Genomic DNA, 107,205 nt, shown 5'->3' with positions numbered 1-107,205 from the left:
AAATCGGTACCACTGTGGCAGAAAGGTAAACGACATTCCTGTGCACTCTGGCTTCTGTCTTGGTGTTCCATTGTGCCAGATGTGGTTTAGCCATGCTGGCCACATGACCTGGAAAACTATCTGTGGCTTCCTCCGCCTGAAGCAAGATGAGAGCCACACCCCATAGTCGCCTTTGACTGGACTTAACTGTCCAGGGGTCCTTTATCTTTTACCTTTATAACTTCAAACATGTGCTCTAATCTTGGGGCTTGCTTAGGCATGTCTTCCTTGGTCAACACAGAGAAGGAACAGAAAGAGTACTTCTGCAAGTACTAGGTAAAACCCCTACAAAGCAAACTGTAGCACCACTTTCAGCAAAATTCAATGGTCAGTGCCATTTCTTCCACTTTCAACATACACTACTCTTCCTCTTAGCATTACCAAGCAAAGGCTTTGCTGAATCATATTCAGCTTCTATAAGCATATATATGTTATACAAAGTCACGACAATGCATCAGGTCTCTAGCAATGCAATCTCATGTATGTCTAACTCAGAGGTAAGACCTACTGAGTCCAGTAGGGCTTCTTCCTGGTAAGTGGGTATAAAATGACAGTTTAATTGACTTTACTCCTTTCTCTTAAAAGAACCCGTAGAGCAGGTCATGTTACTTACTCCTCTATTAGAGGGACAAGCAAAACAACTTAAGTAAATGAAAGATATGAGCAGACAGAGACACTCCCCATTACCTTTCCAGCTGTGTCTGAAACATCATTACCTGCTTCTTCCATTAAGTGCTTTAGCAGAACTCCCTCATACATTCTCATGGTTTAAAGTGGGCATGCTCAGTTACACCGAAAAGTTTACAGCTGCAGGAAGTTCAGCTGAGAATCCTAATCCTAAACAGACTGACAGCTGGATCAAAATCTCACCAAATTAAACAGGATTTTGGGTTTCTAGTGTGGTTAGGACTAAGGATGCACAAATTGTTCCGTTTCATTTTCTCATTTTTTCCAATCAGAAGTTCAGTTCCCTACATTTCCACATATCAGCAATTTGCTGCAATTTCTTCCTGATATACACACGCTCCTTTTTGAAAGTGATTTCCCCTAATACAATGCATTTTTGTGTGTTATTTTCACTAACACAATTTCTCCAGCTATATGCTTTTTTTGCACACGTTTATTGGTTGGAGAATTGCGCTGTGAAATTCACATGACTCTGAATTTTGAAAGGTAGCTGTGTTTTGGCTCCAGTTTTACACAGTGTGAATTAGGTAGGTTTGCCTTTAAATGTAAACTGAATCAAACTTATCCCCCATCTCAACTGAAATTCCACTTATTTCAATGTATATTATTGCACACCATCCCAGTCTCCAAGCGGCAGAAGATCCCAGGGGTTTACTCAGGGTTCATGTTTCCTTTGGAATGAGGGACAGCAGAGACTGTGATGTCTTTAGGATATATGGTTTATTTACACACACATATATCTACAACCTGAGCCTACAATGGAGGGGTTCACAGATTAACACCCCAAGAGGGTCTCACTTCTTCCATATCCACAGTCTTTGATTCCAGCAAAAATCAGGCATTGTTCTGTTTCCTGTCTGCCCAGCCTATCTACCCACTCATTTGTTATCTGGCACAGAGGCACTTCCTTTGTTGCCTTAATGGCCTATACTTAGAGGACCATTACCTCACCAGGAAGCTAGCCTGGCTATTCCAGGAGTTGAATCTGTGTTGGATCCAGGAATTAGAAGCGACCTCAGGCACACAGCCTACCCCCCCCCCGCCGCTCAAAACTTTTAACCATATGTTTAGCCTGCTTTTAGGATATGGTTGCAATTTTTTCCTAGCAGGATTCTGTGCCCTGAGTACCACTGTGACAGACAGAAATCCATCAGATGAGGCTTTTCATATCATTTCATCTGCATATCAAGAAACGCCTACGAGCTTTTCTATTTTCATGTAATGGCTGGGGCTCCTCATTTGCTGCTTGGCAGCAAACATAATGTATAAAATGTCCCTGGACAACTACAAAAAAAAAGCAATAATCACTGTTTTGCTGTAACTTAATCAATGAACACTATTTGTATGCTTTTTAAATTTATAGCTGCTTCATGGCTGTCAACTTTTCCCTTTTCTTGCAAGGAATCCCATTCGGAATAAGGGAATTTCCCTTAAAAAAAAGGGAAATGTTGACAGCTATGAGCTGCTTCTACATGGTGCCAGTATGAAGCATATATTAAAAAATGGGCCATTTTCTTCAGCAAAACATCATAGACTTTGTTAGACTGTGCAGCATCATTATTTTACTGAATGATGCCAATGTAGACATTTTATTCATGTCCTTCTGCTAAAGTATCATTTGACACTAGCTCAGAGTTCTCCAGCAAACTGTAACAACAGTTCATGCTACTTTGCCTCCTTTCTCAAAGAATGTGTGCTTTAAAAAAAAGGAATGATCTAGTTACTTTTCATTGACATTCTTCCTTTCCCCCCCTGCTCTGCCCATTCTTGCAAAAGTGTTAATTTATACAAATGTAACTAGGTGCAACCTGCATATTTCTTGGGGACATCCCCTTGTTACAGTCTTGAAATGTTGCAATCTTGAAACGGATTAACCTTTTGCCCTTGTATATAAGCATAAGACATGCTTCTGTTTGCTGTCTCTCTCTTTATAATATACATGGTTTTTTTCCTTTCAGATAACTTAAGCTATAAATTATATCTGGCTTATTACCTTAGAGTTTTTCAGTTAGAATGTTAAGGGAACACGACTAGACCTTTCTAGCAAGCTGCTTCTGAACTTATTGAAAACACATCACTACGTAAACTGATTTAATATTTAGTTTCCAATAATCTTGGGAGTAGAATTTTAAAAAGAGAATAATGATTTTCAGTATTTTGGGGTGGGATTCAATTACATGCATACATATTATTTATAAACAATACTATTATTATTATTATTATTATTATTATTATTATTATTATTATTATTCACAGTGCTGCCTTCCCTGTGGAACGCCCTCCCGCCCTTCAGATGTCAAGGAGGTAAATAACACTACAACTTTTAGAAGACATCTGAAGGCAACCCTGGAACGCGAGATTTTACTATGTTTTTCTATGTGTTGGAAGCAGCCCAGAGTGGCAGGGTAAGAATAATAAAATGATTATTATTTTATTATTATTATATCAGGGAAATTCAGGTTGTGCTGTTGCACAACAAACCCTCTCTCCCCCACACACAAAAAAGAGGGGAACCCCCCAATGTTACTGCATTATTGCTGTCCGAACTCTTGTGCTGTAGCAGAAGAAAAGTGGAACATTTGTGATGTGAACAGTGACAGGATTTTAGCAGGGAAATATTGTAAACAAAGCAGTCTCATATTATTTGGAGGTGCAAATGGTGTTGAAAGCACAATTGTGGGGGTAATGGGGTTGGTTTTGTTTCGATTATGTATGTTGTGTTTTTATATTTTTATTTTATCTTGTGAACCGCCTTGAGACCTGTGGGTATAGGGCGGCATACAAATTTAATTTATTAAAAATAATAGTAATAATAATAATAATAATAATAATAATAATAATAATAATGCTTAGCTGCCCCAATAGCATATGAGCACAAATTATTATAAATGCTCAGTGTCATCAAAGTTGTATTGAGGCGTTTATTGTCTAACATTGCTGCAAGTAAATTGGGATGGATGCTCAACAAGCAGGTCACCTGGAAGCAACCTTACAGATTCTCGGCACTCTTCAAAAGGATTCCCTGGGGGCCATGAAGGTGATGGCTATGATCCAGCAAAGTGCCTTACATATGTGCAAATAATTATTTGCAGGCATTGGGGTTTATCTGGTGCTTTCTTCTTTTGCAGCTCTCCCTTCTTAAACCACAATCTACCTTTTAAGCTTAGACTTGCAGAAAAGCAATATTCTAATAAGCCTTGTCACATGCCATTGGATTGCAGCCAGCATCTCTGATTACGTCTAGTTCTGCAGAACCTGCAAACTTTATCAGCCATATGCCGATTATTTGTCAGGTTTGTGAGCAAAAGTAAAAAATAAAAGGGCATTATGGGCTTACAGTCTTCTTTCATAATTCAAAATACCCTCTAAGCATTTTCTAGGTAAAATTGAACTTTGAAAAAGTTCTCCAGATAGAATAGGTATGGGGAAAGGTGGTGTTGCTGCTTATAGCAAGAGACGTCACAGCTACTAGTCAATAGGCGATGGTAACCCTCTAAAGATTTGACTCTCTATGCACTTTATGTGGGGCTGCCCTTGGGTCTGGTCTGGAAGCTCCAGCTGGCGCAAAGTTATACAGCCAGGTTGCTGATGGGAGCTTCAGGTCGATAACATGTGACACCATTGTTATAATAGCTGCACTAGTTGACCATCTACTACTGAGCCAGGTTCAAAATTAGTTTAGGAACCCCTGGACAATTTGGGTCCAGAGTACCCAAGGGACTGCCTAAAACGCTTCCTCACTCTCAGTCACTGAGATTATTTGTAGCAGTGCAATTGGTTGTCTCCTGTGTTGGCAAGGCTTGCTTGACACCAACACGAAGTGGAGCTTTTAGTGTCATTGGCCCAGACCTGTGGAGCACCTTGCCAACAAGAGATCCAGTGGGTCTGAAGCCTCTTACCGCAGAGACCAGTGGCGTAGCGTGGGTTGTCAGCACCCGGGGCAAGGCAAGTAATTTGCGCCCCCTAACCCGTGGATTTGCGCCCCCTAACCTGTGGATTTGCCCTAACCCCAGATGTTGCGCCCGGTGCGGCTGGCCCCCCCTGCACCTCCCACGCTACGCCACTGGCAGAGACAGCTCATTTCCATCATGCCATCCCTAGCACATTGCTGAGAGGTGTTCTTGTGAAAATTGCTCCTCCACACTATGAGCAGCTACACATGAAGAGCTCAGCTGGTTAGAGCATGGTGCTGATAACACCGAGGTCGCAGGTTCGGTCCCTGTATGGGACAGCTGCAAATTCCTGCATGGCAGGGAGCTGGACTAGATAATCCTCAACTCTACAATTCTGATTGACTCACCATGCTGAGGCCACCATGCAGCTATTGGTGGGAACTGGGCCTAAGAAGTCTGTTACCACAGACAGCATATCTCCTGTACGTTCTTTGGAGTGCCTCCGTGCTGCTGCAGCTACACTTTGGGGTCACACCCATTCTTCCCGAACCTGTCTCTCTCACCACACCCAAGCATTTAATTGCCCAAAGCTGGCTTTTTTCTGCTGAGCACTACTCACACTGCTCCCCTCCCTTCAACTCAGATACTCTCCACAAGGGCATGCCACAACTAATAAGCTTCACTGTTATCCTCATATGCAGTTTAACTGTGACTCACTTTAGAGTGGGCAGCACAGCTTTCCTTCTAAGCCTCCACACAATGTATTCATGCTAATATTCTGGCTGCGGCATTTGTTTTCTTATTGTCAAAGGCACGGGCGTTTCACAGAGAGGAGAGGACACTGTTGGGTTTTCAAATGTGCTGTGTGGAAACTGAAAGCAGCAGTCAAGGCAAGGAAGGCTCTGTTGTATACCCCAAATGTTGAAATCCTATGAATGTTTATGCAGAAGTAAGCACCACTCCCAAATATGTGTGTATATAATTGCACCCTAAATGCTGTTGCTTCCAATGCCTTTGCCAGGAACAACAGTGTTTGTTTTACTTTCGTTTGAGTTATACACCACCCTATTTTAGAGACTAACAGTGCAAACCATGTATAGTCAACAATAAGTCCTATTGGGGCTTACTCCCAGGTAAGTAGGGTTAGGATTACAAAATGAGGGGTTGGGGGTTTGGTGACCCAAATCGTTGCATTCTTGTGCTATACCATCGCTTGCCCATACTGTGTGTTGGCAGCAATTTGAGTTCCCGTTTAATTTGGACAGCCCACATGATGTTACACTCCAACGACACCTATCTTGATGCAGACCAATACATCTACTCTCCTGGAATAATTATTTCCTTCTGACTTTAGTGTGCTGCATACACACACACCTATAGCAAGAGCAATTTTGATGGACATAAAGCAGCATTTATTTATTATTATACCTCCCCATTCTCCAAGGAGCTCAAGGTGGCATCCGTTGTTCTCCCTCTCCCCATTTTGTCCTCACAAGAACCCTGGGAGGTAGGTTACTCTGAGAGACGGTGACTGGCCCAAAGTTACCCAGTGAGCTTCAGGGCTGAGTGGGGATTGAACTCTGGTCTCCCAGGTCCTAGTCTGACACTTTAACCACTACACCACACTGGCTCTTTCCAAGTGGAACTAGGGTGGTCAGATACAAAAGAGACCATAGCTGCTGCACTTTAAATTCCCTCTTCTAAACCATGACTGAAGATGAAGGAACCCTGGCCTCTTTTGTATCTGTCCATTCAGTGAGGATCTTGAAACCGAAATTGAACTATAAACAATGATGTCACATTCTGAGCCTGGTTAAAGAAGAATGTCCCGTGGTATCAAAACTAGCTAAATCATTACAGCATGAACTTTTGCAGATAATAGCCTGTACTACCACATGGGGACAGTGCAGCTGATAGTTCCTTAAAGTATAGGAAGATTTCAACCATTACTGCACTACCCGAATTACAACCCATGTGGATTTGTGAGAGAGATCAAATTACCCCGCCTTCTAAAACCAAGGAAACAAAATAATCTCAGCAAGGTTTAGGGGAAATCCAGATTTAAATGGAGAGTGGGGAGTCATTTGCCACAAGGCTAACTGAGCCCCCAAATTATACAAAACTAGAGAACTTTTGCCTGAAAAGAAAACGATTCCATACATGATTAGACACAAATGATGCTGTTGAGTCACAGGCAAGACTTGCTGTGTTTGGCTGAACAGCAAATTACATGCTTTCCTTCCCAACTAAAAACACCTGTCCAACTAGATCACCAGGTTACTTCTGCAGGAAAAAAACAAACAAACCAAAAAAGGATTCCCTTGGAGCCATCCTTGTGGCACCACGGCAATGTACTATAAGAGAAACTGGTGGCCACATCCTGTGCTTTGCCATCTGCATTGTACATGATTTAAGAGAAAACTCTCCATCTGATCTCTTGGTCACACCCAAATCCTATTTTGGAGGGCGGACTTTCTTTCTCCAATTTCACTCCACAATGCCCCACACATGCTAAGGGGCAGCAGACCAACTGAAGATCAGTTGCTGGAGAGGAATAGCAGGAAAGGGCTATTGTCTTAAGACAGGGAGCATCTTAATTTGCCCAGAGATTTGTGTAGTAGCTGGATGTGGGGTGTGTGTGTGTAAAAAGGAGATTAGGATCCCATACATGCACCATCACAAAAAGGATAAGACACAGACCTGCATGCAATTGCATAAGCTTATTTATATGCACGGATACAAATTTAGAAATACAGTCATACCTCGGAAGTCAAACGAAATCTGTCCCAGAAGGCTGTTCAACTTCCAAAATGTTCGGAAACGAAGGCACAGCTTCCAATTGGCTGCAAGAAGCTCCTGCAGCCAATTGGAAGTCGCATCGGACGTTCAGGTTCCAAATAACATTCACAATCCAGAATACTCACTTCCGGGTTTGCGGCGTTCGGGAGCCAAAACGTTCGACTCACAAGGCATTTGGGATCCAAGGTACGACTGTAATTGCTATCATTTGCATAGAAATACATCTCACCCTAGTGGGGAAGACAGTGACCTGTGTGCTTGCTCTGTCTACTGTCCAAATGCTGGCTGCTGACAGGTAGGTTCCAGGCCCCATTCCCCCTTCTGAGAGTCCTTTTCTTTAATCTGAGCTTGGGACTGGATAGCCCTTCTGGTAGAGGACACCTTCAAAGAGAGGCGTTTCCTCTGACAGCCCTTCAAAAGGTGGATTATTATTCTTTGTGAAGTATGAAACATGACCACCCTAAAGGAGATGGAGGTAAGTGTGCGCGCACGCAGGAAAGAGACAAAGTACCTAGCAGGGTCCCTGCCTTCAGGCCCTCCTAGCAGCCTCCTTCTGTGAAACATCTGGCCAACCATTGTGGGAAGCTAAACGCTGGATGAGGGGGGCTTTAGGACTGACCCCAACAGGCCTCTTCGTAGGACTTCCAATTCTAGAACGTAAAGCAGTACAATGGAGTATGCAATAGAGTATATAAGTGCATAAGTGATACAATTAATACATGTAAAAATTATTAATGAGACTATATTGTACTGTATTTTATTGGTTAATTTATCTCTTTCTTTCCTTTCAAATTATCCACATTCCTTTCCTTTGACATTATTTTTTCCCACTGAAAACTTTTGAGCTATGCTTCTCGTCTTTATTATTTGCTTTCGGGGAAAAGAACAAAACAATGCAACGCTCATGAAAAGAGGCAGTGACTCTCATAAGGCAGGCTATTGAAACAGGGGGATTCAAACACTTGATTATACCTACAGAAGAATGGTGCTGCCATTTGGCCCCCTAGGGACTTTTGCATTTAGAGTAAAAATGTTGAATGCTCTTCACAGCAGACCCCTTTTCGGCTTTGCGAAGCAAGCGCTTAATATCTCTGAGTCATGGAACACTTAAAAAGGCATGAAGCAATTAGCCAAGCATTATGTTAAAAAGAAAATCAAGTCAAACCAGTAATATTTTTGCATGGTTGCCAGGTTTTCCTTTTTCTTTATTAGCAGAGCTGGCAGCTGCCCATCTGCAGGGACAGCAGCCAAATGATCTGACAAGATGGAAGGCAAAACCAGCCATGGCAGCAGAACATCATGTATGCAAAACAGAGGTTGCCACCAAATCCCTGTAAAGTGTGTGCATGTGAGTGAGTGAGAGATTCAAAGTGGAACATGGGTAGATAGGCTGATAAAATACAGCAGAAAGCCTTAAGCTCACTCTGTACGTGAACCCTAGAATATACAGCACAGAGGGGGCCCCTTCTGAGGGTTTTTTCCTCCAGGCTGCAGCAGGGAAGGAGGAGAGGGTAACTTTTCTTCCTGCAACATGTGGGGGGATTCTAGTAATTATCACATATGCACACCCACTGGATGCAAATGGAATAATAATAATAATAATAATAATAATAATAATAATAATAATACCACCAGCACAACTGCAGGCACCTTTAAACTCAATTTCCCAAGGTACCAAGGCAAGGAAACTCAGCAAAGGAGCAACAGGGTGGGAAGTAGAGAGACTGCCATTTTTATTTTATTTTTGGGGGTAGTTGTTGTCCATACAATGATAGTGTGTTAGTGGCAGATTTATATGTGTGGACTTGACTGTCCACACATTGTTTCCTTCATTCGTTGTTCTGCAGCCCCTCCAAAATCTTGCAAAGCAAGCAACTCCTCCAAGGCTGGGCCTGACGTCTGTCATTGGACTGAGACATTGCACATGCACCTGACATCTCCACCCTGGAGCAGCCCCCGCCCTGCCAGGCAGTATCAGCCCTGCGTGCTGCAGATAAGGCTGCAAGAGCATGGTGGGTGGATCTTATCATTTCTATAACCTTCATGATGTGCCAAGCATTTCACAGACTTTACTGTGTCGCACTCGCAACAAGCCTGTGTGACTGTTACTACCATTTTGAAAAAGGAGAAAGAGAGAGAGCGCAGTTTGGCCAAGGCCAGGCAGCAAAATGCTAGCTTTGAACCCGGATCCATGTCCACAAAACTCAATCTGCCAGCCCAGGCTCAGCTCTCAGGCAACCTTTTAGCCTGGGTATGTCTCTCTCAGTTCTCAGGCCAGCTCTCACCCCTTATATGGCCTGTGACCCACTGTAATCATGTGACCATTTCTGCCCTACCCCTTTTCTTTAAAGGGCTATATGCAACACAATAAGCACAGGGGTCCATTAGAACTTCAGAGGAGACAGCCAAATTACCTCAGAATCTCTCTTATTCTGAGTAAAACATTCCCATTTCTGTTCAAAGCTTTACATTTTTCTAAGCCCTTGGCTTCACAAGTTAATTTTAGCATGTTCAGAATCCCCCACGTGTTAAGCATCAGTCCCATCTCATTGTTAAATTTCCAATACGTCAGCTTTTTAAAGAGCTACTTTCAACTGCTGCCTGTAATGTCTCATTGAAATTACGAATGCATTTTTTAAATTTGCTTCTGTTATTTGCTTGATTGTGCTTCAGACTCCATCCCAGAATGTGTGTGTGTGTTCTTTCCATCTTCTGATTTTTATACTTTTGCAGATCTAAGATGCTCTCTTTTCTCTTCAAGATTGCCAGATGTATTTATAATAGTGGTTACTTCAGAGGATAGCAGAACTATTCACATTTTTCTAGAAAAAGAGGCGCGTTCACCATGAACACCTGCCTCATTCTCTTATACAGTAATGGCAATGGCGCCCACCTGACAGGTGCTGGAACTGGGTTCCGCTGAGTTCCGGATGAAAAAAGCCTGGCACATGACCAAGTTTGACATCATTCTCATCAGCTTGGGATGGTGAGGAGGAGGAAATAAGTAGGCATGTAGATTAGAGGCTTTATGGTGCAGTGAAAAGTAGGACACATTGTGCCAGACAATGGAATGGCTCCTTTGAAATTTGACCAGAACCCTGCATTCTACTGATTTCATGGTGGCTCAAGACCTTGGCAGTTGAGAATGCAAATTTATTTATCAAGATTTGGTGGGTAGCCACTGGCTAGTAAAGGCTGAAAATATGGTGCTCTGGCTAAGTCATTCTGTTATCTGGGGCATGATAACAGGGGGCTAGAAAAGAAGATGGAACTTAAAAGTCATCAACTGTAGACATGTTTACAGAATTAACCACTATTATAAATATACGGACCCATTAAAAAGTTGAGTAGCAGCTACTTCCCTCCCAAATATCCCACCTGAAACAAATCCCTATAGAATTTATGGTGGGCGTACCTGAAAGTAATTAGGCACTGGGCTCAGATTGTACAATATATAAAGTATAAACTCTGCATGCATCACTTGTATAATAGAGTACATGTGACTACTTTGATTGCAGTTACAGTCTTACAAGGAGAACAAATCCCTATAATACAAAGGGATCCTGTTGCTCTTTTATCAACAGCAGCAAAATTTCAATTACATGATTGCTGGAAATGCAGCCGGACACCTTCCATGGAGGAATGGTTTGATGAAGTATTGAAAATACTTGATACAAGAGAATTCTTGAAAAGTGTTTCCCCTTCCTAACACATATGGACAAGAAGAAGAAAAAAATCAGAGATGTTAAGTCCCATCCTTATTCTGTAACATGAGCACCAAAGTTTCAGAATGATTTGGGGGACAGACTGAGAGACTGGTGTTCTGATATGGAGTTTGGATTTTGATATCCCGCTTTATCACTACCCAAAGGAGTCTCAAAGCGGCTAACATTCTCCTTTCCCTTCCTCCCCCACAACAAACACTCTGTGAGGTGAGTGGGGCTGAGAGACTTCAGAGAAGTGTGACTGGCCCAAGGTCACCCAGCAGCTGCATGTGGAGGAAGCGAACCCGGTTCACCAGATTACGAGTCCACCGCTCTTAACCACTAGACCACACTGGCCCAGGGAACAATGCTGAACCCTGAGAGAATTTGACCAGAACATTGCATTCTACTGAATGCTGAACCCTGAGAGTTAATTCTTCCAAGATGGCTCACGTCATACTAATACATAAATAATTATATAAGATAAACACGAGAACTTGGGGAAAACGCTGCTAGAGCAGACCAGTGGCCCATCTGGTCGAGCATCCTGTTCTCACAAATCAGATGCCTATGGGAAGCCTGAAAGCAGGACATGAGCACAACAGCACTCTCCCCTCTTTTGTCATAAAACATGCAGTGCCAGCCCAAGGTGTTTTGCTGCCTGAAGTGGAATCTACCGTAAGCAGTCCCCCAGAACCAACACTTCACAAAGTTTCCCTGCACTATTCAGATTTCAATCCCTCCTGCCTTCATCTACAGCTATTCCAGTGTGCCTCCTCCCACCATTACCACCTGAAGCAGGTTGTTTCCTCTTGTCAATGTGGCAAGGCTGCCTTCATTAAAGTGAAATTTCCCTCAGGTTTCGACTTTCTTTCTTCTGGAACTTTCTCTTTGTCTTGAAAATACAAAGCGTCACTCTAGCGACTTGAGGCTTTCCTGTCAACAACACCTGCGATGATTCAACTTCTTCCACCCATTTCGCCTCCTCTTGGGAATTTCACACCAATAAGCTTTAACTGTTAGAATTTTTCTGCAAATCATGCAGTGAAATATGAAATCTACATTGATTTGGGTGGTGCTGGTGGGGGGTGGATCTCTACACGTTAGAGGTTCATTGATAAGACTGATGATATTAGGAATATAACTATTGCAGGAGTAATTTTTCTTTGCTTTATAGCAGGGATGGGGATCCTTTGCCCCCCCCCCCCCGATGTTCTGGACCTGCAACTCCTACCAGTCTCACCCAACATGGCATGTGGTCAAGGATGATAGGCATTGTAGTCTAGTACCTCAGGTTGTCCACCCCTGCTTTAAAGAATTTAAAGAAGGCTGAGAATGATTTAATGCAGAACTATTTCTCGTTGGGTTGATAAACAGCTTTTGTCGGGATGTTTTTAATGTCTGATGTTTTGTTATGTTTTTATATATATTTCGTTCTGTGTATGTGCTGTAAGCTGCCCAGAGTGGTTAGGGAAACCCAGCCACATAGGTGGGGTATAATTAGACGAAGAAGAAGAAGAAGAAGAAGAGGAAGAAAGATGGTGAGAGTTAGAAGATTATGGTTTTATAATTAAAGAAGGTTACAAACTAGGAGGGTCAAAAGCCCTGCATCTATGAGCTTCCTGGCTGAAACAGCATCTCTTAACCTGAAATAGTTCCGGAGACTATTTCTGATGAGAGATATGCAAAAAGTGTCATTATTTAATTTAAACACTAGGCGGCACTGGGCTTATTTGTAGCTAGATGGAGGCCCACAGTTCTTATGGCTGTTCTGTTTTTGTCTAGACATTCTGACTAGTGTGCTCTCTAAGACTATTATTATTATTATTATTATTATTATTATTATTATTATTATCATTATCATCATCATCATCATCATCACCACCACCACCACCACCACCACCACCACCACCGTTATAGCATTAATTTCCTCCCTTTGTTTCTAAGGCGCTCAATGTAGTATACATGGTTCTCCTCTTCATTTTTTATCCTCACAACCAGGGGGGAGGGAGGCAACTGCACCCCCATCAAGTAAATCAATAAAAAAACTTAACTAACTGAGGTTCGCCCCCCCCATAAAGCCTACCCCCCTAACATAAATCCTGGCTGTACCAGACAGACAACCACCATGTGATATAGGCTAGGCTGAGTGAGAGACTGTGACTGGCCCAAGGTCACCCAGCGACCTTCATGGCTGAGTGGGGATTTGAACCCTGTGGTCTCCCAGGTTCCAGTCCAACACTCTAACCACTACACCAGGGTGCATCTGCTTCAACCTCTGAGTGCTGCAAAGCACATTGGAAAGGGGGGGGGGTTTTCAAAGGGAAGGCTGAGATGAGCCTGTCACCTTCAGATGCCTGCTCCTCCCAACACACACATCATGGTATAAAGTATGAATGTGACAAAATAGGCATCTGGAATCACATATATCATGCAGGTTAAAAGGTGTATGATGAGTTGCATCTCCTTTTGGAGTGGCTGGTGGCACTGTTTTTCTCCATCTCTTTGTTCAGTTTAATTAGTTGTACCTTACAGTGCAATCCTAAATGGGGCTGGACTGGGTGCAAAGAGGTAGATCTTCTGTCATTCCTAAAGCCCTGGACTAGCGGGAGCCGGAGTAGGTGATATTGGGAGATCTACCTTAATTTTTAACTCCAAGCAGGTTTCTTTTGCAATCTCCCCAGATGATTCCACTAGGGGATGAATCAATAATTTACACCCGCTCTAGGTTGGTGTGGATTGATTCTGGGACCTCTTCAGGTCATAATTCAGCAGATTCCAGTCAACCTCACCTGCCCCCGCAGAATGCACATTTCAGAGCCCCACAACATCGCTTGTGGTTGATCTAGGCTGGCCCTATTTCCCATGGTGTCTGTGTGCTCTGTGAGAGGAGCAGCCTCCCCGTCAACAAGACAGGGCTGCTGTTCCTAACTCTGTCCATCCAGCAGATCATTTTAATATTGCTCAACGTTTGGAACTGGATTTCTCCTATTGATGTTGCAAATCCCTTCCCTAGAATGAAGTGTCCATTAGGGACAAATCTGGGGAAAACTTAAGTAACTAGGTAGGGGTGTGTGTGGGTGTGTGCAGTAATTAGCATAATGTTTCAACAGATCAATCTGGAAAGACAAAAACTAGGGTTTGGAATTAATGTTCAAGACAATAATTATTAGTCTGCGAATGAAAAAAATAGCCACAAGATGGCACTAGAGATGTAGGGGAAGCACTGCAAATGTTTTGCTTCAATAATATGATGACTCGTTTTAGCTTTTCATTTGTTTGTAACATTTTATTTTGCAGGATTTTCATGCATGCAAAATTGGTGCACAAACAGTTTAAGTACCTAAGGTTGCCACTCTTGAAAAAAATGGAGCTGTACCACAGAGTGTTTATCTTTATGCTTTGAAAAATCACATACAGTACCGGTACTTATTGCTCTTAGGTTTGAGTTACTGTTTTTTTACCTTTTAGTGTTGGTTGTGTTATTTGCCCTGTGATATGCTTTTCAGAAATTGGTTGCACTTGAATTCTATTATCTAGAAGTGAAGTGTGTACGGGCAACAGCAGAGAGAGCAGAACCGTGCAGCGATTAAATTTCCAATAGTGCCAAACACTAATCCTTGGTGTCAGAACACGAGTGTTGCAACTACACAAGAATGTCTTCCTGTCATTTGGGAAAACGTTGAAGCTGTTTGTAAATCCACAACTGGTTTTCTATCCTGTAGGAAGGAAGCCCTTAAAAAACACACTGGGCCTTTTTTTTTTTTTAATCAATATGCTCCCACCCCACCCCCATAATTTAGCTATCTTGTTGGCTTGTTTGAATGCCTTGCAAGTTTCTTTAGGCTGCAGTCCTATGAGTGAGCTCTGTTGACTTACTTCTGAGTAGACATGTATACAGAGATTGTGCTGTTTGTCCCACAGGCGCCAACCCTGCGCCAGCCTCAGCCCTTGCCCTTTGCACACTTGACTGACTTCTACCCAGCTGCAGAGTGCTTAGCACTTAGTAAGCTCAACTGTCTGACCAGCCAAGGGATAAAATACAAACATGTTTGCTCTGAAAACAAGAATATGCACATCCATACCCTTACAGATTTTTTGGACAGATGACTTGTGCCATCTGTTCATCCACATCTTTATTTAAATCAGTACAAGGGTCCGTCTTTCCTATATTCCCATCCACCTTCAGGGATCACTTTATTTTTGAAATCCCTTCCACAATCTGTGACATCTTTGCAAACCACACCTTCCTTGCAGAGGTGCCAACTTTTCAGCTGACCCCTGTAGCCCTCCCTTCAACAAATATTTTTATCAACAGCAGTTAGCAGGTGATGATGTTTACTTCCACACCAGGGCAAGAGACAGGAGAAGGACAGGCCTCTTCCTTCTTGATGCCATTACCTGATCTGCTGTGATGTCACAGCAATGTCAGAGGTCCTCTGGTCCCCATTGCCTTGACTGCTCTCTTCTCATGTGCTGCTTCCACTTCAGCTCTACGAAGGCATTGCTTTTCTGCAATAATCTGAAAACCAAATCAAAACCATTGTTCCATATGACTCAACACAGAAAGAGTAGAAGTTATATTGCTTGATTTTATATTGCTCTAATGTTTCCATATGAATTGTTGCATGATTAGTTTGATTTCATGGCCCATCTGCACTGTATATTTATAGCAGCATCATACCCCTGTAAGCATGGCTTCCTGGGAGCTGTGGTTTGTTAAGGGTGCTGAGAGTTTCCTTCAAAGAGCAAAAGTTCTCAAGAGTTCCCTGGAAAGAGAGATTGACTGATAAATAACTCACCAGTACTACATCTCTGTGGGGGGAAATGGAGGTTTCCTAACATCTGTCCCCCTCCAAAAGCTCAATAACAGATTTACACTTTTGGGAATATGTTCCCTGTAGGTGGGAACTTTTAATTTCTGGCTTTCTCTTGTTCTTCCACTGCCTTTTGAAACTGTAAAATGGTGCTGCTTGGATGCTAGCCAATGAAGATAAGCTTTGCTCGGTTGCCATCATTATGGTTCAATTAAATAAATCTTAGTCAGTAAATCACCAATTGATTGATTAAATTCCCACTAATTGTGCATCTGCAGAAAAATCAATAATCCTCATTTAAAATGAGAAGGTTCCCCCCCCCCCTTTTGACAAAAAAAGAGGCTTTTACAGGCTTCCCCAAAGTGAGGGATCTAGGAATAAGGTCCAATTACTACCCCCCCCCCAATTGTTTCATTATAGCAACCCATGTTCACACAATAATAAGCCTAAGTGATAGACCACAGCCCAGCCCAGGCTGTAAAATACAATAAATCATGAACAAACCAGATGGAAGAGGTATGTCTTTAGGTCCTTCCAAAAGGCTTGAAGCATGGGAGACCACCACAGATCCAGCGCAGGAAGTCCCAAGGCTATGAGGCCACCACAGAAAAGGCCCTCTCCCTTTTTCCACCAGGAGACCTATCTTCATCATCAGAGCGAAGGAAGCCTGGATCCTTGATGGGCCCAGCATGCTATTCCCACGCCTCTGTGGCTCTGATAGCAAGGTAGTTGAGTTCATGCCTGAGGATCCTTTCACCTTGCCCAAACCCGCTGGTTCCCACATGGAGCAGCTTTACCCTGCTGGACCACAGCCTAAACTCCTGTGTTTCCTCCTGGGCCAGGGGTAGAGGCCATGAAGAGCTGGGAATTTGTCCAGCTGGCTTGGGGAGGGGAAGCCACATATAACTGGGGTGGAGGAATGTTTCATTTGACTGAGATAATTTTAGTAGATTGATTTGCAGCCCTATAACTATTTATTTATTGATCACACTCGAGCCTATTCTTGCTTTAGAAATTTGAATGGCTTCCTAGCAGATCTCCCACCCATTAGCTGGATCCAGTCCAGACCTCCTTAGCTTCACCACACTACTATAGGATTGGTGTTCCCAGACCAGGCACTTGGCTCAAATCCCGGCAAAACATCTGCTGCCATAGGTAATCTGACCCCAAAGATCAGACATTTTTGACGCTGTATTAAGTAGCAGTGATAAGAGGAAGGCAGCAGCTAAGGCCGGGGAGGGGGGCCTGAGCAGTGCTGGTGCCATCCACTAGAATTGCCAACTTTAGAGCTCTTGTGCTTTTCAGAGCAGGCAAAAATTCAACAGGTGTAGCAGGCTTTCACAGTAGGCAGAGGAAGCAACAAGGGCAACATTTCTGGCTGTTGTGAAGCTGCAAACCTTGAGTATATGGGTTTCATTTAACTAGTGCTCCTTGCCAGAGCTCATGAAAGCCAAGGAGATTAGCTATGGCAAGCAGTCCTGGCTTAAGTTAAGCCCTGGACATGAGTTGGGGGCAGAAAGGTGAATATGGCTTCTAGCAATCTCCCCCCACTCAAATGAGCAGCTGCAAGGTCTCTCTATCTTTCTCTGTCTCTCCCCCACACAGAGAGACACAGAAAAAGGAAAGTGTGTCTTATCTCCAAAGTAGAAGCCATGCTTGTGTTTTATTGTGGGTGTATTCTTCAACTCTTCTTGACACAACAACAGTGCATTAGTGGCAAATTTATTCTGCTTTATCAGTTGTTATGCGACGCTTCCCCAATCCTACCACATTTTGCTGTCTGGAGGAGTTGCAGCACAATAAATGTAGGACGACAAAGAGAAAAACAAAAACCCCTCAGACTCAGAACATTGTGGCAAGAAAAGTTATGGAACTTCCGAGGGAAGTTGCAGGGTCTGCACTGATTGGAAATGAAGTCGTATGATCACCCCAAAACGTCTGCAGGCACAAACAATATTGAAAGAAGATCATAAGCACAAATAATCATAATTTTAAAAAGGATGCTTGGAGGACTCCTGTTCTGTTTCTGGGTAGAGGCCAGTTCAGGTGAAATTCTGTCTTAAAACAGTTAGGTTACTTGCATACGGTGCATATAATCCTGGGAACCGTATTATGTTGAGAGTGTTGGTTGTGGTAGCTCTATGAGAGGCAAACTCTAGCTCCTGGGGGGTCTCTGGAGAAAGTCATGTGCTTTAATTGTATGACGTGGGTGTGATCTTAAAGGCACAGTGTCTGCTTCCAGCCCTTCAGCAACATCCTAGCACACCTCATGGGGCGATGGAAGGGGAATCGGCCCTAGGAGGTCTCAATTGAGCCAGAGATCCCAGTCCTCGACTAGGGTGGGCAGGTGAAAAAGAGGACAGGGCAGCGCAAAAGAGGGAATTGCACCTGGTGAAATTCCCTCTTCTACACAACTACCAAAGGTGCAGGGAGCCCAGCTCTCTTTTTCACTCGGCTACCTTACCCAGGACATAGGTTTAGAGGGATGGGGGTTCACGGCAGCATAGTGGGGGTCCTGAGCAAGTGATTTTCCATTTCAGTTCCCATCTGTGAAATTAGAGCAATGATTTTTACCTAATGTAGGAGGCGGGAAAACACAAGCAGGATAATAAAGCACTTTGCAAAAATCAACGCTTCAATCCTATGCACACCAACCCGGGAGGAAGTCTTGTTGAGCTCAGCAGGAACTTGCACCTGAGCAAACATACTTTGGGCCTTGCTGCACTTTACAGTATCTCTCTAGGTTTCCCTGCCGTTTCTCTTCAGAAAACTTTAAAGCTTCATCCAGACGTCAGGAAGTTGCTTTGGCAGGAGTGAGCAACACACTCTTTGTCCTGCACGACTCAAAGATGTCCTCATTCCACACAAGCAAAAAAAAAAAAAAAAAAAAAAATGCTCTTGCCTCCCTTTCCCATCCCAGCAGGCCTTTTGAGCAGCAGTTTCCCGTGTTGTTTTGTTTGCCTTGATAATCTAGCTGGACGTGGGGGCTGACACAGACAAACAGCACCCAGCCCTTTTCAAAACACGCTGGAAGGTGGCTGCAGTTCACGAGAAACATTTTGTGTCAAGATCACCACAGGGGAAAAATATCAAATGGCAGAGGACAAGGATATTCTGTCAGCCTTTGTGCAAAACTGTGTTACTTTTTCCCAAGGCTTCAGCCGCTAAAAAGGGTGGACCAGCAAGCAGCACGAGAGGAATGCCTTGTCTCCAATGGGTGCCACTTGTGGGATGTGAAAGGATATTGTTCAATGGGCCAAGAGCTCTACTTGAAACACTGTACCAGATGACCTTTCAGGAACATGAATAAACATTCTGCTTAAAAAAGAAGGATGAAAATTTTGCAAGCTACAACTTGGAATTAAATCATATAATCCAGGCTCCACCCCAGATTGTGGATAGTGGAGAACAAAATATCACTGCAAACAGCAGTGCCATTTTTAGCTCCTTTCTCTTTAACGGTGGACACTTTGGGTGCCAAAGGAATTAAGGAAGTGGCAATAACTAACTGCCTGTTATAGTTTAACTTTCTTTCCTTTTTTTGCCTGCCTGATCGGGACAACCAAAATACCCAACCGTTTTTTGTCCTTGAAAAACGTACCAGGAAGTGCAGGTTTGCTTCAGCTTTGTACAGTCACTCCCTTCCAGGAAAAGCAGGGACTCTGCTTCTGCCAAGTCAGTCTTGCTCTTGCCTCATTAAGTTCCTGAGCAACCTTTTCCGAGTATCTGCTGTGGTTTCTCCCCTCTCTCTTTCTGCAGAGGCCAATTATAAGGCAAAGGCTTCAATGGCAATTGGAGGTTGCAGAGCGGTGCAGATCGCAGAGGCCAAAATACTGCAAGCACTTATGTAAGCTTCGTTCTGTCGAAAGGTGTCAGTTTATGCTCCTCACCAACCTTCCATAAGGACCAAATTAGATATGGCAGGGGTCAGCAACCTTTTTCAGCCAGGGGCAGGTCCACCGTCCCTCAGACCATGTGGTGGGCCAGACTATATTTTTTTTGGGGGGGTGAATGAATTCCTATGCCCCACAAATAACCCAGAGATGCATTTTAAATAAAAGGACTCATTCTACTCATGTAAAAACATGCTGATTCCCGGACCGTTTGCAGGCCAGATTGAGAAGGCAATTGGGCCGGATCCGGCCACCGGGCATACCCCTGAGATATGGCATTTACCTTGCATCTATGCAAAGATGCACTTGGGTTGCAATCCTAACCATGCCTCCTCAGAATTCAACTGCTACTGAATTCAGTGGGACTTATTCCCAGGTAAGCAGAGTTAGGATTGCAGCCTTAATGCCGCTTATGCGATGGCCCTGTGTGCGCGCGCTGCTGTCCAACATTTTGTCAGTAAAATTATCCGCATCCACCCTGGTAGCTCTTGTCTTATATTCTGCTGCATTAAAGGTGCAGATTTAGGATGGCCACGTGAATGAAGATGACACCCATCTGCTGAAATCCCTTCTGGATAACTATTAAAGGTGCAGAAGCTTTGTCCTGTTTTCCATCTAGCTCCCTCCCCCTCCAATTTTGGGGGTCCCAGCACTGGTGGGAGGAGACAGCTCTCCCTATGTTTCAGCACTGGGCCAAACCTCTCCCAGATGGAAGGATTCATCCTTCTGAGAATTTCACAGAATGACAAATTCCACCCAGTTCAATTTTTCATGTCTTTGATGCACTCTAATGAGAACAACCGGAGAGAGGGAGTTCAGTCAGCCCAAAGCATTTCACTGCCTGAACTGAAGGACAAGATGTCTCTCCCACTCCCAATTCATGTGCAGAATCCAGCCATCCTGGCAGGTGAATCTCATTTCAAAACTTATTTCAGCATCTTATTTCAACATTCGCAGATATTGCAGCCATGTGCAGACCAAAACAAGATTAACACATTCTTTTGCCTTGCTCTTTCAATAGACACGACACCGTTCATCACCACTCAGCTATGTATGCAACTTGCTGGGCCAGACGCACTCTCAGCCTGACCTATTTCACAGGGTTCTTGTGTGGATAAAATGGGGGAACACAGGGAAATGCCTTTCACCAAGTCAGACCAGTGCTCAATACCGTCAGACGGGCAGAGTCCTCCCCAGCCGTATTGGGAGATGGTGAGGATTGAACTTGAGATCTTTTTGCGCGCAAAGTAGCTGCTCTGTCCCTGAACTATGGCCCTTTGGAACCTTGCCTTGAGTTTCTAGGGAGATATAAGTAAGATAGCATTATACCTGCAATGCTAAGTGACTAGTAAGGGGAAGTATCCAGTGACTGAGGGGTCGAGTTGTAGGATCTGAGTTGCCTTGCACAAAAATGCTGCTTTAGTTGCCGCACTACAAGCCTTTGTTTATACCACAGCCACTGAAGCAACACTATACAACTGGCCTGTTGAGATGCCACTCAGTTAAGGGAGGACAGAGCAAACTGTGCAGGCCTAAACGGGTCAAACCCTTTGGATTCCCAGCAACGACCCTGGTGGCAGCCTTGCAGGGCCCCTCCCAGCCCCTCAGATGCCGTGACCTTTTCCAGCCCTTGCTCTGCAGGTTCTTGCGTGCATGCTGACCACAGGGCTTCGTCGCCAAGCTCAGTGCGGTGGTCCTCCCTCATAAGCAGCGCAGAGGGTAAACAAACAAGCGGCAGAAATTACCCTGCGGAGCGCCCTGGACTGGTTGCTCCCCAGCACTCTGCACGGAGCAGAGCTTTGCAAGCGACGGCAGTTGACGGCGTAAACAAGCCTCCCCAGTGGACTGCCTTGACCCAGACTTTGAGGAAAGCAGCTGGCCAACTGCCCGTGCTCTCATGTTCAGCCACATGGCTCAGGAGCAGCCAAACAGGCGGAGAGGGTTGCATTTTCCCAGCTGTGTGATCCACTCGCTACACTTGGCCAAGAATCCGCATGCAAGCCCAGCGAGGAGAAGAAAGCAAGCAGCAGCTCCAGCTCCATTGTGCTCCCTCTGCAATAGAAACCAAGACTCTGCAGGTTGCCAGATGTCTTTTTAGTTTAATAGGCATTTGTAATGCTTGAGAGCTGGTTTCTCTTCCAGAATATTACAGCAATTATTGCTGCAAGATCTTTCTGGTTCAGTCAGTCTGCCAGTCTGCAGAGAGCAGGATAATATCAGTCTGGGGGCTTGGGTCTAGCCTGTTGGCCTCAGTTGCTCACCCCAACCCCCCTGTCATAAACCTTAGCGCCTATCTAGGTATCCTTTATATTGCACATGTATGATTATTTATGCTCATGATGGCTATAGGAAACCCCACTTTCAACACCGTTTGAGCCTGCTAAAGTTTCAAGATAGACATACTGCTTCATTTCCATCAGCACCTGTTGCGTAGCTTCTCGCTGAAATTCTAGGGCCTCTGAAGACATATTTTTTCTTCCTGGTTATATGTGCTCATGATGGTATCAGGCCAGTCAAATGCAATCCCAGTTTCAATGCTGTTTGCATCTAAAACTGTTTTGGAGTAATCACACGGCTTCATTTCCAGTCAGTGCATATCCCGTAACTTGTCGCTGAAATTCCATAACTTTTTGTTACCACACATGTTCTGGGTTTTGTTTTTAAACTTTTGCCCTGCTTTTCATAGAATGGTAGTATTGTAGAGTTGGAAGGGACCCAGAGGATCATCTAATCCGACCCCATGCATTGCAGGAACCTCAACATCAGTTCCCCATCCAATTGGAAACCATACTGGACCCTGCTTAGCTTTGCAAGCTATGCTAGTTACTGCTGTGCCACTAGGAGGACATAGCGCTATAGTTCAAGACTGCACCTCCAGACAGCAACAATGCAGTAACATCGTAGAAGCATCGCAGAACAAATTATGAAGAGAAATGATGTGTGGACAGTCCAGTATAAACCCACTGCTGATGCACTATTATTGCATCAATTACATTGTGCAACATGCACCTGCCAAAAGACAACATTCTGGAGTGACCCATTATGCACACCCCTTAATTACCCCCTTGGCTTTCTACTTCTCACCCTGTGCACAGCCAGTTATGTTCTAAGAGGGGTCCAACTCGTTCTCGCCCTGACAGCTCCCCATTGCTCAATATGCCCTGAGAGTAAAGGCAGCATTCCCCCTCTAGCAAGGCTTCCTTCCTGGGCAGTGAAGCTCCTGGCAGCAGCTCCTGTGCATTGCCAAGCAAACAAAATATCCCTGGGGCATTTTATTCAAGCTATGCCATGACGATGCTTATTCCTTGGAAATCCAGTGAGGTCATAGCCGCTGGAAATGTCCAGCAACAACTTGGTTACGGATTATTTATTTACCATCAAGCTGTAGTTATTGATTTCAGGATTTTGCATGAGCCAGGGTTACTGTGGGCAATGTGAGAATGGAGGGGAAAGTGTAATAAATTCCTATGTTTTCCTGACTTCTGTTTCTTGTGAACCGCAGGGCTACTGGGCAGGGATTGGGCTGCTAACATGCCTAGGACACTGCAGGAAAGATACAAATGCTAATAGCCAGTAGTGTGGTAACTGGACAGTGTAGTGTACTGGTTAGAGTGTTGGGTTAGGACCCGGGAGATCAGGGTTTGAATCCTCACTGAGCCTTGAAGCTCACTTCCTGAGTGACTTTGGGCCAGCCCCTGCTATCCTACCTCACAGGGTGGTTGTGATGGTAAAATGGGGAGAGTGAGAGTTGTGTACACCAGTTTGAGCTCCTTGGAGGAAAAGATAGGTTATAAATATAAAAATAATTAATTAATTGCATGGCATAGTGTAACTTTACTTTTTTATTTTTAAAATAAATAAAATAACCACCCTGGGTTGCTTTGTGAGGCTGAGATGTAAAAATAAACAAAAATAACGGTGCTGTTGAAAATATTTTGTATTGGTTGAATTTGGAAAAAATTGATATTGCAACCTAGACACTAAAAAAGAATAGAACAAGCCCCAACATTGGAGGGCGGGGTGGGCTGTATTTAATTTCCTCTCTGGGACCCTGCAGAAAATATCCATGCTTTCTTCTTTTGTATGGACGTGTTTATATAGGAGTGGAGCACAAGGCTTTTACGCTGCCGTGACGTGTCTAAAAGAGGGAAACTGTGCGGTTGGGGCAAAGCTGTAGAGTCAACAACAGGAAGGATGCAGTACGGTGACTGCAACACGGGATATAGTCGAGAACTCATGGCGTGGAAGAAACTGGGCTGGCAGCAATTGCATCAGTAAGGAGGGTTTTTTTTGCAGGTAGGTGGGGAGGAATAACCCATGAAACAGGAAGAGAAACAGACAGAACTCATTGTCCTCAGTAAAGAAAATAAATAACAGCTCCCTTGTACTCTGTAGGTATCTAATACGTCAAGACTTCAAGAGTGAGCTTTCAGAGACGCATCTTGCTTCAAAACCAAGTTGCACCTTTGCATCTTGTATATTTAATACCACTTTTCTGTTAGTCAAATAGTTCATTTCTAATTGCTTGCTCGATTTATTAGGCAAGCCAGGACATAACCTAAGAAAGGGGTTGCCCAAATAGCACGGAAACTTCACATACATTTCCTCAGACATGATTTTCTTCTAGCAGTTTCTCTCTACCCCAACCCCCCGCAAGCGTCGTTTCTCACAGAACAAAAGAGGGTTTCCAGGCCTCATGAAGAAGGGAGCTGTTGCTGCTGCTTCCACCAGTGCACACTGCTCTCAGGGAAAACCCACACTAGTTGAAAAATTTCCTTCTGCAAAATGACAGGCCTGCAGTTTACTGACTGTGGAAATCTAAGATCAATGAAGGAAAGAAGATAGCAAGTTCCTGTTGGCCAGAATGGATAGTGTCATCAACAGCCCATCTGGGACATCCCATTTCTTTTTAGCCCTCCCACACTGACTGCCCATTTCTCTGGTAAACTGTCTAAGAACAGCAAGGTTGCAGATTTTTTTGGGGTGGTTTTTTCCCCTTTAAAAATGTTGAGGGGTACTCTCATTTTCCTACTCATATTGAAATACTGCCTCTCAATGAGGCCAAACTTAGAGTCACAAAATGTTTAGGGGTATGCATACCCCTGCGTCCCCCCAGAAAAAAAGCACTGGTTTCAGGTTTGATCCCATTTGGAACAGCTGCATATTCCTGCATTGCAGGAAGTTGGAGTAGATGAGCCTCAGGATTCCTTCAAACTCTACAATGCTATGGTTCTATGATTCTAAGAAATGGAGCCTTCCTATTAACATCTGCACAACAGCATACAGATATGTGTGTGTGTGAATAAATATGAACTCTTGTTCACCTCTGTACAGTACAAGACACTTCTGAAGACTCTCATGCCAGTGTTTGATCTACAAATCTAAAATATGCTTCATGCTTTTTATAGGTATCTAGGAATGCAACAATTGCTTGCTCAAATGCTTCTGGAAACAGAACAGGCGTGAAGTCTGAATGAATTTGGCTCACAATGAAAATAGGGAAAAGAAACACTGGTTTGCAGTCATCACTGTTACTAAACTGGTTTCCATTATCGGCTCCTCTGCCAATGTGACTGTTATGTACAGTCATACCTCAGGATGAATACGCTTCGGGTTAAGCATTTTCGGGTTGCGCTCTGTGGCGACCCAGAAGTAACGGAGTGCGTTACTTCCGGGTTTTGCCACACGCGCATGCGCAGACTTTTAAAATGACGTCATGCGCATGCGCAGAAGTGCCAAAATGTGACCCATGCACGCGCAGACGTGCGGACACGGGTTACGCTTGCTTCGGGATGCAAACGGGCTCTGGAACGGATCCCGTTCGCATCCCGAGGTACCACTGTACTAAGCTTGGATCCTAGAACAATAGGCAAGTAGGATCCTAGAATGCATCAACTGATTGGCCTGCAGGAAAAGACCAATCAGGCTCCAGGAGGGAAGCAGAATCAGCCAATCAGCCAGGACTCATTGTGTAAATAATGTATATAAAAGCCTGAGGTTTGGGGGGCAATTGATTCACTTTTTTACAAGCTGCAATAAAGAGCATGAAATCACTACAGGACTCTGAGTGTATTTCAGTGACATTCCCTCTTGGAGCAGATAGTGGTTTGGGGGCACAGTTTAATGGGGGCATGAAGCAAGGCTTAAAGATTCAAGCCATAGTTTCCTCACCCCTGAATTAGCCTGATTCACAAAAGCCCTGAAGAATATAATATGATGGACCAGATCCTCTTGGCCATGGTGATTAAGGTTTGGCCAGCTTGACGTTCTAGTTTCTCTTTTTAACTCTTATGTTGAGCAGTCCACAAAAGTGGGAGATGGCTGGGTTGTATCTGTGTATGCTGTGTTGTGTCTTGCTAGTTAGCATGAGAAGGGGCTAAGTCCATAGAGCTGTATTGCTGATAGGCAGCTAGTCAAACCACAGAAATACAACTGGTAGAGAGGGCTCTGTGTGATGTCATTTCCCCTCCTTTCCTAGAATGGAAGGAGCATATAATACTTCCTGTTCCCCTCTCTCTTCCTTTGACCAGCACTGGATACAGACATGCCTCCGCCTGCTCCAGTTTTAGGCCCATGCCTGAAGCTGGTTATACTGTAAATATAAATATTTTGCCTGCGTAGTTTTTACTGCTGCCATTGTTGTGAGCCAATGCATAATTATAAAGTAAGTAAATCTTATTTTTAAACTTACTTTACAAGCTCTTGCCTGATTCTTTGTTAAGCGGGGTAAGAAGGGGGGGAAACCAGCTTACTTCATTAGCTGGACTTGCTCAAAGCAAGGCTTTACAGCCTAATTCCTTTTAATTCTGCTGCCAACAAGGATGGAATTTTGAAACTCTGTTCAACCCACACACGTGGGAGCCTGGAGGGATAAGTTGCAATTAATATATCCTCTCCTACCCGTTGAAACCCATGCCATAATTGACACATTGCTAGTGAATAAGTATGTTGACATGCTTTTGTTTTTAGGAGGCCACAGTGGAGCTAGAGGTCTAGTGCTCTTTTCATACATTGAATGTCTAGGATGGTATGAACTGATCCAGTTTAGTAAGAACATACTACTAACTATGGTCTACCTAAAAGCTTCCCAAGTTCCTGACTGAGTGCCTTTAGCACACACCAGGATGACGCAACCCGGAAGGAAAGGTATCCTCTTGCTCAGGATCATTGCATCTTTCTGATGCCTGTAAATAAGCCTGCAATTCCACCAATCTGCAGTGCCAAAAGTGCAAGGGCCACTAGGAACGAGCCAGGCCGCTTTGGTGACAAGGAGCAACGACACGGATGAGAATGCGTTTGCCCACATGCTGAACTGATGTGTGTCTGTTTTATTTCTAAAATATAGCAACTGTTTCACCATGAATTCAGTGTACACAGCAAAAAACAACAACCCACCAACCCTAAATGGCAGATAGTCATAAAGATGCTAAAATCAATCAATCAATCAATCAATCAATCAATCATAATACAGCAGAATGGCATATCATAATTCACAGTCAGAGCCCTTTCACTACTACAAATCAATCACAGTTAGGCATCATACCTGAGATTTGCTGAAGGGGCAACTTCCAAGCTTGGTCGCTCACTCTAATTTTTGGAAATGAAGCACAGGATGTGAACACCAGACGACTTTTCTTCCCCATCCTTGAAACTCAAAGCAGATGCCTTTAGCCTATGGGAATAGAGGGTATATTACGCAGGGCTGCTATGCACTCCGCAATTCTGCAGGAGTGCAGAAGAAGTGTTTTTGTTTTTTCTTCTTTTCTATCCTGCCTTTCCTCCAAAGAGTTTGTGAAAGTGTACATGGTTCCCCACAACTTTATATTCACAATAACCCTGCAAGGTAGGTCAGGCTGAGAGATAGTGATTTGTTGAAGGTCACCCAGTGAGGTTTATGGCTTTGTGGAATTTGAAAGCTGGATCTGCTTGGTTTCTGATTTGACACTCGACTTCTGCGCCACACTGCAGGCTGATAAACCTCAACTTGCATTTAAAACTGAAACAAAACCCTAGCCCTGATGGCTGTGAAGATAAGATATGCTTGGAAGTGTGTAAACAGAGGTGGCTGAACAAGATTCCCGGGAGCTGGGGTAGGGCTTCAGTGCCATGAACAGCTCCTTGTCTGTTCTGCAACTAGAAAAACCAGAATAAGTTATGCACGACAGTCAAAATTTTAGAAAAAGTTCTGAAAAATAAGATAAAACAATGCAAATTCTGAACTTGCATAATTTATACGGATAAGAGAATCCTAATGTTCTTGGTGCAACATTTGGATTGCCCATTAACAGAATTCTACATGTTTTTGGACAGGGGAACTATCCTTGGAATTGCTGATGGTTTCACCTTTCCTGAGTTAGAAGTAAGAGGAACATCAGAAAGCATGAGATTTATTATCACAGCATATTTGTTTTACGCAAACCACACACAATTTGCATAAATTTCAAGAGCATTTTGAGGCTCTCCCATCGAGCGGATGCAAACAACTTCCCAAAATAGCTTGGAAAACCAGTTTAGTTTTCTTTCTTTCTTTCTCTTTCTTTCTTTCATTTCTATACCGCCTTTCATCCAAGGATCCCAGGGCAGTTTACATTATAAAAGCACAAAAATACATAATATAGTAACAAACAAACAATACTGTTCCCTCCCGAGCAATAGTTGGGTTTTTTTTTAGAAGCCCAGTTTATAAATGACAAGGAACTTTGCTCAATTTATTCTTGACATGGTTACTGTTCAAACAGCTTCCCTTACACAATTTACTATTTCCCCCTCCACCCCGCCCACAGAGCTCAAACAGATGGCTCTTGCTTTGACACGCAAGAAGCTTTTTCACTTTTAATGCACCTCTTCTGTTAGTCTACCTAGCTTAATGAAGCATGTGTGATTCTTACGGTTATACAAGGGTGGCATAAGCCATCTAAGGACTCAGGTTTTGTACCTGTGCATGCCCCCTCTTTTTCACTTCCCACAAAAATCTGTAATTGCTAATCACTCTCTTAAAATTTCTTTCTGGAAATACATATACCTCTTCTCATATATATAAAATGTAACACCTCTGCCTGGCCTCAGTTTTGTAAATACATGGGGGTTTTCCTCCCCCCCATCAGGACTGCAAAGCCGTCAGTAAATTATCCAGACAAAATTACCTCAGCAAGCACTCTGCTTGCGGGGGAATTGGTGTTTGCCCATACTTGAAACCACTAAGTCAAGTTGCTGGTCAATTGCTACTCTTCATTCAGCAAGTGCAGCTCTCATGGGTGTTTTGCTCTGGAGATGGCAGTTGTGCTAGTATAATTAGCGATAATGCCCATAATATAACAGGGGACGCCAACAGTTCCATTTCTGCCTCCTGCACCATTTTGAAATCCATTCCCGTCAACAGTCTCGATTCGACTGGGACACCCTGGAATGACAGAAGCTACCCTGGCTTCGACTTGGATGTCCCATTTTCAGTGCTGAGCTCTTGCATGAGTCAGCTGGCTCCCATGTGAGTTCGGCACTAAAAGATGTGTCTTTCGCACTAAAGAAGGCACCCGAGCTGGAACCCATGGAGGGGGAGCTGCTGCTGGTGCAGGCCAGGCCCAGAGGCTACGCTGCCTCCTCCTGACGCCACCCCTGCTGAAGGAGGAGAAAAAAGCCAATGAAGATGAGGATGATGAGGATGATGAGGATGGGGACGGGGAAGAGGAAGAGGTGTGGTGCTTGCTGAGGGAGCTGCTTCCAGTAATGGAGGAAGGGGCTGGGGTAGGGCAGCCCCAGCTGGCTCACACAGGAGCGTGGTAGCGAAAGATGCAAGTCCCGATTTTGATTGGCAGAATGTTGGAGGATACAGAAATCCCCACCAGTTTTGATCTTCTCCTCTGCTTTTTATTTCTTCTTGTCAAACTTATTCCCTAGAGGCCTTGCATGTATTCTCTCCAATGCATGCTTCCTACAGTTAAAACTGAAGCGCTCACAGGTCTCCCACACACTTCCATTATGTGAACGCTGCATGATACAACAGGCACAAACAGCTTCACAAGTAACCAGGGTTCTTTTTATTTAATTTATGCAACTTCCCTCTTATAGCAGCTCCACAATTTCCAGGCTCAGTTCAAAAGGCTGCTTACCTTCAAAGACCCAAACTGCTTAGACCCACAATACTTCTGTTGGTGGCAAGGGGAAAAATAGGTATAAAAAGGAGAATCCCTGGATGCCAAGATCTTAGTTTGGGGCAAGTAATCTTTGGTGAGAGAATCACAACATAAGCAATAAAGTAAAGCATGGAAATATAGGTAGTTAGTCCTTTAAAATATGCCAATGTGAGTTCCAAAACGTCCCTCTTCCCTTAGCATAAAAAACAAATCACACATTTGGTAAGTTTAAAATGGTTTACTTACGAACTCCCCAAAGGTCAGATTTATGTGCTTTTCCATACAGCATTCATAAAAAGTTGCACAGGCAGTAAAACATGGCCTAGTTACAGTGGTGAAAGTTCCTAAATTATTGATATAGGAACACCTCAATGGCTTGTGAAAGCCATGCGGCTAAGCTCGAGCAACCTGTTTAGCCTCTTCACCCACTGAGCTTCTAAGGGAGACTGGAGGGTAACAGTGGCTTGATTACCTAGTCCCTCCCAAGGTGAGCTAAGCCTGGCAGGACAGCTTATTCAATTGTCTTAAGTCCTTCGTGCACTAATTAGACTTAAGCAGGTTAGTTATGAGGTTGCTTATCCTGCAATTGAAAGGGCCATGTCCTCTCCATATTATTGCCTGCTCATTTAGAATCTCAGTCTCCGAAATCCTTCTCAGTGTCCCACTGCCACTTTCAGAGGAGCCCATTTTGCACAGTTGAATGTTCAGAAAGGTGTCCTCTGTTGTGGTACCTAGGATGTGAAGCTCCCTATCTGCAGATGATTGATCATTTCCCTTCCTGTTTATGTTTTGATGACAGCTAAAGACGCCTCTGTTCTGACAAGTCTTTCAGCCAGGTGAGTCTTCTTTGAATTTATAGCTCCTGCTTCCCCAATTTTCTTTGCTGCTCCCTTTGTGTGGGTTACGTTTTGAGTGGAATTTTTATATTTGTGGCCTTGGGCACTGCAATTTGAAATAGAAAGGCAAGATAGGAACATATGAATGAGCAAGTTGCAGAAAGCAGCGTTGCTCCCGTGAGAAAGAATCTTGGCTTGGAACATCTGAGAGTCAAGGTTAGGTTGTTTCTTTATGCCTTCATTGCATTAGCACATGTCCATGATTGGTCCCTCCATGGATATAACCTGCACAGCTGGCAACCCACTACCATCCCAGCATGACCCAGCTCCACTCTGCACTATGAATACCTGCACTGTAAACTCTGGGCCAAACAAAACATTGCACCCAAATGCATGTCTATTTTTTTAATAGGAAAAGCAGCTTTCGGAGGGGGGAATTTAGAGTGCAAAAGCAGTGTAGGGCCTTTAACCCTTTCCTTGCCCACCACAACTTCTCTCCAGCCTCTTCCATCCCCCACCATTGGTGGGATTCCACACTTTGGCAGATATGTTTTTAGAACCCCATTGGAGGAGAACAGCTTGGGGTGTGTGTGTTGGATTTCAGAATAAAAGCAGCTGACTACGGAAATAACCTCAGCAACCCACACCCACCAACAGGCTACTTCCCCGCTTCAAATCACTCCCTTTGCCAAGCAGCTGTTGGGAGTTTCGCTGTGCACATTTCTGTATAAAGTGTCGTTTGGCCCGGAATCTGAATAAATGGATGAAACCTCCCCTCAATTATATTGCATTACATAAGGCATGCTCCAATTTCCTCCAGTTGTATTGTTATTTATAGGTGTTGCATTGCATGACAAGGAACTAAGACGGGTCTGCAGAAACTGAGTAGTTAAGACTGCTTTGATTGTCAACTCTCTTTTTTTGTCAGAAGCTTCGATTGAGCCATTTTGGTGGCTTATCTGGTTAGGAGAATCTGGAACTTCTGATTCCCATGTAGACTCTGTTCTTTGGGTAAGTGAAAGACTTCAGCTTATCCAGTCATGCAAACACATACCACCCATATTCTTCACTCCTCCACATACTCTCAGTTGGACCATTAAGGAAGTCATTCTCTGCAGTTTGCCAGGAAAGTGTCAATGGCTTTTGCTTTGGCATGGGCATCATTAAGAGAAATGAGAGAACAAGCACTACCATCTTGATGGTTTGGATCACATGTGATTTCACATAAGGTGTTTTTTTAAAAAAAAAACCTAACCACTACAAATGCAACTGCACTGCTTTTGAGGAAATTTAATATTGAATATATCTGAGATCAGGGCTCTTGAAATTTGCCCTGCTCTGCTGAAATTCATCTCTCTTTTGGATTCTAAAATCTGAAATAGTAATTTGTATCTCATTTAAACTATTCTATGTTGGTTGATGTGGGGTAGCAGAACTTGGTATACCAGAACAAGCCACACCACAAGAGATACCTGTGATAAAGAAGAGTTCACTCATTGCTTACTCGGACCAGAGTTTTTGCACCCGGACTTAGCTCCTACGCTTCCTGTAAGCTGTTTTTACGTGTGGCAAAAGAATCAGGGGAGGACATTCTGACATGCCCCCCTTCACGAGCCAAAAACACAGAAATTTGTGGCTTATGGGTTGCCATCTCTAAATGCAAGGACATGGAGTGGCTTTCTGAGACTTTGGGTGGCTTTCAGAACCACAGGATGGGCAAGTCGAAGCTGCTAGAGTGTGGCCACTAATGCTTTGCCAAAAGAGAGGTGTGTGTGGAAAATAAGCTCATGACTGCACCACCACATGATGAATGCAGCACATCCAAGCAAAAATCTTACCTGCAAAGCCAACTTGGATAGACTCCACCAACCGATAAACCAGAAACACCCCTTGTGAAGGATACCCTGAGAAGCAAACCACAACATCCAAGGCAAACTTGTTGCTTCATGATGCCAAGGAGTCCAAAGAACGTAAGTGACCTTTGGTTCAGGTCAAGGATCCATCTAGTCTCCACTAGTGGCCAGCAAGATAACCTCTGGAAAATCTATAGAGAATGTAAGCCTAAGGTTGCTGGTATTCAGAGACAGACTGCCTAGGGACAGGGAGCATTTAGAAATTAGATCTATCCCCCAGAAACCAGCAGCCAAGTCTGATCATACTATATTTTGCTGCCTGAAGGAAAGGAATAGACGGCAACTTCTCCGCAACCTGGAAACTAACCAGATGGGCAGCTGAACATTACCTCACCAATGGCAATGGGGCAGAGTCCTCCACAGCACATGAGGGCAGCAGACCAGCCTTAAGGCATGCAGAGTGACTGCTACAGTGGCGCAGTCTAAGAGTTAATGCATATGTGATTTTCTGCACCCTTTCCAGCTCCTACCATACCTCATTTGCGATTGGCTGATTGGTATTGCGCGCCATATTTATGGGGCCAAATGAGCTCCATAAAAAGGGAGTTCCAGCCAGGAGCCTGGCAAATTATGAAAGTAAAGATTAAAGCACAAAGGTCCATATGGGGAAGAAACACCCTTTGCAGTTTCTTGGCAGTTGATCTGAAGTACTTTTAGTGACAGCTGCCAGATGGAAACTGATGTGCGAGTATGAATTCATGCCGGACATAAGCTTGTTGGAAAGCTCTTGGACTCCTCTCCTGGTGAGGCTAAGGGGGGAAGTTTCGTTTTCGTGCAGGATCTCCTCAGGTTTACCCAAATAAACATTTAAGGCTGTGGAGCGCTTCCTTGTTATATAAGATAAAACTTTATTCGCATTAGCCAATGGCCATAGCAACAGTAAAACATTACAGTATACAGTGGTACCTCGGGTTACCGTAAGTACTTAATTCGTTCCGGAGGTCTGTTCTTAACCTGAAGCACCACTTTAGCTAACGGAGCCTCCTGCTGCCGCTGCGCCACTGGAGCACGATTTCTGTTCTCATGCTGAAGCAAAGTTCTTTACCCAAGGTACTATTTCTGGGTTGGCAGAGTCTGTAACCTGAAGCGTATGTAACCTGAAGCGTATGTAACCCGAGGTACCACTGTATGCAGAAAAGGAAATTTGATATAAGAGCACAATTTAAAGTCCTGAATCAGCCATCAGTTAGTGGCCCTTATTCTGATTGCCCCTGCTATGAACCTAGCAACCTTTGCTGTTATCTGCTCATTTTGATCTGATAGAAGAAAGGACATTGTGGCAGCGGTTGAGCGCCCTGGGATGGTTAGTATGAGTGGAGCGCCTCATTAAGTATTTAAAACACCACCCATACCAGCTACTTATTCATTCCCTTTTTCCTTGCTTCGGATGCACAACTTACCTCTGAGAGTCTGCCTCCCTAGTCGCTTCCTTCCTCAGCCCAGCTCCAATACACCGGTACTTGGCTGGCACAAAGTGTTATGGGAGGAGGCCTGAGGGGGCATAAGCTGCCGACAGAGGAGACTTCTGTCTGCCACGCCTCCCCTTTTGCTGTTAAATTCAGACCCATCACTGCTTGCTTTCTGTATCTGGGTACACACTTGCTTTTACTCTGCATCCAGAGTGTTCCCACCACAATCAGTCTCCATGGGTGTAGCCAGGGGGCAGGGGGGGCAGCTGCCCCCTTCCTCCAATCAAGCAAATAAATAAATAAAATTGCTTAACTAAAAGTAGAAATAACCAGAATATTTCAGATTGAAATGCTCCCTGCGGTCACTTGGATGACGATGTGGTGCATTCTAGCAACGCAACTGGCAACCTGACGGGAGCAATAGAGAGAGCTAGACAGAGTGTGAAGACAGGTGGGTGTCCTCCTCCCCCCCCCCCAACATAAATCCTATGTCAGTCACTATCATCAGCCTGGATAGCTCGCTTAGTTAGAGCATGGTGCTGATAACACCAAGGTTGCACCTTTGATCCACATATGGGACAGCTGTGTATTCCTGTATTCCTGTGGGGTTGGACCAGATAATCCTCAGGGTCCCTTCCAACTCTACAATTCTATCCTGTCATTTCTGATGAAAATACTGCTTTTTTTACAAATTTACCCTCTGAAACCAGCTTCAGTCTGTATTGAGGAAAAGAACAACCTTGTCTGCATTTCAAGCCAGTCATGTGTAGTACACAGCCGATGAAACCGAGCCAGATCTGTGTTTACACACCCAGGTTTAATTTGGCCCTAAGGGTGAGGTTTTAATGTACATTGGGCTGGCTGACCTAGCCTGCCTTTCTCCCACAGCACTTTCCAGAGTCTATTTCTGGCTCACACCTACAACCGTTTTTGATATGCTGGCACAGTGCCTCTCAGCATGCGCAGAGTTCCTTTTCCTAAAGGTGAAATACGAGGGTTGTGGTTTTTTTAAGGGCCAAAGGGTACCATGGTGCTGCAGAGTGTGAATAAAATGCTCCCTTACCCTAACCCTAACCCTTGCCAGTCTGGAGGGTAAACAGGCGTGTTTGGGGATCTGGAGTCCTGGATCAGCTTGCTTGCCTACGCAAGAGAAGCACAGTGTGCTGACTGAGAACAAACAACCTGAAATGTGGCATCAGGCCGTCAAGCGACTGTTCGGAAAAAGCTTAGGCGCTACTCTGGGTGGATGGGCAAGGCAATTGGGATACAGTCGTACCTCAGAAGTCAAACGGAATCTGTTCTGGAAGTCCGAGGTATGACTGTACTTATACACACACACAACCCCCCCCCCCAATCCACCCTGATACGTGGTCCAACAGTCTATGAAGGTCTATTCAGAGCACAAAGTTTTCACAACATAATTGCAGCGGGTTGGACTAGATGACCCTCAGGGTCCCTTCCAACTCTTGGGTTCTATGTTATATATCATTTATTTATTATTTACTTTCATTCATTCATTCATTTTATTCAATCAATTTATGTACCGCCAAATTGCAATAGTACCCACACATACCCTCCAACACTTTGAAGCCAAAATCCGGGATGCCATCTTCCCAAACAACATCTTCCCTTTTCTCCCCCCCCCCCTTCCGTGACAGCATGGCAGCCATGATCTCACATGATTTTGCCTTGTGGTTCCCCCCCAAAAAAGCACTTTGGGAGAGCATGGTGCCCCAAAATGTGCATTTTGGGTCACCGTGCGAGATTGTGGAGGGGACATCACGCGCTCATGATACCCCCCCCAAAAATGTCCCAGTTTTTCCAGGACACTTGCAGAATATGCCCACGTGGTTTACAATGATACAGTACAAAAAAAATTAAAAATCGGGGGGGGGGGGGATATTAAATTGCCTGCTGGAATAAAACTCTTCAGTAGGTTCTGGAAGTTAAGTAGAGAAGGAGGCCTGTCTGACTTGAATTGGAAGGGAGTCCCGAAAAACTGGGCCCATAATACTAAAAAGAATGGCTTCTGGTGCATCTGAACCATGGAGGACCACTAACAGTGACTCCCCCAAAGACAAGTGTGGGAATGCACACACCTGAGATGGGCAAACAGGTGCTGTAGTCTTGTGTGGAGCCTTGCTTCCAAAGAATCCTCCCCTTTTGCTCCTGGCTATTGGCAAAAGCACCATCCAAGGAAACATCTCTTGATATCCTGGTGGAAGAGGTGGAAAGGTAGGGCAGAAAGAGCTTGTAATTGTGGCCCCAAAGTTTAAGACAGAATTGCCCATGCCAAGGAGAACACAAAGGTTCATTTCAGCTCCTTTGTATTGCTACTCCAGCTCTATCGAGTGTGGGAGTGGCTTGAAGCTGATTCCCACATCAAGGCTGCAATCTCAGCAACCTCGGAGGCCCTTGTTTTGGAAAATGCTTTTCTCCTTTTGGAAGAGGGCCCCAGTAGAAAGGCAAACTCTGTGACTGTCAGAGGTCTCTTTTGCACTTCAGCCAAGTGAGAAGAGAAGGGAGTTACCCTCCAGCTGAAAATACTCCCAGGAAAATAAACATTTTTCCAAGCTCTGCAGCGTATTTTCTCATGCCCTGGTGTCAGGGGCTGTTCTCACCTAGAACGAGCGAGAGGGAAGACATTTGTTTGGTGGCTAGCTTTAAAGAAGATTTAGCACAATAAGTGATTACAGATGGTCTAGTTCTGACTGCTTGCCCGCTGGATAAACCTGATGCTGCGCAAGAGACAATCGTTGCTGGGATTTAGCAGAGATCCAACAAATTAAGCAAGCTTAATTCAGGCTATCTTCAAACAATGCCTCCACCTGTTTTACTGCTGCCTTACCATCTGCTGCTCCCTTTCTACCTGCTGCAAGAGCAGCTTTCCCAGGCATCAGGCTTGACGATGTGTCACATCACATCTTGTCACAAAATACGGCGGCGGCGTAGTCTGAGCTAACCTAGCGAGATCAAAAGTTGAAGTGTGGCCCTCAGTTTGCAGATCTGTGTTTTGCCCTGGGAGAAGCGACTGCCTTATAATCACTGATTCGCCCAGGATTACAGGAAATAAAGTTATCACGATCTACTAGTAACAAAACGGACATTGTGGTTTTAAGGGAGCTTATCAGTGCATAAGAACTAAATTATAAAGATATTCTGGTTAAGAGCGTGGTGCTGATAATGCCAAGGTTGCAGGTTCGATCCCTGTATGGGATAGCTGCATATTCCTGCATTGCAGAGGGTTCAATGATCCTTAGGGTCCCTTCCAACGCTACAAGTCTATGATTCCATAAATCTGATTTATGTTAGACTACACTGAATGTTTCAGATCCAAAACTGCAGCAGAAGGAGGGTGGGATGATGGCATTCACCCGGCCTCCCCAAAACCAAGGTGCTGCTGCTTATGGGGAAGGAAAGGGGGGCAAGGGGGCAGGGAGGTTGGTGGCAGCACACCGGCAGCAGCCCTGGACTGGCAACATGCCAACCTTTGCCCTCTCTTTCCCATTAAGCAGTGGCAACTCAGCTATCAGGAGGTCAGGTTAAGTGCCATTGCCCCACTATGCCACCCACTTCTGGCCTAAAGACATTCCTCTAGCAAAATATGCCTTTGTGGTGTAATGGTTAGCGTGTCGGACTAGGACCTGGGAGACCAGGGTTCGAATCCCCAGTCGTGAAGCTCGCTGGGTGACTTTGTGCCAGTCACCGTCTCTCAGCCTAATGTGCCTCTCAGGGTTATTGTGAGGATGAAATGGAGAGGAAGAGAACCTTGAGCTCCTTGGAAGATAAATGTAATAAATAATGATCAAACGAAGTGGGATAGCATTAGGCAGGGATGGGAACCTGTGGCCCTCCAAATGTTTCTGGATCCCAACTCCCATCAACCCCAGTCGACATGGACTGATATAATGTGGACAGTATTTTTGTTGGGATTATTGTTTCTCCAGTTTTTGCAGTTGTGATATTATGGTGGTAGATTTCCTGAAACAGGAAATCAATAGCCTCGCTAGCATCACTCTGGGCAGGGATGGCGAACTTGTGCTCTCCCACAGTTTTTGTTGGACCTCAACTCTCATCAGCCCCTGCCAGGATGGGCAGTGATCAGGGATGATGGGAGCTGTAATCCCTCGGAGGGCCCCAAGTTCCCTACCCTTGTTCCAAGTCCGCAGAAATATTCATAGAATTAAAAATACTCAAAACAGAGAGAAATGCTAGAACTGATTAGAATGTCTTGATGGTACAGCCTGTTCAACAGCAGAACAGGCTGCCTTCTCAGAAGGGGGTAGACTCTCCTTTGTTAGAGGTTTTATTATGAGGTAATTGGTTTCCTACACTGGCAGTGAACTGGGCTAAACGATCTTTGACTTTAAGTACCCATAACCTTCATGTAAATTTCTGGCACAGGATCAACTGCTTTCTAATAATAATAATAATAATAATAATAATAATAATAATAATAATTTATTATTTGTACCCCGCCCATCTGGCTGGGTTTCCCCAGCCACTCTGGGCGGCTTCCATAGAAACCAAAAACCCCACTAAAATATCATACATTAAAAACTTCCCTGAACAGGGCTGCCTTAAGATGTGTTTGGTTCTTCCGACCAGCAGCCCAGTGATACTAAGAAGACAGCTGAATTTGGTAACCAGTAATTTCAGGAGTTCCGATATCTGCACATCTCACTGACGCAGAAACCAGACGTGCTGCTTTATCTCCGCCGCTTGAGAAAACCCCTTCCACTTCCTCATCATACTTCCTGTCCAAATGCCCCAAATGCGGTCAAAAGATCTCTCTCTAGATTTTGCCATTGGGAGTTTGAAGAAAATTTGCGGGTAGTGTATCCTCCCTCTTAATAATTATTCCTTTATTCTTATTTATTCCATAATCTTTTTTAATGCTTTCTTGTTCTTTGCCTTGTAATGTTTGCATGAAAGGTTGTATAGAAATAGCTTGAATAAAGAATGGCAAGAGTCTTTTTCTTTAAAGTTTCATTCCAGTCATACAGAACAATCACTCTCCCCTTGGTTTGTCTACTCCAAACACCCACCCCTGCAACTCTCAGCATTTCATGGCTGTTTAGAATGATCAGTCCTCACAGAGCTGGTTTGGAGATACTCCTCCAGAGTGGTTTTTTAAATGGACTTCTGCAAACTTCCACTCCCCCTTGCCTTCAGCAGATGGCCTCATATTTTCAACTCCTTTGAAATCTCTCTTTTTTTTAAGTTGACAAATATTTCAATGACTAAAAGTATTTGAGCACAGCTGAAGCATAGCAGAAGACGCAAAACTGACTGACCCAGTACTCTTATCAACCCTGCTTTGTACCTCTGTAATCTGCATTCTAGCTATAGAAGGAAGTTGGTTTCCCTCCTATAACTCCTCTGTGCTAATGTTCTTTGTCGTGGCCAAGGCGAGGAAATGCTGACTCATGGAGGTGAGCATATCAAGAACTTTGCATCTCCTCTAACATGTAGCTAAGGAATGTCAATGTCACTGGACAACCAGGGCTAAATCTGCAAGTAAAGGAGGGTTGCCCATAAATTGCATCATTCATTTGAGTTTCGATTAGTTATCAAGTTCCCACAGAAAAGGGTTTGTTGCAGTGTTGCACAGGTCAGTGGGTGGTATAAAAAAAATCATTTAAAGAAAAATAGGTAGTAAACCTAATCATTCTTCCCTTCCCAGTGCCAGCCCTACCATTAGACAACGTGTGACAAGGGCAGATGCTGGACAGCAGCAGCAGATGCTGGCTGTCCCTCCTAAAAGCCCTAGCTATTCCTGTCTGAATATACCAGATGACCTGCTCTGCTTCCCCTACTCTGCAAACTAGACTCCTGCCTCAGGTGCACTGGAGGATGCAATCCCATCATCATTGCATTGCAGGGGATTGGACTAGACAAGACACCCCCCACCTCAGCCGATGTGAAAAGCAGAGCAATACATTTGGTACCACCTTGGCTGCAGGAGTTGGTGGAAGGAGGTAAACAAGGCACCGTCCAACTGTCTTAGAGACTCCACCCCAGATTTGTGTAGCCTTTTCTTCTCCCAAAGATATCCCACAAGGCTTAGGATCAGAGTTTTCTTTCTCCTAGATAGGCTACTTTCCCAGGTTGACAAACCTCATCTGCCCCTCACTTCCCTCTACAGCATGTGCAGAAACCACCTAACTCACTGAGGGTTTGAGACCTATCAGCTACCCTCATGTGGTTTAGCTGGCCAGTAAAAGCCATTTCCCAGCCGCTGTTGCATACTGACAGCTTCTAGGAGCCGAGTGCAGGGTGGGGACCAAAGATGGACAAACTACCCCAGAAGGAACATGACATGTTCCCCACGAGAAGGACTACCCCTCTCCTAACACCCCATACACCCCAAAGTTGAAAGTAGAACTTATATGAAAATAATTCCCTTTGTACACAAACCCTTGGATATCTAAAAACCTGTCTTACGTGTAGTTTTGTCCCTCGCCCCCCAGTAAAGGTATTGAACAAAATGCACCCCTTTGTATTGTTTGCTAACAATCTTATGTGCTTCTCTCGGGCAGAAAATAGGATACCCATTTATATACCTAATCCTTTTTTCCAGGACCCGGCTTCTCAAAGCAACCCTTGTGACATTAATAGCTTGAGGGCTCAACCCTTCCTGTTTCGACAGAGGTACAAAGTTTCTCACCATATCTTCTGCCTCAGCTCTTACGTCAATAATTTACTGGAAAAAGAAGGGAGTGAGAAAATCAAGATGTTGACTGCGTTTTCAAAAGGAAGGCAGTGCGACAGGCTATGTGGCCCATTCCCTAATGCTGAGATGTGGGCGCTTGTCTACGCATGCCGAGTTGGGGAAATTCAACAAAAGAGGTATGGCTCGCCCAAGGCATTTTGTTATCTGAGACGAAACAACAAATAGTGCCCCCGCCAACCATGTCAAGGTGAATAGTTAAGAACATAAGAAGAATTGGCTGAATCAGGCCTGTTCACCTGCGCTCTGCTCACTTGCAATTCCGAGCAACTTGTATTCAAAGTCATACTGCCTGTGATAGTGGAACATATTGGTCAACAGCCGTTGATATCTAAAGCAGCCACATAACATATTTTCCAAGTGCCCTGGAAAAAACAGGCCATCCTGTTTTTTCTTGCAAGATCTCAGCAGCCATTTTGGGTGCCATGATCTTGCTGAAAAACGTTTTTGGGTGCCGTGTAAGATCTTGCACCCCACAAACGTGTGTTTTGGGGGGGCAAGGGTGAGGCACGGGAAGTGCGTCCCAGAAGACACGCATCCCAGTTTTGCATTGGAAGGTATGAAGCCAAGGCTGGCCCAGTTATCTTGTCACTTGAAGCAGAATATCCCATAAATGTCTCTCATGGAGAGCAAAAATAATAAGTTAAATACCTAAGAATGTGCAGCCCTTTCGTGACACCACCTTACTCCCTAAACCTGCTCCTGAAAAGAGGGCTGTCTCCTCACCTGCTTGTTTCTTCCTGGAATGGCAAGGAATATGCACCTTGCAATTGTTCTTCCTGGCCCTAGTGAGTTATTGGGGCACCCTTTGTGAATGCAGAGTCCGCACCTGTAAAGACAAACCCAAGGATTATTTGTATGTATGAAGCTCACTAGCACACTTTTCAAAACCTTGCTCCGTTTGGCTGTGCTATTCAGCAGACTGCAGATCTTCTTTACAAATGGAAAGGAGCCAAGATAGAGCCCTTCTGCACCAGAAGGTCTGCTCCCTCTTAGCAGATCCCATTTGTGGAGAGCAGCTGCACCCGGACGTACAAAGCAGTGGGCTAGAAACCTCCTGGCTACAGGATGTGGATAAAGGCTCCAGCTTGCCATTTGCAAGCAGATCCACTTGCAGAGAGCATTGTTTGATGGGCTGGAGAAGATGGCTTCGTAGTGTTGTTGTTGTTTAAATTTCCATACTGCCCTTCATTCTACCAATAGGAATAGCCCAGAAGCCTGCACCCTAATTTGGGACACTACCGGATTGAGGAGTGTTCCACAACAACTTTTTGTGGGTCACATCGCGCAGGAGAACCATGGGCATGGATGCCGGTTAAGACAAATTGAATCATGACCCTCTATATAAGCATGCATTGAAAAGTTGGTTAAAATATCTCTCACTACCACAAAGATAAAAACACAAAAACGGCAGATATATCGCTCCCAAACTCCAGCAGAGCTAGGCTGCAGAACTGAAACCAGTTTTTAAAAAGCATGCAGAAATGTCTCCATTATTCCCCTCTTCCAATTTATTCCACCTCCTTTCCTCTACTTGCAAAGAAAATTCACACACACCATGTAACCATACTTCCTTATTACTCCTTAAAAATCTGCATTGCAATCACCTTTCCTTTGTGCTCTGTCTCTCATCCATTAAGCCTTGTAATGCTAATGCACATTTAACAGTACACAGTATACACAGTGCAATCCTACACATTTCTACTTCAACACAAATCTCACTGAGTTCTATGGGACTTGCTCCCAAGTCAGGCTATAGGATCACAGCCTAAATCAGCTATATCCACCTGCTTCCTTCTTCTATGGTTCTCAAAATCTGTCCTTTGCTCTAAACGCACACGTGCCCTATTTTTATTTATTTATTTATTTTTATTTATTTTGTTCCCTCTCTCCATTCATCTTGGGGTAATTAGAAGAGGCAGAACTTTATCCTGCAAATGCAGTTATGGGTCTGGAAAACAGAAATGAGATGCCAGATGGAGGGCAGAAAGGAAGCAGACGGCTTTGGTTAGAACGGATTTCCTAACATGGAATGCATCAGTGAATCGTGGGAACCTTCCAACAGCAGGTGAAAGCATAGCAGCACCATTAAAAAAAAAAGTTTTCTCATTCCAGTCAATGATGTGGTAAAAACGGATGTTTCACATTTCTGTTCCAAACCAAATCAAAGCTGAACACACTTACTAAGGCATATGCCTTGCTGAACTGCACAGGGTTGACTTCTGAGTAAACATGCACAGAATTGCATTGTCTGGTTGCAATCCTGTGCACTTACTTGGGAGAAAGCCTTATTCAATAATTACTTCTCAATAGGCATATATTGAATTGGGCTACACACACACACACAGAGAGAGAGAGAGAGGATTGAGTGTCTACCAGTCTGAAACCAACCAAGATAGCATTGTAGTTTCTCCATACTTACATAGGGGTGGGGAACCTTTTTAAAAGAATTCCTCCCACCCCTTTTATTTTCACTGCTTAGTGGCTCCTTACCTTCCTCAAGCTAGCCAAAGGGCCCTCTGGTAGTTTTCAGCTGTTTTCTCTCAACTGGGTCTTGTGCAAACACTCCAAAACAACTTCTGTGTTTCCTTCATGAACACTTCCCAGTGTACTAATGAAAGGCTGGATAAGAAATTATATATATATATATGAATGAGAATGATTAGGCTGCATATATAGAATAATATATCATTTGTGTGGGTTTTTAATCTCTATAGTGTGAAAGTGTGAGCTTATGTATCTGCGGTGCTGATTTTTAATATAGGACCCCAGGCGGAAATTAATATTTGGGAAGTGGGTACTGTGGCCTTGAAGAGGAAATAAAAAACTAGTATGGAATAGAAAGCAACCAGATTTCGGGGGGGGGGGGGGCAAAAGAAAAGAAAAAGAGTTTTGAGACTGGCTCCTGGATCTTCTGACTAGAGGCATATTAAAGTCATTACATCCTTTATGTTTATATGCTTTCATTTGGAAGTTATCTTTTCTTACTTGGTTGCATTTGCAAAGGAGGAAGAAGCTCATGCAGCATCGAGCCTGCCTTGCTCCCCTGTCACCAGTCTTGGAGATTTGCAGAAAGGCACACTATAGTGATCAGGGCAGTGCACACTGCACATGCTCAGAGGCACCTTTTTATCCCTTCATGAATGCCGAAGCTTAGCCCTGACATTCAGAACCGGATCCAAGAAATAAAACTTGGCACAAACAACACTCTATGTGGCTCGCCCCGCTCCCCAGTAACTATAGTCCAACTGCTCCAACCAGACATGACATTTCAGCACATTTGAGTTGTTCTTGCCATGAATAGTCTTGCTCTCTAACAGGCCTCCTAATGACCACTTTAATACAGTGGTGTGGTTGCCACTTAAAAGGGAATTGTGTAAATTTAATGCATAAAACAATTGGAGTGAACCAGGTAGTTGTGACTTGTGACACTCTAAAAAAAAATATTGGGGGGGGGATTCAATTGGTGTGGCTGAAACTGTCACAACTGCGTGAGGAGCTAATTCACACAAACAATGTTCTACATGGAACCATCTCCTCGGATGCAGCTCCTTTTTGAAATGAACCGGGCCTAACAGCCGCCTCAAACCTCAAGGCCTCCATGAGGGATTTACTAACAAGAACAAAAGTCACGTTAGCTTGTTCTCAACATGGAAGCTGTAATGTTTGAAATGTGTTTTACTCTTGGTTTCACCTAGTCACATGGAAACGCTCTATGCCTGCGTTAGGCACCTCATGGAATGGGTGCCTTCGAAAAACAATCACCTGTGTCCTCCATGTGAGGTGATTAGATTCTGGCCAACAGTAATATCATTAGGAAGAAAATAGGAAGCAGGAAACTCCTCCCCTTTATAGGCCTTTCAATTGGAGAGGAGGACTCTTCAATGCTTCACTTGATTGTCAATCAGACCAGAAGCTTTCCTCATTGGCCTGAATGCAAACGGGATGGGAGAGGAGAATTCTTTTACACCAAGCCAACCTGCATATTTTGCCCTGAGATGACAGGTTTTAAAATGTCATTAACTTGCAAAATTATCTGTTGAAACCACGTGCATTTATGCATACAGATCCACACCAACCCCAGTTAACAGTGTGAAGTGTGAAAAATGTAAATTAGGGAAGGGAAAGAAGAATGCGTACTTCATGATTATTTTGTCCTGTTTGGTTCTTCTTCTCCACTTCTCCTGCACTGAATGATTGAATAAAATATATTTTTCACACAGTTTGTGTAAAACAATAAATAAAAACAATTCCTTGGCATTACTAGAGAACTGTTGGGTTTTTATTCTGCTTCAGAGTGCTTGCTGGGGAGAATAAGGGAACGTCCTCATCAGTCTTTTGAAGATCTGCTGACAGATCTTCAATAGCTGCTCTCATCCCGCTGCCCCCCCCCGACCCCAGTGTATAGAACTATAATATTTGGTTTAGTGGTTAGAGCATTGGACTAGGACCTGTGAGGCCAGAGTTCAAAATCCTGCTCAGTCAAGAAACTCGTTGGGTGACCTTGCACCAGTCACAGTCTGTCAGCCAGACCTACCCCACAGGGTTGCTGAGAGGATAGAATGAGGAGGGAGAGAACCTTGAGCTCCTTGCAGGAAATATGGGGTAGAAATGCAACAAATAAAGAAAAATGTTATTTGTACAATCAGGATTGGTTCATGCATGCATGCATTTAACTTATGGTGTTCACACAACTCTCCCCATGTGGCGAAACATTGGTGGAGGGGGGTCTGGGGGCTGCTCTGGTGCCTCACTGCTGGGTTGCCCCTCCGCTGCCTACACATTCAAACAGTGTGGGAAACGGCTTTCCCCAGATACTGGTGCATTTAAAACTCCTCCACCCAGAGTTGGTCTCTGGTCCAATCGTGGCCCCTTGTTGCTTGCAGCTCCACCCACATATACCAGTATCCAGGGGAGAGCCCTTTTACACACATTGCAAACATGCAAAGGTGTGGGGAGGTGGGGCAAGAGGAATTCTGCCAAGTGGGGCTGGCCTCTCTCACTGAGTGAAGTGGTACATGTTGTTCATGCTCCCTTTTATCAGGCAGCTGAAAAAGCTAATGGGATAGACTGAACTGTATTGGGTTGTCCCCAACATAGGGGTTATCCACACTTACCTTTTCTCTGATCTTTTCAGGCATCATGGGAGCCAACTCGTAGGGGCTGAGGTCCCTTTCCTGGCCCCCAAATAAAATATTTGAGGGGGATGCCCCCCAGTTGATGGGCATTGCCATTTAAATGGTGTGTATGTGCCACATTTTGTGATTATGCAGGATGGGGTTGAACTCCCCCACTCCCCAATATTTTATTCAAGTTGTCAGGCATGGTCCATCGGAGCAAGAAAGCTTGGGGAGGTGGGAGGGGGAGTGCAGATATCTTCCTGGAAACAGCAGTGCAAAAGTTAAGTGTGGAGAAGCCCTCAGAGCAGACCTACGGCCACCAATGCCCTTTAGTCTGTGGAAGGTGTGGTCCAGTGCTTTATCTTTGATGGCTCACTCTTCACACATGCAATACCTCACTTGAGGCAGCTGTCATCGAGTGATAGTGCAAAGGCCTCAGCTGACCCGAGACAAAGCTGAGGCAAGAGGAGGCCGCCCTGCCTCTTCCAAAGCTTGGTTACCTCAATGTCACTTGCCTCACACACACTTGGAAAACTGCAGTATAAGCACAATTCTCCATGCTCCCCTGACATTCACCTCTGCAGTAGGTAGGCGGGCTGGGGTGTAAGTGGGTGTCTGGGTAAGCTGTGGTACTCTCTGGGCGTTTTGCTCAGCTCCCAACACCCCGAAGCTGGGAGAGGCGGGAGCAGGAGCCCAACACTACCTGAGGGCAAGTTCCCCATCCCGGATCTTGAGCAAGCGGCCAGCTCCTCCCCATTTAAATCAAGCTGCATCTTACGACCCAAAGGTCACACAGATCACAGCCCGCTTAAGAAACAAGAGCCCGAAACTCAAATCCCCGCAACCTGTCTAATTAAACGCGCTCATCAAATTCTGCCGTGCGTGCCATCCTAACAACCCACAGTGTCCTTAGGAGCTGGAAAACAGCAGCAGCAAGCGGGGGAACAGGACTCATTCCGGGGTGGCGATTCCCATATCTACACGAGCACCAGGCGCCGATCGAGTTAAAACAGCCGCTGCTGCGAGCCCGCTCCCTCCTGGCTTTTGCAACTTTGCTTACTAACAACTATTTATTGTCAGGGGTGATCTGCAGAGCATTAAGCCCACAAACAGAAGCTCGCGCGCAATCCCCCCTCCCCTTTCTCAAAACAAAGAGGGGGGGGCGGAATATGCAACCAGCAAAGAAAAAACAGCTGAGGCGGGAGAGCAACCAGGCACCCGCAGCAAACTCCGCCCCCCAAAACTTCTCCCTCTGCCAATCAGCGCCGGGCGAGGGCAGGGAAAGTTACTGACCCAGCTTTCCCAGCCTGGATCTCTCTCTCTCTTTTACCCCCCCCCCCCCAGGGTGGCCCCAAGTCGAACGCCCCGGCTCATTTGCATGCCCCAATAGGGTGGCCGTATGCAAACGAGCCGGGAGACGGTTGGCTGGGGGTTGGCAGGATAACTCCGGCCCGGGGAGCCCTTTGTCCCTCAGAGTGGCAGCGCCGTGTGGGGAGAGGGAGGAGCGGGGAAGTGCGCGAAGGGATCGGCCTGAGCAGCGGGGCTGCAAGTGCCCGGGTGGGCGAGGAAGGCGAAGGGCAGGAGCGAAGCAGCGCCGCCGCCCTGAGGATTTGACTTACTGGAGGGACACTTACCGCGGATTCCCCTGAGGGCAGCCGGAGGAGCCGAGAAGCAAGGCAGAGGGCGCAGGGCGAGGAGGAGGATTGAAGGCTGCCTCTCCCGTTGGATTGGTTTCTTTGCAGGGGTCTGCAGCTGCAATATGACTCTGGAGGAGCTCGCTGGGGAGCACCAGACTTTCGGAAGGTACGCGGTGGCAGCAGCTGCAGCTCGGCTTTGCGATGCGTGGAGGTTGAAGGGACGGGAGTTTGCCTGCTGCAGATTTCGCGAAGCTCTCCGGATCCAGGCAGCACAGGGTCGCCCAGCTCGCCGCCGCGACCGCCAGTCGCCTCACAACTGGGACCGGTGGCGGGGAGGGAGAAAAAAATGCTTTGGTGCAAAAAAATAAAATTGCCTGGAGGGGATCTGCGGAAGAAAGTAGATCCGCGCGTAAGGAAGAAAACCGGGAGTCGATTGCAGAGTGTGCGTGTGTCAGAGAGAGAGAGGCGTGGCGGGTTGTAGCTTTTTCCCTTCTTTTCTTTTTCCTGACAGGATAAGCAAGCGCACCTTTAACTCCAAATAACCTGCGCTTGGAAGCGATTTTCCTGTGGGAGAACTTGGCTCCCGCTTATTTCTGAACAGATCCCATTCAGGAGAGTTCCCAGCTCGGCTTCCCCTCAGTTTTGCAGGGCATGAGGGCGCCAGGAGGGAATGTGGGCTGGGGGGGGGGGGAGGCGCTACTTAAGGCAAGGTGATCCATTCCCCCCCCCCCCCACTTTTGGATTTGTTTGGTGTGTTTTATTTAAATAAAAACGCTAATTAGAGCCTCTCGCTGCTTCCCCACCCCCTTTTATTTTTTCTTCGGATGCCATCAGCATGGAGAAGGTAGGGGATGCCCTGGAGGAAGTCCTGAGCAAAGCCCTGACTCAGAGAAGCATCACCATCGGAGTGTATGAGGCTGCCAAGCTGCTCAACGTGTAAGTGAGAAACTGGCTTGCTGGTGCCCTTTTGTATTGATGAGTAACAAGAAACAGGTCCTCCCACCTCTCTTAGGGCAGCTGTGCCTGAGGACTTTTCTGAGGAAACACTAGATCAGTTAAGAGGCAAACTTGCACTGTGCAGATAGGAAAACTTCCGGGCAGCTGTGTGGACATTGAATACTTGATCATACATAACTGCCCCTACTTAGGCACAGAGTTTCGTCTGTGGGGCAGATTTCAGAAAAAAACCTCTCCCCCTTTTATCCACAATGCCAGAGTTCCAAGCACCCAGTTGACAGTTGACACAATGGGAACTGCTGAACAGCGGTTTTGAAAATGTGCCCGTCCCCTTTAGTTTGGTGCTGAAATGTAATCGGGTTCCCCTCCCCCTTTGTGTGTGTGGGGGGGGGGGGGAGGAGAGAAAGTGCAACAAAAACCCTCCCCCTTGCTCCACAGACCTTAGTTGTAGATACATAGCCCTTGAAAATTCAGCTCTTAAAATCCAGGGTGTGAAAGGTCAACCACATCGGGTAAGTCAGTGAATTTTGACTCGAAATAGATATAATAATCATGTTCATTGATTTCAGTGGCGAGTGAAATTTAGCTGAATATAGTCCATAGAAAATGACCTAATAGGACTGCCTGTCTCCCCCCACCCCCTGTGTATAGTATATAGACAGTTGCATTCCCATGTGTTCATATGCCCTGTGACTTTGGTTCCTGTTTTGTCTCCCTTATGTCGTTGAAAAATACATCATTGTTTGTTGGGGCTGTGACTAACTTAGCTGGCATTGTTTTATCCCTCCAGGGATCCAGATAATGTGGTGCTTTGTCTGCTGGCAGCCGATGAGGAAGACAACCAGGATGTTGCGCTACAAATTCACTTCACCCTGATCCAAGCTTTCTGTTGCGAGAATGACATTAACATACTCCGAGTGAGCAACCCAAGCCGGCTTGCGGAGCTGCTGCTCTTGGGAGCGAGTGGAGGGAGCGAGCAGCCTGCAGACCTGCACTGTGTGCTTGTGACAGTAAGTGCTGTGTTTCATTAACATGTTGGGCATAGAGGGCAGCCAGCATGACCTCACTGTTGCTTCAGAGTCTCCTTCTGGACTGTACAGCATTTCTTTGAAAGAAGCTGAATTGCAAATTGTAAAAATCTGTCTAAATACTCTAATCTCACTCTGGCTTAAAACAAAAACTGTAGTGGTTTCCTGAGTGTCCTTGCGTTGGTGCACCTCTGCCTCTGTGGTTTGAAGGAAAGATCAGCATGACCTCCTTCACTAACCTTTTCCCCTGCACAAATCATACCACGCTTCCTACTTTGCTCATAGGGATTTTCGAGGCAAAGACATGTTCAAGCATGTTTCATCCTGCTGTCAGCAGGAGAACACAACCCCATGAGTCACTTTCTACAGTAACTCCCTGTCTATATTTGTCTTTCCTTATTACTAATTGGCTCAGAGGTCATTATTAGATAACTCAGTTGAACTGTGATGAAAAGACTCCGTCACTGTTACTCAATTCACCCAATTGAATGGGAATTGTGGACTTGTTAACCATAGCACATGAACATTGGTTTGTTTTTGAAAAATGATGTTTCTTTTACTGGTTTTAAAGAGAATAATTCCAAAATACCCTGTTGAATGTGCTACAAACTCAAAATTTACGCAGATCATTTATATTCAGTCTCTTTTACTATTAGCAGTATCATTTAATTTTATTTCATGCTGACAATGATCCTTTTCCCTTTTCTCTCCCTTTCAGAATCCACATGCCTCTCAATGGAAGGATCCAGCCTTAAGTCAGCTGATTTGCTTTTGCCGCGAAAGCCGCTACATGGACCAGTGGGTTCCAGTGATTAACCTTCCCGAACGATGACAGCATATGGATGAAGCTGAATTGAACAAAAAAATTGCACTGAAGTTTCAAAATACTTTAGTAGCTTGCTCAGGAAGCAATTTCCCAGCCTGACACAAGGATTACAGTAACTGATGTCAAGTTGAGGTTGAACTACATGTTGTGAGAAACGGAGAGACATTTGACTTTGCTGTTGGAAGATGATAGACCCGAAGCAGAGCTATGTTGGGGGAGCAATAGGAAGTCCTTGTGGAGGAAGTCTGAGTTCTGCAAGAAGGTTGCAAAAACAGTGTGCCGATTTCCTTTCAGAACACACCAAATGTGCTTTGTTGGAGTTGTAGAAGAGCAACTTTTAGTTTCCGTTTTTAAATACCTTTCACTTGTAAGAGCTAAAAGGGTTAATTATTCTTAAATCTTTTGTTCCAACATGCTTGATTTCTTAAGTTTTTATTCTAAGAAATATTAACTTATTTTATGATACCGATGAAAGATTTATTTATGCTTGGGATTTTCAAGAGCAATCCTGCTTGCACCCCTTGTATTAAAAATGTTTGAACTGCTATATTTTAATAAATTGTTTGAAACTGGACTGTGTTCGCTGAAATAAAATTTTCAAAGCTATGGCAAATCAGTGTTTTTGCTTTTGTAAGAGAGCAGAAGGAGCTGGTTTTGGCAAAGCAGTTCTTGGAAAGCTGATAACTGCAAATGCCAGGATCATGCTGATCTAGGACCATGCCTCTAGGACATGGCACACAGAGCGCAGGGTGTACAAAACTTGGCTGGAAAGGTCCTAGATGTTCATTATCATGAACTGGATGGCCACTCCTGCACAAAAGATGAACAATTCACAAACAAAATGAAAGAATTTGTGTGGACATTGGGGGAAGAAGTTGTCGCTACCTGCCTCCCAGGAAGTAGCTAAATGGTCCCTCTTGACACTCTTCAACTGTATACAATCAGAGCAAATGGATTATTTTAAGGAAATGTATTTTCCCAGATAACAAATCTTTACACAGCGTATCTGGAAAAAATAAAAATGTGGCATCGCTGGAATGCTGGGGAAACATACGTTGTGTGCAATAAAGGCACATTTCTGATAAAAGGACCTAAACATCTATGAAGGGCCAATTATTATTTAAGATCTGCAAGTTGAATAAGCAACAAATCAAATTGCAAATGTTCTCTGAAAGTCTCCTAGGATGGATGATATTTGAAAGAGAAATGCCACTCGATAAATGTCTTAAAAAGATTACCGTAGCTAGCTGAATCAGGAAAGATATTTTCAAAATTGAGTGGAATCCAGGGAATGGCATGCACCAAACTCAGTAAGCTACAGCACATAACTTTTTCATAGAGATCAGGCCAGTTGAAAACCATCCCAATAGCTACATACATTATGATTTCATTTTTACAGGTTGTTAGGAAAGACCCATTGAGCTGCTTGTATTATGCACAAGAGATATGTTTTGAAGAGGGCACTGCCTAAGTATATACACATGAGAAGCAAATGAAAGGCAAACACTTTGCAGAAGCTTTTGAAAGTAAAGAGAAATATTCTGGAACAAGGCAAAAAGATCAACAACACTAGGGTTGTAAACAAAGAGAGGTCAGGGCATATTGTGAAGGTCAGTGAGCAGGAAATCAAATTTACAATTTTCTGGGTATGAGCACTCACTGGGGACTTTAAAGGCTAAACCATCACATTTATAAAAGCAGCAGATGCTCTTTGTATTCAATACAAGACCAGATACAGCCCAATGCATTTTCATATATGAGGTAGAAACACTCTTAATGGCATCTCATAATCCAGTATCTGCTGCAGACTACTTGCATCCTGAGTAATGGTACAGCTGCCCCATTGCAGATGCCTTATGCTGCTCTCATACATTGCAGTATATACTCGAGAGAACACGTCCAGATCTTAGCTTTTTCCTAGGCTGTGGCAACTACATTTAAAGGGCAACTTGTAATCCTGCAGATGTTGGGACTTCCATTTCTCATCAGTCTCAGCCAGCGCGGCTGTGGGTCAGTATGATGGGAGTGGCAGCCTAGTAACCGTTGCTCTTGTTATTTAATACTCACAAATTTTTTTGCACCCCAGTGGCTTACACAATAAAAATAGAAATAACAAAGACATTAAAATAAGGTGTAAATGAACAAAAATGAAAACACTCATCCAAAAATATATTTAAAAGAACGTGAGCTACCTGCCCCACTTAAAAGATGGGCACCCTCCCCAAAAACCAAAAGCCCGGGTAAAGAAGGTTTTGCCTTGTGCCCAAGGACAGATATGGATGGTGCCAGGTGTGCTTTCCTGGGGAGAGCGTTCCACAAGCAAGGGGCCACCACTTAAAAGGCCTGCTCCCATGTCGCCACTCTCAGCACTTCCCTTGGATAGAGTACACAACAGTGTGTCTGGGTTGGTTCATGTGGATAGAGGCAGTCCTTGAGGTATTGGGAGTCCTGGCCTGCGGAAGGCGTCATAGGTCAAAACCAGGACTTTGGATTGAGCCTGGAAACTAATTACGTAGCATCCAGTGCAATTTGAGGCAGGAGACAGTCTTGCCCCAGTCAGCAATCTGGTTGCTGAGTTCTGCATCAGCTGCAGTTTCCAAGCTGTTTTCGAAGGCGGCCCCTTGGACAATGCATTGCAGTAATACAACTTAGCGCAGACAACTGAAGCTAGGCTATTTCTGTCCCATCTGGAGGGCACACAGGTTCCCCACCCTTTGCAAATGGGACATGCGGAAGCAGCCTAATTGTGCAAATCTTTCCTCGGGCAACGTGTTTCATAAAGGAGTATCTCACATGAGTGTCCCATACAATAGAGCTGGTTATCATATCACTCTTGCACAGGTTCCGATGCTGCACCGAACAAGGAAGTTATGCTGCACAAAGGCCAGACTTAGGTGCAAGGGATGTTGTTGTGAACCTGGTCAGTACTCAAGGCCCAGAAAGCATTCGTGATATGTCAAAAACAATGTTACTGGGAGCTAGAAAACAGGGATAAAAAAAGCACACACCACTCATCAGCTTACCCTAAGCTATTGAGCCTTGAAGGAAAGAAGAAGCAAAAGCACAAACTGCAGCACAAAGAACAACAAAAAATTAGCAATGAAAGAAAGCATGCAATTATTTGAAACATGACACTGTCCCTTGAAACCTTGAATTGCTGCTTTGCATGCAGTTTTAAGTATCAGTTTGACACTGAAATATATACAATTAAAGCATACTGGGCTTCCAAAAATATTTTTCCACTGTATTTTAGTCGTAAAAATTTAGAGGCAGAAATGCTGCTCATTAAAATAATTGTGTGAAACTTTATTTATTTATTTTTTAAAGCTGGTAGTAAGCAAGAGAGCTATCTTTCAAGGATTGCTGGTATGGAATGCTGCATGCCTGAATGAAAGGAATGGAATGGAGACTGCTCAGCAGCATATGCCAGATGGATGGAACCAGATGGCCGAGAATCCTGCACGCAGTTAAAGAACTATGACTAACTGCTGATGAAACTGAAGCTAAAGTATGTGTGTAGCTGCAAAAACTTGAAAACTAGTTTGCTAAGTCATCACTTGAAACTGCCGAAACGAAAACCTGAAAGGTATCAACCCCATCTTATCCTCTGTGCACACACAACTGGAGCTCTGTACACATTAGGAATGCTGCAGGTGGAAGAATGCCCTTGGATCTTTCTGCAGGCGTGTCTAATTGTGCCACGCAGTGTCACCTGAAACATGTTAAAGCAGCATGCACAAAACATACACGAGTGGTATATGGCATGCATTCTCTGGATGAAATTTACAAATATGCCTTAACCAGGGAGGCAAAAAAAAAGATAGGAAGGGTAAATGAACACCTTGCTTTTTCAGAAGACTGCAGCTCCGTCATTCATCCCAACTCTCCCCATGCACAGTGATGAGCAAGCAGATTATTCAGTCAGAGAAAATTGCCTCCTACTGCATTGAGAGCAGGGAAAAGGGTGTGCTAGCTTAACAAGCCTTTTTTACACAACAGGCTGCAGCAGGAGCTTTCACACAGAAATATATGCAATGTAAGAAGGGACCTCTATAGGCTGCAGACTGCCAAAATCCAGGTGAGCTCCCTTCGTCCACAACTTTTGCTAGCAGACGGCATGTATTCCACTCCACCGATTACCACTGCTGTCCACGACTCAGTTTCTTGCTGGGCCAGAGGCAGGCACACTGAGCAGAACAGCAACCACAGGCAAACTCTCTAGGTTGAATGAGAAACTATTGAATGCCCATATCAGCCTGCTCAACAAGTAGCACTTCAATGTTGACCCCAGGAGGCTATTGACAGGAGTAAGAAGTGGATCTGGGGCAAGTGGAGTGGCACCTGTGTGTGGTCATGGGCATTTAACCAGACATCAGAAAATGGATTTGTTGCAGTTTCTACCTGCTGGTCATTATTAACCCTGAAGGATTTTGTTTTCCCACAAACTAGGTGGACAACCAACACGCACAGATGGAAGGAAATTCCACATCCAGAGTTTCATGCAGACTGAGCGTGAAGCTTTCAGCAGCAGCAACCGCCAGTGGGGAAGCAAATGCTCCCTTGCGTGGGGGTGGTGTTTATCTTCTCAGGGCTCAGTGACTTTCTAGAGAGCTTGACAGGCAGCAGTGTGCCAGGTACATTGGGACCCAGCACAAGAAGACAGTGAATGGGAAAGCTGAACCTGTTGCTCCTTTGGCAAGCGGCTTTCTCAGGCACAGACGCCCTGCAGAAACAGCAAGGTGGCAATCCCATTCCCCATGTGGTGCTGTCAGCACTCACTCCATCAATAAAAACTGTCTGCGTCAGTTGCACTTCTGTTCTTTGGATGGTGAGCACCCCCCCTCTCCTCCCACTTGTTAGTCACCATGTCTTCATGTTGAGCACACAGAACTGAAGGAGGCGCACTGAGTTTACTGCCACCAGGTGTAAATCTGACGGTATGTATGTTACCTAAGGCAGTCCCATTGGAACATTCATAAAGAATGACTATGTGGAGGCCCAAGCAACTCAAAGTCTCCCTGAATCAAGCAGTCCTGCTGCAAAACATGGAAGTGAAATCCAGGTACCGGCATGTACTGATGAATGCATGGGACATAATCACAAAATCTATTAACACAAGAGAGTGAGTTAAGTTAAATGGGATGAAGATGGCTGGAGCAAAATGAGCCACCTTGAAGAATAGGTCAGTTACCTGAGTGAGGACACAATAACCTCATACAGGCAACTGCTCCTTCCTGTGTATGACACTCATTTTGCTCTAGGCCTTTTTATATCACTCAGCCATTCTGCCCTCTTGTTCACAGCACTTTCAGGAACACAGATTGCAAATGTGGCTCTTTCTTCCGGGAGTCTGCATAAAGGGGCTGAACTTGGAAGGATGTACTCTGAGGAACAGAAACCAGCTTCCCTTTTAGCCAGAAGGGACTCATTTGAGATTTGAATCTCATTGATTCAAAGCAAATGACAGGTCAAATTTGTAGAAGTCCAGTGGAACACAGGATTCTGAACTCACAACTCCTTATTTGGCCTTCATGAACAACACAGAAAGCCACACTCCCCAGCCCTCCCAACTGATAAAGTTGCAGCACAATGCCACAACACGATGTTAATCAGCAGTCTTAGAATATGATGCTACCTGCACAGGCAGGTCACCAGCATAACTGAAGTCAACTGAACTACAATGAAAAGCAGAGAACCGTATGAAAAGAAGTGATGTTTAATTAAAGTGTTTCATATCCATGGTACTATATTAATTGTGAACAAGTATCTTAATTACAGGGTTGTTTGTTTTTTTTAACCCCTCTAATAATGGCAACCGGAAGCCATCTTTTAAGAAAAGATCAGGTTGTATGCAGATGCACAAGGTATGCAATCTTATTAGAGAACGATTGCTTGTGAAAGGCAAAACAACAAAACAAATTAGCTCTATTAAAATAATTTCACAAATCCTTTTCCATCCCCCACCCCAAAGGCAAATCATGGTATTATTCTTGTCAATCTAGGATTACAAAGATAATACAAGCAATATTTTGTGAAAGCAATTCAAAGAAAAACCAGAGAAGTGTGCCTGTAAGAAGTAAGCAGATTACAATTTTTTTAAATAAAAAAGACCAAAAAAGAAAACAAAGCGTTCACTGGAGTAATATTTTACTTCTGAGGCATTTCTAATCAAAGCATGAAGACGCAGTGTAGTGGTACAGTTGTTGAAAACTCTTGTTTAAGTATCATAGTCTTTAATTTCAAAACCTCACAGTGGTCTAGCAGTAATTATTTTGGTTGGTTCAGTTTTCCCTGTTGAATTCTAGTAGGTGCAATTATCTAAGCACCATTGTGGTCTATGGGAGCCTCATACAAGCCCCACAGAAATAAATGGAAAATGAGAAGTGGGATTGCATATGACGGCAGTATTTTCTACGCTTTGCATTATGATTATAACCATCACCGCAAAGTTTGCTTTACACACAGAAAAGGCAATGTATGCATGTTTTGACTCTTCAATATGCCATTATTGGAAGGCTGGAAAAATGTGACAATGCATTTAGCAGTTATCTAAAATCTGATAGAAGTGTCCCGAAGCAGCTAGCTGTATTTTGGTGTTGTGTTTACAGCTGTTCTGTGACTAAAAACTATGAATGGTCCAAAACTTAAAAAGAAACCAATACTGGGGTGAAAGTTTTCAAACCATGTGTTTTAAAGAGAAAGTCAAAAGGCATTTCTGAATGCAAAGTTGGCACAATTTTTACTTAATTAAAATTGTGTTCCCACACCTTACAACATGACATTTTTAATACTCTCCTTCAGTTAGTAAAATACATTATGTATAATACAGTTCTAAAGCACTGCTGGTGAAAATATTGGTTTGGATCCAAAGCACCGTGAGCAGAAGTAAAATAGCTACTAGCTCTGTGCTGTAAGAGCTGGCAGGTCACAGAGTGTTCAAACAGATAAGTTCTAGAACAGTTCTCATGCAATCACTAGTCCAAACAGAACCATCAGCTTTAGGTATGCCCTGCAATCCTATGTACTTACTCAAAAGTAAGTCCTACTATGATTAAGTGGTGCTTACTCCACAGTGTGTCTAGGATTGCAGCCTCACGGCACAATCCTATACCTGTCTACTCAGAAGAAAGTCTCAATGAGTTCAGTGGGGCTTATTTTCAGGTAAGCAGGTACAGGATTGAAGCCATAATTTCACTTTTCTTGCGCAACTCTTTAGCATGAGGTATAAAACAGTGCCCATCTAGGAGCACAAAACACCTTCTGTCATGTGTGAAAGAGCACCTTTGGATCCAAGCTATTTTGTCCTGGTGCTGCAACACATGAGCATGCCAAATACGTGAAAAGGGTTTTAAAATACTCTTAGATTATAATAGCATTGGTATCGAGGAAAAAACAATAAACCCAGAAAATGGGTCTGGCATCTAGGGGTACGCACCTCTAGGCATACATAACGAAAACTAGGGCGTGGGAGTGGAGATGAGAGATTAGAAAGTAGGAAAGGCATTGGATAGTAGCAATGCAGCCTCCGTAGACTTCTTTTCCATTTTTCCTGCAAATCTTACTCTATCCAGCCTGAGAATTTTCTGACAGAGAGGATGGTTGTCCAGCTGGAACCATGCCAGCTGCCTAGGTCAGCAAGTGCCGGAACTGGCTTTGACAACAGGTATGCAATACTGATGCAGCATTTAAGCTTTACATATTTGGGAACTGAATATATTTGGGAACTGAAGATATTTTAAACGGGTTCTATCGGCACTGTGTCACGTTTAATTCTTTGATTTCAAGGTTTAAGGACATGGCTTATCTCAAGCAAAATGGAGTGTAAATGGAAGGCAGGGAGCAATGCACGGAACATAAATTTCTCGCCTGCAACAATGGAATGTGTCCAAATTTATTGTCCAATAAAGCACACACAGCAGCAGTTGCTGGTGACAGTGTAGTAGTGTATGCAGTACTGGGGGGGGGGACACTTTGTGGAATTAGAACACCTAAACTTAATATGCAAGCAATTAAAAATGATTGCAAATGATGACATAGCATCTTCATTTTAATATGAAAGTACCAAACTGATTAATGCATCAAAAATTATCTTTTTGTTTTTTCTATTTCAACAATAACAACAACCCTCCATTAATTTGATGAGTTAAAAACTGCAACAGCTTGGCTTCTGGAGTGAGGAGAATAACATTCCTAGGATTAATTCCATTTTTTAGGGAGCTAGCATCATTTTAAGACACTGAGACAGGATTTTTTTTCAGCTTTTGGTCCAGTATAAGACACAAACACTCTGAGGGAACAGTTACATAACAATTGTGCCCATGCACTTCTCCACATTTAGACCACAACCCTATATGCACTTATCTGTAGCAAGGTCCACAGAAGTTACCGTATTTTTCGCTCTATAGGACGCACTTTTTCCCCTCCAAAAATTAAAGGGGAAATGTGTGTGCGTCCTATAGAGCGAATGCAGGCTGCGCGGCTAAGCCCAAAGCCAGAACAGGGAGACGGAGCACTGCGCAGCGCTCCGTCTTGCTGTTCTAGCTTGGGCTTAGCTGCGCAAAGCCTCTGCAGGGTGGCGGGGTGCCTTCACCCCGCTGCTCTGCGGAGGCTTCAAAGGATGCGCTCCGGGGGCTTCAGGCAGCTATCCACAAGCCTTCGGAGCGCAGCAGGAGTTCCCGCTGCGCTCCGAAGGCTTGCGGATAGCCGCCTGAAGAGCGAGAGGGGTCGGTGAACACCGATCCCTCTTGCTCTCCAGGCTTCACTTCGCTGGAGAGGTGCTGCACAGTTTTCCCTCTGCGCAGCGCCCCTTCAGCGAAGCGGGAGCAGAAATAGAAGGGGCTCCATTTCTCCTACTGCTTCGCTGAAGGGGCACTGAGCAGAGAGGGGGAGAATTCCCCCCCCCCTGTTCTCCCCCTCCTATGGTCCGGTGCATTCTATGGTCCGGTGCGTCCTATAGCGTGAAAAATACGGTATGTCTGAATAGACATGGAGTTGCTGCTAGAGGCTTTCTTGGAATAAATGCCAGACAGACACAATACTCACATTACATGGTAGTGGAAAGACAGCTTCTGTGCCTGTCACGTCTCAGCACAGCCATACAAATCAGTATGTTTTAAAAATTGGTAAAGACCACAACTTATGGCTTCCCCCACTGATTTGTAGGTGGTGAACTAGTTCTATGAATGGGTATTAAGATGGCAAGACACCGCATCTTCATTTGACACACTTTTTAAAGATCTTCGTATGTAGTAAAGTCATGACCCAGACCCATGCTTGTACTGGCATGACTGATTCAATGCGAACAAGCCTTCAGAAAATGCGAGACTGCCCATGTAATAATATGGATGTGTGAATCAGCCTTTAGAAAGACAGATCTGGGTATCTCACAAATCAAAAGCTGCCCTATATTTTGAAATAAACCATCAGAGAAAGGAATGCCGCTATTTCAAAATGTGTAACCGGGAGTATTTGTTTCGTAGGACCTGTTATCCTGGTTCTTGATGAAGTAGCCATTAACTACGTTTCGGGTAGCAAGTGAAATGGCTGCAATGGGTAGCACAAATACAGATTATTTGCAGTCAAATTAATTAATATTATCAACAAACATACCTTCCTTTTGAGAGGGCAGACTGAAGTATATGGCAAGCAAAATCAGTGTGAAAGTTTATAGAGCGGTACTAAAAGAAACAAAGGCCAAATCTGCCTTTAGACAGAAATCTGCAAGACCTTGCTCCTGCAATTTCAAGTTAATATATTGCAGAGCATTATGGAGTGGAATAGGCACCTTGCTTTGCTGGCTCTGCAGCCAGCTTCTCAGGATCCAGTCACAGTGAAGTCAGGTCTTTTGGGGTCCTTCCCCCCATCTGCAGCGAACCAGCTATTACTCCTGTTAGTTTAAAGTGAGAATTCTAGTTCTTTGCAACTAGGGAGGTTTTTCTTTAGTTTGGCTAAAGATGGGAACCTTTGGGCCTTGCTGTAAAAACAACGTTGAGTGGCTTTGCTTTCTGTGCTACTTGAGAACTGCTAAGGTTGTATCTAGCCATGCATCTCAAGTCTCCTTGCACATGGAACAACCCTGAACCCCAAATGTTTAACACATTCTGCAAATATACAGCTATGGCAGACCACAAAGTTAAAAACATGAAAGGACTGGCAGCGCACAGAATACTGATACATACCTGGGTTTAGAAGTTGATATTGATTCATTCCACTCAGTATTCCATCAACACACGAAGGCTACACAAACATTTTAATACCATTTACATTCATCAGAGATTTAGTACTGTGCATTGCTGCAACCTTTCAAGCATTTCCTCAGCACAACCACCAGTGTTTTCCATAGGCCTTGTGCAGAAGCAATAGCACCACGGATTGCACCCAGAGTCTCCCACTCCTCTGTAGATATTATTTGGCATTTGATAGACGTGAATTTAGCAATGAGAGAGAGAAAATAGCCTGGATGCTTACCGAAAAATTAATACAACAGGGAAGTGCGTAGGGAAGTTAGGCGGCAGATTCCCCTTTAAAGCACAACGAAAAAGGAGAAACTTATCTAGACTCCATTTTCAGAATCCATGTGTGACAGTCTAAATTTCAGAGGAAATGCGAGAAGGCAGAAGAACCAAAGGCTATAAATGTCACCTTTCAAAATCATTTTGAGAACAAGAATTTATACTAAGTACAAGTCTACAAGTCCTTAAGACATTGTGAAAAAGCTTAAGACATACTTGATGATAAAAGGCATGAACTGCAGGAGTTATTGATAAATGCAGCAATAAACTTTGAAGGGCGTACTTAAAGAATGCACTTGGTAATGCGTGTATATATCTAAACAAACATACGCACGGACCATAGATACAGACACCAATTACATATACAAGGCTATACGCTGGTATAAAATCAAAATGTTAAAAGTAAGCTTGATTAGGACTCTACGCTGGTCTGCCTCACTAGTCAGAAAATGAAGCTCAGGCAACTTTGGTCTTGATTGTTCAACCTCACACCTGGAATTGTGAACACTCATTGCACTTTTAAGTAAAACCCAACCCAACCCAACCCTCTCTTTATAACCCCCAAAGCCAACATAATCCAATTCCCAACTATGCTCTTGGAACCATTCCATTGACAAGAAGTAACTTTATAAACCTTGCATCCCCATTTAGAATGCGATAAAGAAAAGAGACCTTTTTAGAAAACTTAAAAGTTCATTTTAACACAAAATGTAAATGAGTTGCTGTTTTATGCGGTTGATACCAGGTAACCTTCGGGTTACTTCTCTAAGGATCTGCTCGGTTGCAGGGGAGGGTCTTGAAGGCATTTTGCTGCTTAGCCTATAGGATAGTGCAGGTCTTTTTATCCTTGAAGGGGTTTTCTGAAGCAGGTATTCCCATTAGTAAAGGATCCTTCCTGGCATGCTCCTCACAGTAGCACATTAGATCTGCCGATGCCTTCGACACCTGAGGAATGTGTGAGAAGGGGCACAGTAAATATGGAGCAGGTTGCCAACAACAGCCAACAAGCAAAATCTTACGAGATTTCGAAGTGATATTTTTACGTTTTGTGTGGAAAAAAATTCCCGAGGCAGAAAAAAGTTCATGTTGATTGAGCCTTTCATGGATTTAGAATAATACTGCATGCCTTTGTAAAATAATTAAAAGCAGCAGAAACCAGCAAATAAAAAAATATGTGAAAGAATAAATCGATGGTCAGATGTTTTGTATATTCCCCACTGTATTGCTGGAAATTATGTGCACTGACTGGGCGATAAACAAAATCTCTTCCTCGTGTTCTTAATTGGTGTACATTTCTTCTCAGTATGTACACCAATTTTCACACAGTGGCATTCTTTTTTAAGTACAATTCTCCACTAAATTCACACTGATGGCACACATACTGTACATATGTGAACACAATCCCAATATATATGAAGAGAAAGATATCGCTTCTCTCTGGGACTGCCTAGACTAAAGGAACGTGTTCTTAACAGTAGATGGTGATGCGATGATCCTGGTCCGACTGCACTGGCTACTAATTAAGTTTCCGGACCCACTTCAAAGTGCTGGTTTTGACCTGTAAAGCCTTAAACGGCTCAGGACTGCAATACCTCAAGGATCGCCTCTTTCCATATGAACCTACCTGGACCCTGAGATCATCTTCTGAGGCCCTCTTTTGTGTGCCCCCTCCTCAAGAGGTTCAGAGGGTGGCAAGACGAGAATGGGCCTTCTCTGCAGTGGCTCCCTGTCTGTGGAATGCTCTCCCCAGGGAAGTTCACCTAGCACCTTTATTATACACCTTTAGGGGCCAGGCAAAAACGTTCCTTTTTAACTTGGCCTATGGTTGATCTTATTGACATCCAACACCCTTTTAGAAATGTGTTTTTTGTGGGTGGGTGGGTGGGCTATGGGGTTGTTGTTTTGATTTTTATTAGGTTTTTTGTGGTTTTATATCTTGTTTTTATTTTGTGAACCGCCCTGAGACCCCCGGGTATAGGGCAGTATATAAATTCAATTATTGTTGATAGTAATAATAATAATAATAATAATAATAATAATAATAATAATAATAATGTGCTCTGGAAAAGCGGGGGAAAGGAGGATTTTTTGCTTTATAAGGCAGATTTAAAGAAACTAATAATAATAAGTTCTTCTTACCTTTATTCTTTCTATAGAAGCTTCTATTCTCAACTGCTGAACAGTTCTTCTGGCCTGAGCTATGTTGTTTGTTGTGCCGGATGTTTTGCTAGACATTTTCACTGAGCTCTTTCAAGCACTGTAAAGAAAAGCCAACTGGTTATTTTTCTACATATCAACAATGGTTTCTGATTAACACTGGCGATGGTTGTTCAGAAAATCCATCTGTTCAAATGGTCTTTGATCTGTGGTTGCTACTAAGCTGGAAATAAAAAAATGATTTCACAGTACAGTAATAAAGCAGCAAAAACTATTGGGAATGTTGGGTTTATAGACATAAATTTTCAGTTTAACAGCTATTCCAGTTCATAACCACAGACATTTTCATTTTCAAATGTGTTACAGAGGGAAACTACCAAGGGAATTTGACTTCTGTTTAAGATCTACTTGTTCCACTACCTTAAAAAATAAGAAGGGACAATATGTCATCATTATCATCAATAGCAATAGTTCCACGACATGAATGTACAAAGGGTTTTATTCTTCAGTTGCTCCCCTGTGAAATTAGGGTTGGGATCCCCATGATTTCATCTGCCCACATCTGCTTGTGCCAGTATCAATTAAGAGGAATAGAACAATTTCATCTTTAAAAAAATAGTTTACAGTCATACCTTGGTTGCTGAATGCCTTGGAACTCGTACGTTTTGGCTCCTGCATGATCGAAAACCAGAAGTGAATGTTCCGGTTTTCAAACGATTTTTGGAAGCTGAACGTCCAGCGTGGCTTCTGCGGCTTCCGATTGGCTGCAGGAGCTTCCTGCAGCCAGTTGGAAGCTACACTTCGGTTTTGGAAGTCGAACGGACTTTTGGAACGGATTCCATTCAACTTCCAAGGTATGACTTTATATCCTATTTTTTCTCCAAGGAGCTCAAAGTGGTATACACACTTCTCCCCTTCTCCAGTTTCTCTGTCACAACGACCCTGTGAGGTAGGTTAAGCTGAGAGACTGTGACTGGCCCAAGGTCACCCAGTGAGCGTTAAGGCTGAGTGGGGATCTGAACCCAGGTCTCCAAAGTTGTAGTCCAGCACTCCCCCCCCCCCCTCATCAGGGAGCAGGGGATGTGCTATGTGGAGTGAGTTCATGCATCTCTACTTGCTCTCCAAACAAATGGGAGCATTAAAGTCCCAGGTACATTTCTATATACAGTGGTACCTCGGGTTACAGACGCTTCAGGTTACAGTTGCTTCAGGTTACAGACTCCGCTAACCTGGAAGTAGTACCTCAGGTTAAGAACTTTACTTCAGGATGAGAACAGAAATTGTGCGCTGGCAGTGCGGCGGCAGTGGGAGGCCCCATTAGCTAAAGTGGTGCCTCAGGTTAAGAACAGTTTCAGGTTAAGAATGGACCTCCAGAACAAATTAAGTTCTTAACCTGAGGTACCACTGTACACTGAATTCCTCACCTTTTCCTCCCCTTCACAATCCAAAGCAGAAATATTACTTCCTTTCCTTTTTAAGGTTTGGGGTGAATGTGGCAGATCACGCTAACAGCACTTTATTATCTTAATCATTTGCTCAAATGCACAACTTTGTTTCTACTTATCTTTTCAATATTCAAGTTCTAATAGACCCATTTCCCCCCATTTAAATCCGTGTTCCTTCAGAAAATGACGGTGCTAAAACTGATTCAAAGTAATGCTCATCAGTGTTTATTCCAGGGATGGGAAAGCTGTGTGGCCCTCTAGATGTTGGACTCTAGCTTTTGTCAACCCCAGATAGGGTGGCCAATGGTCATGGGAGTTGTATTTCCAAAATCCACCACTAATTACTATCCCTAGGTTATTCTCTGGTCCCATGATGCAAAGGACCTTTTCAGAACCCAAATATTTCAAAGGCATTTTTAAAAATACCACGTAATTTCTTCTAAATTCTAAGCTCTAAATACATCTACAGAAGGTGTCTGTGTTGGAAATCTGCAGTGATGTGAGAATATAAGTGATTCAAAAGCAGAAGAAAGATACTATGGTATTTTTTTAAAAAAAGATCAAATCCCTTTTCTTTGGCCAATCCAAACAGTATTGTTCCTCACTTTTGGACTTGACTGCATAGCCGAGAACAAGAGTTCAAAGAAGCAACTGAGTCACAGGGTTTTAACAATCCTACGACTGGCTGCCTTCCAATGAATCGTCAAGACTTTGATCATCGTGTTTAGCCAAAGCCTGACCACAGTAGCACATGACAGCCTCTGCAATGGCATATGAGTGGCTAAAATGCAATTCCTGAACAGATTTCAAGGTTATATCTGAAATGGTGCCAAATACTAAAATGTTTACTGATAGTTACGTGCGTAGATGCTCTGTTACAGCCAAACTCTATGAAGTAATAAACAAGATTATTGCATCTTGTGTAAGCAAACAGAAAAAACACAGAAAAACAATAACAATACCAAGTCTGGCTCTGACTGGCAAAGACAAAAAATCCCAACTCCTAAAACCAAACTGCAGCTCAAAAACATTATCAGTCTGAGCTCAGGTTGGTACTTTCACCCTTTTGCAGTTTACAGTAAGGTGTAAATCACTTAAGGCTTTGAAAATACTTTTTCGTCACTATATTCCCAATAGTGCATTCTGTTACAGCTCCCCCCCTCCAGTAATACTAACACTTTGTACTGTATGTTGTAAACCTACTGAATTACAGAGCTGTCTTCAAAAGCCATAGCCTTATTGAGATGTCCAACTCAGTCAAGGGGGAGATTCTTAATGGGCATCCAAGATTAGTAACCGATTGGATGTGGGCTAACAAACTGAAGTTTTGTCCAAGCGGCAGAAGATCAGCTAATCCAGCAATAAGGTTTTGGCCCTCTAAAAACCATGTTGACTTTTAATTAGGCAGTAAACGGGTGGCGCTGTGGGTTAAACCACAGAGCCTAGGGCTTGCCGATAGGAAGGTCGGCAGTTCGAATCCCCGTGATGAGGTGAGCTCCCGTTGCTCGGTCCCTGCTCCTGCCAACCTAGCAGTTCAAAAGCACGCCAAAGTGCAAGTAGATAAATAGGTACCGCTCCAGCGGGAAGGAAAACAGCATTTCCATGTGCTGCTCTGGTTCTCCAGAAGTGGCTTAGTCATACTGGCCACACGACCCGGAAGCTGTACACCAGCTCGCTCGGCCAATAAAGCGAGATAAGTGCCGCAACCCCAGAGTGGTCCGTGACTAGACCTAACGGTCAGGGGTCCCATTACCTTTACTATCACCCAGCCCCTTTTTCTGTCTTGCTTGTTTTTAGTTGTTGTTTCATTACTTATTAGATGCATTTACCCCTTTTGATCATTATGAGACACTGCCACTCTAAAAGCCACCTACACTGGCACAGCTAGTTTTTCTTGTGAACACATGCCAATTCTGTGCATATGACACCTATAGAAAAAGAGCAGGGGCTCCATAACAAAACATGTACACAAGTACACAGCCAGTATAATCCATGAGAAATAGTGTCCAGAAGGGAGGGAGGACTGTAATCCAAAGTCCTGCAGTAAGAACATGTATTAACGGGATCAGCTGCAGTGTAGGTGGCTATTAGAGTATCAGATCTCAGCAACGGCTTGTGCCAGACTGCACAAATGTGTCATCGTCCAAGCTTCCTGGCAGCAAATTCAGTTCCTACCCCTTCCTAGCAAAGTAATCTCTCTGTGGGTTGGAGGTGAGAGGGAATGCAGCATAGGACATGCTGTTATTTATAAGGGAAGGGAGGGCCACTTTCAATTTGTTTTTTGTTTTTGTTAGGAAATCTCATCTGATGAACTTGGTTCATTTTAGAAAGCCAGAGAAGAGCGCTCACTACTGCAAGCAAACACCCCAGCCTTAATGGTGACATACACGAGGGTCACTAATTGTGCAGTGCAATAGATTTTGCGTAGCTTGCATGCCAGACCAATGCCGCAAGTTGTGATGGCAGCTCGCCACACCCGAAGTTTCAGCTCCGACTGAGTCACTGGCTGCCTCCATAATCCTGAACAGCAAAGGATAGGCAAGTTAGGTTAAAGGTCTTCTGATAAAAACTCATTTCATAAAAAATGTGGGGAACTAGAACAAAAAGCCTTGTGGCACCATAAAGCCTATCACATTTATTTTGTTTGCTTTCTATGATTAGTTTTTTTATGGTGCCACAAGACTCATTCGTTCTTTTTGCTAGAGCAGCCTAACATGGCTACCCCTCTCAAAACGGGGAACCAGGACTGTATGCATACCAGATATTTAAAGCCCCTCTCCCCTGGGAACTGTAGTTTACCTCTCAAATAGCTATGGTTCCTAGCACTCTTAGCAAACTACACTTCCCAAGATTCTGTGGGGAGGGGTGTCTTCCAAAGCATTCCAATCCATTTTTTCTCTCTGCCTAGTTTGCCTCTCTCCAAACAGACTTTCACCATTTCAAGCTGTTCCTCATTTGGCTTGGGGTGGATTTTTTTTTTTAAAAAAGTATTTGCTTGTAATTCCACAAAACACGGAGTTCTCTCAAACCTACCAATATATGCTGCTGCCATTTTGGCTACATAAAGCTCAGCATTTGGACAATGAGATCATTGTTAGATTTGGGATCTAAGGGGTACTCTTGCCGCTGAAACTTACTATAAAACTGGAGGCATAGAAAACAGCTATACAATACATTTATTGCAAAAGCGTAGTCCTGTTCTGCAGAGGAGACCCTGAGCTGATTGGGATCCCATACAGAGCTAATGCTATTGCAGTGGTATGACTGATGGAGTGGAGGAAGGGGTGGTGTCAAATTATGCCAAGTACTACAGCTCTACCATTTGACCTAATGAACTGCTTTTACCACTGGAATTTGGAGAGTTAATCAGAAATTGCTCATTTCCAGATATATGGATGATAAGGCTGCTCAGAGCAACCGTCTTGTTTTGTTTTTCCAAAAACAAAAACTTTAGTCACTGAAGAATGCATAATACCATGTACATTTTTTGTGTGTGGAAAGGATAAAACGTTAAAATCTTACTGACTCGCTTTAGAGGTTCTGCTAGCTATGCATGTAAAACGCTTGAGTACCACAGAATCAGGAGTGCATGCAGTTCACAGACAAAAAAAAACAACCCCTGTAACAGGATCACATTTCCTGTTGTGAAACTAAGTAAATAAAAGTCTGAATGCCGGCTGCCCCAGTGTGCGTAATCAGGACGGTCTTCAAAAGACTCCTTACCAGAATTTCGACTGCCCACTGCCAAAGTTCTCTTGCCACTGTCCCAAGGGCAGCACCTGAACCAGTAAGTTTATAATTCTACCAGTAATACAGTATAACTATACTACTCTCTGGCCAGTTGAGTCAGGGGGATGAACATTACCAGACAGTGACTTGTCACTATTAAAAACAACAACAACAACAACAACTTAGAAGGAGACATTGCTTTCACAGGGCAGAAAATCTGGCTGTGTGCCCATTCACGACTTCTCCAGTACTCTAAAACCACAGGGCATAATGCATTCCAAGCTCATCACTTTAACATTCCAATGAATTCAATGGAAGAAACTGAAATGCATGCTATACTCTCTAGTTGGAATCTTAATTAAACAGATGTCTCCAATGCCCTGCTTCTAAGGAATTTTACAAAATTTAAGAGTGCAATCCCAGGAACATTCATGTAGGAACAAGTTCCACTGGACTTAAAACAGGATGAATAAGAATCTATATAGGATTGCACTGTAAAGCTAGTAAGGCTTAAAAGGGCATTGCTTCACTGTATTGTATCTAGCTTTTCAAATACCGTATTTTTTGCTCTATTAGACGCACCTAGTTTTTAGGGGAGGAAAACAAGAAATAAGAAAGGAACGCAAAGCATCCTGAGCTAAGAGGGAGCGCTCCTCCATCTTCACTCAGGAGGCTTTACGGGGCTACCCCTGAAGCCAGGAGAGCAAGCGGGATTGGTGCGCACCGATCCCGCTTGCCCTCCGGGCTTCAGCAGAAGCAAGCCTACTGGCTTTCCTCCCACAAGAGCTGCGCACTCTTTAAAGGGAGCGCGGCTCTTGGGGGCTTTTCTGGGAGGTGGGGGAAGGGACAGAGCCGCGCGCTGGCTGTCCTGGCTTCTTCTTTAGCTGCGCGCAGCCTCTCTGGCGGGGAGAGGCTGCGCGCGGCTATGGCAGAAGCCAAGACAGCCAGCGGGATGGATCCCACTCTCTGTCCTGGCTTCTTCTTTAGCCGCGCGCAGCCTCTCCCGGGCAAGGGGAGCCTTCATCCCCTGCCCAGGAGAGGCTGTGCGCGGCTAAGGCTCCCCCAAGAGCCGCACTCCCTTTAAACAGCGTGCGGAGTGTGTGTGTGGCTCTTTAAAGGGAGCACTGACAGAGCTTCCCGTCTGCATTCGCTCCATAAGACACACACACATTTCCCCTTACTTTTTAGGAGCGAAAAATACGGTACATATTAAACAATTTAAGATAGAATAGTCTAACACCCATACAAACCCCTACCTCTTTACACCTCTTCAATTTACGAAATATTAAACTCTAGTCAATGTGGCCATAATTTTAAAAAGCACACCAAACTAAACATTTTAAACATCCAAAGCCAGATACTTCCATTATAGTTTAATTATAGTTTTTTTGTAACAAACACTTTTCGGGATTATCACTATTACAAAATATATCTCCTAAGAATTTTTAAACACTAGCTGCCAACAATCTGGTCCACAGCCTAAACAAAACAAAACAGTTCCGACTTATTTGTGAACATTTTTTCAAGCCAGTTTTTGAAGATCCAATTCAGTTTCCGAAGCCGTTTTATTTTCCGTTATATGGGTTCAATCCCCATATAGGCCACGGGTGGGGACACGGGTGGCGCTGTGGTCTAAACCACTGAGCCTCTTAGGCTTGCTGATCAGAAGGTCGGCAGTTTGAATCCCCATTACAGGGTGAGCTCCTGTTACTCTGTCCCAGATCCTGCCAACTTAGCAGTTCAAAAGCACGCCAGTGCAAGTAGATAAATAGGTACTGCTGCGGGGGGAAGGTAAACAGTGTTTCGGTGCGCTCTGGTTTCCATCATGGTGTTCCGTCACACCAGAAGCAGTTTAGTCATGCTGGCCACATGCCCCAGAAAGCTGTCTGCGGACAAACGCCGGTTCCCTCGGCCTAAAAGTGAGATGAGCACCACAACCCCATAGTCGCCTTTGACTGGACTTAACCGTCCAGGGGTCCTTTACCTTTTTACCCTACCTAGGCAAACTGAATACAGTGGTACCTCGGGTTAAGAACTTAATTCGTTCTGGAGGTCCGTTCTTAACCTGAAACTGTTCTTAACCTGAGGTACCACTTTAGCTAATGGGGCCTCCTGCTGCCGCCACGCCGCCGGAGCATGATTTCTGTTCTCATTCTGAAGCAAAGTTCTTAACCCGAGGTACTATTTCTGGGTTAGCGGAGTGTGTAACCTGAAGCCTATGTAACCCAAGGTACCACTGTATTCCTGCATTGCAGGGGATTGGATTAGATGATCCTTGGGGTCTCTTCCAACTGTATAATTCTATGGTGTGGGAAATAGGAGCTGAAGGGTGGGGCGGGAGAAGAGTCAAGGAGAAAGTAAGACTAGCTGTAGCCCTACTGGCAGGAAGGAAGGAAGCAGGCTTGGCTATGTGGGCCATAGGGCACAAGTTGCTAGGTATAGAGTTTATATTCTAATCACAGAATTCTGTACCTGTGGCTTCTATTGCCATTGCAAGAGGTATGACTCATGAACCCCAAGAAAACAAAAGGAGCGAGTGGAGGATTAATCCAACCAACTCTTCAGCTACAGCCTTCTTCTACTACTATTTATAAATGATATACTTCCTAGGAGATTTTATAGAGTAGATACTCAAAGTACATATGACTTCACCTTTCAAAGGAAGGGGAAAGAAGCATGAGGGCAAAAGATATGACTCAATTACTGTGGAAATTAGATCAGTTTTCAGCAGGAAGAAATGCAAGTGTACTTTCAGATAAATATTTGGCTTTGAGCCAATTGCAATGTAATTACATTAGTCAGAACTCAAGAACAGGAATTCAATCTAACAACCCATACTATCTGCTACCTACCCACCAATTGGAATTATGATATACAGTAATAAATTCTAGTCAGTCAACTTGCCCAGAAAGCTATAACTGCCAAATAGTGCATTTTAAACATCCAGTAGCAGATATTTTAATTATAGTTTAATGCAGTGCTTCCCCCCCTAAAAAAACACGTTTAGGGGTACTCTCATTTTGGCTCAAGAAAATCATCATGTTATAGTTGAAATCGGGGAAAATAAATACAGTAGATGGACAAAAGTACAGAGATTAACAAAATGTTTAGGGGTATGCGTACCCCAGCATACCCCCAGAAAAAAGCAGTGGTTTAATGATATGTTTTTGTGCCCAACATTAGTTAACTTCACTGTGCCTACTGGAAGTGTTTTGCTAATTTCATTATACAGTCCAACTGGAGGGAAACTGACCAGGCAAGCTTTGTGGAAATGACAAACTAGAGGCTGATATTATGATTTTATAGCATAAAAGCTGAATAGTCATATGCATAGTCATAAACTAAACTATGCATAGTCATAAACTATTGCTCATTATAATTGTTCCTCCTCTTCTCTTAAAAATAATAATCAAAGAGCAAAAAAACAAGAGCTGGAAGCCTGGATTGTGAAACTCTAAACACTAAAGCACCACCAAATTACTTGCTCTTCCCAGAAATTCAAAGCAATTCCAGATCATTTCAAACTCACTCACACATTAAAGCTTTTTCTTTTTCTTTTCATATACTGTGGTACCTCGGGATGCGAACGGGATCCGTTCCGGAGCCCCGTTCGCATCCCAAACGGAACGTAAGATGTGACGGTGTGTCTGCGGGTTGCTGCTTCCGCGCATGTGGTCATTTTGAGCGTCTGCGCATGCGCATGCGGCGAAACCCAGAAGTAACGCGCGCTGTTACTTCCGGGTTGCCGCGGAGCACAACTTGAACGCGCTCAACCCGAAGCGCATTCAACTCGAGGTATGACTGTACCCTATCAACTAAGAAACCTTTAAAAAAAGGTTTTCTATACATGAAGAATTCAAGTTTCCATTCCATATTTTTCTTTATTTACCTGTCAGAACAGCTAATAAACATTACATACTAAACTGCACTGTGTTCCGCAAGACACACACACAGGGATGTATATTTGGTGTATTTTTCTCTTTAAAAGAATCATACGCACTAATTTTAGAATACTGTTCTGCTTTTGTTTACAAACTATGTGAAATTTGCCCAAAGCCACAGTGCAAATGTTTAAAACACTCACCGTAGGTATAAATTTCAAAATTTAAAAGGTAGGCTCCAAATGAGGTGATTAAAGGTCAGCCTAGCCTAGGTAGTTTTACCCACGCAGGTGGCACTGTGGGTAAAACCTCAGCGCCTAGGACTTGCCGATCGCATGGTCGGTGGTTCGAATCCCCGTGGTGGGGTGCGCTCCCGTAGTTCGGTCCCAGCGTCTGCCAACCTAGCAGTTCGAAAGCACCTCCGGGTGCAAGTAGATAAATAGGGACCGCTTACCAGCGGGAAGGTAAACGGTGTTCCGTGTGCTGCGCTGGCTCGCCAGAGCAGCTTCGTCACGCTGGCCACGTGACCCGGAAGCGTCTGCGGACAGCGCTGGCTCCCGGCCTATAGAGTGAGATGAGCGCACAACCCTAGAGTCTGGCAAGACTGGCCCGTACGGGCAGGGGTACCTTTACCTTTAAGCTTATTTTACTGACTCTCTTAGACCATGAATGTACAAGCTACCTGCTGAGTGAAATGCAGGTTAACTCACAATGACAAAGCATGCAGGAGATTGTGCCTGTGTCGCTTTGTGGGCAGCCTTGCTGTTCACTACAATTACAAACATTTAGCTCATACAACTTTTTAAAAATCAAGTAACTAGAAACTGGGTTCTAACAAAAGACAAATATAGAAGACTACAGTTAGTTACCATTAATTGCAAGCTTTCACTTTGGTCTGATTTGAAGCCAACTTGCAGTGATAACTTGGTAACAATGGAAAAACGAGATCCAGTATCTCTGCTGTAAGTGGCTCAATGGAACAAGGCATGAGAATGGGGTTCTGCTCCCAGTTCAGATTTGGTGCTGGGTTCTCTTTCCCAGCCGTAGTTATTTCAGAGAGCAGGATGGTGCTACAGGAAGGTAAAGCAGCTGTGACATTCACTATCCAATGCATCCTCACTAACTTTTCCATTGAGGATTAACAGTGTCTCAAAATGCGAATAGCAACAATATTCTATAATTGTGAGAAACAATCGTGCGGTAGATTTCACAAAAACAGGGAAACTCCAACAGCGCACTATGTTCAAAAACATCTCTGTCTTCTCTGGGTTTTTTCAAAGGTGAGCTGCTCTCTGTACACTCAGAATGAACCTTGGTCCATATTCCTGATCTAGCCTGAGTTGAATATTTTTAGGTTCAGTATATGCCACCTTCGTTGAACTCAGCAGATCTGAAAGTGCTTAACTCAGGCTGGATTATGACCCCTGTGTTTAAACTTTATGGAAAGATTATCAGCCAAGCCCCAACGAAAAATAAATAAAATCAAAACCTCTGGATGACATTGCTTTATGATTGCAGCATAAGCCTTTCCATATAAGGCAATTCACACGCTCCATTTCTGGTCTTGCATTACTCAGCATGATTTGGTCATTCTAGGCTTACTCACTGAGGCAATACTGAAGTGACGAAACCACAGACTGACAGAGCAGAAGTGATTCTTTCTCCAAAAAATAGGATCGTGTACTCTTCAAAATGTTACTGTTCATGCTATTAATACTTACTCCTCCTTCTTACAGACCAATATTTCAGACTGCAAGAACAGAACAAAGCAATTTAGTGTTCAGCGTTTAAACACCATCTTTCAGGGTCTATTCACTTCACCACCACCGTAAAAACTTAAAGCTCTCACTCATTTAAAGATCACTTGATTCTGTCTGAAAGCAAAAAGCTTAGAAGAAGCCAACGATCTGTGGATTCAGTGTCAGACTTAAAAACTTGTATGAACCTGGTGCTGATTCTTTCAAAGCAGGGGTCTCAGCCAGGAAGGAGGTGGCCCCACCAGTCAAAAGTTGTCACAGTGCCCAGTGAGTATCCCTGAATTAACCCCCTGACCAAGTTTCTGGCAAGCAGACAGGAACCACCCAGTTAAAGAAGAGATTTAGTGACTCATTTTATTCCACAGGAAACCTCTGAAGTCAAGAATAAGTCTATGAACTCCCACTTTCCCCTTCTGTCTTATAATTCACAAGCCATCCTTCCTCCCCATCTGTTCACTAAATGAAACACCTAAAGAAAGGGAAGTTCAGAAAAGAGAGTATCCAGCTGCAAAGGAAGACAGGGTTCCCGAACTCATGCAGATGAGGAATCTTGGCAGGTGCAGTTAAACAAAAAACTGCAGTACTGCTCCATATAAAGCTGCGTTTATTTATGAATTGCTTCCCATGAAGCATCACAAAGTGACTGAATGACACACACACATTGTTTACATATATAATCTAATGCAGGTAAAAACTGGGATGACAACCTCCATTTTAAAAGCATGTTGAAAGGTCTTCAGTAGGTGCCAAAAAGACTGTAAAAAGATGGCAGGTGCCACCACATTAAGCCAAGAGGGGCAATGGTTGAGGGAGCATATGGTTAGGTGCACAGATGCAAACCCTTTGTCTATGACATCAGGCTGCATCAAATGAAACCAATCCCACAGTGTCACTTGCAAACCTTGTGGTAGGCACCTCTCTGGAGGCTGCAGTAAATTCTCTCTTGTACTAAAAGCATGAAGATGCTTCTCTGGTCATCTCAACAGGAAAATGGCTGCAACTAGCTGTAAGCCCCACATGATTCACAATCCCTTTGTGAATGTTGTTCAGTCATTTGGAATCACAAGAAATGATCCTTTTTGAAGAACATGCACACACACACACAAAAGCTACAGGAAGGACTCCTAAGTGGAGATTGTGAGGAGATACATTACAGTCGTACCTTGGAAGTTGAATGGAATCCGTTCTGGAAGTCCATTCGACTTCCAAAATGTTCGGAAACCAAGGCGCGGCTTCCGATTGGCTGCAGGGTTCCAAAATTGGACGTTCGGGTTCCAAAAGAACGTTTGCAAACTGGAACTCACTTCTGGGTTTGCGGTGTTCGGCAGCCAAAACGTTCCGAGTGCCAAGGCGTTTGGCTTCCAAGGTACGACTGTACTTGTGTGCATATGTTACATGTGTGTATACACACCCACACTTGCTACACTGAATTCAGAAGAATTAAATGCTGTTCAACACTTTATGTAACAAACAATTTGGGGGGGGGGTGAGGGCTCAGACAAAATTCCACGTTTCTTGGAGATATAGTCAACTGATGCTCCCTGTTGTGCATCCTTTACCTTTTAGGGATGTGCATCTAGCCTTCATGTGTTTACTAAAGAAACACCGAGAGAACACCATTGTAGTTGCGACAAGTCATGACTGTTGCATAAAGTGTGAAGAAGCCCTTATAAAGTGGCTGATGCGTCTTGCTTACAGAGCTTGTAATCTGCAAGCTACCTCTCAATTTCAAACAAAAATCTCTCTTCCACTTTTAAGTATTATTCAATAAATGGGCCACATTCATTCTGCTATGAAACAATTAAAGGTTTGAATAGAACCTTTGGAGGTTATGAATATCTTTGTTTAATGCCTGCATTCATTTGCTGCAAACTTCCGTGACCCTTTCCTGCTTCATTAATACTCCCTGCACTACTTCCAAGTTTCTCTTTCCTGGCTCCAAATCGACCTTTGAGCAAAAGTTAATAGCCCCATAGCCAGGCTCAGCTCACATTCTTTTACAAATGAATTTGGACTACTGAACAGCTGTCACTAAGAGTGGAATGCAGAGGACTGAAGGAAACCATAAAGTATGGCTAACTATCTTTACTGGTAGATTAAAATATAACTTCTTCCACTTTAACATCAAATTCCAGACATATATTGGCTCAGTTCTGATGTTCTTCATTGGCCAGCTGCCAAACCATTTATTTTTGAAGTGTGTACCCCAGTTTTCCTAAGAAAAAAATTCAAAGCAGCTTACAAAATAAATCATAAAAAGCAATTACATAAAAAACAAACAAATTTAAAACCGCCAATCTAGCAATAATAAGTCACAAAAAGGTGGATGTGGTAAGAAGTGCAACACCTCTCAACTGTGACATGTGAACCGGCATTTACAATCCCATCCAATGTGGGCTGCACACTTCTTTTCAGACCAACAGTTCCCCCAAACCAAGGTGTGGCAAAAAGGAGTCCTCAGCAGACTATCACACTCCCATCTCTCCTCATAAACCCAAATCCTCTCCTTCGAGGAGAACTAGTGTAGAGCTTCGCCCCAAGGAAATGTAGCTCTTTATGGGGCTTGGAGACCTGAAGCACAGAAGTTCCAGCACTCTCATGGCACCAATACCTTTGGCTACTGGGGTGGAGGAAGCGTGGCATCGTTGAAAAACTGTTTAATTTATGTATGTCACATAGACGCCCCTGAATTCAAGATGGCAACAACTGAACACTGGGTTTGTTTTTTGTTTTTTTAGTATGCCAAAGACAACTAACAAATGTGCAACAGAAACAATGGACCCGGAGAAGATATTCAACATATTCCCACTGATAGTGAAATCCTAGTCTGGTAACTACTTTATAAAGAATACATCTAAGTTTAAGGCTACAATGCTCAGCGATATTCGCATAATTCTAAATGATTTTTCAAAAACAAAGTTCTTGTATATTAAATACAGGGCGAACAGGGTGCCAGCCAATGTGAGTCATACTCAAGAGTAAACTTGTCCATTTATTTAAATAGCCTCTGAGTGTGACTAACACAGTGGCTGTCACCGTACCGTCTAATAGTAGTTGTTTGCTATTTTCTTAACTAAATGCTGGCATTTCAAACCATCTGCCTATCCATTTATTGTACCTAAATTCATGCACCCCAAGGATACACGCAATATTTAAAAAAGGACTTAATAGCTCTACTTTAACAAAACCTTTCACTAATAAGCTTATTATGCTAGTTACTGTATATTCTCCATGTTTAATTGCCAGCTACAGAGTCTTACTAATGACTAATTTGTTTATCCTTAGAAAGTTGCAGTCTATTGTTTGCTAGGACTACATACTTCATTGCTCATAGAAGACTGAGCTCGTGATCTATGACTAACCAGAGCTCAAGCCAAATTAAAATGTAACTGGACCCTACAATTAAGAATACCAATATTGTGCCCATGCCCATTTTGTCCTAGACAATCCCAAAACTCATTTGTGTTCCCAAAGGGCAACTGCCACCATAACAGTTTAGCTTCCCATTCCATGGATCCCTGAATCCATTACACAATCCATTATCATAGATCCCTGAAGCATTTGTATGTTTCTTGGAACTATTTCCAGTGAAGCTCTGAGCTTCAAGAGGCTATCTGGACCAAACTCTGGTATGGAGCCTAAGTCCTCTATATGCAAATGTCTCTAACAAACTAGGCAACATCTCCCAGAATTTATTTGCCAGAAACAGAAAACAGATGGGGCCAAGATACACTACAGAAAAAGTATCTCTAAGACAGAAAATATGTGGCATAAAACACATGCAGAAAGCAAAAACTCTTTGTGAGCTAAACCACAATGACCAGAGCGAAATGGCTTCTCAGTTCCAAATCAGACAATTAGTTTTCTGAAGACTGCCATAGGAAACATTCATCCTGGTGTCATAAAATTGGAGGCCCACAGTGCCTAGAAAATGTATGGCACTTTAAACATAATAAATATTAATAAATAATCTTTCCAGAATAAAAAAGGAGGATGCAACACACACACACACCTCAGCCTTTTCCTCAGAAATACTAAAATAGTCTACAGCAAGGAGATTATATAGGGCAGTATTTGATGTTAGACCTACTCAGAGTAGACCCACTGAAGTTAATAATCACAACTAACTTACGTTCATTTATTTCAATGACTCTACTCTGAGTGGGACTTAGCAGAGTTGCTGGACCCCAAGAGGAAAAAGGCAGCCTGAAGTCTATAAAAATCATGTTTCAAGAGGCAAAAAATTCTGCTAGATGTATTATCCCTGTCTTCCCTTATTTCACTCCCGCCTGAGTTTTTTTTAATGAAAAGCTTACTGAATATGAAATACTAACCATCTTGCCATGCCCATGATCTCTCTCTCTCTCTCTGCACCTCACCCCCTTTTCATTGAAATCAACTTTTAACTACAGTGGTATGTCAGTTTTCGAATGTCTCAAAAGTCGAAAGTTTTTGAATGCCAAAAACTCGGAAGTAACTGCTTCGGTTTTTCAATGCTTTTCAGAAGTTGAATGGTCTTCCGGAATGGATGAGGTTTGAAAACCGAGGTACCACAGTATTTCCCTTTAACCAGAAGGACAAGACATACGGTACTCCAATAACTGATCACGAACTAGTCTAGGTCTCCAAATTCACAGTGAAGCAACCTTTTCCAGATACTGTACAAAGTAAGAATGGGAAAAGATCATTTTCCCTGCACAATTAAAGACAGCTTATTCACAAACTGGCATGCAGGGTAAGTTTAAGAGTGCGTTTTTTAAGGGGGGGGGGGAGGGAAAGGCAAGCCACACAAGCTTTCTAGTCTAGACTAAACTCTTGTTCTCTCATTCTTTCCCCATAAATGTTCTGCAGGCAAACTAATTCCTTCAGTGGCATTTTGTGGTCTTTCAGTTATGAATGCAGACACCTGTGCAGTGCTATTACTAAACTCCTGGATCGGGTAAACAGTTCTGCTGACAATAACAGAAAGGAATGGAATCTAGTTCAGTCTGCTTTAGCAGTTGTTGTTATTGCCATATAAGATTGGCAGTTTTCATTCTTAAGGTGTTCCAAGACATTAAGGTAAAGGTAAAAGGTAAGGAGATTCTGAGTTTAGTTACTTTCCAAAAACTCTATTTAAGGAGTGGGTTTGATGTGTACATTTGCCTTCTCATAGAAATAGTAAAATTTCTACTCCTTTCTAAGTATTTGTGAAAGCCGTTCTGGTAATGTCCTCTTTTGAAGGTCCCTCTGACAATCTTTACATGAAACTTTTTTTTACATGTTACAAGTTTCGTTCATTGCTATTTGCATAGTGCTTTCACAACCATTTCCTGTTCATACTCACTAGTCTTGTCATCCACAATCCATGATTTAGCGTAGGTGGAAAGTTCAGGTTTCAAAATTTTTATTTTACACAATGTTGGTTAATAGAAGAAAATGTGTCACGCGTCACGGGATGTCATCTCCTCATCAAAAATACATTTTCCAAACTCCCAGGATTTTTAAAGTTTGCTGCTTGTCTCACTGGTTGCAATGAACAAATGCCCTTTAGCAACGAAACTAAAATACTGCACCAGACCATGGCAGATTGTATATGTAGTTTTCTCTGGTCTGGCTCCCTTCTAAGTGTTGCTATCACTACAGAGGGAAGCCGAGGGGCTTTATCAGATAATAGGAGACTGGCTGCTCCTTCTATTATTAGTTGTAAAGCTGCGTTAACAGGCAGATTTTATATGAGCTGGTAAAAACTGAATTTGGGAATACCAAAAATGGCATGCAGAGAGACTAGGATTAAGGAGCTCAGGCAGCAGGACAAAGACAGGCACTCCAGGAAAATTCTCTGCGGAGTATAATCTTGTCATTCCCTGGACATTTGGCCAGTTGACCACCAGCCTCTCTCCCTTATGTAAAAACTTCTAGAAAACTGTGTCCAATGAGCAGCTAGGCCAGGGGTAGGCAACCTAAGGCCCAGGGGCCAAATGCGGCCCAATCGGCTTCTCAATCCGGCCTGCAGACGGTCTGGGAATCAGCGTGTTTTTACATGAGTAGAATGTGTGCTTTTATTTAAAATGCATCTCTGGGTTATTTGTGGAGCATAGAAATTTGTTCACTTCCTTCCCCCAAAAAAATATAGTCCGGCCCCCCACATGATCTGAGGGATGGTGGACTGGCCCACGGCTGAAAAAGGTTGCTGACCCCTGAGCTAGGCTATCCCACCCTGAAGCAAAAGGTTCAAGCCCCAAGCCTGTTAGGCTCCATATAACATTTTGCCATTTTAAACTTAAATGAGACTCATGTCTCATCAAATAATTATTAGAGAAAACTGATGTGGCACAATTCTGAAAGGTCAGCAACACAAATTAAACTCCCATGTGTTGCTTTCAGAAACGCCTGTAAATTGTGGAACTTGACAAACTTGTTATAAGTCTATCTTGTTTATTCCACTGAGATCCCCTAAGGGAAGTACTAGTCAAAGGAAGAATACTGGGGAAATGCCTGCCCTGAGAAAAAGCTGGTTCTCTGCACTTGAAGGGTAAGAGCATAAGAACATAAGAAGAGCGCTGCTGGATCAGACCAAAGGCCCATACTATCCAGCATCCTGTTCTCACAGTGGCCAACCAGATGCCCATAAACCCACAAGCAGAACCTGAGTGCAACTGTACCCTCTTCAGTTGTGATTCCCAGCCACTGGTACTCAGAGGCATATACTGTTGGTATAACATACTCATCATGGCTAGGAGCCATTGGAAGCCTTAATCTACATGAATTTGTCCAATTCTCTTTTAGGTTGGATTTTAAAAATTCTCAAATCTTTTACATATAGCCCCCCCCCCCCCCCGTGGACAGGTAGTATGAATCAGCATCAGGCATTCTGTAGTTCCGCCATGGACATACAGGCTAGAAAGCAAGCCATCCGATGCAATTGCACCTGAACTTTCCGTAACGAGGAATGATACTTATTATACATACGAGTCAAAGGTAATTACGTTAATGAGCTTTCGAAAGCTCACCCTTCTTTTTTCTTGGTGGGGATCATTCAGTTATTCAAGATGTCAAGAAATACTGCGAAACATTTTGTCTTATTCCCAGAACAACGGGCACAAAGTCCAAAGTTTTTTAGTTTGGTTATTTGTACAAACTCTCTTAACTTTAACATGATAAACTATAATGGCCAAGCAGAAAAACTCTGGGTTGTGCATTCTGCAAAAAAAAAACCCCATACACTCCTAGAACAAGGTGTGCTGGTACACTTAAAGGTATAATTTGTGTCTCCTATGTTTTGAAATAAATATTGCACCTAACATGTCTGGAGCTATGTGTAGTTATATTCTATACTAGTTCTCAAACCTTTGTGGGTAGATTATAAAAGAGAAAGCTTTGTTTACAGCAGTTGTAGCCAAAGAATATCAGACAAGTTATTTTTAAAACTATCAAATTTCTAGCTGTACACTGAAAAATTCCAAAATCATGAAAAGTGCCCAGATTTAATGAAACAATTGGGGTGTAGAAAAAGCAATTAATCTATACAAGGAAGGCTCAAAACTAAAATACATAATGTAACAAAAATCTGAGTCAGATTAAAAAAACCCTCTTCTAAAGGCTATCTTATGATTTTCAAATTTTTGGGACTGGCAGCCCCAAGATTATTCTATGCCAGCTCCACAAATCACGAATGATCACATTTCAGGTGATGAAATGGTAAACAGGATGGATTATCAAGTAACATTTTATATGAATAAACATTTTATCCTGCAAAAATATACATATATATATATATATATATTGCAGGAAAGGTTTTTAATCAGAATATTATAATTCCTGCTCAGGAGTCTTAGTGGCAAAACCTATGTACTCTTCTGTTCTGATTATGCAGCTATCTTCCTCTGCATTTGGATGCTGGTTGCAGAACTGTTTAATGGTGGATTTAGTATCAGAAGAGGACTGACCTCTAGTGGACAAATGGAAGAGCCAACTCAGCAGAGTTGACAATGAACAGAAACCTACCGGTAATTCCATTTTACATTAAACTAGAATAGATGAGAATAAAACAGAGCTGAAATTGTGTGGTGAAAAAGTCAAACACATTTTAAAATCAGTATTTATCTACTGCACAGCTAATAAATTATTTGATGGATAAACATAACGTAAATTGTTGAAGGGAGAGGGGAACCCCCTAGGCTTACCGTATTTTTCGCCCCATAGGGCGCACCGGCCCATAAGACGCACCTAGTTTTTTTGGGGGGGGGAGAATAAAGGGGGGGAAATTATTTCCCCCCCAAGAGGCACTAGGCTGGGGCGGGGGAAGCCTGAGCTTCCCCCAACCCTGTTCCCCAGAACAGGCTGCTCTCCGCAAGCCGTGGGGAGCCCTCCCGCGGCTTGCGCAGAGCTACCCAAAGCCCTGGCGTGACTGCTCAGAGCGCCGGGTCTTTGGGATAAGAGGCAGCTCTGCACAAGCCATGGGAGCCCTCCCGTGGCTTGCGCAGAGCTACCCAAAGCCCCAGCGTGACTGCTCAGCGCGCCGGGCTTCGGGATAAGAAGCAGCGCTGCGCAAGCCAGGGGAGCCCTCCCGCGGCTTGCGCAGAGCTACCCGAAGCCCCGGCATGACTGCTCAGCGCGCCAGGACTTCAGGATAAGAGGCAGCGCTTCGCAAGCCGGGGGAGCCCTCCCGCGGCTTGCACAGAGCTACTCGAAGCCCCGGCGCGGCCAGGGCTTCGGGGTGCAGGTAGTGCTGCGCAAGCCGTGCGAGACCGGGGGGGGGGGCCTCCCGCGGGCTCCCACGGCTTGCGGATGGCTTCCTGAAGCCTGGAGAGCGAGAGGGGTCAGTGCGCACCGACCCCTCTCGCTCTCCAGGCTTCAGCGAAAGCCTGCATTCGCCCCATAGGACGCACACACATTTCCCCTTCATTTTTGGAGGGGGAAAATGCATCCTATAGGGCAAAAAATACGGTAATTCAGAAGTCACAGAGCAGATTGCCAGCAGAACAGGGGGCAAGCAGAGGAGCTCAAGGAACCGCTCTGTGGTCTTTCATGAACCCAACTACAAGCAGCAACCCAGGTACTGACACACAGCGAGAGGGGCCAGCTATGTCTGAAGCACCAATGACAGAAGTTGCAGCTGTGATGTCCCTAGGCCTCAACACCACCTCCTGAGCTTGGCCTGGTGGAGAAAGTAACCCCTGATACCCCGGAGCTCTTGCTACCAAAGCCCCAGCGTGACTGCTCAGCGCGCCCTTTTAAAGCTTTCCCCCCCTCAGGAAGGAGATTGACCGTAGGATACATAGTGAACATAACAGACCGAGTATGTAAGTGCTTGTCTGGAACTAGGAACCCATCAGAACAAGTTGTTTGGTCTCTAAGAATTGTCCAAGGTTCTGGAGGATGTCTGACCACTCAGCTTTGGTGCAATACGAAGCCTCTGCAAAGGCACTTATTACTTACTGCCATCAGCTGAAGACCAATTGCTAGTTCTACTTTCTCCCAACCACCCTATGGGCACAATCTTGTCAGGAGTAGGCACCATTCTGAATTAAATATCACTGCCCTCTCTGCAGTTGTAAAATGAAAACTGAGCAACGAAACATTTACTTTGTCTTTCAAAACAGGTGAAAAGTTATATAAACTTTAGTCGAGGGGTGAGAGTGTGGGCACATATTCCATATGCATCTACACAGTCCTATTTGTAGTACTGTGCAAAGTAAAGGTAAAGGGACCCCTGACTGTTAGGTCCAGTCGCGGACAACTCTGGGGTTGCGGCACTCATATCGCTTTACTGGCCGAGGGAGCCGGCGTACAGCTTCTGGGTCATGTGGCCAGCATGATTAAGCCACTTTCTGGCGAACCAGAGCACAGAAACGCCATTTACCTTCCTGCCAGAGCAGTACGTATTTATCTACTTGCACTTTGACGTGCTTTCAAACTGCTAGGTTGGCAGGAGCAGGGACCGAGCAACAGGAGCTCACCCCGTTGTGGGGATTCGAACCGCCAACCTTCTGCTTGGCAAGCCCTAGGCCAGTATGGTATTAGTTAAAGGCAAATTTAGAATTCATCACAGAATTGCACTTAATATTTCTATGGAAGATTTGCTTGTTAAACCTCCAGGTGGCACTATAAACCTCATCTCTGAATTTTAAAAAAATGGTAATTATCTATAAAGATACAAGGAACATCTGGATTCAAAAATAAGGTTTCTGCTGTGGTATAATATTTACCTTCTAGTGTGAATAACAGGAACAGTCTGGCTATTAAAGCACCAACTAGGAATCAGGTGATTAGCTTCCAATTCTTGCTCTACGACAAATCTTGCACTTGGCCTTTGGAAAAATCTGGAAAATAGATATTAAGTGGAATGATGAGAAAAGAAGACAGTAGCATCTGGAAAGGAGAGAGTGTGTTTTCCTACTGCAACAGTATAAAATTACTTCTTAGGATGTACAAATTTACCAGTATTATTAGCACTAAACATGACCTGATAAAAAGACCTGGTACTTTTAAAAAAGGGGGGTTTATGAACTGCCATCCTAACACAAAGTTAAACAAAGCAAAGGATGGGATTCAGCTAACCAACTCTGTCAACAGAAGCCCTGTGCAAGGACTTCTGCATGCACAATGGGGCTCCCCCCCCTTCCCTCCAAAATTGACTCTGGAAGGGTTGGGACATGACCATAACATTGCACAGGGGAAAGGGGCATTGCTGCATCTAGCAAGCTATAATGCTTGCGCAGGCAGAACGAATGGAAGAGTGTGACATGGAATTCCGCAAAATATCAGAAAAGCAGCCTTAGTTAACTCCAAATGAACAGAATGTTTAAGAAATATATAGGCAAAAAGAAAGTGTCTACAGCAGAATAATGAAGATGTGTTCCATTCATTAGTTTTATACATGATCTTTGTAACCCACACCCGGTTTCAAAATATCCCAAATCCCATGTCTCTTCTCCTGACCCCCAAATATTTATCTTCCTAGAAATAACTGCAATCTTAACTCTTTTCTCTTTCTGCTGCTAGAAATCCTCACAGCTTCAGAATGTCAGTGACTAGGCAGCACTTTTGTACCAGGAGCCAGAGAACAAGAGTTCTGGTTCACACATTACGATAAGCCAAATGATGGTTTAGTGAGAACCTGCAGGCTCCTGGGAAGGAGATTGTGGCTGTTTTGCTCCTCCATGGTTAGTTTGCTCCCTTGCTTTACTGAGATAAGCCAGGAACTGACTTAGCATATTGTCGAAATCCAGGGCTCAAAATTTAACTTTCTCTGAACTAACCACAAGCAGTAACCAAGGTCCACAATTTTGCAAGCCACACTCACCATAGGAAGAAGTCACCTGGTCTCTGGCAAGTATGATGAGCCCCAGACTCCCTTCATATTTGGAGCTGAGTGGATGATCCCAGATTTCTACCCACCCACAAAATTCAGAGGAAACACTGGATTTAGTTTACTCTCAAGAGCACCTGGCAAAGCCAAACCCCCACTTCCATAGTTTAGAGCAGGTCTCGTTAATTAATGGATACTGTTTTGACCAAGACAGAAAAAGTATACAAGAAAAAGTATTCAAAAATCATAAAGGTAGTCATGGGAATGAGAAAGCAGAAACAATGAAGTTTGGAAAATGTGAGATTTTTCTTCCTGGTGTTTAATATGTCCCAGGATGTATGTTTAACTTAAGATAAACTGAAAGCCCAGCACATACTGTAAGCTAAAACATGGCACTCAGGATCAAGCTAGATGCCAAACCCATGCAGTTTTCTTGCTGAATGGGAGGCCACTCTTACAAACAGGGGCTGATCACAATTCCCCAGTCAAATGCAGCATCCAGGGCTCTGTCAAATAATCAGTGACAAACATTCAGGGTTGACAAGAGCTGTAGTTCAACCTCTGGAGGGCACTATGCTGGGTACCCCACCCTCTGTCATCAACTGCCTATGAATCTTAACATACAAGCAGTATATACCACCAATGTAATAATGAAATTCTCAATAATCTTTGAAGTCCAGGTTTTGATTAATCTGACTTCTCAGGTTATCTTCCATCTTGTTTTCTTCTCAATTCTTTTTTTTTAAAATATTTTTTATTACATTTTCAAATACAGAAACAGAGATATAAAAGTCATACAAAAGAAATAAAAGAAACAAAGAAAAAAGAAAAAATCCAATTTTCAGAAACATTTTTACATAACCAACCGGACTTCCTCACATCTCCCCTACCATGCATTCTTTACCATAAAAATGTCAGCAAATTATTACCTTTTTTCACATCTTATTTTGTACCTTTCAAATATTTTGAATTTAAAATACTTTTTGTCAATTACTTGTACCTTAAATCAACCTTGGTAATACTGTTTTCTTCTCAATTCTACTTAAATTCCTTTAATGTAAGCTTTGGAATTTTGCATTCATAATTTATATTTTTAAACAAAAACAAGGAGAAAGAGGACCCATTGCTCAGTGATTTAGTAAGTGCCTCATATGCAAAATGTCCCAGGGCACAACAGCTGAAATAATCTAAGGCAGCAGAACTGGGAACCCGTCTGGTACTCTGGAGAGTCTTCACCAGTCAGAGATTCAGGCTAGATCGGGGTAGGCAACCTAAGGCCCGGGGGCCAGATGCGGCCCAATCGCCTTCTCAATCCAGCCCGCGGACAGTACGGGAATCAGCGTGTTTTTACATGAGTAGAATGTGTCCTTTTATTTCAACTGCATCTCTGGGTTATTTGTGGGGCATAGGAATTCGTTCCATTTTCCCCCAAAAAATATAGTCCGGCCCACCACATGGTCTGAGGGACGGTGGACTGGCCTACGGCTGAAGAAGGTTGCCGACCCCTGGGTTAGATGGACCAGTGGCCTGACTCAGCAGGAGGCAGTTTCATACATCCCACCCCCCTGAAGATTACTACTACTACTACTACTACTACTACTACTACTACTACTAATTTATTATTTCTACCCCGCCCATCGGGCTGAGTTTCCCCAGCTACTCTGGGCGGCTTCCAATCGAGTGTTAAAAACAATACAGCCTCAGTATCATTTAAATATACATCTAATACCCAAACACTAGATGCATTGGCTGAATTTCCCACTGTTCAGTGTCTTACAATTAAAACAATCAAGGATATTTAAAAAATACGAAAAACAGCAGAGTGAGAGCAAGAAAAAACATCAACATTAAAACAGATCTTAAAAATTGTAATTGTTATAAGTGGTAGATGAGCTAACAGTCCCACAACTCAGATTAAACTGGTAATTTCTCTTTTACTTGGAGCAAATACTGCCAAACCAGAGGAAACTTCTTGATTTACTTCGCCCTACTGCAAGTGCAGCCATTTTTATGAATGGAACTCCTACTGTGGGGAATATTCCCAGAATAGGTTACTAGTCACCAGTACTGGCATAAAACAAATTATTTTGTGGATCAAAGGCTTTTTGGCACTTTAAATTGAACTTAATTCTATCTGACTTTTGAGGATGCTTCGATCATTAATCTCCAAAATCTAGTTGGGCAATCTCTTCTCTCGCTCTCTGGCTGAGTAAGATTGTCTTCCATGAACACAGTATTAGCGGTGTGTCTATAAATGACTGTGGAGGCCAATTCTGGATCCACACATCCTTCCACAGCGGGGACGTAGGTTTCTGGGTGGGAGTTGATCACGGTGAGAACTTGCCTAATGTGCCTTCCTCTTAGCTCATTTCTCCCTTTCGTCCTGAATTCGTGCTTCTTCAAAATCCACAATGCCTTTTGTAGAGGCTGTTCTCCAACTGGAGCACTTGCAGGCCAGTGTTTCCTATTATCGGTGCTTATATTGCATTTTTTTTAGATTTGCCTGGAGAGCGTCTTTAAACCTCTTTTGTTGTCCTCCAGTATTTCGTTTTCCTTTCTTAAGTTGGGAATAGAGTAGTTGTTTTGGAAGACGATAATCAGGCATCCAAACAACATGACCAGTCCAAGGACGTTGGTGTTGAAGAATCATTACAATGCAATTATTGAGATTAGCCAAAGTGTCCACAAGAGTGGCAAGCTTTAGAGTTCTCTAGAACTCTTAATCAAGCAAGACACAACAACAAAACCGGGGGCAAGGGAGATGAGGATAATTTTTTAAAGTACAAAAATTAGGTTGATGTTGTAGCCATGAGGTCAGGTTGACTTCATGATGGAGATTGCAGGCTGAGTCCCTTCCTGTTACCAGGTTACAGGTATCAGGTTACACACCGAGGATGCACACCATAGAAACGATGCTGATTACTGGGCTGCTGTTAGGGCAAATTATATTTTAACTACTCAAAGTACATTGTGATATCTCAAACTTAAATGAAACACACTAGTTCCTGAGCTACACAGACAACAGAAATAAAGAGAAACATGAGAGTCTTTCCTTTACCAAAGTAAGGGATTAATTTTGGGTGGTGCACTTGACAACCATCCAAAGTTCATATTAAAATTATTATTTTAATATGAAAATTAAAATTAGTACCTAGAACACCATCCAAAGGTAATCCCTGATTTTGCTAAATTAAAGACTGCCAAGTTTCTCTTTACTTCTGCTCTGTGCCTATGCCAGTAACCTCTGCATTTTGTTTAAGACAATGATGGCTAAATCTTTTACAGGCCTTGGGCCAACAATCTGGGGCCCACTCTTAAGGACCAACATGACTACCTTTGCTTATTGTTGCTCATTAAAGTATTTTAAAGTTCTAGAGCCTTTGGGCCTGGACAGACTGACAGAATCCATTTAAAAATGTCAAAGGGCAAGAAAACATGCATTGTTGTTAACCCTAGATGCTATTATAATGCATTACAAATACTTCTCATGAAGTCACATTAAAGGAATAGAGGTAGAAGAAAAGTATACAAGCTTTAAAAAACCCAAAAGTGTTTGTGTTCCCATGCCATTACTAAAAAGAATATGGTTAAGGTCAAAAGGATATTGCAGCAGAAAAGTGGTATGTAATTAATTTAAATTGGGGCAGAAATGGGATAGGAAAGCAGCTCTCTCTCATGAACAATGGTACTCAATTTTGTAGACTAATGAGGACAAATACATTTATACGATATACTAGAATAGACTAATAAGAGATCAGCTAATGCATCTCATTGCCAATGGTTGATTTATTCCTACAGAAACATTATCAATGTTTCATACAATTTAGATTTTAAAATGCAGAATATATTATTTCCTTAGGAATATGCTGTTAAAAATGTAAGCCTCACATTTACCTTTTGAATAATATCTACTAGATGTAGGAATGTGAAGCAATTATTTAATACAGTTCAAGATGCTATCATCAATATTCATGCAAACACTTCTTTTGATTTTCCAGTATTCCCACGAATTTCAAACACAGACCTGGAACTGATTCAAACAAGCATCTACTAAAAAAAACCAAAACCCACAGTGCAGTCTTTCTAAATTAATAACATAAAAAAATCTGCATTGCAAAGTTAGTATACTGTATTAGGGATATGAGGGTGGCACTGTGGTCTAAACCACTGAGCCCCCTGGGCTTGCTGACTGGAAGGTTGGCAGTTCGAATCTGCAAAACAGGGTGAGCTCCCATTGCTCTGTCACAGGTTCTGCTAACATAGCAGTTCGAAAGCATACCAGTGCAAGTAGATAAATAGGTAAGGTAAAAAAGTAAAGGTAAAAGATAAATAGGTACCACTGCGGTGGGAAGGTAAACGGTGTTTCCGTGTGCTCTGGCACTCATCACGGTCCTCCGCGCACCAGTAGCAGTTTAGTCATGCTGGCCACATGACCCAGAAAGCTGACTGTGGGCAAACAACAGCTCCCTCGGCCTGAAAACCGAGATAAGCACAGCACCCCTTAGTCGCCTTTGGCTGGACTTAACCGTCCAGGGGTCCTTTACCTTTTACCTTATTAGGGATAATGAGTTTAGACTGATCTGCACCCTGACACATGAACGTTGTTGTATACATTCAAGCCTGTCTTTCCCCAACTTACCACTATTTTTCTGCATATCTGAACTTTAAGTGACTTGACCAAGAACAGAAAGGAACCTTAATGACTACGCATGGCTCTGAGCCTGGATATTTCTACATCCAAGTATGTCAGTGGCTTGTTTAGTTTATTTGCCTACATACAATGCATCCTATTATTCCTCCAGGTGAGGTGGAATGGGATCAAAGGAAAAGGAAGTTATAGGCACAATATGTATCTGTTTGGATATAAAAACATTCACAGATTACTACCGATTAGAAATGCAAGATTATGCATGGTCTTTTTTTGTTGCAACTCTGGTTTAGCAAGGGTGCATCATGAAATGGGAGAACAGTTAAGCACATTAACTGACTCTACCTGTCTTTTGAGCTTTGGAATACATTGTTTAGCCAACATATCAGCCACTTGTTTATTTTCTGACTGCTAACACAAGATCAAAATGATACTTGCTTCTTCCAGACCTACACTGAAAGCATAAACTTTTACCAGTGCCTAAATCTCTAACACAACAAGAACAGGAACGAGGAAAAAAGAGCAACTGAAACTACTTGCTTTTATATGGCTAAAAGTGAAAGTAAGATGTGGCAAACAAATTGTAGTACTCTTAAACTGCCAAAAAGGAATCTGATTAAAGTAGGCACAAATCAAAAAATATTACGTGTTTTATTTCTGTTGTACAGAACCCCAGCTGAAATTTAAACACTTGGGACAAGACTTCCCGGTACATAATCCTCATGTAAGCATCACATCAAGGCAGCTGTATCGTGTTCAGATCAACATCTACAAGGCTTTTCCAGAGGAGAGAGGCTCTCAAGCACTGCCTTCTGGGTGCTAGCACAATATATGGCAGTTTTATTAGTCTTTGTTACAGATTTTTCAGCTTGGAGATGCGTCTCTTTATCTCGAAACCTAAGTACAGTGTGGCGTGAAGATTTGTGACGTAGCATTTAAGGAGTGCTGGGTTTAAGATGAAAACCAGGATTCAAATCCCTGTTTAACCACAAAATGCAATGGACAGCCTGATCAAGTTATTGCCTCTCCCCAACTGTACTTGTTGGGCAAATATAAACAGCATGATCCCAAGTATGTTACCTTTGGAGGAACTGAAGAATACCCATGTGACAAATAAAATTAAAATTCTTGGGTGGTGGGCTATCTTCAAATGCTTCCCTTCACTATAATACATTTTATTGAGCTGTAATTATTTTTTGCTGTCTGGAAGTCAGACAAAAATTCTACTGATGTTCTCAAGCAATGGGGGCAACATAAATGAATAACTGTCTGGTTCCACAATTTTCAAGAACACAGGACAAATTTTGGAAAACAGAAGTCCCATGTTAAGCTGAAGACAGCTGCTTTTGTGCGGCGTGTATTTCCATGGACCCCCCCCCCCTCAAGCCTCCTGACATGGAAACAAATTGTAGTAAATTTAAAGTAGGATGAGCACTGAAAATTGTTCAATAGCCCTGTCCTTCATACTATTAAGTATGTCCCATGGCCACAGATACTGAACTGCATACCAGTTTATGTGTAAGCAAGAGCTTGTCTAGAACAGGCAAGAAATAATAGGCTTGGGAAATATATTGAGTGTATAATTAGTTATCATAATATAGCAAAACTTAGCATGAGTACTAAGTTTTCAGACGGCAAGTCTAAACACTTTCCCAGAAGTAAGCCTCACTGGGACTTACTTCTGAGTAAACATGCACAGGATTGGACTGTAACGAAACAGCCAACATAGCCCTAATTACCGCATCAGACACATTAGATAAGACAAAAATTGCTTTCTCCCAGTGCTGACATGAGCGAAGATGTTTGAGTCGTGTACAAAAACAACTAGGCAATTACTTCACAGACACGAAGAATAGGTCCCTAATGCTGTAAAGAATGTGGTTGCAGAAGTATTAAAGAGCAGGGCTGATAATGAGCAACACTGGTTTGCCACTCATAACTAAACTATTTTGTAAATATTTTTCACAAACCTAAGAAGCTATTTTTATCCAAACAAGAACACTGATAACAATTCAGCCATTGCTTTACAAAAGTCATCATGTAACAATGGTAATTTTCGACAGAATAATCTCCAATTTAACAAATTCTCCCCTTCTGTTCTCCACCCACTCAACCCACAGGAACTATTATTATTCATGTTCCTACTGTGAATCACAAGTTCCTAAAAAAATAAAAAGCCTTCCAGAGATTTACACCGATTATGCGGAATCAGATCATTAGCCCACCTAGACTGGGGTTATGTACCCCAGCGAGCAGCAGCTCCCCAAATTACACTCAGAATAATCCCACTGAAATAAACAGACTTAAATTAGTCACAATTTAATTTTAGTCCATTATTTCAACAGATCTGCTCAGAGTACAGCTTTGCTTTAAACCAGAGCCTAGGAATGCCACAGTCTCTTTAAAACCAGGCACGTAGTTTGTGGTTGCTCCTGAATCTGACACTGTCCCTGGGTGCTGAGTAAAGGACGGGCACCTCTACTCGATCCAAACACCCCACAGCCCAGAACTGCGGGGTGGGGTAGGGGCTGGAATGCTCTGCCCAGACAGGCACAACAGCAATAGCTTTTTCTGAATAAAACAGACCTGGCCACTGCCATTCGTGTCTTAGTATCATCCAGATTAGGGTACAAGAACACACTTTTATGTGGAGCTGCCATTTGCAGAATTTTCATGAAGTACAATGGATTCAAAACACAGTGGTCACAGTATAAACTGGGGCTCATCGTGGACAGCATATAACAACTTTGATATCTGTAATTTCCTGGAACTGCAGCCCAGACATTTATTGAAATATTAATTGCACAATTGTAGAAACTGTGTTATTGTTTTTAGGGACTGTATAATTTTCAAATCTCATTTATTTTATTGTACATTGCTTCTAGATGTGAAGGTAAAGGTAAAGGTACCCCTGCCCGTACGGGCCAGTCTTGACAGACTCTAGGGTTGTGCGCCCATCTCACCCAAGAGGCCAGGGGCCAGCGCTGTCCAGAGACACTTCCGGGTTACGTGGCCAGCGTGACATCGCTGCTCTGGCGAGCCAGAGCCGCACACGGAAACACAGTTTACCTTCCCGCTAGTAAGCGGTCCCAATTTATCTACTTGCACCCGGGAGTGCTTTCAAACTGCTAGGTTGGCAGGCGCTGGGACTGAACAACGGGAGCGCACCCCGCCGCGGGGATTCAAACCGCCGACCTTTTGATCGGCAAGCCCTAGGCGCTGAGGCTTTTACCCACAGCACCACCCGCGCCCCTAAATATTGTAAATTGTAACTGTAAATTGTAATTGTATTGTATTGTAAATTGTATTGTAAATATTGTAAAATATTGAAACATTCAGAAAAATGTCTCTGGGTGCTGATTTTCTGCATTGAGCTGACGTATCTTTAGGACACCTACCTTAAGAGTTTACCCCGGATCTCAGATTAACATCAGAGGCTCTGACTCATCTGAGACTCAGCCTGCTTATGAACAAATGTAAGCTTAGTATTGTGATGAATTTCCCTTGACATGGTAGGGCAACTGATTTGGTTATTTATCATTATTGAATTTGTAATATGTGCCTATTTTACGGCTTTAAGTACAATTTTCCAATAGACCATACTCCTTTGGTTTGTTTAATTTGCTCTATTCAAAGATTTAGTTATTATATATTTTGCAGTTTGTTTTCAAATACAAAGACTGCTTGATAATATACTGTAACTAAACTTTAGAAAAGTAAAAAGCTGTTTTGGGTGGGATATTGGGACAAATGTTGTATATAACCACTCCTGATCCCTCCCTCCCTCCGCTGTGGTCTTCTTTAGTTTCAGCTCTATTCTTTTACTGAGTTATCTTGTCAGCTGCCTTGATGGAAAATAAAAAAAACATGTGCACTGCCACTGAGCTATGGATCTTCCTCTATTTGGAACATATTTAACTCTGTTCCTAAGCAAGAACTTGCACGTGTTGCTTAAGACGCAATACAGTTCTGGATAACTGACAGGATTTATGTTTTCAGAAACGGGGATCACCCATTGCTTCTTTATCACAGAACCCTAGACGTTACCCGATATTTGCAGCACCTAGCAGACAGCAATTTATTCTGCAATCTCCATCTTGGAAGAGACACAGACTTCATGGCTACAACATCTACCTACGTTTTTGTACTGTTTTGTTTCATTTTACCCCCCCCCCCCCTTCTGCTTTGCTTAAGAACTAGCCTGATAAAGAGTTCTGGAGAACTTGCTCTCTATTTTGTGAATCATTTGTTATGATTTTAACACTATTATCTAGAGGAGACAGGCATTTATTTGGAATGTCACCATGTCTAAGGGCACAAAGTTTGCTATCCAAAACCGAGACAAACTTCATTTGGTACTTGCAAAAATCTTTCCGTTTCTGGAACTTTAACAACAGTTAATAAAAATATAAAAGCTGCAGTTTAAGTAGCAATTGGGAACATCAGGCCTGGGTGGGGAGAACCACATTGCAGCTTCTCTACTTGGCTTTCAAAACTCTTCCCAGTCCATGCCCCCTATCCCAGGACCCTGCTTATAACAGCCCTGTTCTGCACTCTCCTCAAGTGCTTCTGCCAACTGAAATGTGTCCTTGAACTGTGATTCTGCCTCTTCTTTGACTGGAGGATCAAAAAAATATTATTATTAATATTTATTAAAATTCTATGCCGCCCGTCATCTCAGGTTTACAGGGCAGTTTACAGTATAAAATATACATAACAAAACAATGCACAAAAACAATGCATGAGGAGTGTTTATGCAAAAACCTTGGGGGGGGGCGTTGTAGCTAAAAATACAGGTTACTGTAAGAGTCACACCTATTGCTCCGCTCACTTTTCTTTGTCTCTGATCCTGCCCACAGCTAGCAGGTGAGCCCATGAGGAAATGTGACCCTTAGGCTGAAAAGGGTTCCCCCAGCCTGAGAGAAAGCTTTAAGGGGGGGGGGTGTTTTCAAGCGGAAAGAGGTAAAAATGAGTTGACGATTACAAGTATACGAAGCAAATGTGTACAAAATGGAAGATTCCAGCATTAAAAATGTTGGGTCCGAAACAGCTAAAGTGTAAGAAGAAGCAAAGTTTAATCCCACTCTGCAAGGTTTCACTATCCAGTAAGCTTTATGTTTCACCTCCATAGCAAGCAAGACTATCATTAAACATGACAGAACTTGTTAAATAAACTCCCTTATGTTCTCGCTGTGAGATTTTTCTTGTGACTAGGCTTTCCGATCAGTAGGCGTCCATAAATCCACCTGCGCTGCAGCTTGCTGGGTCAAGGGCCCCTACTCAGTGTAACCTGAGAAACCCTCTCCTGCCTCTCACCTTGAGTGTTTCTTTTAAATTACACTGAACAGAAGCATACTGTGCATGCAAGATTAAAGCCCACTCCCAGTGTGATATGAGATGCCCCCTTCTTTTCCCAAGCTCTCTAGCAGATGCAGAAGGCTAAGGGGATGGAGAGAGTCAGTGGCAACTATGGAGTACGGCTGGGTAGTAAGTCAAGCCAACATTTTGTGGACTCTTCCCTTTCATGCTGTTTCCTTCGGGAGAAAAGTGCACTTAATATCCAGCAGACACCAGCTATATGATGCTTATTATTGTTCTAGCAGCTCACAGTCAAGAGTTACACTAAGTTCAGGCTAGAACAACTACCTCTCTTTTCCTTTTGCTTGCAACAGCATCAAGATGACTTACGGGAGCAGTTTTATCAGGTTCTCCTTCATAAAAGCATGGGAGTTTGGTAGAAACTAAACACAAGCAGCTTCAAGGAGCAGGAGAATACGGAAAACCTCACCACAGACCCCATAGCTTGCTTTGTTTTCCTTGTATTTTATTTCCACGGAAGCAGAGGTGGCTCACTGGGTGGGGCAGAGTTGCTGCACTAGCTTCCCTGTAGGCTGGATGCTGTTGCTTACTGGGAGGGAGGCAGGCATGGCACACCAAACTCTTTGCCACCTTGTCCTCCCCCCGCCCCTCTTGGTAAGCAACAGCGACCCACATGCTAGAAAGCCCAGCAGCTCTGCCCCACATGGTGAGCCACTTCTGCACAACTGTGCATTAATTTCTTGCTTTCGTTTACAAATTCTACCCTTCTGAAACTCCCAACAGAAGAATGGTGTGTTTCTTACGGAAATGCAGAGTTCAAACACCACTAGGTAAATGCTGACTACGTGTCTTTGGTGCAGCGGTGGGGATCCGCTGGCCTTCCAGATGTTATTGGGTGACAGCTACCATCATCTTTGACCACTGCCCACGCCGGCTGGGGCTGATGGGAACTGGAGTCCAACATATTGGAGGGCCCCCTGCTTTAGTGACCCTTTCTCCACGGCAGTCACCACAATGTAGCTCAGCACCAACCATCAGCAAAAATGAGCTGGGAGTGTTGCAGGCCAGCACCATTCATCGTCTTTTGGACACGCTGGAAACCAGGAGCAGCCACACTGTACTAAGGAAGCCACAGAACTAAAAGGGAATAATTAGCATCATTAAGCCATAATGGTTGGCAAGGACACCAGCGATGCAGTATGGTTATGTAGGTAACCACCATTTTATTAAACATTACAGCCAGCCACATTATCTTCTAGCCAATAAATATATATCAGTGCCGAATATCCATCATCAAGCAAAAGCCGATCTGCAGCATAATAGGATAGCAGCCTTGTATGCAGTGCTTGCCTGCTGTTTGAGGCACTGATACTGTTTCTGACCCTACTGTGAGGTCTCATTGGTAACTGAAACTCAGAAATGAAAGCAGATAATGCACACGGTGCGAGAACTCAACAATGCTTTGCTGGTACTCTATTCCAGCTGATGGGAGTTGTAGTCCAAAACATCTGGAAGGCACCAGGTTGGAGAAGGCTGGACTAGTCTATATCTGTCCATTGTATCTACTTTGGCCTCTGTGCAATTATGGAAGACAGACCCATCCAGCAACCCAAGGCGCCTCAGGTAGCAACCTCACATTGCCCTGCTTCTTCCCAGCAGAGCCAACAAGATGTGGCAACAGCAGAAAACTCAATATGGTTTTAAATGGGGATTCTAGAAATGCACCATTGGCAGTTCAACACTACCCTAACACTCATAATAGCTAAATAGAAGCTCCAGGTTTAGGTCCTGAAACAAGTTTTACTGTTATGATAGGTATGTTGATGCAATTCTTTATCAATATTGTGGTGGTGGTGGTGGTGTGCACCACCCTAGAATCAACCAGAATCTATAGGTAAGTTTAGCACTCTGGTCCTTGCTTGGGGGCTTCCCAGAAACATCTGGCTAGCCATTTTGGAAACAAGCCACTTTGGAAACAAGACGGACCTTCAGCCCGAAAACTCTTCCGACGTTCACACATACACAGAATCACCCTCCATGTTCTCTAACACGGGACAAGAGCCACCCTCCGGGTGCGGACTCCCTAGCACACCTCGTTTCGAGAAAAAGGAGCCGACCCACCCTCTCCCCACGACGGTGGAGTGGAAACAGTGGCCTAGCGAGCCCGGGAGGCGCCCGCCCGCCCGCGCGCGGCAGCCACGCCTCGCTCAGCGCCTCGCACCGCGGCCAGGAAGAGGCGGCAGGGGCAGCAAGCCGAAGGCTCTCCCGCTCCCCACGACGACGGCTCTGCGCGCCTCGAGCGGCCGAGGAAAGGCAGCGGGCGGCCGCGGAGGGGGCAGTCCTCGGCCCGGCGGCTGCAATGGCGGGAGGCGGGGACAGCGCCCGGGCGGAGAAAGAAGCAGGAAAGAGCAGCGCTGCCTGTGGCCCGGGGAGGCCCTCCTCCCTCGCTCCCGCTCCCTCCGGCGGCGGCCACTCCGCGCCGCGCCCGCCCTCCTTACCGTGCGCCTCGCCGCCTCAGCCCCTTCTCCGGCCGCCGCCGCCCTCGCAACTCGGGACTCCGCCGTCTCTATGGGCGACCGGAGCTAGCCGACCTCTCACCCGCTGCTCCTCCTCCTCCTCCTCCTCCTGCTGCTGCTGCCTCCGCTGCTGGCTCCGCCTGGCCCCGGGCGGGGAAGGGACGAGGCTCCTTCCTGGGCCAGGACTGCGCGCTGCTCTCGTCCGCCCAGCAGCGCCTCTGCCAGCGGGGAGCGGATCCGGGGGCGGGAAGAAGCGCCCTCTCCTTCCTTCCTCCCTTGCTCGGCTCCTCGGAGGCAGCAGGAAGCCGCTCTCCCGGGCAGGGTCCGCGGCGCCTCCGTCCCAGGCGGGGTCGGGGAGCGGCGGGAGCCCTGAGTTACCCCGCGGCCCTAAAGCACCTCTGCAGAGTTTCGTTTTAAGGCAGGAACAGGATTGCGCCCGTGGCCACCGCCAAGGGCGGGCGGGAAGTGGCTGCTGGTCGTTTGTAGACTTGGAAGGGTCATCTAGTCCAACCCTCTGCAGCGCGGGAATCTCAACTAAAGCATCCATTTCAGATGACAACAACAACACTTTTATCGTTTGTATGCTGCCCCTCAGACTGTTTGGCGAAGCCTCTCTGGCCGGCTCCCAACAAAATGTTGAAAACACAATAAAACATCATTAAATACTCCCCTAAACAGGGGCTGCCATCCAACCTCTGCTTTAAAGCCCTTCGAGTCTGAGGGAGCCCATCCCACTGACAAAAAGTTAGTTGGAATCTCCTTTCTTGTAACTTGAAGCCAGTTGGTTTGGATCCTACACTCAGGAGCAGAAGAAACCAAGCATGCTTCCATCTTCCATGTGATAGATATTTGAAGATGTGATATGATACCTTCTCTCAATCATAAAAGGGACGCGGGTGGCGCTGTGGGTAAAAGCCTCAGCGCCTAGGGCTTCCCCGCGGCGGGGTGCGCTCATGCTGCTCGGTCCCAGCGCCTGCCAACCTAGCAGTTCGAAAGCACCCCCGGGTGCAAGTAGATAAATAGGGACCACTTACCAGCGGGAAGGTAAACGTCGTTCCGTGTGCTGCGCTGGCTCGCCAGAGCAGCTTCGTCATGCTGGCCACGTGACCCAGAAGTGTCTCCGGACAGCGCTGGCCCCCGGCCTCTTGAGTGAGATGGGCGCACAACCCCAGAGTCTGTCAAGACTGGCCCATACGGGCAGGGGTACCTTTACCTTTACCTCAAGCAGGCTTCTCCTTTCAAGGCGAAAGGCAGGCCTCTCCTGCGTTCATTATTGAAAATGATTTGCAATGATTTTGCTTTAAAAACAAACAAGCAGGTATTTATAGCCTATGTTCTTCTCAGAACACTTACTAGTTGTGAACTACAGTATAGCTGAGTAGTATATTAAGAGTTCAGGGTCGTGTAGATTCAAAATACTGTAAAACCTCTCTCTTAAATGTGAGTCAAAATGGTCGAAGATGATAATAATGGAACAGTTCCTCAGAACATGTCTCATGTTTGTATCCAGTTATTTCCATCCAGTCATGCTGACATACTAAAGAGGAAAGGTGAAATGCTTTTCTCAATTGATATTATTTATTTAATCTATTTATATCCCACCTTTCCCCCAGGTTGGAATTCAAGGTGACTTACAACGTTTTAAAAGCATTGGTATAAAATGCAGAGTAATAAAAACAAGCTAGTTCAAAACAATAGTTGAAATACAAGAGAATACATTTTGAAGCAGCATTAAAGTACTGATTGCCCTGATAGCAGCTCAATAAAGATTGTCTGCATCTATTGCAATAGAAGGAAGCTGTGGAAAGAGGACAAAAAGGGAGCCAATCTAACCTCTCTTGGAGGCAGTTCCACCATGTGGGAGCAGCCTCAGAAAAAGCCCTCTCGTTACATCACCAACTGGGCCTCTGGCGGTGATGGGATGGAAGAAAGGTGTTCACCCAAGGATCTTTAGCACCTGGGCAAGGTTCGTAAAGGGAGATAAATTGCTCGGGTTACCTGGCCCCAAGCCATATAGGGCTGTATATGTCATAACCAGTGCTTTGAATTGTGTCAGGAAATAGACCTGTTGTAGGCAGTGTAGTTTTAACTGGAGGAACGTGCTCCCTGTAACCTGCCCCGGTCAGCCGTCCGGACCAGCTGAAGCTTCTGAACACTTTTCAAAGGCAGCCAAGAAAAGTGCATTATGTTAGTCCCACTGGGATGTCACTCAGGCATGTGCCACCATGGCCAAATCTGACATTTCAAGCAACAGGCCAGCAAAGACAAAAGAGTATATGATGAATCCTAAGATGGTAACATTTGTACAGAACAACTATGCTAGTGGAAGGCACATCTAATCTAACTGAGAAATAATGTCAATGTTCACCATAATATATATATTTTTAAGGGTTAGTGTGGTTTTTTTAAGTGCTTAATTTAAACTTCTGGAAGGGATTGTTCAAATGGTGCAAATATTCTCTCAGTTGATTACAGATGGTACTACTGGAGATCCATCTCAACCCAAAATTCTCCCATTGTTCTGTTGCATCCATGATATCTTATTTGCCATGTGTTGCTTTAAGTGGTTAATCTACACATAAAGGTATTTAAATCAGAGCATTAAATTTTAGATACCTCAGACAATGCACATACTTTTGTAAACCAATAAAATCTTTAATAATTTTATATTTAAAAAAACGTTTTTGATGTGTTTAAACTGCTATAATTTAAACATTCTCAAAGGGTTGCAGTCAACTAACTTTTACTCAGAGTAGTCCCACTGAAATGAATGGACCTAAGTTAGTCGCGGTCGTTAATTTCAATAGGTGTACCGTGAGTGCAAGTTGAATGCAACCCAAAGGCTCACTCTTACATTTATTCCTAGGTGGTACTTTGTGCAAATAATCACATTTGGCCAGGAGATGGCACTATCTTGTTTGAAAAGTTACCATTAGGCCCACTAGTGGACTATCCTGAAAAGGCAAGAATGTAGGCACTACCTTTTTATTAATGTGTGGGCAGATGATCCCTAACCATGTAGGACTTTCTTGGAAGGTGGTGCTGGACTCTGTGGTTTGGTCCATTGACCTTCAGGGTCTCTCATGGTTTCATGCTTCTCCCATGCTATTTAGCATCTACAGGAAACAGCTGGAAAAGGTCATCCAGAGTTGGGAGTTGGGTGGCATCAGGGTCAGCCCACACATGAGGCCTGGTGAGGTGAACACATCTGGCCGCAGGATCCACAGGGGTAGCAGACCTCAAAGTCAATCTTTATTCCCCCCCTTATTCCCAGTGTAGATCTTCGCTTCCTCCTGGTTTCTGATGTAGATCCTTGTTCACCCTTTCCTCCATGGTGGGTGGGGGGCACAATTTTGTGGTTATCTCAGGCTAGCCCTGGGTACCACCGATATAAAATGATCCTGAACTACGCATGCCGTATATAACAAGTCAACAACTCCTGTGCCACCCTGCAAGTGAATCTGAATGTTGCACTCAAAATAGACTACCCAAAATTACGAAGATTGCAGATAAGTATATTATTTGCATAAATTATTCTAACGGGGGAAATGTTTTCGCAGAATGGATTTTTTTAAAAGTATGAGTCATAGAAGGCAATAAATGCATGTGCAAGGACAGCAAATATCAGGGACAAGATTTAGGAGCTAAAGGTGCAATGCTCTACAAGTATAGGGTTGCCTATATGTGTCAGAAGTAATTCCCATTTTGTACCATAGGTCTTGCTTCCAGGTAAGTGGATACAGGATTGCAGCCTGAAGGAATGAGAAATGTGGGGGGAACATGGTCTCCCATTTCCTTACCACTGTCCATTCCAAATGCTTCTTTAAGTTAGTGAGTTTTTAGCCAAGCATTGCCTTCATATATTCCATCTGTTTTCAGCAATCATGAGGACTAGACACTTTAAAGAAAAAACAGGGGGGAAACTGGAATTCACAACTGGCTATGCTGTAAGACTTAGAATTCTGTTTTACATGTTTAGTAATAATAGAAGTACGTAGTAGAAGATTATCAGAACTCCAGAAATACTTTTGAAACATTTGCTAGATGTCACTCAAACAGAATGGTAATCTAGAAAACGTTCTTCAGCAAAAGTACATAAACAGTTGTTTTTATTCTTATAGCAAAGATGAAAGCACTACAGATTCTGCATTTCACTTTTGTCATCCCCAATAAAGTTTCATGGCAGTTTTTTTTACAAAGATACAGTAATTGGATACTGACTGTGAAATGGAAGTGGAATGCATGTTCTTCTTAAACATTAGTGTGGATTATTTGTTTTAGAGATAAAATACTTTCCCTAAACTCTTTAAATGGATATCCATTCTTACAGATAGCCACTGGTTATTTTCCCAACACCATGACTATACATAGGATCCAGACAGATCCCATTGGTGGGTTTGGGAGTGCCATTTTTCCTCCTTACAGTGGCAGCCCCTCAGTGCCCCATAGAAGACTTCCCTAGAGAATCTGCTACCTTGGGTGTGGCATTTGGGAAATAGAAACCGTTGCTTAAAGGAAGAGACTTGAAAAGCCTCTGTGTGCACACACAGAATCACATGCAGCACTTGGATGTCAGCCCGAACCCACAAGCCTAGACAACGAAATCCTGCTTAATGCAATGGGATCTAAACACTGTACATGTCTTGAATACAAATAAGCTTATCTGTGACATTAAAATAAATAAATTGATTGGATATTTTTGTACGTGTGCATGTGCAATTAAACATCTCATGCAAAGGCCGCATGAAATCCTGGAACTATTTTTTGTAGTCTTACTTCACCGGCAGGATAGATTGTGATCTCCTGTTTATATTATGTTCTTTTTCCCTTTCCTTTTGACTTCTATTAGTTTTCAAATAAATAAACGTGAAAAACATTTGAAAAGTTGAATGGAATTTTTAAAATGTATTTTTAAAAAAATATTTTTTACAGTTTCGTGCTTGCAGACCTCTTAGATCCAACAATGAAAAAGGCAGATATATTTGGTGTTACTGATGGCTAATCTACTGAGGCAAAAAGATAACCTCTGAATAGATCAGGTAGTCTAGCTTCAGATAGTGGAGACTATGGGAAATATCACATAGATTATTGGCATTATTGTATCAACAAGTCAATCCAAGTCTAGAGTTCCCTCTCAGAAGATGCCTTCCTTGGGAAGAGCAATCCTACGGTATATTCGCGTTAGACCAGATTTCTGCCGGTAGAAAGACTGCCATGTCATGTTCAGCCCAGGAAAGGAGAGGGGAAACAGCCAGAAAGTACAAAAACGTGCAATGATCACAGACACACATCCCCCACAGTGACCTTGAAACACCATCAGTGACAACCAATCAGGGACTGCTTGTGACCACACCCAGGTCATTCTTACACATGGAGCCAAGGAATTTACCTGTGGCAATCACACAGGGTCCCCGGACGTTTCACTGTCTATTGATCCCTGTGCCACCACTTTATTTCTCGCTGCCACCACCCAGGCCCTTACCTGGTACAATACTGAGTCCAGTCAGGGTTAAATTCGAACATAAACTTCTGTTTATTTATTGCAGTTTAACAAGCGTGTGGTTTCATAAATGGTATTGGTCAATTACAATCATGGGGTGCCTATCCAGACCTATAACTTCCGCTACCTGCTCTCACTTACTAAACCACCTCTCAGATATTTACTTGTCTTCCTAGCCCCTAACGGTTTCTGACTCAGCTTATTTCACTACACTAACTCAACCTACCCACAGACTCTATTCCAATTCACTCCCACGCCAACCAACCACCCAACTCCCAACAAACTCCCTCAGAGCTGGTTTTATAGTCCCTCTGACTCCACCCCCTGGGTTCTGATTGGGTAACCTGTTTAACTATTTCACCTCCAGCACTCTCATATGTTAATGTCACATAACCATGAAAGGGATACAGCCCCACCATATCACCCCTGCATTACCACACACAAAAAGCAACACAACTCCTCCATGGCCAGAAACTACTACTAGTGACCACTAGTGCCCCAGGCAGCCATCCAGGCAGGGAGTTGAATTTCCGTATGCAGCCTACAACAGAATGTTCTGTTTAGCTTAAAAGATTGCAAACTCTTTTACCAATTGCTTTGGACTTTTGGAGGCCAGCAGAAACACAGTGGCCAGAGATACTCTCCACTCCAAGTAATGGTTCTGCTGCTGGGCTGTTCAGAGTTTCTCAGTGCCTAAATTGTATGTGATTCTCCCTTCCAGATAGCTCTCACACTGGTAACTCGGTTGCTGTGTGTTCATGACCTGTTGGACAGTGTCTGTGCCACCGATGAGTGACAGGCTTTTCCCTCCCCTTCTAAGGCAGCCAAATACCTCTTGCAGGAAGCCCGTGAAATGTTTCTCATGGTTTGCTGTGTTAAAACAGACGTGGCGCTTTAATGCAGGCAGTTCTAAATCACTTAACCTTCTCTGCGATAGGGGAACAAAATGAAGTGGATGTTAGACCATCCTCTTACGTAATGCCGGATGCGTGCATTCAGAGAGCTCAGATCTATCTAGGATACCTTTCCAAGTTCTTCAGGGCTCACCTCTATCTGGAATCGCTTGGGACGGAAGGGACAGGGCCACCAGGGATTCTGTGGACTGCATGAGATATAGCCACAGGCCACCAGTTTCGTCTAAAAATTAGTTCCAAGGGAAACACATTGGCAGGCTGCTGAAACTCTTTTGCAAGGTGGTGCCTCCAGGCAATCCAAAACTGTGTACAGTATAGAAAGGGGGTGCATGGGTATGTGGCAGAATAAACATTGGCGCCAAATAGCTACGAAATGCAAGACTCAGTGGCAGCTCTGTGTCAGATTCATGATAATGCACATTTTCATGAACTCTGTTATGTACTGAAGTTCTCATCCTGGGCCAGCAGGGGGATACTGTAGATAGTTTTCACTCAGGTCCACATATGCAAATAGGGGATTGAAAGTGACATTCAGTGATTGGATAGTTACAGGAAATGGTTACAGTTGTGTTGTAGTGGAGCTCTATATAAGCAGGCTGGCTGAACCCTTCAGTTCAGTTCTGTTCTGGCCTGTGAATAAACAAGAGCTGTTTGAAGAATCGCTGTGTCGTCTGATATGTTCACCCACAACTTAACAAACTCCAGCCTGTATCTCTTGCCCTCTGAGGAGCGGCTGCAGGTGTTCTGCAAGGCTGCTGTGACGTGCAAAGTGGCCTGCCTGATTGCGCGGAGGGTTTCCATGGCACTGCCAGCCGTGAGAGTCTCCACACAGCAGGCTGCACATTACAGCAATCGCTCAGAGCAATAATCACACACTGCTTCAAGTGGCCACCACCACATGGTTATGATAACATGTAAACTAGCCCTAAGTAAGTAAATGAATAGCTCAAACGTGTCTTTAATTATATCTCTTCTTGAGCCGCTGCAGAACCTTTAGGCTGCTACAGGATTCTGCCTGGCCCCCCTCTAATCTTCTCTTGTTTGCCCATGAGGGAGACAGAGCCTAAAATCAGTTTTGAGCGTGAGTCACTCTCCCTCGGGATTTGGTGCCCCCCAGAAGTGCATCTCGGCCTCCTCCATTTTGTGCTGCAATTACTCACCTTCGCAGAACCCTTATTATTTCATATGTAACAGGGGGTTGAGTTCAGCCAAAGGACATGTTGGCATAATAAACCTTGAAAACAGAAGAACTGGCCTCAGCTGTGCATTGGTTCAGACTAATTCTATGGATGGCCCTTCACCTTGGTTTTCAATAGCGATTTTCCGCCAAGTGCACTTTCAGTCATACAAATATAAAAGCTACTTCCTAGGGATGGTACATCTAGTTAATAAAGAAGCTGAGATGTAGTACATGTTTTTGAGCTTTGTGCTACTGTCTCGTGAATATGAGGAGAAACAATATTTACCTCCCAAAGATGACGAATTCGAATCAGGTTGTGCAATTTGCTGTGGGATCTCAGATTTCAAGAACTCAGGAAGAGCTTGGCACTTCGTTACAGGAGTGGGGCTAGTAAAATGAGTATCAAATCTGAAGGCCTTTTCCCCAGGCACAGGGGTGGGAAATGCAAAATATACATTTTAGTGGTAATGTAGCAGCAACAGGGATCCACTGCTAGGGGCACAATATCCAACTTGCAGCCACATTTAAAACACAGGTAGAAGGAGACGATTACTTCAGGGAACAGAGTTTTGCTACAAGAGGTTCCCTTTGCATACCTGAAGGTGTGCAAAGCTCGCCCACCTCCCCCTAAATCCCTCCTTGCATTATGAGGGAGGATTATGTTTTTATTTTGCCACTAGTCTATGTAAAGATTGGCATGGGGCATGTTGTACCATTGACACACCAGCTGAGACGGAGACATGGAGGGGAGGGGATGTGACACATGCGTGCCAGTTTCACAAGCCATGTCCAGCAGTTTTTCTACGAAAAAAGCTCACAGGTGGATATTAATCCCTTCCCAGAGGTTCCGATGCCAAAAATAGAGCTTCCTTTGTCACTCTCTGTTCCCAGACTTTGACTCACCCTATGACTGAAGTTTAATGGCTAGATCTGATTATTCCAGTTGTCTCTCTCACCTCCCTAGCGCTTGATCATAAAAATGTACAGCTGAAGGTGACATGATGGTCCTCTAGTTTATTTCCTTGTATTATAGCAAGGTTCCTCTTATCCAAATATAGCTTGCAGGTATATATAATGGCACCAGATGCACTGAATAAGTACCCCTGGCAGGCACCCAATAAAATCCTCTGGAAGTAGCTGTAAATAGATTCCCTATACAGTACAGCAGAACCTGTGACCACTGTGGGTGGATATTGCTAGACTACATCTTCCATCATCCCAAATTATTGAGCATGCTGACTGGCGCTGACTGGAATTTGAGTCCAACGGCCTCAGAAGGACCACAAATTCTCTATTCCTGTTTTACACAGGAATGAGAAAGACAAGAATTTTTCCATGTTCTTGAGGCACCGAATCCTGACCGCTTCTCATCTGCGCTGCTTCCTTTCTCAGAGCTAGGAAAGTTTTAGGAACGATGTTCATGCATGTTTCTTAAATTTCCCACCTCCTGTTCTGAAAACCCACTCACTTCTCTTCCCTACCAACTCCTTGTGCTCAGAACGTCACCTGCAAATTCACAACACACTCCTATGTGAAGATGACGACTAGATGACAGCTACGCAGTCCCAAGCCAAGTATTCAAGGTTATGCCTGAAGGTGCAATCTGAAAATAGACAAGGGGGCGGTATAACCTTGTCCAGTTTCTTGATAGCATTTCACTTGCTAAATCAGTGGCTCTTAGCACAGAAAATGTATGAAGATTAGTAACAGGACAATGGTGGAAAATTGGAGATAAATGTCATCAGGGAGTCTGCGTGGTTCTACTATGGGAAAGAAAAGAAAGCAACAAACATCCTGTTTTTGCCTAATTGAAGCTTACTTTCAAATTTTGTTCATTCTGCTGCATCAGTGAGAGAAGCAGAATCTGGGAATGGATGGGAGAGACAGGCTTATGATTTCAAAAGCATCCAAACTCATAGACAATATAAAATGTA

General features: G+C 43.8%; 2 protein-coding genes and 1 long non-coding RNA gene across 6 annotated transcripts; 1 reads left to right on the top strand and 2 right to left on the bottom strand.

The window, feature by feature from the left end:
• Nucleotides 1-14,580: 14,580 nt before the first annotated feature.
• LOC114598874 (uncharacterized) lies at nt 14,581-44,556 on the bottom strand. 2 transcript variants are annotated; one of them, XR_013392900.1, is made up of 4 exons: nt 43,347-44,556; nt 41,580-41,682; nt 27,376-27,504; nt 14,581-15,644 (listed from the first exon to the last, which is right to left on the bottom strand). It is a non-coding gene; the product is annotated as an uncharacterized LOC114598874 (long non-coding RNA). The 2 variants fall into 2 exon arrangements; XR_013392899.1 differs by lacking the exon at nt 14,581-15,644 and adding an exon at nt 20,062-22,028.
• A 2,884-nt stretch (nt 44,557-47,440) lies between these two features.
• On the top strand, nt 47,441-51,034 carry GADD45A (growth arrest and DNA damage inducible alpha). The gene is made up of 4 exons (XM_028733135.2): nt 47,441-47,776; nt 48,445-48,546; nt 49,358-49,577; nt 50,314-51,034. Exons 1-4 carry the CDS (start codon nt 47,733-47,735, stop codon nt 50,425-50,427), a joined length of 480 nt encoding a protein of 159 aa, XP_028588968.2. The 5' UTR covers nt 47,441-47,732; the 3' UTR covers nt 50,428-51,034.
• Nucleotides 51,035-56,121: 5,087 nt separating this feature from the next.
• On the bottom strand, nt 56,122-98,094 carry GNG12 (G protein subunit gamma 12). Of its 3 annotated transcripts, XR_013392898.1 has the most exons (5): nt 97,660-98,077; nt 84,092-84,205; nt 63,072-63,189; nt 61,063-61,877; nt 56,122-60,978 (listed from the first exon to the last, which is right to left on the bottom strand). XR_013392898.1 is itself a non-coding variant. In XM_028733132.2 (4 exons), exons 3-4 carry the CDS (start codon nt 63,165-63,167, stop codon nt 61,752-61,754), a joined length of 222 nt encoding a protein of 73 aa, XP_028588965.1. In that variant the 5' UTR covers nt 63,168-63,189; nt 84,092-84,205; nt 97,660-98,082; the 3' UTR covers nt 56,122-61,751. The 3 variants fall into 3 exon arrangements, 2 of the variants coding, with proteins under 2 accessions (XP_028588965.1, XP_028588966.1); XM_028733132.2 differs by having other exon boundaries at nt 56,122-61,877; nt 97,660-98,082; XM_028733133.2 differs by lacking the exon at nt 84,092-84,205 and having other exon boundaries at nt 56,122-61,877; nt 97,660-98,094.
• Nucleotides 98,095-107,205: the final 9,111 nt, after the last annotated feature.

This window comes from Podarcis muralis, chromosome 5 (assembly GCF_964188315.1).
Source record: "Podarcis muralis chromosome 5, rPodMur119.hap1.1, whole genome shotgun sequence".
Lineage (NCBI taxonomy): Eukaryota > Metazoa > Chordata > Lepidosauria > Squamata > Lacertidae > Podarcis > Podarcis muralis.
Note: the sequence above shows the minus strand (reverse complement) of the source record. Positions and strands in the feature narration are given on the sequence as shown.

What these genes read in the sequence shown, in the direction of transcription:
- GNG12 (XM_028733133.2), bottom strand. Translation starts at nt 63,167, where the DNA reads ATGTCTAGCAAAACATCCGGCACAACAAACAACATAGCTCAGGCCAGA. An exon ending in CTTCTATAGAAAGAATAAAG is followed by an intron (nt 61,878 to 63,071) that starts GTAAGAAGAACT and finishes CACATTCCTCAG; the next exon opens with GTGTCGAAGGCATCGGCAGA.
- GADD45A (XM_028733135.2), top strand. Translation starts at nt 47,733, where the DNA reads ATGACTCTGGAGGAGCTCGCTGGGGAGCACCAGACTTTCGGAAG. An exon ending in GAGCACCAGACTTTCGGAAG is followed by an intron (nt 47,777 to 48,444) that starts GTACGCGGTGGC and finishes GGATGCCATCAG; the next exon opens with CATGGAGAAGGTAGGGGATG. An exon ending in GCTGCCAAGCTGCTCAACGT is followed by an intron (nt 48,547 to 49,357) that starts GTAAGTGAGAAA and finishes TTATCCCTCCAG; the next exon opens with GGATCCAGATAATGTGGTGC.